General features: G+C 41.4%; 2 protein-coding genes across 4 annotated transcripts; one reads left to right on the top strand and one right to left on the bottom strand.

Annotated features, from left to right (window-relative positions):
- Positions 1-8,637: 8,637 nt before the first annotated feature.
- LOC125452797 (protein downstream neighbor of Son-like) lies at positions 8,638-63,420 on the bottom strand. 3 transcript variants are annotated; one of them, XM_059645435.1, is made up of 10 exons: positions 63,393-63,420; positions 61,010-61,345; positions 30,154-30,626; positions 25,424-25,615; positions 19,662-19,840; positions 18,668-18,846; positions 17,083-17,188; positions 14,545-14,661; positions 10,523-10,709; positions 8,638-9,518 (listed from the first exon to the last, which is right to left on the bottom strand). In XM_059645435.1, exons 2-10 carry the CDS (start codon positions 61,320-61,322, stop codon positions 9,321-9,323), a joined length of 1,944 nt encoding a protein of 647 aa, XP_059501418.1. In that variant the 5' UTR covers positions 61,323-61,345; positions 63,393-63,420; the 3' UTR covers positions 8,638-9,320. The 3 variants fall into 3 exon arrangements, with proteins under 3 accessions (XP_059501418.1, XP_048387609.1, XP_048387611.1); XM_048531652.1 differs by lacking the exon at positions 63,393-63,420 and having other exon boundaries at positions 61,010-61,398; XM_048531654.2 differs by lacking the exons at positions 8,638-9,518; positions 10,523-10,709; positions 14,545-14,661; positions 63,393-63,420 and adding an exon at positions 15,330-15,830 and having other exon boundaries at positions 61,010-61,398.
- Positions 63,421-64,021: 601 nt separating this feature from the next.
- On the top strand, positions 64,022-120,320 carry cdc5l (CDC5 cell division cycle 5-like (S. pombe)). The gene is made up of 16 exons (XM_048531181.1): positions 64,022-64,233; positions 72,837-72,940; positions 75,838-75,999; positions 76,842-76,969; positions 80,858-80,957; positions 82,276-82,494; positions 92,076-92,220; positions 96,471-96,659; positions 98,150-98,298; positions 98,918-99,080; positions 105,969-106,133; positions 106,408-106,488; positions 106,746-106,988; positions 111,496-111,693; positions 118,644-118,856; positions 119,840-120,320. The coding sequence occupies exons 1-16, from the start codon at positions 64,189-64,191 to the stop codon at positions 119,945-119,947; spliced, it is 2,412 nt and encodes an 803-aa protein (XP_048387138.1). The 5' UTR covers positions 64,022-64,188; the 3' UTR covers positions 119,948-120,320.
- The last annotated feature ends 1,842 nt before the right edge of the window (positions 120,321-122,162 follow it).

Genomic DNA, 122,162 nt, shown 5'->3' with positions numbered 1-122,162 from the left:
AAAGTTTAACTACCCTCTGGAGTCAGCATTTAAAAAGCATCTAAATGGAAAGCTCCTTGGTCAACACCATGCCAAAGCAAAACTGACCACCGTGGATATACATGACCTACAGTTTTCAGATAGCAGCAGTGTAGTTACCCATTCCGCACAAGATTTGCAAGTAACTCTTAATCTCTTCAATTCTGCATACAAGAAACTTACTTTTCCCTTGAAAGTTACCAAAACAGCATCTTATTAACCACTTTGATTCTATGCTGTCCGTGCATACTAATATTTTGTGACTCATACAATAGAATATTTAAATCCCTCTACATATTAGAATTCTTCAGTCATCCTCCATTTAAGTAATTCTTTTTCGTAATTCTTCTTGCGAAAGTAAAGAACTTCATGTTTGCCCACATTGCTCCATCTGCTGGACTTATGCCCACTTAATCAACCTATCTATATATGTCTTCAGTGTCCTTATGTCTTCAAGGGCTTGTCTTCTTCACAATGTATTTTCCTGCCTATCTTTGTGTTATTTGTGAATTTAGCTACGTTGCCTTTGCTTCCCTCAATTAAGTCATTGATATTGTGACAATCTAATAACTTTGGTCCACTGAATTCTACATGGTGTCTCTTCTGCTTTTTTTTCCAAATCCTTATGATCATAGATCTCCTTGCTTATGACGCCCTTCAGTTCTTTGTTGAAGACACACGGTGGTTGACACATTAACTGTTCGACATCTCAGTGGTTAGAGGCTACAGCTTATAATAAATGGTGGGATAGATTAGCTAGCTACCTTTCGGTTACTTCACTGCAGAGAGTGAGACAGATAACACCTCTTGCAGTCTGGAGACCTTCTGCCTCTATTGTTCATACAATAGCTATCCTCCTGCTTCCCTTGTGATTATAATTTTGCCATGTTCCTCTCTCCCTTCTGATTTGCAGCTACTACTGGAATGTTTTTTTGTACACACCCTCATGAAGACAAAGGAAACATTTCCTCATTTCATCTATTTACTTATACTCTATTAATAACTCCTGATTGTTACTTTCTACACAACCAACACTCACTACTTACTCTTTTCCTTTTTAAATACCCATTGAAATTCTTGCTATCTGCTTTTTACATTTCTCTAGTCAGCAACCTCTCATATCTTTAATTTCTTCCTGACAGTTAACCTTTGTTGTCGTTTTCTGTTCTTAAATTCTGACCAACCATCTGACCTACTGTTCCTCTTTGTGCAATCATGTGCATTTTCCTTAAGTTTGATTTCCTGACTTCTTTAGTCAACCACAGATGGCAGGCCCTTCCTTTGAATTTTTTATTTATAGTAACACAGTTCTGAATATACCATAATATCGTTTAATTGGCTGTGACTATGTCTTTACTGATCTATCCCCCAACCTATTATGCCAGTTCACTTCAGCTGGCTCAGCTTCCATGCAAACATGGAATAAAATATTCATCTTAATCCCATTCCTTTCAAACTGGATGTAACATACAACCATTTTGTGATCACTGCTACCCACCATTCTAAGCTTCGCTGACTTTTGTTTTTTTGTTAATTTTTGTTTTTATTCTTTTAATTTTGAATTATGAGCTGAAAACGACTGGTGGACTTTGTACCAGCTGGTGATAAAAGGGAAAGAACATACAAGCTTTGTTTATGAAGCCAGGTCTGGAGGCTAACTGCAGGCTGAGCCTTCATGAAAAAATGATCTAACAGACACGGGGATCCTGGGAAAAGTATTGTGTTTAAATAGATAGCAGAAGCTGGTTATTAATTAAGTTATGCCCAGAAATTTGTTCCAGCAAGTCTGGAAGAGGCCCTATGTTCAAGCAGATGGCAGTTGTTGAATAGTAATCGAGGCCTTGAGAAGAGTCAACCAGTCTATCAGGGCAGAACCAGAATTAAAGTTCTTTTTTAAACTATGTTCTCTGAGGGATTGTTCAGAGCTACAGCTGAGACAGCATGAAGATTTAAAATCTCCCTGCCTAATCTGATACACCAACTTCTGGAAGCCTAAAGAGAGGAAAGCTCCACTAGAAGTATCACTGGTTTTGCCTGAGTGAACTGAGATGATGACTTTGATTAACGTTTCAGGGAAAACAAAAACAGCCATGCAGTCCACATTTATGCCTGCAAAGCAACACATGAAGGCTATTTGAGTAATCTAGCCAGTTTTGTTGTTCATCCCTTAACTGTGTTTATCTGCCTTTTCTGTGAATGGAGACTAAAAATAAATGTTTTGAGTTTAAAGCAAAGATATTCATTAGATTACCAAGATAATAAAATGTGAGGCTGGATGAACACAGCAGGCCAAGCAGCATCTCAGGAGCACAAGCTTTTGTGCTCCTGAGATGCTGCTTGGCCTGCTGTGTTCATCCAGCCTCACATTTTATTATCTTGGAATTCTCCAGCATCTGCAGTTCCCATTATCTCTGATATTAGATTACCATGTTGTTTAAATTTTTCTCTGAAGTCACTGTGTACTTAACTTCTTATTAAGTCTTTGTTAAAGATACAAAACAGGTAGTATAGAAATTATTCATAAAGATATTGAGATGTCTAATTAGGAACCATTAGAGTGACTATTTAGGAGTCTTCAATGGTTTAATTTTACTGAGTTATGAATATAGAGATAGAAAGGCTGATTTGGTTTGGCTGTTGAATCTGTTGTAACACTAGGAATATTTTAACTCTTAGGCTATTAATTAATTCAGTCACATAACATATTATTTGTGTAATGTAACCTACTCTAAGACTTTCTCAAAACAGTTCCATGAATTGCTCATTCAAGCTACCGTCAATCTGATTATTCCAGTTTATATGCAGATTAAAATCATCCATGATTATTGCCATCCCTTTTAAAAAAGCAGCCCATATTAATTTTGTTATTTTTCACACAATGTAGTTATTTACAGTCCTGTAGCCCAGTCCGAGTCATGGCTTCTTCTACTCTAGTATTCCTTATTTCCAGCCAAACTGATCCTGTATCCTAATCTCCTGAACCAATATCATCTCAAACAATTACACAAATGCCACCCATGATTAATTGTTCTACCCTATCGGCTTCACCTAACTTTCTATTTTTCTTATATACTCTTTACCCCTCAATATTCATGACCCTGTCCATGTCATCTTGAAGGCATGTCTCTGTAATGGTTATCAGATCATATTTATTTACTTCAATGTATGCTATCAATTCATTTACTTTATGAATGCTACTTGCATTCAAATACAGAGTCGTTAGTTTTGACTTGTTGCCTTTGTAGCAGCTAGTCTTGATTGATTGTGCATGAGTTTTTTTTTCCACTTTGTACCTTCCTGCCATTCTCTAACCATTATTTCTGATATTACTATTTTTCTCTTACTTATCCCTACTCTTTGATATATCGTATTTTTCCACATTTGTTTCATTGTCTCCACTATTTGGTTTAAAACCCTTTCGACTTTGCTAGTTATGTGCCTCATGAGAAGAGGCACTGGTCCTAACCACAGTTCTGGTGTACCCAGTTCAAACTATACAACCCCATTTTCCTCAGTCAACATTTATCTCTTAAATAAACATTTTCAAACAACAGTCATTAATCAATAATCTCAGAATGAATTTACATTATCAAATCTGCCCAACAGCTCTCCACTAGTGATAAAGGGAACTGCAGATGCTGGAGAATCCAAGATAATAAAATGTGAGGCTGGATGAACACAGCAGACCCAGCAGCATCTCAGGAGCACAAAAGCTGACGTTTTGGGCCTAGACCCTTCATCAGAGAGGGGAATGGGGTGAGGGTTCTGGAATAAATAGGGAGAGAAGGGGAGGCGGACCGAAGATGGAGAGAAAAGAAGATAGGTGGAGAGGAGAGTATAGGTGGGGAGGGGATAGGTCAGTCCAGGGAAGACGGACAGGTCAAGGAGGTGGGATGAGGTTAGTAGGTAGGAGATGGAGGTGTGGCTTGGGGTGGGAGGAAGGGATGGGTGAGAGGAAGAACAGGTTAGGGAAGCAGAGACAGGTTGGACTGGTTTTGGGATGCAGTGGGTGGAGGGGAAGAGCTGGGCTGGTTTTGTGGTGCAGTGGGGGAAGGGGAGATTTTGAAGCTGGTGAAGTCCACATTGATACCATTGGGCTGCAGGGTTCCCAAGCGGAATATGAGTTGCTGTTCCTGCAGCCTTTGGGTGGCATCATTGTGGGCCAAGCGGAATATGAGTTGCTGTTCATCAAGGGCCTCCTACAGTGCCACAATGATGCCACCCGAAGGTTGCAGGAACAGCAACTCATATTACGCTTGGGAACCCTGCAGCCCAATGGTATCAATGTGGACTTCACCAGCTTCAAAATCTCCCCTTCCCCCACCGCATCCCAATACCAGCCTAGTTCAGCGCCTCCCCCCACTGCACCACACAACCAGCCCAGCTCTTCCCCTCCACCCACTGCATCCCAAAACCAGTCCAACCTGTCTCTGCTTCCCTAACCCGTTCTTCCTCTCACCCATCCCTTCCTCCCACCCCAAGCCTCAACTCCATCTCCTACCTACTAACCTCATCCCACCTCCTTGACCTGTCCGTCTTCCCTGGACTGACCTATCCCCTCCCCACCTATACTCTCCTCTCCACCTATCTTCTTTTCTCTCCATCTTCGGTCCGCCTCCCCCTCTCTCCCTATTTATTCCAGAACCCTCACCCCATCCCCCTCTCTGATGAAGGGTCTAGGCACGAAACGTCAGCTTTTGTGCTCCTGAGAATATGCTGGGCCTGCTGTGTTCATCCAGCCTCACATTTTATTAGCTCTCCACTAGTGTTCATTCCAACACAAGCCTCCTTGCGACATTGGTTCATCTTATCCTACTTTTATGTATTCAGGTAACATCCTCTTCAATTAAATTATGGTAATCATTTAAAACACTTCATTTGGCAGCAAAAATTTAAAGTTCCTTCTGAATTCACTACAATCTGAAAATAGAATCCCTACAGTGTGGAAGCGGGCTATTTGAACCATCAAGTCCATGCCAACCCTCTGAAGGTCATCCCAACCAGACCTGTGCCCCCTACCCTATCCCTGTAATCCTGCATTTCCCATGATTAATCCACCCAGCCTGCACATCCCTGGACACTATGGGGCAATTTACCATGGCCAACGCACCTAATGTGCACATCTTTGGACTGTGGGAGGAAACTGGAGCACCCACATGAAACCAAAACAGACATAGGGGGAAAAAAGGGAAAATGTACAACCTCCATGCAGACAGTTGCCCTAGGAACCCAGGTCCCTGGTGCTGTGACACAACTGGGCTAACCACTAAGCCACTGCACCATAAATTTTAAATTTATGTTCCCTACATTTAGAACACAACCCACAAGTGGGTACGTCTCCAAACTGACACTATCAAACACCTTCATAATTAAATAAAAACTAATAGGTTATATACTTGGAATACTGCGTCCAGTTCTGGGCGCCCTATTATAGGAAAGATGTGGATGCTTTGGAGAGGGTTCAGAGGAGGTTTACCAGGATGCTGCCTGGACTGGAGGGCTTATCTTATGAAGAGAGGTTGACTGAGCTCGGTCTCTTTTCATTGGAGAAAAGGAGGAGGAGAGGGGACCTAATTGAGGTATACAAGATAATGAGAGGCATAGATAGAGTCGATAGCCAGAGACTATTTCCCAGGGCAGAAATGGCTAGCACGAGGGGTCATAGTTTTAAGCTGGTTGGTGGAAAGTATAGAGGGGATGTCAGAGGCAGGTTCTTTACGCAGAGAGTTGTGAGAGCATGGAATGCGTTGCCAGCAGCAGTTGTGGAAGCAAGGTCATTGGGGTCATTTAAGAGACTGCTGGACATGCATATGGTCACAGAAATTTGAGGGTGCATCCATGAGGATCAATGGTCGGCACAACATTGTGGGCTGAAGGGCCTGTTCTGTGCTGTACTGTTCTATGTTCTATGTTCTTATCTGAGCTTTCTCGTTTCTACGGTAAAAAGTTCTAACCTATTCATTCTTTACTAACAGATGAATTCCTACAGTTTGGTTTCATCTTGGAATTTTTACCACTTTCTTGAATGCCTCTTATTTTTCTAATATTAACAGCATAAATATTTACAGTACCATGTCTGGTGAGATCAGTGCTAATTAATGAAATTAACATAACTTCTCTGCCTGCCTGTTCTTTGTTGCTGACACAAAATGACTGCTTACGTAACAGTATCGGGTGTTATGAATTGTGCAGCAAGTTTGAGATATTCAACTTCCATATTAAGGCAATTGATCTTCTGAATCCACCATCTGTCCAGTACCTTCCAAACAGCTGAAACTATTCTTATCTAGTTCCATGCTTATTTATCTAATCCTTTGAGTATACCATTTACCATGGCTTCTCTTCTTGCTCCTACAGTGTTACTTCAGGTACCCACAAGAAACAATCCTTAGTCTCATATTTTCAATCTACATGCTGCAACAGTGACAATATACAACATTTTCACACATGCACTGATGCCACCCTGTTCTACCATGCCATTCCTTTCAACTCCATGTTTGCTTAGTTATCAGACTACTCATCTGAATAGCAATTCCTCACAATAAATACAGGAAAGACCAAGGCCTTGTTTTTGGTCCTTGCTACAAATACTGTTAGTCTATTCCCTGCTCTGGCAACAAGACTAGAATAAACAAATCTATTTGCAACATTGCTCTTACAGTTGATCTTCAGGTGAACTTTCAACAACATTTTCACACTAGCGCTGAAACAACTTATTACTGCCTCCAATAACATCACTTGACTTCGGCCTGTCTCAACATGTCTGCTGGTTAAGCCCTCATTCAGCCTTTCGACTTGACTATTCCAATGCACTCCTGATTGGTCTCCCCATGTTCTGTCCTCCATAAATGTGATGGCATCTAAAACTCTTGCTGCCTGCGCCATACACACCAATTCCCACATCACTTCTGTGCTTGTTGACCAACAGGCTCCAGGTCAAACAGCATCTTGATTTTAATATTCTAATCTTGTTTTCAAATCATTACATGGCCTGCTTCTCCTTATCTCTGTAACTTCCTCCAGCCTTTCAACTGTTGGGAGATATCTGCACTTCTCTGATTTTGGCCTTTCTTGCATTTCAATTGTAATTGATCCAGAGTTGGCAGTCATGTTCTGCAGTTGTTTCTGTCTTAAAAATTAGCTCTTTGATGTGGCTCTTAGTTAATAGTTTTAATAGTGTGGCTTGGTGTCAGGGTCATTTTGTTTTATAAGTTCCTGTGAATTGCCTTGAAACGATAAGTTACAGGTGCTGTGTCAATACTTCTACCTTCTTTCAATCTCCATATACACTATATTATGTGCTGAAACATCTGAAATAAAAACTATTGCAGTTTTTCCTTCTCTAAATTTCTCTTTTCCACAACCTCAAAAAAAGTACGTTCCCTTTCTCCTACAATTTCTATCTGTCATTTCTACAATCCTCATTTCAGAGGCTTAGATTACTGACTTCCATTGAATTGGTCCACTCTTTTATGAGCAATGTGCTACAGTGTCTTGTGCAGGTTCCTGGACCATAAGACTCTGCTGCTTCTGCCATCAGGCATATTGAGAGCGTTTACAGACTGATAATCAATATTACAATTGCATCTGATATGGTCAACAAGTTCTGGTGCGGGTCTCAAACCTAAATCTCTGATCCTTCCAAGGATGCTATCACAGTGCCATTAAAACTCTTTCCCCTCCCCCTCCCTCTCTGTACATGTCTTTCAAACAAAAGATCATCTAATGAACACCACTTATATGTTCACAAATTCTCTTCAACCATTTTCAACCCAGGTGATGTTCTGAACTAGTTGGTGCCAGAATGGTACTGTTCGTGGACGAGTAATCAAGAGGATCAGATTAATGATTTCGAAGCATGGATTTCAATCTCATCCTGCCACCTGGTGGAATTTTATTTCAGTTAAGAAATCTGGAATATAAAGCTAGTGTCAGTACTGGTGCCATGAAACATCAATTGATTGTTATAAAAACTTATCAGATTCATTAGTTTGGCAAATTACCTGCACTAAAGTATTTTGACCAATATTTAATGTAAGATTGACAGTAATATGGTCGGCTGCCCCCAGTGGTGTAGCAAGCTGCTCAGTTCAAGAGACAATTAGGGTCAGGCTACAAATGCTGTCTGGACACTGACACACATCCAATGAAAGAATTACAATAACTGCAAATACTCAGAGATAGCAAGAACTGCAGATGCTGGAATCAGAGACAACACTGTGTGGAGCTGGAGGAACACAGCAGGTCAGGCAGCAAAGGAGTAGGAAAGTGATGTTTTGGGTCAGGACCTTTCTTTAGTTCGGAAACTGAAGAAACTGAAACCGTAAATACTCCATTCAGTAATAATTTTAAGGTTGTGACAATAGCTATTTTAATTTTTCAGTGTTTTTTTTTAAATTTGGAAAAGAATTTGCAAGCTGAATATATGACAACAAACTGTGTCAGTATGAAATAATTAGTCAATTAAACAATATGTCTTATATATGCACATTTAATTGACAGGACAATTAAATAATTTGCAAGTTGCAATGTTTGTCATAGACCAAATTTGTAGCTTATGTAAAAACTGTTACCAATTACACTGACTCAAAATTATTGTGCACTACAGCAATAAAGATATATAATTAATATTTGTTTATTACAACTGATACCATTTAAGATTATCGAGCACCAAATATAGATAACATTTATTTTTAATCTCCAAATATGTAACAGTTAACTTAATGCAACATAATTGCAAATAGTAGGATTCCCTGCACTGCACCCAGACTTTGCTAAGACCGTTTTTTCCCTGTCAGTCAATGGTTAATACACAATATAAATATAACTCAGTACATTATATTGCCATAATCAAATTAGATATAAAAGGAATATATACATATATATTCACAACACTGATCAGTATTATGCCAGATGCAGAAAAATGTACTTTAACAATAATTGTGTAGTTAATGTTCACAAAATAATTGAGTATCAATGAATGAAATGGCTGCTAAGTAAGGACACAAGAGACAATTCTTGACTGAAATGGAAACGTTAAAACAAATTCTTCAAAGCCAAGCTTACTTGCATGACAAATCTACACCTGTAGGATTGTTACAACAGTTAAATTGTGGGTATGAACACTTATTTAAAAATATACTTTTTTTTTGTTACAATTCCCACAGCTTTGAGAGAGTAGCTTGGACATAGGGCAATGATTTGAGTTCGGAAGAAATGCAGAACTGCTTACTGGAGATTCACAACAGTATAACTACTTATGACATAGTGGTGACAACAAATGTATAGTGTTTCGATTTTGATTAATTAGATAAATGAACATTGAAGACGGCAGTGCACTCATGGACATTAACAACATTCAATGTTACACCATACTTGTTGCACTGCAGAATATGATTGATATAGTCCATACAGTGTGGAAGAATGGGACCTGTGATCTCCAAGCTGTAAGAGTCTAAAGGACCGTGGCAACTCTGGACTTTTCCACAAGTATTAGAAACCTACAAGGGGAGAAAAATTGATAAGTTCTGGCATTAATTGTGATATGTTATATACATTTAACATTCTGGAATGTTTTCATAAGGTTTACCATGAGGTTTCACATGACGTTTAAACCCAATACTATAGTACTGGAGCAAATAAGCAATAAATTTCAGTACTCTTGCAGATTTAGGGAGGGCAAGTCAAATAGGCATGTTCAAACCTCCCAATGAGTGAGGAAGGGATTAAGCTATCAAATTTACAAAATTTCTGGCCCTAACCACTGTGAAAATACCCACTTCCCTTCAAAAGGATACAATATTGGGAAATCCAAATAACCAGCACTAATCCTAAACTGTAATACACAAGTATAACCACAATTCTTGAGATTTTGTAGATATTTTAAATTTCATGACTGATAAACAAAGAAAAATTAGTAGCAAGGGATTCATATAGGTTGTCCATGGACCGGGAGTAGCATGCAAGCAGGTTTTCTGCTATGAGTGGCCAATCTCACTCAACACTTCCGACAAGGCTTCCCAGTCCTCCCATTAATTACTCTCCAAACCCAGCCCAAACTAGCCCCATTGTATCCCAGACACTGGGGGCTAACTCCTGTAGCCCACAAAAACAACCTTTTATTACCGCTCCCCCCCACCCCAAACCTGCAGCAGAGTCGTTGAATCCACACGAATTTCACATTCTTGCATTTCCTGCCTTGCTACCCCTCAAACATGCCCGTCCTCATCTCCCATTAACAGAGGGCCAATCTATTTCCCTCTGTAGATTTCAAAACAAGAGCTGACAACAAACTATATTTCAGTTTTTAAACTAGAATCAAAGCAAGAGATAACATCTATGTACATTTTACCTCAGATTTTACCTCAAAGGAAATCCTAGATTTAAAATTAGCTTTTCTTACCAAGTGAACTATAATTTTTCCAAACGTGCTTTGACAGATGACTTTGCAGTTATTTGGTTCAGATATTTAAAGCTTTTTTCAGTTTAAAGAACAGAAACTTACCTGAAGCAACTGTAAAGCTGCTCCGGGAAAGGCCACAGGGCAAAGCAGTGTGGGTGGCAACCCTCTCTGTACACCCTCTTGTGCGACTATATGTGATGAGTTCATTAGAAAAGTGATTAAGGATTCTGTGTAGGATCCTTCAACTACGACCAGGAATTTCAGCTGCATATCCTGATATCGCTGGTGTCTGATCAGAATAAATTAAGGATAATACTTCCTTTAACTACATTGAATACTAAATTATTGTAATACTACCAGTAGAGTATTGCTTCCTTGTAAATGTGGCTTTACAAATCATATTGTCACTTGATTTCCATGTATTTAGCACAGGGATGTTCGAATGTGACAATGAAAGGGCACGTTAAACATGAAGCCAATATGATTAAACATGGAATAAATGCATTAAAATGTGGAACATATTGAGTCAATTGTAGAAATTTATAGAATGGAACGATGCCATTCGACCCACTGTATCTACTCTGGCTGAAAACAAGATATCCAGCCCAGTTCCATTATCCAGCTCTTGGTCTGTAGTTTTGTAGTTTCAAATGTGCTTCCAATTTACGACTTAAATGATGAGGGTTTCTGTTTCTACCAGGCAGTGAGCTCCAGATTTCCACGCAGCGACACATGCATATCTCATGCATCTTTTGGCTCTCACCTTGCTTTTGTAATGCTCACTCACTGGCAGCTTCCACGTAAACACAAATTGTCTGTCTCCTTCACTCTGCTTCCTTAGTGTATACTCTCTAATTTCAGCACTGACTTATGAGCTTCCAGCCTCTTTGGGGCTCACATTGCTTTTTTAGGCCTCCATCATAACAGTCAGCTTCAGTGGCTTGCACTGCTTTTTGATACAGAGCAAGAGGCAAGGCAACTTATTATGGTGGGAAGCACTGAATGGTGAAGGAAACAGAATGCCACTGTGTGGCTTTACGCTACATCACTGTCACTTGGACAGCATGCGCCAGCAGTTTACACAGCAAACACACTGCATGTCCTTCAATCAAATGGTCAGTTGTGCAAGTCAAAGTGGAGCAGTCCTTACCGGCATGAAGGGGAATTACACTTAGTCAGGAGTTACTGATACCATCAGTCAAGGAGTTTGTCCAATTCCAGTCCAGGGGGTTGACATTGTCAGTCAGGTATTTGGTTCTACCAGACACTCAGCACTGAGCCTTGGTTTGTCCCGTAGATCAAGTGTAACCAGTTTGTGGATCACAGGTAGGTCAGTTAGGGTGCTATAGAGACATCAGTTCCTGGTGGTGGGCCAGTTTTCCTGTGATGAAAAGGCTGAGTATAATGGAAGTGGATAGAAGAGCTGTTAACAATATTACACGAATATTGAGGTGTCCTCAGCGAGCGAATATGAGGTGAAGAGGGCAGGAAGCATTAGTAACACTGGGTGACAGTCAAAGTCACACAACATGCAAACAGGCTCTTCGGTCCAAACTGTCCATGCCAACCAGATTTCCCAAACTAAACTAGCCCCATTTGCCTGCTTTTGGCCCTTAACTCTCAAACCTTCTTATTCAGGTAACTGTCCAAATGTCTTATAAATGTAATGTACTTGCCTCTATCACTTCTTTTGACAGCACATTCCGTATGGCACCACCCCCAGTGTGGAAAAGTTGCCCCTCAGGTCAATTTTAAATCTTTCTCCTCTCACCTTAAACTAATGTGCTCTAGTTTTGAACTCCCCAACCCGAAAGATTTTTGTTATTCACTATATCGATGGCCCTCATCATTTTATAAACATCTAATACGGTTGTCCCTCAGCTTCCTATGCTCAGGGAAAGAATTCCCAGTCTCTCCTTGTAACTCAAATCCTCCAGTGCTGGCAACATCCTTCTAAATCTTTTCTGCACCCTTTCCAATTTAATAATATGGTTCCTACAGCAGAGTGACCAGAACTGTCTGCAGTACTCGAAATGTGGCCTCACCAATGTCCTGTTACAGCCACAACATAACATCCCAACTACTATACCCAATGCTCTGACCAATGAAGGCAAGTATGTCAAATGCCTACTTCAACATCTTGTCTACCTGTAACACCACTTTCAAAGAACACCTATGTCTCTCTGTTCGACAACACTCCTCAGAGCCCCACCATTAACTGTGTAAGTCCTGCCCTAGTTTGTCTTACCAAAATGCAACATTTCGCATTTATCTTAACGGCATCTGCCCATTGGATCAGCTGATCAAGATCCTGTTGTACTCTTAACCTTCTTCACTGTTCAATGATTTTGGTTTCATGCATACGCTTACTGACCATGCTTCCTGCATTATCATCCAATTCATTTTTCTAAATGACAAAACAACAGTGGGCCCACCACTGATCCCCGAGGAACACTGCTGGTTACAGGGGTCCAGTCCAAAAAAAACCCCTCTACCAGCATCCTCTATTGCCTACTGTCAAGCCAATTTTGTATCCCTGGGTCCCATGTCATCTAACTTTACTAACCAGTCTATCATGCAGAACCTTTTTGAAAGCCTTGTTACAGTCCATGTAGACAATGTCTACAGCTTGGTCACGTCCTCAAAAGACTTAATCAAGTTTGTGACATACAATTTGCCATGCATAAAACCATGCTGACCACACCTAAATCATTCCATACCTTTCCAAATGCACTTAGATCCTGCCTGTCAAAATTCCCTCCAACCATGTCACCACCACTGACAGCAGACTCACTGGTCTATAATTCCTTGGTTTTTCCTTGCAACATTCTCTAAATAAATGCACAACGTTGATCACCCTCCAGTCTTCTGGCACCTCACCCATGGCTATCAATGATACAAACATCTCTGCTAGGGGCCTGCAATTTCTTACCTAGCTTTCCACAATGTTCTGGGATACACTTGATCAGATCCCAGAGATTCATCTACTTTTATGCAAGTTAAGACCTCCAGCACCTCCTATTCTGTATTGTGGATTGCTTTCAAAACATTGTTATTTATTCTCCCAAGTTCCCCAGCTTCCCTGTCTTTCTCCACAGTAAGTTTACTTTAGTATCTCACCTATCTCCTACAGTTCCACACATACATGGCGTCATTGATATTTAAGGGGCCCTATGCTCTCCTACCCTTAATGTATTTGTAGAACCTCTTTAGATTCTCCTTAATCTTCTCTGCCATAGCTATCTCATATGCTTTTTGCCCTCCTGTCAACATACTGTCTCTGAACTCTTGTTATCTTACTTCTGAAAGCCTCCGACTTGCCAGTCATCCCTTTGTGAACAGCCTACCCTAACCAACTTTGTGAAGTTCCTGTCTAATACCCTCAAAATTGACCTTGCTTCAATTTAGAACTTTAACCATTATACAAAGTCTATCCTTTTCCTTAATACTTTTAAAACTAATAGAATTATGGCCACTAGTCCCAAAGTGCTCCCACAAACACCTCAGTCATTTGCCATGCCTTATTTCCCAAGAAAAGGTCAAGGGCTGTTGAATGGATATGACGCATGTAATAGTGAAGGTGTAGTGGCCCTGTGAATATAAGTAGCAGAGAGAAGGCAGCACTTACCCTTTGGGGAGAGAATAAGATCACTGACTTTCTTGTACTGCTGGTCGTTTCTTTTAACTCAGGACACATCACTGACCGTCCTGCAATCTGTGTAGACTTGCTGTATAAGGTACTCTGGACTCCTGTGACAGTTAGCTGGCTAAAGGGCAGTGCTCCTCTCCATCACCATATTCACCAGCACCTCAAGGTTCCTGACATGAATGTAGGGACTCAAGCAGCACAATGTGATGGATTAGTCATTCCTGGTTTGCAGCATTTGAAATGTTGTGCCACTGATGTCACCAGCACGAATGACACAAGGTCCTAACAGTGAGCAAGCAATTTCTGCTCTGAGAAAAGTAGCTAAGCTTGGGGACTCTGAAGAAAATGAAGTTGCACTCTTCATTCTCTACGTGTATCAGAGAGGTTAATGAATAATTTATTCTGTTTCACTTTCAATTATTTTCTAAACTGTGCATTGGGAAGTCTGGCATCGGTATTGAAGTTGAAAGGATACAGATAGCATTCGGATGATTCAGCTGTTGGAATTTCTTCCTGAGGTTCTGTCTTTATGGGTGGAAAAGACTTCTGTGCATGTGAGTCAATAGTTTTTTTAATGTTTTTGATATAATTCCTATTTAAAAAATGAAATATCACATTGTATATCTGGCCAATGAAGTAGATTGCCAGTTAAATTATCTAGAAGCTAAACGTTCAATTTCCAGCAGTTTGCACCCAGTCTTTCATTCCTTGGAGCTGTTTAATTAAGTAAATGTCATATAGAAATTGTAGACTCATCTTGTGCCTACCACATTACGTGCTGTTTGCCACTCTTGGCTATTTGGCAATAGTCATGTGGCTGTGTTACATCTACCCATGCATAACTAAAGAAGGCCAATCTTTATGGATGAATCTGTCCCTCCTTCATGATTAGAAGAAAGATAAAAATATTGTCTTCCGATATGAAGAATACCACTTGAAAATTACTGTTTAATACCCAATGCTAATATCATGTAACAGTTATTGTTGAGACCATTACCATTTTTTCTTTTATTGTCCTCATTTTTGGTTTGGAACTCTGCATTGAAGTTGAGAATAGAAGTTTGAATAGCACCTTGTTATATAAAAAAATGAACAAAAGACTGATGTTGCCTTTTGGGAACAGGCCTGAAAAGATAGTGCAAGTTAATTAGATTAGGTTGGATTCCCTACAGTGTGGAAACAGGCCCTTCGGCCCAACAAGTCCACACCGTCCCTTGATATATCCCACCCAGACCCATCCCCCTATAACCCACACACCCCTGAATGCTATGGGCAATTTAGCATGGCCAATCTACCTAGCCTGCACATTTTTGGACTATAGAAGGAAACCCAAGCAGGCACAGGGAGAATATGCAAACTCCGCACAGGCAGTCACCCGAAGCTGAAATCGAACCCAGGTCCCTGGTACTGTGAGGCTGCAGTACTAACCACTGAGCCACCGAGCCACCCCTGCCCACCGTGCCGCCCCCTGCAAAATACTGCTTTAAGAACACTCTAGATGATTTGGCAATGAGGTGTTATTATGATCAGAGACTGGCAGCTGGTTGGATGTTGAATTGGTCAATCAAAGCAGGTCAGATGCTGGCCAACCAAGCACATAAAGCTGAAAAAGAAAGAACAAAGAATGAACTGGCTCTGGGATTTCGGGCAGGAGGCAATTTTTTGATCTGAAAGCTGCCAGGCATGGAAGCGTTTTTTCTTGGTTTTGCTCTAATTTTTCTTGTTACAACTTGTTGAAAGTTCTGAGATGAGAACTCCAATCTGGAAGAAATAAATAATAGTCACCAGAGGTCTGTGGAGATTGTTTGCATTGACCAGTGGCTTTGAAATTCAAGCAATATTTACAATATTACCTATCAAAAGCACAACCCATTGTTAAAAGATTTCATGAAAGTCTAGCACTCATTGTTGAAACAGTTATCAAACTGGCAAATTATGGACTTTTTTCTTTTTTAATTTATCCCTTAACTATCTGCTCGAGAGAGATTGGGTTCAGATCGCAGATTTAATTACATTGCCTTGTAGATTGTGTTCTACTAAATTACAGTGTTAATAATAGACTGCTAACAAATAGTGAGTTCTAAACTTGGTGTCCAAAACATGTTATTTGTAAAATCCAGTTAGGAAAAATTGAGCAATTCTGAATCTCTAAATGCTTTAATTTTACTATGTTAGGAATCCAGTAATAGGGAGGATGATTAGTTTGGCTTGCTATCGCTGTGTCACAACACCATCTGTAAATGCTGGTTAGCCTTCTCACACAGCTCTTAGTAGCTATAATGGATAGAAAATGGACATGAATCAAACAAGTGGCTCCATGCCTATATTCTTGACACAGGTTCACATAATACAAAGTTCTGCACTGGAACTCATAAATTGGAAAATTACTCCTCTAAAATTTTGTAGCACCCTATGCACTTAATGTCATACCAGACCCAGACTTAACAAAGTAGAAGATCAGAAGTAGATCATATGCCCCATAAGCCTCTTCTGCCACTTAATGTCATCATGGTTGGTTTTGGGCTTCAACCTTAATTTCTCACCTACTCCCCATATTCTTTGATTTCCTGAGAGACCCAAAATCTGCATTTTTCAGCCTGAACTATATTCAATGACGAAGCACCCACAACCCTCTAAAGATAGAGTATTTCAAAAGATGCACAACCCTTTGAGTCAAGACATTTCTCCTCAGCTCAGTCTTAAATGAATGGCCCCTGATCCTGAAACTGTGTCTCTTGTTGTATGTTTAAGTCAGATCATCTTTCTACCATCTATGGCATGAAGGCATGTAAAAGCCAGATCTCTAATTTGGTTCTTTTACATGTACGGGCAAGTGAAAAGAGGTGTTGTTCATATTCTAGGTTAGGAGAAGGGCAAAAACTGACAAACTTTTTTTTGGCCTCAACACATTGCTATCTGCTAATTTATAGTAGTTATATCAGGGGCAGCGATTATCTCATAACATTGTTAAAGGAATTTCAGGGAAAAAAAACTATTATGCTGGGCTACTTACAAATGAGCTGGTGTAAGATGTACTGACCCACATCCATGTGGTGAAGAAAGGTTCACATGAACATTTTCCTGAGAATTCTCAACTAAATATGTTGAGAACACAACTTCTGCAAAACACAAAATACATTCAATGACAAAAAGATTTTGTTTCAAAACAAAAATCAAAAAATACTATTGAATCATTTAACTCATTCATCTCCTCAAAGCTACACAATTTCAAAATATCGATATTTAATATTTCTTCCAGTTACAAGGAAGCATTTTGTCAATGGTGTATTATTTCTCTATTATTTTAGCTTTTGCAAATCTTCCGTACCTACATTTCTGTCATTTTTATATAATTGCTTCAGTCACAGTTAAATTGTCAAAATATCTAGTTCAAGATTTATGTGTTTTAGAATATAACTTTTAGAAGTAAGTAAGAATATAACTTTTAGAAGAAGTAAGTTAAAAGGTTTGAAGACAGCAATAAAACTGCAGGTGGCTTATTGGCAAAAGAATTGGGGGTGTAATGACGATAATGCTTGCATAAATAAATGTCATTTACAGAGATACCTAACTACTTTAAAAGCATTCAGTAAATCCCAGGAGTCTTAAAGCTCATTTAACTTCATTAGATATTATAATCAATTGCAAATGATAAAAACTATAGGTCATTTTAGGGATGCCCAGATCAGCCTATATTGTCTTGGAGATGGGTGCCATTTAGGAAGCTGCTCTGGTTTCAATTTAGCTGGGTGTTTGCAAGGAGAGGTTTTAGTTGCAGTTTGAATCTTGAGATTTGTAGATCCTTGAGAGAAGATAGCAAAAGTAAATTACCATTCAATTAAGGTACACTGGAAGTGCAGTAAGACCCTAAAAGCATCGCTCACCGTGTATAATATGGATAATGCTTAATTTCAGCTTACAACCTGTGAGTAACAGAAGTTGGAAGATTGTATAATTTGAGGCTAGTGGAAGAATCAATTTTATGTTTAACTGTGTCTTATTGAAAAGGGAGGTATGGAAGTATTGAAAAGTAATCATAAGGGGCTGGATATCTACAGTCAAGAGACAGTGGACAAAAGTCTCCCAATAACAGCAGATGCTGAGGAGGATTCTCCAGAAGACTGTAGCATACTTACAAATAGCCTCTAGGAAGCAAATAACTTCAAGATTGACATCTTTTACAAGAAATGTTTCTTGGATGGAAGTAGGAAAATAAACCCATATGCATAATATAGCCATAAACCATGAGTTAACAGAGTTTGTTTTGAATAATTATTCTATTTAAATTGTTTTGTTACGAATGGTTCAGAAGGTGTAATCTTGTGGAATTGTTCTATTTGCTAAAACAATGCACCCAGATTTCTTTTTAAATGTGAGCAATCCCTAACCAGATCATAACAAAATGGTGCAAAAGATCAAAATTATCATGCAAAATCATGTTGGCCAGCATGCATTACAAACATTCATAAGAGCGAAGATATTTTTTTCAATACTTTACATTCAGAATTTCATTATCAGTACTATTCAACCCCAGAGTATTATTATTTCATAACTATTACGCCCAAATCAAAAAGGATTATGCACTAGAAATCATTTACCTGACAATCTCATCGCTTCTAGAACTTCCACATTTGCTGGGTACAACAAGGCCGAAATTGATTCTCTTCTGGATTTCTGAGCAGCCTTGAAAAGCACTGTGAATTGGTATGTACAGATGTAAAAGAAAGGGCAATGTCCGGACTGTAGGAGGTCAAAGAGTGAGCTACAGGATGACAACCTAGAATAGATTTTATTATTTCAGTAAGTGAAAAACAAAAACAAGCTTTAAAAAATGATGATTTTACATTTATTTACATTTACATCAACAATTTTAAATTAAGTTGTTTAATTGCATGTAGAAGATTAATTTATAAATGCCACATACTTGCTGTATTTACAGCACTAAGTCTACTAAACACTGAAAATATGATTTTTACTTCAGATCACAAAATAGAAACTTGATTTTTGGGTGGCATTGGAAAGTGACGCTAGAGTTGTTGCCTCAAACCAATTGGATGGACCAGAGGATTTTCCCCCCAATATTTCAATTTACTACACTGGGAGACCTTTGTATTTCATTAATTCAGGAGAAGGAATCCACTGCATGTGGTGTGCACATTACTACAAGAAACTAATTAGACAACTAGATAGATGTGTAGAAGAGCATATAGGTTTATAGCAAGGTGGAAACTTCGTATTGGGTAACACTAGGTTGAGGCATTTTGAAAGGACAAAACAACATACTGAATGTAAGCTTAATTCAGAACTTCACAGATCTAAAGGAGACTCAAACAGTTTACATACACAAAGAGACAGAACCACAATAACATATGTAAAGTAGAAACTTGCTCAATGATAAAGCGGTAACTACCCTAATCTTCACTTTAAAAGAATTTGATTTTTTTACCTTGTGCATTTCCTTCACAGAACAGCAGAATCTTCAAAAACTAAAGATGACAATGCAAAGACATGGAAGCATTTTTTCGAAAACAAAAATCTGGGCTTCAGTCTTTTGCCAACATGTTATTTCTCAGTTCACTACTATTGACTTACCAGTCTTTCATTAAAATATTCTGTATCTTGTAATCCGGGGACCACTGTAAACCATCATCAACTGATACACTATCAACACCAATTCTTGGAAAAAGTTGCAGCCAGGGTAGCCTGGGATACATCCAGTATTTCAGACTCTGCTGGAAGGCACATTTTAAAGTAGGGCTATCATCAGGTTCCTGAATAGGTAAATAAACAATGTCAAAATAAAATACTTAGTTTGCTCTGTGCAAACTAAAAACAAAAGATATTTCTTGGTGATTTTTATTATTAGTTCACAGTAAAACAGGCCAAAAATGTTAGGACATTTTTAACCAGAACTAATTAAGAATACCCAAGTCAGTAAATTTTGCAGTAAAATTGCAGCGCAACAAACAGGCCATTTATAAAATTGTACTAAGTGGAAGTTGAAGTTGGTGCACAAACAAAAGGGCAGAATTTCCCATTTTCTGTATGAATCCAACTGTTGTTAATACTTATTTTATCTGCAGAATCTAAAGTATAGCCATCATTACCAGATTTATCCAAAACCCCTCAGTTGTGTATTGCAATTTCATTTTTGAATACAGATTATTTATTAATTTTAATCTAGTCTCCAACTCTCAGAATTCTCAACTCAATAGTGTCAAACAAAGGTTACTTTGATTCCATTGAAAATTATTTTCACTCAACTCCAATAGAGGGGAATTCAAAGCTTCGTACAAGGACAAAAATGCTATCCAAGACTATAACTTAATGCAAAGAAAATAATGTTCTAAAAAAATGAAAGCGATCTGGGGATCTTGACGGACAATAAATATAAACCAACACAACAATGTTTGGTGGTTGTCATTAAAACAAATCAAATGTTAGGATCTACTAAAAGTTTAATATTGTACCAAATATTGAGATAATCCTGCTGCTTTATAAAGGATTATCACATTCTAAATGTGATCGTTGCCAAACAGTTCCTGTCATAGCTTTAGTGAAAGGATATTGCAGCTCCTGAAAGAATGCAGATGAAAATAAACAGAATGATTGATGGTATTGAGGATTTGAATGATGATCACTGTTACAAAGATTGAGCACAATATTTTTGCCAGAATAATCTAATTTAATGACCTAATCACTATTTTCAAGATTCTAAAAAAGAACAAAGATTGGACCATAACAGAGCTACAGGTTTTCACCTTGTCCAAATCAGCAGAACTAGAGGATGCAATTTATGCATGAAGGGAGGGCAAAGTTAAACTAAATTTCTAGAGACCTCATTAAAAATTGACTGGTAATCAATTTGCCGGGCATGATCCCTTGGAGATGTAGAATTTGAAAACACAAACACTAAACACTCTTTAGCACAAAGTGGAATGCAGAGAGATAACTGTTACTTTAATTGAAGCTATGCAGAAGTCCTATCCCAGTATTGGAGTGATTCTATCATGCTCAGCACAGAAATTGGTTTATGAATGTGTGCAGTTTGTACAAGACAGTTCAGAGATACCACTGAGAAGCACCATCAGGATAATGACAGGGAGACATAATTTGAAAATTGTTATTAAAAAGGAGCCAATATGGTCACTAGTTTTGAAAATGAGGAAACAGTTCCCATTTCCAATTAAGTTCACAGAACTCGAAAAAAATCCAGTCTAAATATCTTGTAAACTGTTATATTTCTACAACATTTTCTAATACCCCATCATTGCCCATGTAATTTTAACCTCTGGCTTGTGTGGGGAAGCTGCTGACGCATCCTCATCAGACCAACCCGGTAGCAAGAGGAGTGGAGTCAGAAGGCTCCAGAAAGGTGAGTTTAACTTTTCACCATTTCTTTTTGAGTCAAACGGGTCAAGGTACTTCTCTAAGCCAACACAGAAACAAATCAAATTTACACAAATGTGAAACCTCATATACATTGCGCTGTCACCTCTGACACCAAAGCATTTTCAAAACGTCTGCTTTCTTCTTTCTCTCCTAATACGTCTTAATGTTGTCCCACATTCTTCAGCCATGTCTGAGGGATCCTGCTGACAGTAGAGGCTTAGTCATGCAATCCAGGAGTGTGCATCCGTATGGTACAGATATGGTGAGGGAATTCTGCCAGAGGGGAGTGGATTCTCCTCAACTTGAATTTACAAAGGTTGGACGGGGACAGGCAGGGTAGAGGTGGAAGGCCCGGACACTTTTTACAGAATCACTTGTCTTTCCCATCTCTCAGTTTCCACTTCTCTAGGTTGCTGCAAATTACCTCCAGCTACCTGAAGTCTTATACTTGCTCACAAGACAGGTAATACTTCCTAGTCCATTTAGGAGAAGACAGACAGGGCCTAGGTACGCAAGGCCAAGGACATAAAATCTCTCAGGTGTCACATTATGAACAACTATGATCAAACAACTTCCACTGGGAGATGAAATGAACCCTTTTTTAAAATCTATTTTAGCACTGCAATAGACTAAAGCTTATAGTAGTGTAGTCCTCTAATATAGTGACAAGATTTTTTTCTACCTTCCCGTTCTGGGCCTAAAAATTAAGTTAACTTTCCCTCTGTGAAATATTTTTAAAATAAATCATACTAAAATCAATCCTGATGCAAATTATCATAATTCCAAAAGGTGGTAACCATGGATTTACATACAAACACACTAGAGTGATGGCTAGGATTTCAGTAAAATGTATAGATATTGGATGTGATCACACACCTAGTCTTTTTCCGTCTCTCATTTCAGGAGAAGACAGTTCACAATAGGGTAGGTAGTGCCACAGCAGTGGAGGGGTGCCCAACATCAAGTGCTTCACCACCCCTTGAGCTTAGTAAAGCATACAATTACAGTTTCTGCCTTTCCAAAGCTAAAATACATTCAGGGAATGAATGTTGAGTTAAAGAAAATTAGAAAATTTATTGCTGTTTAAGATTTGAACTCAGTGGATGTAATTTGTTGCAATAAATTAAAAGTTCCACCTGAGTATATTTATGTGAAGATACTATGACTTTAAAAGGAGTTTTTTTGTCTTTTTTTTTAAATGAAGAAAGGTTTTAAGATGAATGTGTAGAGCTGTTTATTGAGATGCATAAATAAAAAGCTTGTGAGGACTTATTTTTAAAAAAGGTAGGAACAATAGTAGCAGCCTGAATGGGTGGGCCAAGCTCCCACAGAACCAGTAATTTTAGTTTTAGTTTTTTCAGTCACAGTTGCTGGAGTCTTGAAGCTGGAAGCTGTTTTCCCTCTCTCAGTTACAGCTAAAAGCTGCACGTTCTCTTCCTGCTATTGAAATGCATGTGAAACAATCTGAATTTACCTTTGCCAAGAGTGTGTTTATGGGATGTTATTATGTTGGAAGTTATGGTTTATTAGTTAAATAATCTATTATTCTGTTAAGATTTCCAATAGAGTTTCGGTATTCCAATTTCTTCTTTCCTTTATTGAGGTTGAGGGATCATCAACTATCGAATGTCCAATTGGATGCTTCCTGGTACAGCCCTGACTCCTTGTGAGGAAGGGACATATTGAATTCTCACGAGATTTCCTATCGTCCTGTCTCCATGGCTTCAGTCCTGAGGACCAATGGCTGGGAGGACGGGGTGCATGGGCCTCTCCAGAAGAGGCTGAGGATGCTGGAGCTGGCTTTCTATGGCAGCTGTCAACCTGTCTATTCAGGCAGACCAATAATCACATGCTTGAGGCAGCTGGGTCCCCATGTTGTAGCTGCTTTCCTGCAGCCTCTGGGTAATGAGGTCCATCACCTCCCCATACCGGCCTGCTGCTCCCTTTCCTCCAGGTTCATGTAGTCTCCAACCATTCATACCACAGGGTTCTCTCCTGCCTCGGACTGAGTAAGATACCTGGTTTCTGGCATCTTCAGAGTGCCAGACACCTGGAATGTTTCTTCCTTGGCCAGCTAGAGAACTATTACAAGTGGAATGCTCACCAGATTGTGCTCCCAAACCTTATAAGCATAACCTTCCCACCAAGGAGTCAATATATGAGCAGGTGGGGCACAGGAAGCCGCTTTATCAATGCTGCCGCTGAGGCATCAGTATTCCTGTCTTCAGAGGTCAAGGAGGTGGTTCTGATGGATTAGGCCTTCTCTCTGAGGCTGCAGACTGCAAGACACAAGGGAGAGAACGTGTAGCAGCCACTGGTTATAATTGTGAGCAAATGAATGACACTGAGTTGCATGAAATGAAGAATGGTATTTCTTCAGTTGGTGGGACATGGATGTCTCTGCAATCCATAGATGCAGACTCAGTCTTCGCCTACTACAACTCGGATTCTCTTCTCACAGGGGTGATGAAGCACTTGATGTTGGGCACTCCTCCACTGCTGTGGCACTATCTACCCTATCGTGAACTGTCTTCTCCTGAAATGAGAGATGGAAAAAGACTAAGTGAGGTGAAAGCGAGTGGCACAGCTGTTAGCGTGTGTGGGTGTGGGACAGCAAGTGAAGGAAGACTTTGCAGGAAATGTGGTAGTATATGAGCTTTGTTGGGAGGAGGATACAGCAGCAAACTTAGAATGAGTGTGAGGTATCAGAGAGAAGAGTGTGGCACTTACCCTAGCTGAGTGCAGGAAGTTACTGCCCTTAGTGAAGTCTAATTAGCTGTTCCTATAGACTGCGGACACAGTACTGACCAATGGCAACCTCAGACTAAGCTCAGCAGCCATTCATCCAGGAAGAAGTCGTCCCTCCTCCACACTATCCTGTCCACCAGGACCTTGTCACAGAATCAAAATGCAGACTTCCGTTTCTTGACATCTTCTGAGAGAACATCCGTCACTGAACAGGGCAATTACAGAATGCCAGTGCTCATTTGGGTACACAGTAGTCTTCCAAAACATGGCACAGGCACCAGGGATGCTAGTCTTTTGGCAGGTAACAGGAGAGTGGGAAGTTCTTCAGGGAATTGATATGTGGTAAAACGGGCCTAGAATTATACATACAGGATGCAGTAGTGGTGGGGTCAGTAGTTAAACAGCCAAGTTTGGTGAGATACAGAGAGTGTTCTCACTAGGCCTCATACCATTAAATCCTACAAAAATCTTGACAAAGCTGATATTTCACCAAAAAACTCAAGAGTGCTCCTGCTTCATCTTTAGTTTAACACAGTGTTTTAGCCTCCTTACTTAAGTTACCGTGGAGATAAGAATTTATGAGTTAGATAATGGCTTATCCAGCACAAATAACTTTGGGATTACTTCAACACTTTCAACAAGTTAAAATATTCCTTTTAAGCAAAACCTTTGTGCACATTAAATTGCAAGCAGGTGTGCAAATGAAAATGTTGATTCTTAGTCTAAACAAGAAATACTTCCATCATCATCTCCCTTTGTAATTTATTGAAAGTTAAATGAAATGAACATCCCGAAGACAAGTAAAGGCTTATATAAATGCATGTATTTTGTTGCAATTCGTACTCAAGTTGCTGCATACAACAGTATATATTTTCAGAATAGTGACAAGTAACACTGTAAACCATAAAAAGTGAAGGGTGACTCTCTAGACAAGTGCTAAACAATTGCCATATGGATAACACAAACAAAAAGTAAAGACAGAAATAGTATTTTTTAAATTGACTAGGTTAACATGCTATTGATGATTTTTAAATGCTTCCATTTTAATTAATGGTTATATAAAGCAATTCAAATGGTGGGATAGAACACTGTTCCTTTTACCAATTTATCAACATTGAGAGTCTTTGTAACAAGATTGATTAAAAACAAAACAGGGAGATTACTATACAGTATTGCGATTGGTGCCAACATTTGTTTTCTCAAAAAGGCCTCACCTGTTTAATATAAAAATCATCAGCTTTTATTGCTGTTCTGTGAATGGATCCCATTCCTGGTAACAACTTGATACTTGATTTTGCCCAGGAGAATGGAGTAGGTGAGGTAATCAGGACTCTTGTTTTAATACTCCAGTCAGTAGGTGTGTCTGGGTAAACACTAGGCTGATCTGGGCTACATTCAGCTGAAGCCTAAGTAAAGGATCAAATACAAAGATCACAATTAGACATTTGCTTCACTCATACAATATTCTGGCATGGGTTAACTTCATGTAAAGTGTGAACCAGTTTATTTTGTCAAACAAAATATCTGCTGTTCCTACATTGGGAATAAAAATGATTTATTCTTGTCAACTCAATGATACTGCAAGTCATATCCTACACCATGTAGTAATGAGTAACATTGAATTTTAAAGACAGTGGATGAGTCACTGAAGTGGTGCCAAATACAGATCTATTTTTCTTTGTGAAACCTTTGTTAAATTCAGCCAGATTGCTTGGTGGGCTTCTCGATTTAACAATGCTGGTTTCCACATAGGAAAGTTCAGAGAACCCAGATTAAAGGATACTAAAGGCAGAACTTTTCATCTATTTGGCTTCATGGCAATGCCACAAAACCTTACATTGTCCCCACTATTACACATTCACAGCTAATGTCAAGCAGGAGCACAGCAGAAGAGTTAAATTAGCCTAGGAGTAAATTACACCACGATCAGGCCACCACTTTTAGTTTCCTGGAGTTCTAGATCACCATTTTGTGCTGGTTTCCTAAAATATTGTGTCTTTGGGAAATTTTACAAGGTGAATATTTACCAATTAAGATTTTGCCTCAGGGGCTAAGAACTAATGAAGGCTAATGTCAACCACCCAGCACAGCATAAATCAGAAGACGGCCATTCAGCTCATCAGCTGGCTTTCTGTAGAGCAATCTAATTAGTCCCACTTCCCTGCACCACTGCCACAGCCCTACAAGGCTATTACTCACTAGTGTTGATCCATTTTCCTTTTGAAATTGTTCACTGTCACACGATTTCTACACTCTTACATCATCTCCATATCTCTTGCATGTAATATTAAATCTGAGTCTCCTTGTACCATCATCTAATGGGAACAGCATTTTCTGTCCATCTCATCTAAACTTTTTCATAATATTTTACACTGTATCAAATATTTCCTTCATCTCCTTTTCTCCAAAGGCAAAATTCCAGCTTCTTTAACCCTGGATGGAACTTAGTGGCTATAAAATGGATCACATCCTGCCTGCCAATGTAGTTAACTCAGCCACATAAGGGGCATTTAAACAGTCCTTGGATAAGCATATGGATAATGATGGGATAGTGTAGGGCAAGGGGCTTAGATTAGTTCACAGGTCAGCACAACATCGAGGTCCGAAAGGTCTGTTCTGTGCTGTATTGTTCTACGTTCTACATCCATCATTAAACAGCTGATTGGAGCTCCACCGCAATTCCAAGCTAATGTGGCACTTAACTGACAGAATAATTATGAGCACACAAAGCCATTCAGCCCATTGTGTCTGCCCTGGCTCTTCAAACGATTATTATCCTTAAAATAAATAACAATGGATGCTACAGATCTGAAACAAAAACAGGATTTGTTGGAGAAACTCAGCAGGTCTGGCAGTATCAGCTGGGAGAAAGCAGAGCTAATGTTTCAAATCCAGTGACTCTTCATTATAACCAGTTCTGATGCGGAGTCACTGGACACAGAAAGTAAACTCTGCTTTCTCCCTAAAGATGCTGCCAGACAATTTCTGTTTTTGTTTGAGTATTATTACTGATTGCTCATCTCCTGCCTTTTCCCTCATACCCTTGCACACTATTTCTAGCCAAATAATCATCCTCAATGTCTCAATTGAGCCTACCTTCACTACAATTCCTGGCAATGCATTCGGTATCCTAACTCTGATTTATAACCAGGTGACACTGTACTCTGATGTACTGTGAGAGCTGTTTATGCATGCCGTGATATTTCATACAAATAACAAAATGATAAAACGAATGATAAAAATCAATGTAATTAAAGTGGAAACATGCATTTGATCCTTCTTTAGCTTGTATGTTCTATGTTGCAAACCTCTCTGATAAGACTGTAACCATAGTAAATGAAAGTAAATGTAATGTTCGTGAGCAATGATTTCAGCCTAAAAATGTAGGTGTGGCATAGAATTGTTTCCTTCATTGAAGTGTGCCACATCACTGAAAAGATTGGGAACCACTGCCCGAGCAATTCACTGTGTGAAAAAGATTTTCCTCACATCTTTACTTTTGCAAATCTCTTTAAACCAAGGCCCTCTTGCTTGTGTTCCTACTGTGAATGGGAACAGCTTCCCCTAATCTATTACATCCAGCCTGTTCATGGTTTTGAAAACCTCCATTAAATCTCAGTCATCTTCCCTTCAATGAGAACAGTCCCAGCTTCTTCAATCTGACCTGATATAAGTTTCTCATTCTTGTAAATTACTCTCCAATGTATTCACATCATTCCTATAATGTTGCACCTAGAATTGTCCACAAAACTCCAGAGCTGAAGTTTGAAAAATGTCATAAGCAGGATCAATATCATCTCCTGGCTCTTGTACTCTGTGCCCCTATTATTAAAGCCAAAGATATTCGATACGTTTTCACTCCTCTCTCTACCTGTTCTGCCACCCTCAATGGTCCTCAATGATCAACTGTCTTCTCCTGCACCCTCCTTGAACTCTCCCCCCTTTTTTATTGGCTTTTAATTTTATTTCTACCAAGGTGCATCAGCTCACACCTCTGTATATTGAACCTCATCAGCCACCTATAAATCCACTTCACCCATGAGTCAATGTCCTTTTGGCATTCTGCACTGTCCTGGACAGTGTTAATTCTCCCACTGAACGAAAGCACCTGTAGGTCAGAAATGCTACTCAGAGCTGCAAGCCAACTGCAGGCTCACAGCTTTGCAGTAACAGAAGTACCACTTGGAGTTATGCCAGACTCAGGGCGCCACCATCAGTTTCCTGGAGCTCAAGACTCAGGTCTTGGCACGAGCCCCTCACAAAAGAACTCTGTGCCTTTGGGAAATTGCCCAGTAATGAACTGGAACTACCTAGAGGATCGACAATGGATTCTCCACATTTGGTCTGTGTGGGCGAGACTGTTGCCAAGGGCAAGGACGACCAGTCAGAATGAGGGAGAGGAAGGGAAAGGTTTGATATAAAACCTAATGGCTTCCTGCTGCCCCAACTTTACAATGTTAGATTCCTTTACTGGGACAAGGATAATCTCTGGAAAACTGCGAGAACACCTGATGGGGGGCTTCCTACAAATTGTCCCCAGATGTCAAATCACCCACTTGCTGCTACTGAATACCTGCAGCGGCAGATTAAATTTCTTGATAAAACCTGCAGTACCTTCCAACAGAAAGCCTGAAAATAAACAATGAAATGTCAGGTAATCCAGGCAGTGATTTATAATCCTAAACAGTCGGCGTTAATGCTTACCCACTTGGCAGTAGTATGTTGCATCCAAGGATAACTATGGTGAAGATAAAATGATTAAAAGTTACAACGTATCTTAGAGATGATTACGCGTCCATGAGTGCTGGTATTTCTCGCCACTCCAGCAAAATTAAGCAACAAGTCATTCATTCAGTGAAGCTCAGGAGCCTGGTCAGCCTCACAACCAGCCTTGCATTGGTATTGGTATGCTGCAATTCATTAAAAGATCATCTCTGTGTTCTCAGCTTTATTAAGTGTCAACAAAACATTTCATATACAAACAAAAGCACAGTTCAGTCTTACAACAAACAGCAGAAAACCATATTTTTAACGTGGAAACTGGAAATAGCGAAAAAGCAGGTGAGCAATTTTCTGTTGACTGTTAGCAGCCAAATATCCTGGAAACATAATGTTTCTTCCAGTTAGAGAAAAAACAATGCTGCAGGTGTCAACATATTGTAATAACTGTTTGAGCAGAAGTGGAGAGATTCTTCATCCTTTACATCAGTTTAACAATACGTTCAATACTTACACCACTGTATAAACATTTCTGACACTGTACCGATGAAGGTATTGTTGTAGTCAAGTATGCTGCCTCAATCCCTGGAATCATTCACTGTGATCAACATTTTAGTGATGATTGTGGTCCAATCATGGAAGGTAGAAAGATTCTAATGCAGTGCTTAAGCCGAACTTCATTGAGCCATACAGCTCTTTATTAAATGATTAAAGTAGGACAGGACATATATTTTATTCATAAATTTGTCCTCTGTTGAGCTCTGTAAGCTATTTCAGCAAATACATGAAAATTACTTCATTTTATTGTTTTTCATTCAAACTAGCTTTTTCTGCAATTTATTTTGGGAGTTTTCTGTTTTATCTGTCCTACTTTGATTAGAAATCCAATGCTTATCACCTCCATCCTCTGGTATGTTTTTACTACTGCTTTTTACTAAATAGCACTACATTAGTACTTGCCCTATGATTTCTCCTTATCTACTTATTACTATCCTATGTGAGCATATCACATGTTTAATTTTGTTCCAGTTTTTGCCATATAGGTGACATTCAACTGTTGTTTGGTTTCTTGGTAACAGCAACGCACTCAAAGTTCTTAAACCTTAAATACAGCGCAAGCCAAAGCCAGAATTAATAAACAGTAAATTAATAAAAATGAATAAAATAGAGGCAGTTTTATGCTGCATTGTACATAAACAAAATCTTTTTCAAGTTCAGAACTTACTTTGGTCTGCAGCCGTGGAATTGTTGAATATGTTGGAAACTGAGTGCAACATCTGGATTCACCATCTTTAAATCTTTTCAGCTCCCCACTGATTTGATTATATTCTGCCTTTAGATACCGATGCTCATCTTTCAACCCAGCAATTTCTGTATTTAGTTTTTCATTTATTTGTTGCAGTGCTTCACAAACAGTGGTCATTTGAACACCTTCATAGCTTGAGTTAACTTTAAAGATATCCAGCAGGGTCTGTGCAGCTTCAAATCGAGCTTTTTCATCATCACCCTCTTGATGATTCAGTGATAGAGATGCTACAACTGATCCTTTCTTTGGAACTGTGGAGCTAGTAAAAGGTACTTTGGTTCTTTTTGGAAAATCCTTCTGTTGTCTCTGCCCATACTTCTGTTTTGCCCTCTTATGAAATGTCAAGACATTCTGGGGATAGTTAAATTGACTTCCATCTTGTGACAGCTGGCCTGGAGGAAAATAACAAACCTTGCTGTTTTACAGTGTAAACTTGTTGGCAAAAGTGTGATATTTAAAAAAAGCCACTGTCAATGGTAAGAAGGTAAAATAACCAGGATGCAATTATAATTCATATTCTATAAAGCAATCATTTCATTGTCTGAATGAAAGTAATGTTTTAGTTACATCTTCATGTTACATCACAATTTATTTATATTACAACTTGTTCTTTAAGTAAAATGTCCCAGCTCCTTACGCTGACAGCAGCAATGACTGATAACCAGCTGTACGAGTTATGCCTTAAGGACTACTGCAGCTCAAAACCACCTTTTCAAGAGCAATTAGGGATGGACAACAAGTACATACCCAACCAGTGAAGCCCAGATTTCCTTGAATAGATAAACTATGAAAATGGGAAATTGATTTTTAAAACTAAAACTTTCCTTCTTTTTAGGAATTCAGCCAATATAAATTTTACACCCTATTTTACACCCTAGTTATCAAAGCAACAATGTGAAACTGAATCTCAATTATCACAAAGGTTTTAAACCTATAATAAAATAATTATTTCTGATGATTGTAAACAATACTTAAAATTATTGTCCAAAAAACACAGTAAATGGTTTAATGTGACTACTCTGAATTGCAGATGGATTTGCACCTGCCATGGCCAAATAGCTCAAGGCAACAAGAAGTGGGTGCAAAATTTACAGCATAAGTAAGTACGTGAGGGCAGGTTGGAGTATGTGGACATTAGGTATGAGTCTTGATTGTCAGGGAGTGCTGCTGAGTGAGTGTCGGGGATGTGGTACATCAAACATTCTAACAGCTGATTTTGTGACGGCAGGAGGGTGTCATATGGACATATATTCACTCCCCTTGATCAATGTCTTTCAGATTACTAGGCCTCTTCTTATGACACTACTGCCTTCAGATCCAGGCTCTTGAAATTGACCTTCCTGATCACCATCTCCCACTCCCTCCACAGAGTGATTGTTGAACATCTCCTTGCCATTCTGCAAAACCATGAGTATCTCGTAACCTGCCCACTGTCAACCTGCAACCATCTCCCGGGCTGATTTCAATTTTCTACACATTAAATTCAGCAGTTCATATCAGTGCAGCCTCCTTTTTAGCAATAACTACCTACCTTTCAAAACAGCAAGCTAGTTGCACCAAGGTTTGTGAAGAAAGTTATCTGGTTCACCTACTAAGCAGAGAGGAACCCAGCAGAGTTGCAAGGAAGGTAACAATGCAGGACCTACTTGGACATATACTATAATCATACAGATGGGGTGCGTACACCAAGTTTGCTTACCCACCCACCTTAATCTCAACAGACACAGGCAGGGCATGAATTGTGACCCCACCCATGTCCAAAATACAGTAAAGCACAAATACTAGTTTTACTGACTACATAGAATCTGTAATTATGGAGGACAACTGCATATGTGATTTTGTAGCTATATGTTCAATGTTTGCAATTTAAATTAAAATAATCATGGAGCATTGTAACTAATCAAAACCAAAACAATACAGAAGAAAAATCCTCTTGTTTCAAAGCAAAAAACATTTCCTTAACACAGAAAGCCAAATAAAACAAATCACTGGGAAGTGACATACATCAAAATCATTTTCCTGCTTATTGAATCAAATTTGTTTGTGACATCAAAACGCTGAAAACGATACTGATAGACTTTCCTAACAGCTCAGTTGTAAAAGAATGCCCAATGTGCAACTGCACCAAACAAAGCAGGATTTCCAGGTTCACATACTAATCTAAACTGAGTTAGTTTTGGTCTCCCTGCCTAACAGGGAGAATGCAGCAAAAGTTCACTAAGCTGATACTGGGACGAAAGGACTATTATATTAGGAGTGAAGCTGGATGAACACAGCGGGCCAAGCTGCTTCAGAGGAGCAGGAAAGCTTGACATTTCGGGTCAGGACCCTTCTTCAGAAAAAAAAAGGGTCCTGACCCGAAACGTCAAGCTTTCCTGCTCCTCTGATGCTGCTCGGCTCGCTGTGTTCATCCAGCTTCACACCGTGTTATCACAGATTCTCCAACATCAGCAGTTCCTACGATCTCTGATTATATTAGGAGTGATGGGTTTAACTGGTCCTGTATTCATTCTTTTATACAATGAGAGGAAGTCTGGTTGAAATGTATAAAATTCTAATGGAGTTTGACAGACTAAATGCAAGGAGGATGCTTCCCTGCTAGAGAGTCTACAACTTTGGGTCAGATTCATAGTATTTGGGGTTGGACATTTAAGATTGTGATGAAGAAACATTTCTTATCACGGGGTGTGGTTAACCTTTGCCACAGAATGCTATGGAGGCCAGGACACTAAGTAACAGACTGATACATTTTTTGGTATTAAAGGTGTAAAGGGGTATGAGAGAAATGAGGGATATGGCATTGAGATAGAGGATCAACAAGATACAGGATCAACCATGATCATACTGAATGGCACAACAGGCTCGAAGGACTGAATGGCTTACATCTGATCTTAGCTTCAATGTTTCCAAATCCAGTCACCAACCTGTCCACGAAGGCTTGAGGCAGCTGGGGCCCAAAGTGCAGTTGCTCTCCTGCAACCTCTGGAAATTGAGGGCCTTTTCCTCCCAAAACTAATAGCATTGTCTTACAGATAAGTCAAGCAACAGCTGTGGCGTAGTTACAGTCACTCAATCAACACACCAGACAACATCATCGCCATCCTGGGTTTATCCTGTCCCACCAATAGAACCCAGCACAGGTGGCAACACAGTGGCACCTACTTGGGAGAGATCCTCTTGGAATTTATCAACTCTGAACTTCAACGTTTCATGGCATCAGGTCAAACATAGGCAAGGAAATCTGCTGATTACCATGTACAGCCACTACTTGGCTAATGAATCAGTGCTCCTCCTTGTTGTACAGTATTTGATGGAAGCACTGAGGAAAGCACGGGTGCAGAATATACTGTGAGTGGGGGACTTCAATGTCCAATGAGATTGGGTTGGCAATGCTACTACAACTAAGCTGTTCAATCTTAAAGGTGACAGAGTGGGGCAGTGGCAAATGGTATGGGAACCACTAAAAGGGAAAAACATATTTGGCTGCATCCTCACTAATCTGCCTGCCGCAGATGAATCCGTCTCATGTTACCTCGCAGTCCTTCTGGAGCCAAAGTCCTGTCTTCACATTGAAGATACCCTTCCATTATGCTGCGTGAAACTACCCCTGTACTAATTGGAATAGACTTCAACCTGGTGAGGCTACAATACAGGACTACATGCACGTCAAATGGCACAAGCAGCAAGTGACAGGCTGAGTAAGCGATTCCACAACCAACATATCAAATATAAACTCTATAGTTCTGCCACATCCAATCATGAATGAAAGAATCATAGAATCCTTACAGTTTGGAAACAGGGCCTTCTGCCCAACAGGTCCACACCGACCCTCACAACATCCCACCTAAACCCATCCCCCTATAATCCACCTCGTCTGAACCACATCCCTGAACACTAATCGGCAATTTAGCATGGCCAATCCACCTAGCCTGGACATGTTTGGACTGTGCAGGGAAACCGAAGCACCCAGAGGAAACCTACGCAGACACAGGGAGAACATGGAAACTCCACACAGTCACCCAAGAATGGAATCGAACCTGGGCTCTTGATGCTGTGAGGCAGCAGTGTTAACTACTGGGCCACCATGCCACCCTAACAAAGAATGGCAACAGTGAAAATTGTTAGAACTAGCAACGAGAGTGGAATGATTAAACAACTCACTGGAAAAGACTCCACAAATAACCATCATAATCAAATATGAGGGAGTCCGGCACATCAGTGCAAAAGCTAAGGGTGAAACACTTGCAACAATGTTCAGTCAGAAGTGCTGAGTGGATGGCCCAACTTGGTCTCCTCTAGGGGTCCTCAGCATCATAGATGCCAATTTCAAGCCAATTTTACACACTCCAGGTGCCATTAAGAAACATATAGAGGCACTAGCTACTTCAAAGACTATGGGCTCTGACAATATTCCAATATTCAAAGGTAACATGGGCGAGACTATGGCTCAGTGGTTAGCGCAGTTGCCTCACAGTACCAGGGACCCAGATTTGATTCCTGCCTTAGGTGCCTGTCTGTGTGAAGTTTGTATGTTCTCCCTGAGGTTTCCGCAGATACTCCAGTTCCCGCTCAGTCCAAATACATGCAGGTTAGGTGGATTGGCCATGGTAAATTACCCCATTGTGTCCAGGGATGTGCGGGCCAGGTGGGTTAGTCAAAGTAATTGCAGGGTTATGGGAATAGGGTGGAGGTCTGGGTCTGGGTGGGATTACGTTCAAAAGGGCAGTGCAGACTCGGTGGCCCAAATGGCCTGATTCCGTACTGTAGGGATTCTATGATTCTATGTGCTCCAGAATTTGCCATGCATCTAGTTAAGCTGTTCTAGTACAGTTGCAGCACTGGAATTAGCCGGCAATGTGAAATCTGCCCAGGAATATCCTGTACACAAGACAATGTAGGACAAATCTACCTCAGTCAATTATTTCCCCAGCAGTTTATTCTTAATCACATGTGAAGCAATGGAAGAGGTTATCAACAATATTATCAGACAGAATTTGCTTAGCAATAACATGTCCACTGACTCATTTCAAGCTCTGTCACAGCCACTCAGCTTCTGACCTCATAATAGCTTTGGTTCAAACATTGCCAAACAAGCTAAATCCCAGAGGAGATGAGAAAGTAACTGCCCTTGAGATGAAGGCAACACTAGACGAAGTACAGTTTCAACAAGTTTCAGCAAAACTAGAGTCAAAGAAGATCAAGGGAAACCTCTTTGGCCAGTTAGAGTCATACTTGGAACAAAGGGAGATAACTGTGGATTTTGGAGGTCAGTCATCTCAGCTCTAAGACATCACTGCAGGAGTTCCTCAGAGGAACGTCTTAAGCCCAACCATCTTCAGCTGCTTTATCAAATGACCTTCCCTCCACCAAAAGGTCAGATGTGGGGATGTTTGCTGACAATTGCACAATTTTCAGTACCATTTATAACTGCTCCGATACCGAAACAGTTCATGTCCAAATTCAATAAGACCTGGACATGAAATTTTAGCTGTTTTCGCTCCACAGATCTGAGTTTTGCCAACAGGTTCTGGTTTTGTGTGTTTCAGATCTCTAGCATTCATAGTTTGTTATTGTGCTTCTCTCTAGTACCTGGTTTCCATGTCCCAGTTTCACACCACTCTTTCTGCCTTTCGATGGTCATATCAGCAATACATGGAGTAGTCCACACATTAATGCATTAAAGTCAAAATTTCCCACTCTCAAGGAAATTTGTTAATCCAATACCACAGTCTCCCATGGAATACTGCAATGATTTTAATAAATGTTGACTCTAGGCATGCCTGACTCTGCAAACCAAAAACTGTCTTGATGCCAAAAGACTGTCATTGTAATTTCAAAGCAGAAACACAAGCAGAACTGAATCGGAACAGAAATGAGTGACAGAATTATACAGTCAAAAGGCATTGATGTAAGAAATCTACCCCTTCATTCACTTGTCACTTCATTGCCCATGCAACGATCTAAATTTCCTCATACGAGGATACATGGTAGCTGGTTATCACACATATAGTGAAATCTTACTTGGCCCTCAATGATGAGGACGATGAGGAGAAATCTGGGAGAATCACATGGGAAGCAGAGTGAGGCATTTCCAAGTGTCAGGAGCAACAAGCTGTGCTTTTCGGGAGAGTTTTAGGCATTGGGATGAGATGATATTAATACTAATGGGGATTATTGCTCAGTATCACCCTCATTAACATCAAATCTAGCCTCAATGATATGAAAATTCCCATTCTTTCATGGACCGGAGAGGAATTAGACACCAAGAACTGTAAGAGTCAGTGCGGATGCCTGTGACTTCAGCATGTTGTTTGCTTCCCTGAACTTCCATCTTGGACAGCCACCACCAAAATCGCAGGACATGTCCATTGACAATGGCTGCACACATCAACAAATGCTGGCATTCAACATACAGTCTCTCAAATGTCCACAGCATGCCTCCAATCCAGTGACAGTATGTTTCTGCACCTTGGAGCACACCAGTGCCAGAGATGCTGTAGGGGCGGGACAGGTAGTTAATGAGACAAGTTTGGGATAACAGCATGAGAAAACTTGCTCTGCTTCAAAGAAACCCTCCACAATGCTTGACAAAAATTACACAGCCAAAATATGGCAAACTTCAGGCCAAAATTACAACCCTCTACCAGTGAAACAAACTCTCAGAACCACATGTGATGACAGGAATGGAACAAAAACGTAACCATAAAACTTGCTGTTGTACATACAATGGTTATCATATTTATAGTTTGATAGTGTACAGATTGCTGCTAATTGAGCGCTCACATGTAGAGTTGACTAGCTTCAGTCATGTGTGTGAAACATTGGCCAAGAAAAATAATAAATCTGAGGATTGGGAGCAGTTTAGAATTCAGCAAAGAAGAACCATGGGATTGATTAAGAAAGGGAAAATAGGAGTAAGAAAGTAAGCTTGCAGGGAACATAAAGATTGATGCTAAGAGTTTCTATAGGTACATGAAGAGAAAGGGGTTAATAAAGACAAATGTAGGTCCCCTATAGACAAAAACAGGACATCGGATATTAATTGTGAATAATTTGCAGACCAGGATCAACAAAGCAAGTTCTCCATTAAGCAGAGTGATCAGGATCTGAATATCATTGACACTTAACAGTGAAAGGAAAGAGGTTTAACCATTCTATCTGTGGGAGAATATTCCTGGTAAGTTTGTAACTTGAATGCAGGATATTCAAATTTTTGGCTTGATCACCCCTAGGATAAGTGTTCAGTTCTATACCCTGCAGCTGTGAAAGGACATATACAGGACATTACAGCACAGTACAGGCCCTTTGGTCCTTGATGTTGTGCTGACCTGTCATACCGATCTGAAGCCCATCTAACCTACACTATTCCATGTACGTCCATATGCTTATCCAATGACGACTCAAATGTACCTAAAGTTGGCGAATCTACGACCGTTGCAGGCAAAGCGTTCCATTCCCTTACTACTCTCTGACTAAAGAAACTACCTCTGACATCTGTCCTATATCTTTCACCCCTCAATTTAAAGCTATGCCCCCTCATGCTCGCCGTCGCCATCCTAGGAAAAAGGCTCTCCCTATCTAACCCTCTGATTATTTTATATGTTTCAATTAAGTCACCTCTCAACCTTCTTCTCTCTAAGAAAAACAGCCTCAAGTCCCTCAGCCTTTCCTCGTCAGACCTTCCCTCCATACCAGGCAACATCACAGTAAATCTCCTCTGCACCCTTTCCAAACCTTCCACATCCTTCTTATAATGCGGTGACCAGAACTGTACGTGATACTCCAAGTGTGGCCGCATCAGAGTTTTGTACAGCTGCAGCATAACCTCTTGGTTCCGGAACTCGATCCCTCTATTAATAAAAGCTAAAACACTGTGTGCCTTCTTAACAGACCTGTCAACCTGGGTGGCAACTTTCAAGGATCTGTGTACATGGACACTGAGATCTCTCTGCTCATCTACACTACCAAGAATCTTACCATTAACCCAGTACTTTGCCTTCTGGTTACTCCAACCAAAGTGCATCACCTCACACTTGTCTGCATTAAACTCCATTTGCCACCTCTCAGCCCAGCTCTGCAGCTTATCTATGTCTCTCTGCAACCTACAGCATCCTTCTCCACCATCCACAACTATAATATTAGCCTGAGAGGGGTAGATTTATCCAAACAACACCTCATCTCTTTGAAAAAATTGTCATATTTAGTCCCAATTGCCCACTTCATGATTTTAATCTATAAATTCTTCCTTCTTGAATACCTGCAAACTTCCTTTTAAAATTCCTTATGGCCACAAAATCCAGCACCCCTCCAGGTGGAATCTTCTATTTCCTGACAACTCCATTGATCCTGAAACTGCTGAAGTCTGTGTTGATTCCTGAGGGTTATAAATTGTTGCATTTAAAGTAAAGCTGCTGTTCCCTGAGCTCCCATTGAGCTGCATTGAAACAGCATGGGAGGCTGAGATCAGAGTGGGTGTGAGCAGACAATGAAAATGAAAAGGCTGCACTGTGAGTGTTGCTTGGCTAAATGTGAGTGCTTTGGAGTTGGGTGAAACAGAAAGAAAGTGAAGCTGAAAGACTGAGTGTGATGCTCACTCTCAGTTTGGGCAGTTCAGAAAGTCTCTCAGTCCTAACAGAAACAGCCAATTGATACTGTAAAGAATTTTCTTAAAGTTTTTAAAAGTATATATTAGCTCAAATAAAGTTTAGGGACTGTTGATTTATAATAGTAATGTTTTGAAATGAAGGGGGAGGACCTAGCTTAATTAAATTCTCTTGAAGGCAGAAACTGGCTTAATCTGGAGAGAAGTCATAACAGAAGACCTCGGGTCTGTGGCGTGCTCCTCTTGCACAATAGAACATAGGCACTTGATGTTGTGTCGACCTGGGAAATCAAACTGAAGCCCATTTCACCTCCACTATTCCATTATCATCCAGATGTTTATCCAATGACCATTTAAATGCCCTTAAACTTGGCGAGTCTACTACTGTTGCAGGCAGGGCATTTCATGCCCTTACAACTCTGAGTAAAGAATCTACCTCTGACATCTGACCTATATCTATCACCCCTCAATTTAAAGCTATGTCCCCTCATGCTAGCCATCTCCATCCGAGGAAAAAGGATCTCCGTGTCCACCCTATCTAATCGTCATATCATCTTGTATGTCTCTATTAGGTCACCTCTTAACCTTCTTCTAACGAAAACAGCCTCATGTCCCTCAACCTTTCCTCATAAGACCTTCCCTCAATACCAGGGTACATCCAGGTAAATCTGTGCACCCTTTCCAATGCTTCCACATCCTTCCTATAATGCGGCGACCAGAACTCCCAAGTGTAGCCGCATCAGAGTTTTGTACAGCTGCAACATGTCCTCATGGCTCTGAAACGCAATCCCTCTACCAATAAAACCTCACACACCGTATGCCTTCTTAACAACCCTATCAGCCTGGGTGGAAACTTTCAGGGATCTATGTACACGGACCCTGAGATCTCTTTGCTCATCCACACCACTAAGAATCTTACCATTAGCCCAGTACTCTGTATTCCTGTTACTCCTTCCAAAGTGATTCACCTCACACTTTTCCACATTAAACTCAGGGATATTACCAGTGTCCCTATTGGCTATTTGTGCAGGAAGTGTGTCCATCTGCAGCTCCTGGTTAACTGCTTTTCAGAGCTGGAGCTGTGGGTGCAGTCAGTATGGAGCATTCGTGATACTGAGAAGGTTGTGGTCGCAATCTCAACAGATTGGTCACCCATTCCCTTGCTGTCTGTGTAATCTTCACCTTCTGTGTGACCATCAGACAAGTAAAAGGCTCAGAAAGTAAGTGCTGGAGTCCTTAGTGGTCATCGTCCTCAAATAGATATACTGTTTTGGGTACTGCTCGGGGTGGGGGGGGGGGGGGGGTGGTGGTGGTAGCCACTCAGAGGAAGCAGCATCAGTCAAGTTCATGGCACTCGGAGTGACTCTGCTGCATAGAAGGGGAGGAAAACGATAAATATGACTGTAGAGACAGGGGATTCAATAGTAAGGGGTACAGAGCGACATGAATCTAGGATGGTATGTTGCCTCTCTGGTGCCAGGATCAGCGATGACATGGAGCAGCTTCAGGACATTCTGGAGTGGGAGGGTGAACATCCGATTGTACCAGTGACATAGGTCTTGGAAAAATGTGGACGTAGTAGGGTTGTTGTAATGGGTGACTTTAACTTTCCCAATATTGATTGGAACCTCCTTCGAGCAGAAGATTTGAATGGAGCTGTTTTCGTAAGGTGCGTTCAGGAGGGTTTCCTAACTCAGTACGTTGACAGACCGACGAGGGGAGAGGCCATTCTAGACTTGGTGCTCGGAAACGAGCCGGGGCAGGTATCAGATCTTGTGGTGGGAGAGCATTTTGGTGATAGTGACCATAACTGCCTCACATTCTACATAGCTATGGAGAAGGAGAGGATTAGGCAAAATGGGAGGATATTTAATTGGGGAAGAGGAAACTGTGACGCGATTAAGACATGAGTTAGGAAGCATGGACTGGGAGCAATTGTTCCATGGTAAAGGCACTATAGACATGTGGAGACTGTTTAAGGAACAGTTGTTGTGAGTGATGACTAAATATGTCCCTCTGAGACAGGCAAGAAGGGGTAAGATAAAGGAACCTTGGATGACGAGAGCGGTGGAGCTTCTAGTCAAAAGGAAGAAGGTAGCTTACATAAGGTGGAGGAAGCTAGGGTCAAGCTCAGCTCTAGAGGATTACAGGCAGGCGAGGAAGGAACTCAAAAATGCTCTGAGGAGAGCCAGGAGGGGGCACGAGAAAGGGTGGGCAGAACGGATTAGGGAGAACACAAAGGCGTTTTACACTTACGTGAGGAATAAGAGAATGGTCAAAGAAAGAGTTGGGCCGATCAGGGATAGCATAGGGAACTTGTGTGTGGAGTCTGAGGAGGTAGGGGAAGCCCTAAATGAGTTTTTTGCTTCTGTCTTTACAAAAGAAACGAACTTTGTAGTGAATGAAACCTTTGAAGAGCAGGTGTGCATGCTGGAATGGATAGAGATAGAGGAAGCTGAAGTGCTGAAAATTTTGTCAAACATTAAGATTGACAAGTCGCCAGGCCCGGACCAGATTTGTCCTCGGCTGCTTTGGGAAACGAGAAATGCAATTGCTTCGCCACTTGCGAAGATCTTTGCATGCTCGCTCTCCACTGGAGTCGTACCTGAGGACTGGAGAGAGGCAAATGTAATTCCTCTCTTCAAGAAAGGAAATAGGGAAATCCCCAGCAATTACAGACCAGTAAGTCTCACGTCTGTCGTCTGCAAGGTGTTAGAAAGGATTCTGAGAGATAGGATTTATGACCATCTGGAAGAGCATGGCTTGATTAAATGCAGTCAACATGGCTTTGTGAGGGGCAGGTCATGCCTCACAAACCTTATCGAGTTCTTTGAGGATGTGACTAGAAAAGTTGATGAGGGTCGAGCTGTGGATGTGGTGTCTCTGGACTTCAAGCAAGGCATTTGATAAGGTTCCCCATGGTAGGCTCATTCAGAAGGACAGGAGGAATGGGATACAGGGCAACTTAGCTGTCTAGATACAGAATTGGCTGGCCAACAGAAGGCAGTGAGTGGTAGTAGAAGGAAAATATTCTGCCTGGAAGTCAGTGGTGAGTGGTGTTCCACAGGGCTCTGTCCTTGGGCCTCTACTGTTTGTAATTTTTATTAATGACTTGGATGAGGGGATTGAAGGATGGGTCAGCAAGTTTGCAGACGACACTAAGGTTGGAGGTGTCGTTGACAGTATAGAGGGCTGTTGTAGGCTAAAGCGGGACATTGACAGGATGCAGAGACGGGCTGAGAGGTGGCAGATGGAGTTCAACCTGGATAAATGCGAGGTGATGCATTTTGGAAGGTCGAATTTGAAAGCTGAGTACAGGATTAAGGATAGGATTCTTGGCAGTGTGGAGGAACAGAGGGATCTTGGTGTGCAGATACATAGATCCCTTAAAATAGCCACCCAAGTGGACAGGGTTGTTAAGAAAGCATATGGTGTTTTGGCTTTCATTAGCAGGAGGATTGAGTTTAAGAGTCATGAGATCTTGTTGCAGCTCTATAAAACTTTGGTTAGACTGCACTTGGAATACTGCGTCCAGTTCTGGTCACCCTATTATAGGAAAGATGTGGATGCTTTGGAGAGGGTTCAGAGGAGGTTTACCAGAATGCTGCCTGGACTGGAGGGCTTATCTTATGAAGAGAGGTTGACTGAGCTCAGACTTTTTTCATTGGAGAAAAGGAGGAGGAGAGGAGACCTAATTGAGGTATACAAGATAATGAGAGGCATAGATAGAGTTGATAGCCAGAGACTATTTCCCAAGGCAGAAATGGCTAACACGAGGGGTCATATTTTTAAGCTGGTTGGAGGAAAGTATAGAGGGGATGTCAGAGGCGGGTTCTTTACACAGAGAGTTGTGAGAACATGGAATGCGTTGCCAGCAGCAGTTGTGGAAGCAAGGTCATTGGGGACATTTAAGAGACTGCTGGACATGCATACGGTCACAGAAATTTGAGGGTGCATACATGAGGATCAATGGTCGGCACAACATCGTGGGCTGAACAGCCTGTTCTGTACTGTTCTATGTTCTATGTATAATAGGGGACAAAGAAATGGCTGAGATACTGATTACATACTTTGGTTCTGTCTTCACAAAAGAGGACATAAATCAGGTACCAGAATTGTTGCAGGATGCAAGATTTACTGAAAGGGAAGAACTGAGGAAGATCAATATTAGTAGAGAAATGGTGCTGGGAAAATTGATGGGATTGAAAGCCAATAAATCCCTACGGCCTGATAATCTACATCCCAGAGTAATTAAGGAAGTAGCTTGAGAAATAGTGGATGCATTAGTGGTCATCTTCCAAGATTCCAGAACAGTCCCTGCAGCTCAATGGACTCCAGAATTCAAAAACCAGGCAGAAAAATACACTGATGCTTCACCAGAGGCTGCACTGAGGATGTTACCCAGCATAGTAATGAAATGTCTGCAAAACAACAAACCAGCTCGGTGAGCCAACCAACCTCAACTCAGTCCCTGCAGGTTGGAGGGTAGCTAATGTCACTCCAATATTCAAAAAGGGAGGTGGAGAGAAAACAGGGAATTATAGACCAGTGAGCCTAACATCATTCTTGAATCCATTGTTGTGGATTTTATAGTAGAGCATTTAGAAAGCAATGGCAGGATCAGACAGGGTCAGCATAGATTTATGAAGAGGAGATAATGCTTGACAAATTAGTTGGAATTCTATGAATTAGAGTTGACACAGGGGAGCCAGTCAATGTAGTATATTTGGACTTTCAGAAAGCATTTGGCAAAGTCCCTCGTAAGCGATTAACATGCAAGATTTAAGCACGTGAGATGAGGTGAAGTATATTGAGATGGATAGGAAACTGGTTGGGGGGAGAAAACAAAGAGTAGGAATCAATGGGTTCTTTACAAAATAGCAAGCAGTATCTACTAGGGTCTCACAGGGATCAGTGCTGGGACTCCAGCCATACAATATATTTGGATGAGGGAAAAATTTAACATCTCCAAGTCTCCAACCAAGTTGGGTGGGGGAGGTTGCGTGGCGTGATTGGTGGTGAACTGTAACAATGATGCAGAAATCCTCCAGCATGATCTCGACAGGTTGGGTGAGTGGGCAAATCAATGACAGATACAATATAATTTGGATAAATGTGAGGTTATTCACTTTGGAAGCAAAAACAAGAAGGCAGATTACTACCCGAACGGCTGTAAATTAGGAGAGGGGAGTGTGCAGCAGGACCTGACGTCCTTGTGTACCAGTGACTGAAGGTAAGCATGCAGGTGCAGGAGGCAGTAAAGAAGGCAAATGGTATACAGTCATAGAGTCCTACAACATGGAGACAGGCCCTTTGGCCCAAAACGGTCCATCCCAACCCAAATGTCCATCCATGCTAAACCAATTGCCCTGCACTTGGCCCATATCCTTCTAAACCTTTCCTATCCATGTATTCGTCCAAATCCCTTTTAAATGTTGTTAATTTATCTGCCTGAACCACTTCCATGGGCATCTTATTCCATATACGTAGCACCCTCTGTGTAAAAAAGTTGCCCTTCAGGTTCCCATGTATTCTTTCCTCTCTTACCTTAAACTGGTACCCTCTAATCCTCAATTCCCAACCCTGGGAAAAAGACTAAGTGCATTCACCCTATCCATGCTGCTCATGATCTTACATACTTCTACAAGATTCCCCCTCAGCCTCCTACGCTCGAAAGAAAAGTATCTGTGAGTGTCCAACCTCTCCGTATAACTCAGTCCCTTGAGTCCTGGCAACACATTTGTAAATTTCTTCCGCACTCTCTCTAGTTTAATAACATCCTTCCTATAGCAAGATGACCAAAACTGAATACAATACTCCAAATGCGGCCTCAGCAATGTCTTGTACAACTGCATCATAACTTCCCAACTTCTTTACTCAATGCCCTGACTCCTGGAGGCCAGGGTGCCAAAAGCCTTCTTCACTACCCTGTCTACCTGTGACTCCACTTTCAGAGAACTATGCACATGAACTCCAAGTTCCCTCATTCTACTACATTCCTTAAGGTCCTACCATTCACCATGAAACTCGTACCTGGATTTGACTTTCCCATCTGCAACACCTCATACATATCTATATTAAACTCCATTTGCCATTTCTCAGCCCACTTCCCCAGCTGATCAAGATCCTGCAGCAATTTCTGATAATCTTCGTCACTGTCCATGATACCGCCCACTTTAGTGTCAAACACAAACTTACTAATAATGCCTTGTACGCTCTCATCCAAATCATCAATGTAGATAACAAACAGCAATGGGCCCAGCACCGACCCCTGAGGCACACTACTAGTCACAGGCCTCCAGTCAGACAAGCATCCTTCCAGTATTACCCTCTGCTTCCTACCATCAAGCAACTGAGTACCCAAATTGCCACCTCTCCCTGGCTTCCAAGTGACCTAGCCTTCCAGAGCAACCTACCATGTGGAACCTTACCAAAGGCCTTACTGTAATCCATATAGACTACATCTATCACTCTGCCCTCATCAGCCTTCCTGGTCTTGTAAGGCATGATCCCCCGTGCACAAGGCCACGCTAACTACTCCTAATCAACCCCTGTCTTTCCAAACGCTTGTATATATTATTCTTTACAATCTTTTGAAGCAACTTACCTACTATAGATGTTACTTTTACCAGTCTATAATTCCCAGGTTTTTCTTTGCAGCCCTTCTTGAATAAGGGCACAACATTCGCTACTCTTCAGTCTTCCAGGACTTCACCCATGGCTAATGATGATGCAAATACATCAGCTAGGGCCCTTGCAATTTCTTCCCTAGCCTCTTGCACAGTTGTTGGATGTATCAGGTCAGGAACAAGAGATTTATCCACCTTCGTACATTCTAATATTGCCAACACCTCCTAAACTGTGATATGGACTGTCCCCAGGAGATCGCCACTAACCTCCCCAAGTTTTCATGTCTTTGTCACGATAAACACAGAGGAGAAGTATTCATCGAGGACTGTGTGCATCTCTTGCGGTTCCACACATACATGTTCACTTTGGTCCGTGAGGGTCTTATTCTCTCTCTAGTTATTCCTTTTCCTTTAACATACTTAAAGAAGCTCTTTGGATTCACTCTAATTTTCTCAACCAAATTTCTCTCTGTCCCTTTCTCGCCCTCCTGATTTCCTTTTTCAGTAAACTCTCTTTCGTCTACGTACCTCCAGGAGTTCCAGATGCCTGCCCTAAACCAAGCCTCCTTTTCTCTGGTCAAAGCCTCAATATTTCTTGTCAACCGGAGGAGTTCCCTATTCCTGCTAACAGTGCCCTTCATCTTCACAGGAACATAAAGATCTTGAACTCTAGCTATCACACATTTAAAGGCCTCCCACTTGCCAAATGACCCTTTGCCTATGATAGAATGAACCTACCCAGGTAACACTGCAAGTACTGAGGACAGCAAGAAACAACGCACAGGAGACAGCCAGACGTTGTGCAAATGACTACTGGCTACAACTATGTGAAAGCACCTAGTTATCATTTGACACAGGGGACATACGTGGAATGTATAAGGGGATCAAGAAAGCCATTAGTCCAACCCAGAGCAAGACAGCTCCACTCAAATCCAGGACAGGCGAGATCAAAGACAAAAGCAAGCAGATGGAGAGATGGGTGGAGCATTACTCCGAACTCTACTCCAGGGAAAACGACACCTCAGACAACACGTTAGACACCGTGGAATGCCTACCGGTCATGGAGGAGCTGGACGCATTGCCGACTGCTGACGAGCTGAGCAGAGCCATCGACAGCTTACCCACTGGGGAGGCACTAGGGTTGGATGGCATCCCACCAGAGGTCATCAAGTGTGCAAAGGGAGTTCTGCTTAGCCACCTGCTGGAACTACTGCGCCACTGCGGGGCCGAGGGAATGGTGAGACTGCAACGTTGTCACCCTCTATAAGAACGAAGGAGACAGAAGCGACTGTAACAACAGACTACAGAAAATCGCTGAAAGGGTATACCCCGAATCTCAGTGTGGTTTCAGGTCAGAACGCTCCACAATCGACATGATCTTCTCCCTCCGACAGCTACAAGAGAAATGCCGAGAGCAAAGACAACCACTCTGCATCACTTTCATTGACCTCACTAAGGCATTCTACTTTGTGAGCAGAGACGGCTTGTTCAAAATCCTCGCCAGGATTGCTTGTCCTCTGAGACTCCTGAGAATAGTCCAATCGTTTCACGTGGATATGAAAGGCATCGTTCAATTTGACAGCTCTTCTTCGGAGATTTTCAACATCTGCAGCAGCGTGAAACAGGGTTGTGTGCTTGCTCCCACCCTGTTCGGCATCATCTTCGCAGTCACGCTTTTGGAACATGAACTGATGGTGTCTACCTCTACATCAGATCAGATGGAAGGCTGGTCAGTCTGTCCCAGCTGAGGGCAAAATCCAAGGTTTGTGCAGTGCTCATTAGAGACATGTTGTTTGCAGACGATGCAGTGCTGGCAGTACACTCTGAAGAGTAACTGCAGTGCCTCATGGACAACCACTCAAGAGCCTGCCAAGAATTCAGCACGATCTTTAGCCTGAAGAAGACCAATGTGCTGGTTCAAGGCATTGAGCACCCCTCTGTCATCACCATCAACAAATACGAGCTGGAGGTAGTCCACAAATTCACATACCTCAGCTCCACCATTATAGACAGCCTCTCCCTGGACTCCGAGATCAACAGGCTGATCAGACGAGCAGCCTCCACATTCGCCAGGCTGACCAAGAGAGTCTGGGAGAACAAAAAGCTGACTACAAACACCAAGATTGCAGTCTACAGGGCGTGCGTCCTCAGCACATTGCTTTATGGCAGCGAGACCTGGAGCCTCTACCCCAGACAAGAGCAGCATCTCAACACTTTCCACCTTCGCAGCCTGAGACGCATTCTGGACATCAAGTGGACCAACACAGTCACCAACACCAAAGTCCTCACTCGTGCCCAGGTACTCAGCCTCTTCACGCTACTCCAACTTTTGCACTTCTACTTTTTGCAGCGGAGAGTGGCGCGAGCCGGGCGGACGTGAGGTCAGGGCAGAGAGGCAGTTGGGAAGGTAAGTGAGTGCTATTTAAGTACTTACCTCAAAGCCAGCGGGTCCTTTTTGCAGCGGAGTGCTATTTAAGTAGGTGTGTTCTTAGCCCCAGGTGCTACACGGTAAGGCCTCCCTCCCACCCTCCTCCTCTAACCTAATTAAGAGTCCACAGACTCACAGCAAACACACAAGGGCTGAGGGAAGTGCCTGGTGAGTAAAGTGCGAATTTTCGGTGAAGAGGCTCAGTGAGGAGATTACGCCACTGTTGAAGAGGGTGAAGACATGACTGCCAAGCTGAGTCAGTGTGCTGCATGCATGATGTGGGAGGTCAGGGACACTGATGATGTTTCTGGCTCCTACAACTGCGGTAAGTGTGTACACATTCAGCTTCTGAAGGAGGTTGTTGCAGCACTGAAGAAAGAACTAGAAGACCTCAGGCTCATCCGAGAGAATGAGAATTTTCTGGACAGGACCTTCAGCAAGGTCACTACACCGAGGATACCTGAAGAGAGAAGGGGGATGTCGATGACAAAGGAAGACATGAATGAAGTACAAGTGACCCCAGGGGAAGCACCTATTGTAAACAGGCTGACTGTCTTGGAAACTGCCGAGACAGACGAAACTGCCAGTCTGAGAGGTGGACAGGTCTGCGAGTCAAAAATTGCTGTAGAGGCAGAGCCGAGAAGTCAGACATCACGGAGAGCTGTGGTAATAGGGGACTCCATTGTGAGAGGGACTGACAGGGGTTTCTGCGGCACCAGGCGAGATTTGAGGATGGTGTGTTGCCTTCCTGGTGCCAGGATCCAGGACGTCACTGATAGAGTGCAGAGAATCCTCAAGGGTGAAGGTGAAGACCCAGAGGTGGTAGTGCATGTCGGCACTAATGATGTCGGGAAGAAAAGGAGGAGCATTCTACAGCGGGACTTCAGAGAACTCAGAAGAAGGCTGAAAAGCAGGACTTCCAGGGTGGTTATCTCTGGTTTGCTTCTAGTTCCTCCGGCTGGAGAGGGCAGGAACAGAGAGATAATGGACCTGAACGTGCGGCTGAGGGACTGGTGTCGGAAGCAAGGATTTAAATTCTTGGATCACTGGGGTATGTTTTGGGGTAAGAATAAATTGTACAGGAGGGATGGTTTACATCTTAATAATCGGGGGACCAGCTTTCTGGCAGGCAGGTTTGCCACTGCAACACAGGTGTGTTTAAACTAAGTAATGGGGGGAGGGGCCAAACTGGAAATTTAAGATAATAAAATGTGAGGCTGGATGAACACAGCAGGCCAAGCAGCATCTCAGGAGCACAAAAGCTGACGTTTCGGGCCTAGACCCTTCATCAGAGAGGGGGATGGGGGGAGGGAACTGGAATAAATAGGGAGAGAGGGGGAGGTGGACCGAAGATGGAGAGTAAAGAAGATAGGTGGAGAGAGTGTAGGTGGGGAGGTAGGGAGGGGATAGGTCAGTCCAGGGAAGACGGACAGGTCAAGGAGGTGGGATGAGGTTAGTAGGTAGCAGGGGGTGCGGCTTGGGGTGGGAGGAAGGGATGGGTGAGAGGAAGAACCGGTTAGGGAGGCAGAGACAGGTTGGACTGGTTTTGGGATGCAGTGGGTGGGGGGGAAGAGCTGGGCTGGTTGTGTGGTGCAGTGGGGGGAGGGGACGAACTGGGCTGGTTGAGGGATGCAGTAGGGGAAGGGAAGATTTTGAAACTGGTGAAGTCCACATTGATACCATATGGCTGCAGGGTTCCCAGGCGGAATATGAGTTGCTGTTCCTGCAACCTTCGGGTGGCATCATTGTGGCAGTGCAGGAGGCCCATGATGGACATGTCATCAAGAGAATGGGAGGGGGAGTGGAAATGGTTTGCGACTGGGAGGTGCAGTTGTTTTTTGCGAACTGAGCGGAGGTGTTCTGCAAAGCGGTCCCCAAGCCTCCGCTTGGTTTCCCCAATGTAGAGGAAGCCGCACCGGGTACAGTGGATGCAGTATACCACATTGGCAGATGTGCAGGTGAACCTCTGCTTGATGTGGAATGTCATCTTGCGGCCTGGGATGGGGGTGAGGGAGGAGGTGTGGGGACAAGTGTAGCATTTCCTGCGGTTGCAGGGGAAGGTGCCGGGTGTGGTGGGGTTGGAGGGCAGTGTGGAGCGAACAAGGGAGTCACGGAGAGAGTGGTCTCTCCGGAAAGCAGACAGGGGAGGGGATGGAAAAATGTCTTGGGTGGTGGGGTCGGATTGTAAATGGCGGAAGTGTCGGAGGATAATGCGTTGTATCCGGAGGTTGGTAGGGTGGTGTGTGAGAACGAGGGGGATCCTCTTGGGGCGGTTGTGGCGGGGGCGGGGTGTGAGGGATGTGTCGCGGGAAATGCGGGAGTCGCGGTCAAGGGCGTTCTCGATCACCGTGGGGGGAAAGTTGCGGTCCTTAAAGAACTTGGACATCTGGGATGTGCGGGAGTGGAATGTCTTGTCGTGGGAGCAGATGCGGCGGAGGCGGAGGAATTGGGAATAGGGGATGGAATTTTTGCAGGAGGGTGGGTGGGACGAGGTGTATTCTAGGTAGCTGTGGGAGTCGGTGGGCTTGAAATGGACATCAGTTACAAGCTGGTTGCCTGAGATGGAGACTGAGAGGTCCAGGAAGGTGAGGGATGTGCTGGAGATGGCCCAGGTGAACTGAAGGTTGGGGTGGAAGGTGTTGGTGAAGTGGATAGACTGTTCGAGCTCCTCTGGGGAGCAAGAGGCGGCGTCGATACAGTCATCAATGTACCGGAGGAAGAGGTGGGGTTTGGGGCCTGTGTAGGTGCGGAAGAGGGACTGTTCCACGTAATTTAAGAATCAAGTTAAAGGGAAAGTGAGAATAAGTGAGGTTTAGAAGGACAACAGAATCAACAGAGCAGAATACTCAAGAAGGGATCGTACAGTATGGCCAAGTGAAATAAGGATTGATAGGAAGGGTGAGGGGAGAAACAAATTAAAAATATTATATTTCTTATGCTTCGTGCATTCATATAAGGTGGATGAGCTTGAGGCTCAGTTGGAAGTTGGCAAGTATGATGTTGTGGGGATAACTGAGACGTGGCTTCAAGTGGACAGGGCCTAGGAAATGAATATTCAAGGATATACGTGCTATCAAAAGGACAGACTGGTGGACGGAGGGGGTGGGGTAGCCCTGTTGGTGAGGAATGATATTCGGTCCCTTGCAAGGGGGGACATAGAGTCAGGAGATGTAGAGTCAGTATGGATAGAACTGAGAAATTCTAAGGGTAGAAAGACCCTAATGGGAGTTATCTACAGGCCCCCAAACAGTAGTCAGGAGGTAGGGTGCAGGTTGAATCAAGAGTTGAAATTGGCCTGTCACAAAGGTATCACTACAGTTGTTATGGGAGATTTCAACATGCAGGTAGACTGGGAGAATCAGGATGGTACTGGACCCCAAGAAAGGGAGTTTGTAGAGTGCCTCCGAGATGGATTCTTAGAACAGCTTGTACTGGAGCCTACCAGGGAGGAGGCAATTCTGGATCTGGTGTTGTGCAATGAACCGGATTTGATCAGGGACCTCAAAGTAAAGGAGCCATTAGGAGGTAGTGACCATAATATGATAAGTTTTAATCTGCAGTTTGAGAGGGAGAAGGGACAATCGGAAGTGTCAGTACTGCAGCTGAATAAAGGGAACTATGGAGCTATGAGGGAGGAGCTGGCCAAAGTTCAGTGGTACAATACCCTAGCAGGGATGGCAGTGGAACAACAATGGCAGGTATTTCTGGATATATTGCAGAAGGTGCAGGATCAGTTCATACCAAAGAGGACGAAAGGTCCTAAAGGGAGGTGGGGTCAGCCGTGGCTGACGAGGCAAGTTAAGGACTGTATAAAAATAAAAGAGAAGAAGTGTAACATAGCAAAGATGAGTGGGAAGCCGGAGGACTGGGAAGCTTTTAAAGAGCAACAGCGGATAACTAAAAAGGCAATACACAGAGAAGAAATGAGCTATGAAGGAAAACTAGCCAAAAATATAAAGGAGGATAGTAAAAGCTTTTTTAGGTGTGTGAAAAGAAAAGAAATGGTTATGGCTAAAATTGGGCCCTTGAAGTCAGAAACGGGTGAATTTATTATGGGGAACAGGGAAATGGTAGATGAGTTGAATAGGTATTTTGGATCTGTCTTCACTAGGGAAGACACAAGCAATCTCCCAGATGCAGTAGTGGCTGGAGGACCGAGGGTAATGGATGAACTGAAGGGTATTTATATTAGGCAGGAAATGGTGTTGGATAGATTGTTAGGTCTGAAGGCTGATAAGTCCCCGGGACCTGACGGTCTGCATCCCAGGGTACTTAAGGAGGTGGCTGTAGAAATTGTGGACGCGTTGGTAATTATTTTCCAAGGTTCTATAGATTCAGGATCAGTTCCTGTGGATTGGAGGGTGGCAAATGTTGTCCCACTTTTCAAGAAAGGAGGGAGAGAGAAAACAAGAAATTACAGACCGGTTAGCCTGACGTCAGTAGTGGGAAAGATGCTGGAGTCAATTTTAAAAGATGAAATTACGACTCATTTGGATAGCAGTAACAGAATAGGTCAGAGTCAGCATGGATTTACGAAGGGGAAATCGTGCTTGACTAATCTTCTGGAATTTTTTGAGGATGTATCTATGAAGATGGATAAGGGAGAGCCAGTGGATGTAGTGTACCTGGACTTTCAGAAAGCCTTTGATAAAGTCCCACATTGAAGATTGGTGAACAAAATTAAGGCACATGGTATTGGGGGAAAAATACTGAGTTGGATTGAAAATTGGCTGGCTGACAGGAAGCAAAGAGTAGTGATAAACGGGTCCCTTTCGGAATGGCAGGCAGTGACCAGTGGGGTACCACAAGGTTCGGTGCTGGGACCGCAGCTGTTTACGATATATATTAATGATATAGACGAAGGCATTAGAAGTAATATTAGCAAATTTGCTGATGACACAAAGTTGGGTGGCAGTGTGAAATGTAGGGAGGATGTTATTAGAATACAGGGTGACTTGGACAGGCTAGGTGAGTGAACGGATGCATGGCAGATGCAGTTTAATGTGGATAAATGTGTGGTTATACACTTTGGTGGCAAGAACAGGAAGGCAGATTACTATCTCAATGGAGTCAAGTTAGGTAAAGGGGAGGCACAACGAGATCTAGGTGCTCTTGTACATCAGTCAATGAAAGCAAGCATGCAGGTACAGCAGGTAGTGAAGAAAGCTAATAGCATGCTGGCCTTCATCATAAGAGGAATTGAGTATTGGAGCAAAGAGGTCCTTCTGCAGCTGTACAGGGCCCTGGTGAGACCGCACCTGGAGTATTGTGTGCAGTTTTGATCTCCCAATTTGAGGAAGGACATTCTTGCTATTGAGGGAGTGCAGCGTAGGTTCACGAGGTCAATTCTCGGAATGGCGGGACTATCATATGTTGAAAGATTGGAGCGACTGGGCTTGTATACACTTGAGTTTAGAAGGATGAGAGGGGATCTGATTGAGACGTATAAGATTATTAAGGGATTGGACAATCTGGAGGCAGGAAGCATGTTTCCGCTGATGGGTGAGTCGAGGACCAGAGGGCACAGTTTAAAAATAAGGGGTAGGCCATTTAGAACAGAGTTGAGGAAAAACTTCTTCACCCAGAGAGTGGTGGACATATGGAATGCTCTGCCCCAGAAGGCAGTGGAGGCCAACTCTCTGGATGCTTTCAAGAAAGAGATAGACAGAGCTCTTAAAGATAGTGGAATCAAGGGTTATGGGGATAAGGCAGGAACAGGATACTGATTGTGGATGATCAGCCATGACCATAATGAATGGTGGTGCTGGCTCGAAGGGCCGAATGGCCTACTCCAGCACCTATTGTCTATTGTCTATAACAATGCCGCCTCTGCTGGTTGGGTCATGTACATCGTATGCAGGGCGGGAGGATCCCGAAAGATGTGTTGTACGGGGAATTGGCCATCGGCAAGAGAACACGAGGACGACCTCATCTTCATTTCAAGGACGTCTGCAAAATGAACATGAAGTCAACGGACCTGGACATCGAGAGATGGGAAGACGTCACAAACAATTGCTCACACTGGAGACGGGAACTACGCAGAGGGCTGGAGCGAGGAGAGGGGAAACTGAGGCTTGCCGCTGAGGAAAAGCGCGCTCGATGGAAAGACAGCAACACGGCAACACTGGAGGAGACTGTCTTCAAATGCAGTTGCTGCAACTGAGACTGTCACTCCCGTGTGGGCCTGTACAGCCACAGACTCTGTACTATCAGCAGCTGCTGAATCAAAACTCTTCAGGCAGAGATCCATGGTCTTTCGAGACTGACGGATGCCACACACACTTGCCAAATGGCCCTTTGCCTGCAAACAAGGTACTCCAATCAACCGTTACAAACTCCAGTCTAATTCCATCAAAACTCACTTTGCCCCAATTTAGAACTTGAACCTGTGGACCAGTTTGGTCTTTTTCCACAACTATTTTAAAATTAACAGAACTATGGCCACTGATCCCAAAGTGCTCTCCCTCAGTCACCTGTCCTGTCTTATTTCCCCAAGCGCAGTTCAAATTTTGCCCTTTCCGGAGTAGAACCCTCTATATACTGCTTAAGGAAACTTTTTTGAACACATTTGACAAATTCCACCTCATCTAAACCCTTAACCCTATGGCAGTCCCAGTTTATGTCAGGTAAATTAAAATCCCCCACTATGACAACCTTATTGCTCCTGCAAGTCTCCCCAATCTCCTTGCATATTTGCTCCCCAAATTCTTGATGACTATTTTGGGGCCTACAGTACAACCCCAATACGTCACCATCCCCTTCTTATTTCTTAGCTCCACCCACAATGCCTTGCTGGATGATTCCCTCAGTTACTTAATCTCTGACTATTGCTGTGATACTACCCCTAATCAAAAAATGCAATTCCCCCTCCCCTCTTTTCTCCACTTCTGCTGGCCTTCATTGTGAGAGGTTGTGACCCCAAGATCCAGTCTCTCCCACAAGAGGAAACATCCATTCAGATGCCACCCTGTCAAGTCCCTTCACGATTTTATACATTTCAATCACATGACTCGCCATTCAGGTCCAACATGTCCAACCTTTCCTCATGCATCAGAACCCATTTCTCTAACATGGTGATTCTAAACTTGGAGTGAAAAACAATACTAGTTTTATTGTAGAAAGTAAATGAATGCACAGAATAACACACATGATTAATTCTCAGCTTGTTTCAATTAATAACAAATCACACTATATTCAAAAGCAGAACTGCTTAATCTTTCTCTGGTCAGCATTCTGGTCATTTGCAATTCCATATTTGAGAGGAGCAGGCTTCCTTTTGGTCAGTCAGGTTGAAAACAGCTGTCTGTTCTCAGAAGACCTTATTTTCTTCATCCCATTCAATATTTCATAAGTAGACTCCTAAGTAAAATCAAATAGCTTGCCTCTCCACTTTGCTATTTCCAGAACAACTACAATATATAATCAATAGATTATTACACTCCTTTCGTTAGCATTTATATAGAAATTGTGAACCTTGCTCATTTGATTATCTTGTACATCTATTAACATTGTATCAGAGTATACAAAGTTTTATAGAATAAAAGCAAGCAACTCAGCTCATTGATTCCTTTTCGAAAAGATTAAGCACTATGCTTAACTGAATAGCTACTTGACAGGAAGTGAACGCTTAACTTTCATTTACAAAAACATAAACTCAAGTTAATTTTCTTTGGAGATTCAAATCAAATCCCAAGATACACATTTAAAATTAATCATGTTCAATCATAATGGGATATCATTTAAATCACAGTAAGAGGTACTCCACTCAACATCCAGGCATCCAGTACACTGCTTCAGAGATTTACTATTAAAGTGCCAAAACTGCCCCATTCTATTTGTGATCAGTATGTGGAATTGAATCTGCATTTTTTAAAAATTTACTCAGCAATTGTCTGCAGCACTGTCACATCCAACTCATACTGCCCACTTCAAAAAGTCCTCCAACGATGATGAACTGCTTTTTTAAACCTTAGCAGTGCATGTGTGGTAGATGTACACACCATTCTGTTAAGGAGGGAGTTCCAGCATTTTGAACCAGTAAATGCATTGGAATGGAGATGCAATTCCAAGTCAGAATGGTGAATGACTTCACAGAGAGCTTACAGGTGTGGGCAGTCCTATGCATCTGTTATTCTTGCCCTACTAGGTGGTACAGGCTGTAGTTTTAAAAGATACTATCGAAACAGCCTTGATGAATTGCTGCAGACAATCCTGTAGATGGTTCACACAGCCACCAAGATGCCAGTAGCAACAATCAAGCAGGCTTTTTTCCCCCCCCTCAATAGTGGTGAGCTTCTTGAATGCAGTTGGAGCTGCAATCATCTAGGCAAGTAGAAATCATTCCACGACACACCTAATTATTGTCTAATGGAGGGTGTACAGACTTTGGGGGAACCACAGGCTTTGTGGTCACTCGGTGCAGAATTTCCACCCTCTAACCAACACAGAATCAGAGTTGTTTACGTGGCTTATCATGATCGGTTCTGTTCAATTGTGTCACTAATTATGTTGATGATGGGGAATTAAACATGATAACACCACTGAATATCAAGGGGAGGTTGTCAGACTTTCTTTTCTGGAAATTGTCATTGCCTGGTGCTTGTAAAGAAGTTTACTTGCCACTAGGGGCAGGGGCAGAAATCACAGGCCTTGGTACTATGCTCAGGTCATGGCACTGCCAGGAGCAGTAGGCCCCCAAAGCCTCAGTAAATGGGCCTTGATGTACCCCTCAATCCCAGCAGTGCTTACCACTTATCAGCCTATGCAAGAATGACATCCAGGTCTTATGGCATGTTGGCATCAACTTTTCCAGCACCTTAAGCATTACAAATTGTATGACACACTTTCTGATCATTCCCACTTTTGGCCTTATGATGGACTGAAAGATTGTTCAGCCAAGCCCAATTCCTGCAGTGATGTCTTGGGACTGAGATAATTAGCCTTTGATGAATATAACTATCTTTGTTAATGATGGGTATGACTTGAACAAAAAAAAAGTTTTAGAGTTTTCCAAAATTCTCGCTGACTTCAATTTTACAAAGCCTTCTGAATGTTATTTAGTCAATAGCCGCCATTTTTTGTCAAGGGCAGTCAATTTAATATTTCCTCTGGAATTCAGATCTTTTTATTACATTTGGACCTAACCTGTTATGAGGTTAGGGGCCAAATTGTCTTGGTACAAAACATATGAAGCATCAGGAGACATATTCTCGGTGAGTATGGTGTCAATGGCATGCTCCAGCTGATGTCTGTGCACTGATGGGACAGTCATTAGACAGGTTAATTTTCCTGTCGTTCTTTCTGGCAAGGCATACCCATGTAATTTTCCACATTAGCAAGAACAACCTGGTTAGGGGCACAGCTGGGTTTAGAATACAAGTCTTCAGTACTGCTGGCAGATGATTGATTGATTGATTGTTATCACACATACCAAGATATGTGAAAAAGTATTGTTGTGTCTGCAATGCCAGCAGGTTGCACCATACAAAATGCATCAGGGTAGTGGAACAGAGCGCAGAATAGTGTTACGGCCACAGCGAAGGTGCAAAGAGAGAGATCAGAATTAACATTTGAGAGGTCTGTTTAAAATTCTGATAACAGCAAGGAAGGAGCTGCTCTTAAATCAATTCCCACATGTATTCAAACTTACTATCTTCTGCCTGACAGAAGTGGGCAGGAAAGAGTATACCCATGTTGGGAGGGGGTATTTGATTATGTTCATTGCTTTCCTGAAGCAATGGATGGAAACCTGGTTTGGTGGACCAGGCTGAATTCAAAACTCTAGTTTCTTGCATCTTTGGAACAGCAGTTGCTACACCAAGCTGTGATGCGTTCGGATAGGATGCTTTCTGTGATGCATCCTTAAGAATAGTAAGAGTCCTGTGAAAATGCCAAATTTTCTAAGTCTCCTGAGGAAGTAGGGACAATTTTGTGCTTTCTTGACAGTCACGTTGACATGGGTGGATCAGAACAGACTGTTAGTGATCATCACTCCCAGGAACTTGACGCTTTTGACCATCTCCACCTCAGCACCATTGATGCAGACAGAAATGTACCATGCACTCTGCTTTCTGAAGTCAATGACCAGCTCCTTCATTTTGCTGTAGTTGATGGAGAGATTGTTGTCTTTACACCATGCCAAATTGCGGTCTTTGGGTCAGGAAGTCAAGGATCCAGTTTGAGCTGTTTGAGTTTGTTGGAATTTGGTATTGAAGGTGGAACTGTAGTCAATAAGTGGGAGCCTTATGTAGGTATCCTTGTTATCCAGATGTTCTCAGGATGAGTGTAGGGCCAGGAAGGTGGTGTCTGCTTTGGAACTGTTGTGCCAGTAGGCAAATTGCAAAGGATCAATGCAATTTGGTCGGCTGAAGTTGATGCGAGCCATGACTAACCTCTTGAAGCACTTCATAATTTCATGAGTTTTCTTTGGCACTAGGATGACAGCCCCCAACTTCTTGAAGCAGGTGAGTTAGACTGTAACGGTAGTGGTGTACTCGTTCAGGTTGGCTGCTGAGTTTTTCAATACGGACCAGTCAACCCACTCCGAGCAGTCTCGTAGAAACTCTCCTGTTGCTTCAGACCAACAGTGTACAACTTTCTGTACTGGGTCCTCACACTTTAATTTTTGCTAGTAAGCCAGGAGAAGGAATACAGTATTGTGATTTGATTTTCCAAAATATGGACAGGGAAAAGAGCAGTATGTATTTTTAACTGTGCCTACCAGGATCCATTGCCTTTGCAGTATCCATTGGGTTCAGCTATATCTACATATCACGTGGTGTTTTTTGATATCATGTGAATCATCTGAACAGTCACATCTGTGATAGTGGGGACCAAATGGAGAAACTGAGCTAACTGGCTTGTTCATATTACATTTCTGGCTGAAGATCGATACAAACAGTTCATGTTCAAATCTGCACTGATGTGATGGGCTCCTCTATAATTCAGGATGGTGATACTGATAGACTCTTTCCTCATTAGCTGTTTAATTGCCCACCACCATTGATGACTGTACTTAGTAGACCTGCACAACTTTGTGTTCACAGGACCGTGCAGCTCACTTCTACCAATACCTTCACGAGGAGATGCTCAGTAATGGGGATATGGGTAAGGACATGGTCAAACACATTTTTCTGTCCTGGGCTTGCACCATTTTCCCTGCATTCCCATGCCCAAAACATTTACCATGTCCTTGCTACCCTTGTCGCTTCTGGGACAGGTGTTCAAATCGTGGAGCACTGGTTCATCAAAGGAGGGAAATAGTTGGTAATCAAGAGATTCATTCGAATTAATGCCTTGGGACTTCATGAGGTCTGCTAATGATAATGTAGATTCTCAGGACCACTTGGATCCTCCGGTACATCATTATGCCAACACCCCTTGTGGGTTTATCCGGCTGGGAAGACAGGAATGATAATGTAGGAGCTGAATAGTAGTCACAAGGTATGATTTTGTCAGGCTCTTGTTTAATTACTTTGTGGGCAATTCTCCCATATTTAATTCAAGTGCCAGCCGTTCGTGAGAAGGACTTTGTAGCAACTGGGATGGGCATGCATTTCTAGTATCTGAATCTTGTGCTGAAGATGCATACAGTATGAGCATTCAATTGCACTCTTATTATTCACAGCAGTTATGATAGGGATGAGTTCTTGCTGGGCCATTTCGGAGGATAGTTAAGAACCATATCTGTGGATGTGAAATCACATATAGGATAGACTAGATATGGACAGAAGACGTTCTTCCCTAAAGCACATTAGTAAACCAGATGGATTTCACACAAAACAGCAGCTTTGGTTGTCACCATTACTAATAAGCTTTTAATTCCTTCTTTTAAAATTTAATTTATGAATTAAATTTGAATTCCCCATTTACAGCAATGGGAATGAAATTGATGCCTGTAGAACTGGAATACTAATCTAATTGCAAAACCACAATGCCACCATACACTTAAAGGCAAATTTCATTTTCTGATCAATCTTAATTGGATACAATGTTTCTTGATGCTGTTTCCATGATAATTCTGAATTAGTTCCACTATGCTTGTCAAATAACATGCCATAATAAAAGTAGAGGAAATATTCCTAGAAACTAATCTGACAATTAAGCCAGAGTACACGTTGGCTGATATTTGGCCAAAACATCTGGAACCACATTAGAATTTCGTACAGGGTAGACAGATTTATAAGAAAGACATTCAAATCAGATAAAAAAAAACTATGGTTGTTAATAGTTTTAAAACGCCAATAGCATTGAACTCTGCTATACTCAGTAAGCTTTGTATAACAGCTCATGAATATCAGTGCTGACTAATAGGTCTGTCACAGTGCAGACTATGCTGCCACTGGAAGAATGGCTTTTTTTCATTTCAAACTCCACCTCACTATCTTCGTTAAATAACTAGGGCAGTACGTTGCACTGCATTGTGCCATTACTGCAGAATGTGCAACCTAGCTGAGAGTATCCTTAGGGGAATTTCTGCGAAGGATATGCCATGGTGGGGGTGGGGTGAGGTGATCTTCCTTTTTTTTCGCCATGCCTCTTATGAGATTTTTTGCTCGACCCACTAACGGACGTCGAAAAAAAAGGAAAGCATTCCAGATTAGCACTCAAATATTTCCCAGTCATCAAGTGTCAATGCTCCTGAGATGCTGCTTGGCCTGTGTTCATCCAGCTTCACACGTTATTACTTTCCTGTTTTCTCAGTAGGGAACGGCACGATGGAAGAAGCTAAAATTAAACCAGCTATATCCAGGACCCATTTGAAAAACACAACGTCATCACGAAATACTCAATAAAAACTAGCGAATTATATAACAGTAACACAGTTGAAGAGTTCAGATTACACTGTGAACAACAGACTGCAGCTCAGGCACTTCAAATGGAAATCTCCACGTCTGTGTAATTGATTTACAAGGGAGCGAATTCTGTTTAAGATACAGACCCGACCGCTAAAATCTCCCTAAAATTAAGCGGATTACTTTTTATCCACAAATAAAACGATCAGAATTTTCAACGTTTCTGACATTTTCGACGCTAAATTCAACAGGGATTATAAACTTTTGACCTGACCACTAGAGGCGGGGTATGTCCATCTGCTGCTGCATGTGTGGAGTGTACCTGGTGGGGTAATCTTGGCACCCAGCAGCAGGAGCCTGGCCTGCTCCTTCTTGCGGGACCTCTCGACCTTCACGGGGAAGACGATGGGCACATTGTTCATGTAGGTCTTCTTGCCTCCAGCAAAGTGGGCGTCGCAGACTTTGTGATGGGTTTTGGGCTGCCACACGCTGAATTTTCTCTCGTCCAAGCGCGACAGGTTTCTGATCCAAACGCCGCGCAGCGTCTCGTCCTTGGGGAAGACGTGAAAGGAGAGCTCCTTGTTCTTGAGTGTGTTGTTGAAGCAGCCCGGCACACAACAGTAGGTGCCCACCATGGTCACCGGGAACTGGCCTGGGTCTGGGGAAGGGGAGGAGGGTCAGTGTGGAACTCACATCCCAGCCTGCACCGCGGCAACGCCGGCGGAACATGCGCACTGCGTCGCCGTCCTCACACCAACCTCCCCCACCAAACATTCCAGGGCATCATGGGACTCGTAGTTTTCTTCCACCTACCACCCCCCCACCCCAAAACTGTCTGAAGTTCATCTCACCACTATGACCCACACAACTTTAAAATTTACCCCAGTCGACGTGCAAAAACACGAAGAGTTTCAGGGAAACACATACACTAAAAAGGGGAACATGATTTAGGCAGCATTGGATGGAAATGAAAAGTTAATGTAAAACAGAGAACATAAGATGCTGGAGATCTGAGACACATAAAGATAGAAATTGCTGGAGAAGCTCAACAATTCTAGCAACATCTAAAGAAAAACCAAAAGTCTTAACGTTTTGAGTCCAGTGACCAGGTGTCAAGAAACTTTAATGGTTGATACAGTTGTTAGACAGGCTGGCAAGATGGGCTGAACAGTGGCAAAAGGAATTTAACCATGAAAAGTGAGGTGTGATACATTTTAAGAGGACTAACAAGGCGAGGGAGTACATGTTGAATGGTAGAGCCTTAAGAAGTACAGAGAATCAGAAGAATTTTGTGTGCATAACCACAGTTATTTGAAGGCCGCAGGACAGGTGGATATGGTGCTTTAGAAGATTTAAGGGAGACTTGCTTTATTAGTTGAGACATTGAGTACAAGAGGAGGGAAGTAATGGTTGCTGTGTATAAGATATTAGGTCACAGATGAAGTAGTGGGTACAGTTCTGGTCACCAGACTGTAGGAGGAATATGATTGTACCAGAGAAAACTTGTGTTGAAGGTTCATGAAAAATATTATTAAAAATGGCAAGTCTGCACTGGAGGAAAATGGAACAAATAGAGAATGCTGGAGAAACTCAGCATGTCTAGCGACATCTGTGGAAATAGAAACTGAGTTAATGTTTTGATTCTGGTTTGACCATTCTTCAGAAATGGAGACAGAAAGCAATGAACATGCTAAGGCTGAAAGATTAAAAGCGAAGGCCTGATGGCGAGAAGAGCAGAACTTCATCAAAATGGGCATATCTGGAAGTAAGGTGGCAGTGAATTATACACTCGAAAGGACCAGTTCTGAGGAAGAGCTCTGGGTTGAACATGACTGAGAGCTGAGATGGTACGGTGGCTCAGTGGTTAGCATTACTGCCTCGCAGTACCAGGGGCCCAGGTTTGATTCTAGAATTTGGTGATTGTCTGTGTGGAGTTTGCACATTTTCTTATATCTGCATGAGTTCCCTCTTGGCGCTCCAGTTTCCTCCCACAGTCCAAAGATGTGCAAGTTAAGTGGATTGGTCATGCTGAATTGCCCATACTCTCCAGGATGTGCAGGCTAGATGGATTAGCTGGGGGAATTGCAGGGTTACAGAGATAGGGTAGAGGGCTGCAATGCTCTTCAGAGTGTTAGCATGGACTTGATGCGCCGAATGATGTGCTTCCACACTGTAAGGATTTATGATTATATCCTATGATTCTAGGAAGAGATTCAACAGGATGTTACCTGGACTGGATTAATTTAGCTATGAAGAGAGACTGAGAAGGCTGGAGATATTTTCCTGAGAGTAGAGAAGGCTGAGAGGGGACCTGATTGAGGTGTACAAAATTGCAAGAGGCATAGATACAGTTGGTTCAAAGAAGCTTCTCCCCTTGTTAGATGGACAATAAATTTAAGGTAAGGGACAGGAGATTTAGAAGGGATTTGAGGAAACTTCTTTCAGCCAAAATGTGGATGTGTATCAGCATGACTAATACTGCTGGGACAGGTGGACAATAGGTGATGAGGCCTCCTGGGCAAGTGCACAGGTAGAGCAGAAGCCATGCATATTTAATGCTGTGGGAGGTTAGGGGAAAGAAGGATGAATGAGTGAAGATGTTGAAGGCTATAGTAAAAGTGATGGAACTTGACTCTTGTTGCACAGTCAGTGTAGTAGCAGAGTGATTGAATTTAAGGTAGCAGAAAGTAGAGCAGAGCACTTACGCTGTCAGAGCAATGAAGGTCAGCGTTCCTCTATACCACTGAGGCCGCAGTGACTTAGACCAAGCTGCCAGGAACTACCCTGGAGCTTGGTAAGAGAACCCTTTCAATAAACCTGCCTCAGCAGAAATTTATGCTCTTCCTTCACAGAAACACCAATCTTGACTAAGCAGCCTCAGTATGAAAAAGTTGCCCACAAGTCCCTTTTAAATCGTTCCCCTCTCAACTTTGAGGGCATTGGTTCTAGGTGAGAAGGAGAAGACTTCAAAGGGACGGAGGGATAATGTCTTTACACAGAGGATGGTGCATGAATGGAATTAATTGCCAGAAGTAGTGGTAGATGCACTTATACAGTTACATTTATAAGACATTTTGACAGCTACGTGAGTAGTAAAAGGATATGGGTCAAACGCAGGGAAATTAGGGTAGATTAGTTTGGGAAAACTAGTCGGCATGGACGAGTTGGATCGAACGGTCGTTTTCCCACGTTGCATGACTACCCACAATCAAAGATTTGTTTATTTACGATGATGCCGTTGCAAAGTGATCTGTCCGGTGTAAAGTTGAGAGGAGTGGAATGGGTGCAGTGTCAGTCAGCCAGGCTTGGCGGCGCTCTTGGTGGCGGCAGCGGGCCACCTTGGGAGCGCTGTGTTGTCCTTGTCACCTCATCGCCCGTTGCTGCACCTAGGGCCGGAGGTTTATCACCGGAGTTGGGTTCAAGTTTGGTTAAATAACTGAGCTCCTTCCTAACCGTTTGCAGCTGCCGAGGATTCCCTCGGACCAGTCGCTGACTGCCAGGATGCCGCGGATAATGATTAAAGGAGGTGTCTGGAGGAACACGGAGGTGAGTGGTGAGGCCTGTGTGACAGGCCCGGAGACTGGGGTCTACCCCTTTCCGCCGGGCCCAGAGACGGGGTTTCCTTCCCCCTTGTCCGAGCTGATGCTAGCATTTCCCGGTTGCATTTCACTGTTTTCACCGTGCGACGTCAAGTATTTTGATCGTCTTTTTCCCTTGCCACGGTCAAAATTACACCAAGTTCTTGGGTTTCTTGTTAGTTGGCGGCTTGATGCAGTAAAAATTTCTCGTGATTTAGAAACTGATTAATGTCGCTCTTTTAGGGACAGTTTTTCAAACGGTCAGAAATTGACCTTGGAATCACTGACTCCTTTGCTGTGCACCAAACCAATTTCCGCATCAACTTAAGTCCTTCAATGGTAACTTTTCTCAATTTCTTCCCCCTCACCTGAGGTATGGTGACCTGCAGATGAACTACCACCAATCGTCTTCTAATAAAAGCACTGCCCTATGGTCTGCTAAGACAACGGCGATTTTTACCTTTATTACATTTCATCTTGCGCGGTGGTGCGGCTTGAAGTTCTTTTTCACACACCTGCATGTTCTTCGAATCTGTGTGATCTGTGAATACTTGAAAATGGGTGCCAAAAGTTAAGTTTTACTTCCTTGCACTGACACATCATAATGCTAAAGAAAACACTGACGGTTAGAGTTCTAAATCCAGGATGATCAATTGAATTATAAAATCCATGAATCTCAAAAAGTTAGCATCCATGTTCGGGTGGATAATAGTGAAGGCGAATAGAATGTTGATTTTTTTTTAAATTCCAAAGGGAATGGATTATAAAAGTGTGGGTGTTCTGCTAGAAATATTCACCGCAACTAGAATGTTGTGACGTTATCGTTAGGAAAGATATATTAGCATTGGAAACAATATGGAGAAGGTTTTGTAGGCTGATACTGGATATGGACGGAATGTCTTATGAGGAGAAGTTGAATAAAGTTGGGTTTGTACTCACTGGAATTTAGAAGAATGAGACGTGACATTTATTGAAACAAAATCATTCTTAGAGGACTTGACGGCAGATACGGAAAGGTTGTAGCGAGTTTTGAGAAGATTTGTAGCTCAGGTTGAGGTTCTGGATGTGAGATTGCTCGCTGAGCTGGAAGGTTAGTTTTCAGACGTTTCGTCACTTTTGTTTTATTTGAAAAAATATACTTTATTCATAAGATGTACAAAAAATAAAACATATTTATACACCTACCCTGTCATGCAAGCCGCTCTGGGTTACCCAGGGGGTACATACATCAACTAAAAGGAAAAAAAACAAAGCAAAGAAAATACCCCGGCAGTTGTCACCCTGCACAGTCCCAGTTGGCCCCCTGACCAGTTGGGGAAGGCGCCAGCTGGGCCCAGGTACCAGATAGGGCCCTTTTTTCTATTCTGGACGAGGGGTTTCATACCGTGGTCTTTCCCCACCGCGCCTTGGCGGCGGCTGCCCCAAGCTTTAGCGCATCCCTCAGCACGTAGTCCTAGACCTTAGAGTGCGCCAGTCTGCAACATTCGGTCAGAGTCAGTTCTTTCAGCTGGCAGACCAAAGAGCGTCTTTCACCGCATTGATGGTCCTCCAGGCGCAGTTGATGTTAGTCTCGGTGTGCGTCCCAGGAAACAGCCCGTATAGCATGGAGTCCTGCGTCACGGAGCTGCTCGGGACGAACCTCGACAAATACCACTGCATCCCCCTCCAGACCTCCTGCGCATAGGCACACGCCAGAAGGAGGTGATCAACAGACTCATCCCCGCCGCAGCCACCTCGAGGGCAGCGTGCGGTGACGCAGAGATTCCGGGCATGCATAAAGGATCTCACTGGCAGAGCCCCTCTCACCGCCAGCCAAGCAATGTCCTTGTACTTGTTTGAAAGTTCTGGCGATGAGGCATTCTGCCAAACGACTTTGGCAGCCTGCGTGGGGAACCACACGATGGGATCCACCCTCTCCTTTTCCCAAAGGGTCTCGAAGATACTACGTGCTGACCACTGCCTGACGGCCTTGTGGTCAAAGGTGTTTCCTTTCAAAAATTTCTCCACGTAGGACAGGTGGTACAGAACAGTCCAACTACTCGGAGCGTTCCGCGGCAACGAGGCCAGGCCCATCCTTCGCAATACTGGGGACAGGTAGAACCTCAGTAAGTAGTGACATTTGGTGTTTGCGTACTGAGGATCTATGCACAAAGGTAGCCGTCAGGGCGAGGGTGGCGTTCGGTACGCCCTTTCCCCCCCATTTCCCAGGTCTTTGTACATGGTGTCCCTGCGGACCCGGTCCATCCTCGACCCCCAAATGAAGTGGAAGATGGCCCGGGTGACTGCAGCGGCGCAGGTCCAGGGAATAGGCCAGGCCTGCGCCACATACAACAGTGCCGAAAGCCCCTCGCACCTGACAACCGGGTTCTTACCCGCGGTGGAGAGGGACCGGAGCGTCCACCTGCCCAGCTTCTGCTTCAATTTGGTGATACGCTCCTCCCAAGTCTTAGTGCACGCCCCAGCTCCACCAAACCAAACACCCAGCATCTTCAGGTAGTCCGTCCTGACAGTGAAGGGGATGAAGGAGCGGTCATCCCAGTTCCCGAAGAACGTGACCTCGCTCTTACCCCTATTGACTTTGGCACCCGAGGCCAGTTCAAACTGGCCGCAGATGTCCAACAGCCTACTCACCGAGCGACGATCGGTGCAGAAGACGGCGACATTGTCCATGTACAGGGAGGTCTTGACCTGAAGGCCTCCGCTGCCTGGGATAGTCACGCCCTTCAGGCTCACGTCCTTCCTGATGGAGACAGCGAAGGGCTCCACACAGCACACGAACAAGGCAGGAGAGAGCGGGCAGCCCTGCCTGACTCCCACCCGTTGATCGAGACTGTGCTAACGATGTTGGCGTAGAGCAGCCGGATCCAATTGCGGATGCCCTCCCCGAACCCCAGTTTGGAGAGGACGTCCCTCATGTAAGCATGAGAGAACCTGTCGAAGGCCTTCTCCTGGTCCAGGCTGACGAGGCAGGTGTCCACCCGCCTGTCCTGTATGTAGGCGATCGTATCCCTGATGAGCGCGAGGCTCTCAGCGATCTTCCTCCCGGCACAGCACAGGTTTGGTCAGGGTGAATCACTGACTCCAGGACAGACCTGACCTGGTTGGCAATGACCTTGGCCAGGATTTTGTAGTCCACGTTCAAAAGTGAAATGGGACGCCAATTCTTAATGTCTTCCCTCTTCCCCCTTCCTCTTGTAAATGAGGGTGATGATGCCCTTCCTCATGGACTTGCACATTTCCCCTGCCCGAAGCGCACTATGGTACACCTCCAGCAGGTCCTGGCCGACCAGGCCCCATAGAGCGGAATACAGCTCGACCGGTAAGCCGTCACTTCCGGGAGTCCTATTCCTCTGCAAGGACTTGAGGGCTCTGGCCAGCTCGTCCAGGGATATCGGCCGGTCCAGCCACTCCCTCGTGCCGTCGTCTAAGACCTCCGTGATAGACGACAGGAACGACTCGGAGGCCGTGCTGTCCGTGGGCTTCGTGTCGTACAGTCCGGCATAGAAGGATCTGCTGATACTCAAAACGTCGGGCCGAGACGACATCACCGAGCTGTCGTCCTCCTTCAGCCGGCTAAGCACAGAGCTCTCTTTGTGCACCTTCTGAAAGAAGAAACGCGAGCACGTCTCGTCCTGCTCCACGGAGCGGACCCTGGACCGGAAGATTATCCTGGAGGCCTCCGCGGCGAAGAGCGAGGCTTGCTGGCCCCTCACCTCGCGGAGGTCCTCCGTGACATCGACCCCCATCAACTGCAGAAGGAGCAGGTTCTGCACCCTTTTCTGGAGTCGCGACAGCTTTCCCCGCCTCTCTCTTGCCTTCTGAACACCCTTGAGGACAAAGAACCTCTTGACGTTCTCCTTCACCGTCTCCCACCAGTCGCCTGGAGACTCAAAGAGGGGTTTCACGGTTCTCCAACCGGCGTACTCCCTCTTAAGCTCCTCGACATTCTCTGGGGTCAACAGAGTCGTGTTGAGCTTCCACGTCCCCTTGCCGGCCGGCTGGTCATCCTGTAAGTGACAGTCGGCCAACAGGAGGCAGTGGTCAGAGAAGAACACCGGCTCGACACCGGTGGACCTGACCGAGAACGTCTGTGACACAAACAGGAAGTCTATCCTTGAGCGGATAGACCCGTCTGGCCGCGACCAGGTGTACCTCTGCTGCGCTCCGTCTGCAGGGGTGCTGAAGACGTCGAGCAGCTTGGCGTCCTTCACTGTGCCCATCAGGAATCTGGACGTGACGTCCAGTTGAATCCCCCCACCCGCTGTCCCCACGCCGGATCTTCCATCTGCATCAATGATGCAGTTGAAGTCTCCGCCTAGGATGACCGGCCTGGACGTAGCCAGCAGGGGTGGAAGCCGCTGCAGGACGGCCAACCGCTCACTCCGTACCGCTGGGGCGTACACGTTTATCAGCCTCAGGGGAGCATTCCTATAGGTGATGTCAGCCACTAGGAGGCGACCCCCACCACCTCCTGAACTTGAGAGATGGTGAAGTTGCGCCCCCGCAGCAGAATAGCCAGGCCCGAGGAGCGACAGTCGTTACCCCCTGATCAGATCGAAGGCCCACAGGTCCAGGCGCCGGACCATTTCCCGTACCTGCCGAGTTGCGGTATCCCGCACTCCTGCAGAAACAGGAAGTCCGCCTTGATGGTGGTCAGGTAGGCCAACGTGGACACACATCTCGCGGTTGACTTGACGCTGCGCACATTAATGCTCGCAATTCGTACCCCCATTGTGGGCAGTGGCCGCAGTACCCTCCCCAAGTCCAAGGTCCAGCCCCTCCATCTGTCCCTTCATGCCCATTGCCCGGGCTAACTGCTGGACGCTCTCCGGGCTCAGGAAACCGTCCGTGCTGCCTTCCGGGTGGCATCCCCCCGTCAGGGGTGCGGAGGCAGGAGGGTCCGGTTCCGGGTCAGGCTGGGGACGCGCTGTTTCCTCCTTCCCACCTGGAAGTTCCGGGGGGCCCTCCAGTGCTCCAGCGGCACTTGACTGGGTGTTGGAGTGAGCCTCAGGACGCATCCCGTCACCTGGAAGCGGAGTGCTGCTTTCCTTCCCCCTCGAGACCTTTAACTTCTGCTTCGGGTGGGCCGTCTCCGAATCCTCCTCGTCAGAGGAGCTCTTATAGCCCCCCTGTAGCTGCCTCTTCCCGCCTGATTGTTGCGGTTCCTGGGCCCGTCGACGCACCTTCCTCCTCGCTTTCCGGACTGTTGTCCACTCCCCTGGGTCGCCTGTCGCCGCCTCCATTGGCTCCGGGTTGTCGGGGGGGATCCGGAGCCTGCAGGGGTGCTTTGCTGGCCTCGGGCCCATCCTACAGGGCTGGGCCCTCCTGCATATTAGTGGGGTCCTTGCTGGGCCCTGGTGCCTTCCTCTCCTCCGGGGGGGCTGGCCCCGCATTTCCCCTGCCGGTGACCTGGGCGTAGGTGGTACCCCGCCGCGGGAATGCCCTATAGAAGTGGCCCGCTTCCCCGCAAAGGTTGCAGCTTCTCTCTCGTGGGCAATCCTTTGCAAGGTGTCCCTCCTCCCTGCAGTTCCTGCAGATGGTGGCTTTGCAGTCGGCCGCCATGTGACCTGACCTACCACAGGCATGGCAGACTTTAGGTTGCCCTGCATAGGTCAGGTAGCCCCTGCTCCCGCCGATCGCGAAGCTGGACGGTGGGTGTGCGACATTCCCGTCTACGCCCATCCTCAGCGTCACCTTGACCTGCCTCTTACTCGTCCAGATGCCAAAGGGGTCCACGATGTCAGTTAGGTCCCCTTCCACCTGCACATACCTTCCGAGGAAGGTCAGGACATCAACTGCTGGCACATGCAGGTTGTACACGTGTACAGTCACCATACGGCTCCTCTGTGCTGGCATCACAAACAGTGGGACAGCAGTCAATACAGAGAGGGGGCCTTCACCTCCTTTCTCCTTGAAAACCTCCAGGAAGCGCTCACAAAGCTTGGCACTCCAGAAGGTCACGACGTTAAAAACCTCCTCCGGGGAAATCCTGCAGGCAGTAAATGTCCGCAGCAGCGAACCCACAACAGTCCAACAGGACCCTCTTCACGAAGAAGGTGCGGTCCACAGGTGCACCTTCATCCACCTTCTTTACAGAAACACGGATGGTGTTCCGGACCCCCTGACCTGGGGCACGAGCACTTGCCGCAGCCATCGTTGCAGGTTGGCTGCTCCCCTGAACCAGCGTTAGGCCAAAGCCAGCATTAAGATCCACCGGTCGCAAGGGTGCACAGCCAACCCGACGTCCTCCTTTCACCTCCAAGATAGCACTCTCGTCCTCTCGGCCCACAAGAGAGTGGGTCTTTATTGTGTTCAAGATGTAAGCTAGTTCACTGAGCTTGCCTGTTTGTTCCCAGACGTTTCGTCACCATTCTAGGTAACATCATCAGTGAGCCTCCGACAAAGCGCTGGTGTTATGTCCCGCTTTCTATTTATCTGGTTAGGTTTCCTTGCTTGGTGATGTCATTTCCTGCATTGATGTCATTTCCTGTTCTTTTTCTCAGGGGATGGTAGATTGATTTGGAGCCAATGTGTTTGTTGATGGAGTTCCGGTTGGAATGCCATGCTTCTAGGAATACTAACCAGATAAATAGGAAGCGGGACATAACACCAGCGCTTTGTCAGAGGCTCACTGATGATGTTACCTAGAATGGTGACGAAACGTCTGAAAACTAACCTTCCAGCTCAGCGAGTAAACTCACATCCAGAACAGAGAGGTTGTTTCTCCTTGCAGGACCAGGGGCATAATCATAGAAGAAGGGGCCACACAGAAGGTTTTTTTTCTTCTTAGAAGCTAGTGAATCTGCAGAATTCTTTACCCCAGAGGGCTGTCAAGGCTGGGTGGTTAAGTATATTCAACACTAAGATCAGTAAGGTGATCGAAAGTTGTGGGGAAAAGCAGGAAAGTGGATTTGAGGATTATCAGATCAATGATGATCTCATTGGACTCTTTACAGTTTAACTGAATGGCCTACATCTGCTGCTATGTCATAGAGATAGACAGCATGAAAACAGACCCTTTGGTCCAACTTGTCCATGCCTTCCAGATAGCCTAAATAAATCTAGTCCTTGTTGGCAGCATTTGGCCATATCCTTCTCAGCCCTTCCTATTCAATATCCATTCAGATGCCTTTTAAGTTTCGTAATTGTACCAGCCTTCTCCACTTCCTCTGGCATCTCATTGTATATTTGCAGCACCTTCTCTGTAAAAATGATGCCCCTTAGATCCCTTTTAAATCTTTCCCTTCTTATCTTAAACTTATGCCCTCTAGTTTTTTAATCCCCCACCCTAGGGAAAAGATCTTGGCTATTTACCTTATCCATGCCCCACATAGAACATAGAACATAGAACAGTACAGCACAGAACAGGCCCTTCAGCCCATTGTAAGGTCACCTCTCGGCCTTGGATGCTCTAGGGGAAAATAGCCCTAGTCTATTCAGCCTCTCTTTATTGCTGAAATCCTCCAACCTTGGCAATGTCCTTGTAAATCTTTCCTGAACCTTTTCAAGTTTCTCAACATCATTGCAATAGTAGAATTGCGTGCAGCTTTCCAGTAGTGGCTTAACAAGTGACCTGTGGAGCTGTAACATGACCTCCCAACTCATATGCTTAGTACATTGATCAATAAAGGCAAACATACCAAACGCCTTCTTCACTATCCTATCTACCCACAACTTCACTTTCAAGGAACTCTGAGCCTGCACTCTAAAATCTCTTTGTTCAGTAACACTCGCCAGGACCTTAAGCACTTCACATTTATCTAAATTAAACTCCATCTGCCACTCCTTGGTCTGTTGGCCCATCTGATCAAGATCCCATTGTACACTGAGGTAATCTTCTGTGCTGTCTACTAAACTTCCAATTTTGTTGCCATTTGGAAACTTACTAACCATGTCTCCTGTGTCCACATCCAAATCATTTATATAAATGACGGAAAAGCAGTGGACCCAGCGCCAATCCTTTAGGCACATCGCAGTGTTGTACGGAATTATGTTCAGTTCTGTACAGATGGCCTTTCAGACGATCATGTTTGTATTACAAAGGATATACTGCTACCTACAATAATCCCATTGGCTCTAGGCCCATGGCCTTGAATGTTATGACACTTCAAATGCTCACCTGAGTTCTTTTTAAAGGTATGAGGTCCCCACCTGCACCACCTCCTGAACTGAACCCTGCAACACTGTACTACTTACAGTTTGCCATCCACAGAAGGACATATTTATTCTGACACTCTGCTTTCTGTCAGTCAACAAATCCTCTGCCCTAGCAAGTGCTCTACCTTCAGTCTTTCGTGCAGCACACACCTGTCAAATGCCTTCCAGAAGTCTAGATGTGCCCCATTATCCACCTTGCTGGTTACATCCTGAAAGAAATCCAGTACGTTTGAAAAGCACTAAGAGACCTCTATGGGGAATTATTCACCTATGAATTGTTTCATTTTGACTCCGAATTCTAAATTCACCCATAATAGCATCCTTTTCAGTCTACCAATCTTAGTACCTTGCATGCTAAGCATATTTACTTCTTTTAAATGTGTCAACTCATTAATAATGCTATTGTTTATTTAGGATGAGATTCTTAAAGCAGCGGTTATGAAATATGGCAAAAACCAATGGTCTCGTATTGCATCTCTGCTGCACAGGAAGTCAGCCAAACAATGCAAAGCTAGATGGTAAGTTTGACAGTTGTTTCCCCATTGTGTAGAATTGTTATTTAAATCTGTTAATAAGCATGGAATAGCTGTCACCTAAGGCAATCCATCGCACAAAACGTAGCCGAAGAACCTTTATTCCTTGCTGCCTCTCCACATCTGGAGGTAATGTACACAATTTGAAATTTTAAAGTTTTCTTTTAAAGAGAGTAATAGTGTCATACAGTTTGGAAACAAACCCTTCAGTCTAACTTGTTAATGCTGAATAAGGTTCCCAAACTAAATTAGTTCCATTTGGCTGTGTTTGACCCACATCCCTCTCAATCTTTCCTAATCATGTACCTGTTCAAATGTCTTCCTAATTGTAACTACATCTACCACATCTTCAATAGTTCATTCCATATGCGAACCACTTTCTATGTCAAAAATGTTGCCTTTCGGTCCCTTTTTTAAATCTTTCACCTCGCACCTTAAAAATATGACCCTAGTTTTGAACTCCCTTGCCCTAGGAAAAAGACCTTTGTTATTCACCTTATCTATGCTCCTCATGATTTTATAAACCTTAGTAAAGTCACCTTCAACATACTGTGCTCCAATGGAAAAATGCCCCAGTCTATATGAACCTCCGCTTATAACTGAAATCCTCCAGTCCTAACGACGTCCTGGTAAATCTTTTCTGAACCCTCTCCAATTTACTAATTTCTTTCCTATCGCAGGGTGACTTGAACTATTCACAGTACTCCAGAGGTGGCCTCACTATTGTCCTGTAAAACCTCAACATGATAACCAACTTCTAAGTTCAATGATCTGAGCAATGAAGGCAAGCACGCCAAATACCTTCATAACCACCCTGTCACCCTGTGATGCAACTTTCAACGAACGATGTACCTGAACCCACCCAAGTCTCTTTCACAAACAAAAACTGAAATTGTTGGAAAAGCTCAGCAGGTCTGGCAGCATCTGTGAAGAAAAATCAGAGTTAGCATTGCAGGCCTGGTGACTCGTCTGAAGAAGGGCCTGCATGAGATGCTGAGGGGACTTTACTGGGTGAACGTTGAAAGAATATTTTCTCTTTTGGGAGACTCTAGCATTAAGGTCATGGCTTAAAAAGAAGGAGGAGCTAATTAAAATTAGATATGAGTAAAGACTGTTGTGAGTTTTAGGAACTCTGCTCCTCAAAAGTGTAAATACTAGATCTTTAAATATTTTTAAGGCAGAAGTACAGTGATGCTTAATGACCAAGGGATGAAAGATTATTGACAATACATGGAATGTAGAGTTGGGTTTCATATCAGATCAGCCATGACCTTGTTGAGTGGCCAACTCTCATTCCTCATTCACAATTCTATTGTACAAAGACTTGCCTTCCCAAATTCACTTTTAGCTAAACTAAGCTAGCTGATGGTATTGGTTAAATTGGCCTTCTACTTGTCTTAGATGATCTTCCCATATGTCACTATATGCCACAATAATATCTAAACAAACTACACAGTTATAAACTTCAGCTAAGGAATATGGATCAAAGGTGACTAAGTGGTGTTATTGCTGAAATAGCTCAGTTGGGTGCATGATTCCGGCTAAAATGAGGTTCCTGGTTCAATCCCCATTTTCACCAGTGAATTTAAGGGGTCCTCTTTTATGGTATAGTGGTAGTGTCCATACCCCTGGACTAGAAAGCCCAGGTTCAAGTCCTATCTGCTTTGGAGGTGGGTAATAATATCTCTGAACAGGTTGATTAGAAAATGGTAGATAAATTGAGTTTACTTAAAACAGTAACTAAACAGGAAAAAAAGTGTAACAGTTGTCTTTTTAATTTAAGCCCTTCAGTGAAGTTTCATTGTCAAAACTATCAATTTATTGGCTTCAAGAATTAATACTGTCAGAAATGAATGGTGATAAGCTGCATGTTGTAAATCATATGATCAAAGATCACTTGTATGTGTGTCACTTAGCAACACCTAAAGTTAGGAGCTATGGTTAAAGTACAATCTTAAATCTGGTGTGCCAGATCTTGATTTATCAGATACTGACTATAATTCTATTTCACGTCATACATGGAATACAGATAATGTTTCAGTGATTATAAGTAAACTGCTTCACAGAATAGGAACTAAAATAAGAAGTTGGCTTTGGGTCAAATTTTGTGGTGATGACGTCAGTGAAACTTCCAGTATCTTCTATTATTACACACCAAGACTAACAATTTTTGAAGCTTCTACAAGGCTAGAATAGCATGGATATCCTGAAGTTGTCAGCAATTCTATGCTTCCCAGAATGTCTCTATTGAGGTCACTCAATCGGCATCAAAAGGAATTTAGTTTTAAAATGGATAAAACTTCCAGTCTTACACTGTTAGTTGCACTATTTGAAAAAAACCCTCTAAAGGTAACAACTTCCTCAGTGAGGTGTTACTCAACTTCTAATGATGTGTTAAGCTGATAATTACTGTTAAACTTTTTTTGGGCCAGTAAGAATGTTTAATTTAAGAGTGCCAGCTCTTCCATTCTGATAATTTTGCGTAGTTTTGAAATCGTTCAAAGGTTTGATTGTATTTTGAGTTCTATCTTAAATTATAATTGTATATTTCACTGTGTATTTTTAAGTTAAATGTCAATGATTATTATTCTTAACCGCCTGGTTTGCCGTTTCTAAGAATAACTCATTACAATTGACTGCGTCATTGTTGATGCCAAACTCTAATGTTTCACCACCATTTTTAAAATCCAGATCATTATGTATATTTTAATTACTTATAATAAAGTGTTATTCAGTTGTAGTTCTGCATTGATAGCAGACTTTTAACTTGTGTGCTTGTCTTGCATGTTACTGTAAATATATAGCTAATTACAAGCCAGTGAAACTCCAGCCTAACATTTTATTATTTTAAGTCATGTTTTTGACATTTCTTCGCTAACAAGGTATGAATGGCTGGATCCAAGTATCAAAAAGACAGAATGGTCAAGGGAGGAAGAGGAAAAGTTACTGCACTTGGCAAAGCTCATGCCAACACAATGGAGGACCATTGCACCAATTATTGGCAGAACAGCTGCCCAGTGTTTGGAACATTATGAATATCTTCTGTAAGTTGGCAGACCATTTTTAATATTTAATATTGAAAATCAGCCACCTGATTGTTTTCTTTGGCTACGTTCTATTTAGGAATTTATAGATTATGTTGCATTCTTAAGAAATCATAAGACTACATGTACTTATGGCAATTGTTATTCCTCGTATTGAGTAGAAAGAACAAATTTTGTTTCACTCAATGAAAAAAATTCAATGTAGCAGAAATAGAGAAAATAAAAGGCTGCTGAAATACTGGGGAAAGTTTATGTGAGAAACTGGTAACTGAAAATAAATGCAAAGTACACTTCTGGCAATAATCTGAAGTCTTCCAATTTTTTTAATTAGGAGAAACAGTCTTTGTTGAAAAAGTCTGATTTACACAGGTGCAAAACATTAGCTTGAACTAGGAAGATGACGTTTTAAACTTTGCTGTTACAGTTCTGTAACAGGGTTTTTTAAGCTTATAAAGGATATCTTTGCCAATTCAGTATGTAATTATCTGTTTACATGTAGATGGTAAAGAATGAATCAGACAGTTTTCTTAAGTTAAACAAGTAAGAAGTTGATTTTATTGTGCTGGAGCTACTGGGTAAAAATAATAAAAGCATTAGAGATCTAGAAATATGCTCCAACTTTCACAAGACACACACTAACGCATGCTTAAAAGATGCTTAAACAAATACAGATTTTCGAGCAGAAATTAACTTCGGTCAAGTTAAAGTTCAGTGCACATTGTTGCACATAAAATATCAGTGCTCAATGGTGTTATGCTGACTCTGCTCTGAAAGAATGTTTAGAAAATTCCTTCTTAATAAGATGTAATGAAATTGAATTGATGTCCCTGAACATGTTTCAGTGACAAAGCTGCACAAAGAGATCAAGAAGAAGAAACTGCTGATGATCCTCGAAAGCTTAAACCTGGTGAGATTGATCCAAATCCAGAAACAAAACCAGCCAGGCCTGATCCAGTGGACATGGATGAAGGTATTTCATGATTAAGCTACATGCACTAAGTAAAAGAAAACAGGTATCTTGGAGAGTGATAATGGGAACTGCAGATGCTGGAGAATCCAAGATAATAAAATGTGAGTCTGGATGAACACAGCAGGCCCAGCAGCATCTCAGGAGCACAAAAGCTGACGTTTCGGGCCTAGACCCTTCATCAGAGAGTATCTTGGAGAGCTGTGCGATCGGCCAGATTAGCAGAAGTGGTAGTTTAAGGCCGTGGAGGGATTTTAAGATAATAAGAATTTAAAAATTGGGTCAGTGCTTATATGAGAGCTGTTGTGGTTCAGCAAACACAGGGATGTTGGATAAGCACATTTACTGTAGTAAGGACATGGCAGCAGAATTCTAGATTATAGAATGCCAAATATGGAAGATTGGCCAGGGTGATTTGAAATAGTCAATCGTAATAATAACAATGGTCTAGATTAACACTTCAGTAATAGATGAACTGAGTCAGTCAAGTGATGTTAATAAAGGTCTTGGTGATGACGTGGATATTTTGTGTGAAGCATATTTCTGTGTTAGATATAACACCAGTATTCTAAATGATTTGGTTTAGAATCATACAGTTACCAAACAATCAAAACACATTTCATAGCAGGGCCTGGATATTGCCTTTGGTTCGATAGACTTGTCAATATTTCATGCAACATTCTCTTCTCATGTAAACTATTGAGAATGATGGCATCTATAACATGATTTTGGGGTATCGTATGTTGTAATGAAATTCAGAAATGTTCATTAAAAATGACAAGTATATCATTGAAACTAGCAATTAATGTTTCATTTAGAGAGGAGGTAACGTTGATTAGTCAGTAACTGTTGGTGTTATGAAATATGCACTAAATATGACTTATGATGTTTGCAATGATCCTTTGGCATCTAGAATTCTGTGATCGTGCAATAAGATTATGATTTTGTTTTCTTAAAATTGAATTAGGAAAATGGCATTTATTTGTACGTGTCAAACCACGTTATCTTTGTTGAAGCTCCTTCTGAGTGTTTAATGACCTAGTTTAGCCAGCTTATAGTCAAGCCCTCGAACATGGACAAAAATAATGTAAATGGAAATTGTGAAATAACAGACTTACAAAATAACTACTTTTGCTTTGGAGGAGGAGATAAAAGTAGCAGATACAAGGAAAACCAAAAAAGAACAGGAATTCATTAGATTTCTAGTTTTAAAAAATTAAAGTTAAAAATGAGCAAATCTCCAAGATTGGATGGTCATCAAAATTAAATTTTAGGAGAAGTAGCTGAGAAAACCTTTCAATATACAGGTCATGATCTTACAAAAAAGGTAAATGTCCCCTCATTACTGATTTTTGAATATCCATTATTCATAATGCAAAGGAGAAAAAATCAGAAATTTCAGGATTTTTGTTGTAACGCCATCTATAGGGAAGTTCCTGGAATCTGTCATTCAGAATGGAATGCGTGAGTATTTGGAAGTGAAATAATCAGAACGCTAGTGTAGATTTGTAAAGGGCAAGTTATGCCTAATGATTTTAGATGAATTTTATGAGGAATTAATGGACACAGTATGTATGGGAGTTCTGAGGATGTTTCATTTATGGACTTATGGAAGACATTTAACAAGGTGCTGTGTGGGGGACTATGTTTTTGAAAATGACAGTGCATGGAGATAAATTTTGTTGGCGAAACAGTGGGAGATGGAGTTCGGTTGTCATGAGAGGCCATCCACTTTGGACTGGGAAAAGTCAAATTGGGGTATTTTCTGAATAGGAAAATATTGAGAATCGTGGATTTTGCTTGGAAATTTTGGAGACTAAGTACGGAAATCTCAAAAAGCTTGTAGAAAGATATTTTTAAAAAGCTAATGAGGGACAGTGACGTAGTGATAATGTCATAATCTATAATTCTGAACCCAAGACTAATAATATAGTGACATGATTTCAAATTCGAGTGTGGCTGATAATGAAAATTAATAGAAATCTGGAACGAAAAAGCTACAGGAGGAAGGAAAATGTTAGTGTGATGGTAAAAACCTAATGGCAGATTCCTTACCTGGAAAGCATATGTTTACAAACTGTGCCCCAAAAAACTGCTGTCGCAGGTTAACTGAAAATTCCAAAATTGAGGCTAATAGATTTTTCTAAACAAGTGTATTAAGAATTAAGGAGCTGAGGCAAATAGGCAGAGATAATATTAATACACATGAAAAATATGAATTGTGAAGCACAGTCAAGAAGATGAATGACATAACCCTGTTCTATAAAGTTATTATTGCTGCATTTTATATTTATTTGACTGCTCTATACATGCTGGCAATTACAGCAATCTGAGTGGGCACTTTGGTCAGCATGGAGCAGTTTGGACTGAAGGGCCTGTTTCCACACTCTGTTTCTCTATGACTCTCTATCCCTAAGAATTATTCGGCTTGGGCAGTGTTCAAATTTCTATCTCTGACTTGGTCATTAGCCATTATTACTGAAGTTATTTCATTCCTCTGTTTTAAGGAAGGGTAAAACACGGCCTAGGTTTAAACCTCATCTTATCCAGAACAGTCATAGCATGCCTGAATAGTTTAGTTAAAAAGCATCGATAACATTTGACTCTGCACAGTGCAAGGAGAGTTGAAAGATTCTAGCCAGAGCTGCTGCTATTTGTAGCATTTCATCCTTAGGCAATCTAAGCTGCATTTTAGCTAGGCTTGGATGACTTTGCTACTTTGGATCTTTGCTCTTCCATGTATATTTTCATTCTATGAATTGATCTCTACTCAACCTTTATTGTGCAAAATACTCCAGGTGCACTCTTTCCTCCTTTAATGAGCAACGTTTCTACCTTCAACTGTTAGTCTTTGTGTTTGAACAAAAAGCTCTGTTACAGCATTATGTTGTACCTTTATTGAATCAAAGAATTGTTGCAAGGAGGCCATTTGGCCCATTATGGTTGCACCAGCTCTTCAATTGCGCCTTATTACACATTGCCAATCTGCTGCTTTTCCATGGAAAATATTTCATTTGGCCCTGGTTTTTTTTTTAAGCTTTATGGGACAATGTCTGTATTCTGTTTGTTTTTTTTTAAGTGCTCTGAATTTGAGAATTATCAGAAACATCCTTTTCCTTTCTCATTTGATCTTAATTTCTTCAGTCATCCAAGGAACCCTACATTTGGATGCTGTTCCTTTTCCTCAGGAATATTTTTCACTTTTTATTACAAACTCACAACCCCTTGTCTGAGGGTCCTAGCTGTCAAACTTTATGTGGATGTTCACAATTTAATTTTGAATTAGGCATCCATTTTCCTGACCAACATGATCTCACGCTCAATGTTAATTAACATATTGAGTGATTTATTTGCAGTGATCTTTGAGATATCTCTTTTATTTGTCCTATTTCCAACATTTTTTGCAAATTTAAGTTAACTCTGTAGTTCTTGTACAGTTGAATGTATATGATTAATTCCCAGCTGATTAAATATATTTCATGTATGCTAAAGCATATGTAGCCTTGTTTGGACTTTTTATTGATTACATTTAAATCTTGAAAGTCATGTAGTTTATTATTTCTAATCACCATGAAATATATTAGCTGCATGTCAAGTTTCGTTACTGTTGCTGTCATCAAGATCCATTACTAGTTTCAATATTAATTTTTATATTGGAAAAGAGAAGATTCAGTTTCCTAACATTACTTGTTGATATTTTCTTAATCCTATATGTTACTGTAAATGGATTTGCGCAATGTTGACTTTTTTTCCAATATATTTTGTTTGTTATGGTGGGTGAAGCTACATATATTTTGTATACATTTTAAACATCAAACACTTTGTTGTTACCATTGTATATTTCTCATACTGATTTTGGAATATCCAAACTACATTTTTGTTTATTCTTAGATGAACTTGAGATGCTCTCTGAGGCGAGAGCACGGTTGGCTAATACTCAAGGCAAGAAAGCGAAGAGGAAAGCACGAGAAAAGCAACTTGAAGAAGCCAGGTTAGTTATTGAGATAATTTGCAAAATTTGTGTGCATTTTATGAATAAATATCCATGTTTCTTTGGTTAAAAACCAATGGTGAAGAGAATAATATGGTACCCACTTTTATATTGCATATGTTCAATTTACCTGAAATATGCAATGATATGGGGTACTTCAAAACCAATATGCATAATCTTATTTTCATTGTTGACTTTACAAATGTCTGGTTAGAAATCATTTGTCATAAGTTGAGCGATATGAGGGTTGAAGAGTAGCAGTGTCAAGATAGCTATTAACAATCTGTTATTATAATTTTTGTATTGGCTGTTATAATGTATTATCAATTTTAACAATATTTTGTGAAATCTATGATGAGAGAGTTTTGATAACAAAATATAACTCTGCAGGATTGATCAGAATAGTCCGAATGGAATGGATAGTACTTTAAGTCTAAATTTTGCTCTGTTAGCAGAACAATTTGGAAGCTGTACCTGGCAACTTTGAAATTTATATTTGTGCAAATAAGTGACTATCTATATTAATCAAGAGCATTTTAAATAATAGAGACTGTATTTAGGAGTCTTGTTGTCAGTTCTGATATATTCGCGATGTAGAGAAGGGTTGTACTGTGTCCTCCTGTTGTCTGTTATGTTGGCATCTGTGGATGCAGTTACAGGGATATCCATTTAAGGCAAGGATCTTTTATAAGTTCTTCTTCTTCCTGGAGTAATTCTGGAGTGCTGTAGTATGTCCTAATGCAGTTTTGTTTGTGGACGTTGGGGTGGTTGCTGTGAAAGTTGAGAGATGCCTACATAGCAGACAGCAACCGGAGGACACAGTACGACCTAACAGTATGAGAGTAATAAACCTGGTTTGGAAACAACAAACTAAACAAAAACATAGGTTATTACAAAAGAATGAAGTAGAGTTGAAGGGTGGGGTCTGGGAAAGAGGTTTGGCTGCAAAGAGTGTTATGAATGATGGCTCGCATCAATGATATAAGCTAGGGAGTTAGATGAATTGTCAGAAGGGAATAAATTGACCGTAGTTAACCAAGAAACTTATGGACATTGCATGATTTTTCCTTGAATTTTGACAATGTGGTGAAAGTTAGTGGGAAGCCAGAGGATTGGGAAAGCTTTAAAAGCCAACAAAAGAAAACCAAAAAAAAAGAGAAAATAAACTCAAACTAAATTATGTTAATCTAGGCTTCAGGACTGTTCCAATCAACTTCGGTTCTTTAATCTGCACATTAAACTGCTGTAGTTGGCAGAATTAAGGGGGACATCCTTCGTAGTAAATTAGTAATCTGTCATATTAACTTCTCTTATGTAGGAGACTTGCAGCACTTCAGAAGCGCAGGGAACTGCGAGCTGCTGGAATTGAGATTCAAAAGAAAAGAAAAAAGAAGAGAGGAGTGGACTACAATGCTGAAATTCCCTTTGAAAAGAAACCTGCAGCAGGTTTTTATGATACTGCTGAGGAAAACCATCAAGCACTCGAACCAGACTTCAAAAGACTCCGCCAACAACATTTGGATGGAGAGCTACGATCGTAAGTTGCAGCAAAGTACTAGATTATACTTAACTAGAATCATAGAATAGGAACACAGAACCCCAACCCTATCGCATCCTACCCAAATCTAGACCCCGCTTTATTCCTGTAACCCCACATCTACCATGGCTAATCTACCTAGCCTGCACGTCCCTGGACACTATGGGGCAATTTAGCTTGGCCGATTTACCTAACCTTCTCATCTTTGGACTGTAGGAGAAAACCGTAATACCAGTCAGAAACCCACACACACATGGGGAGAATGTGCAAACGCCACACAGATTGGAATTGAACCCAGCTCCTTGACGCTGAGGCAGCAGTGCTAACCGTGCCATCCCTATTTTTACTGCGGCCTTTTAATCTATTTCTGCCATGTCCATTATAATATAAAAATAATAGATGAAAGTATAAACCAGTCATTAATATGCATTGGTTAAAAATAATAAATTTATTTACAAGTAGAACAATGTACAGGACCCATAAAATATGAAAAATTGCTGGAAGTTGTAGCTATAACAGTGAAATGAGAATCAGTCCATTAGGAGTTAAAACGTCTGTTCAGAGCAAATTGCACAGCTTGATGAGAACCTTTGCACGAGAAAAGCAATTAATTCCCTCAAGCACGTTCCCACATTTAAAGAGGTCAGAAATTATACGACACCAGGTTATAGTCCAAGAGGTTTACTTGAAAACACAGGGCTTCTGAGCCTTACTCCTCCTCCAGGTGTTAGCGAGAGAGGTAGTGTCAGAGACGGAATTTATGAGTAAAAGACAATAGGGTCTCACCACTGATGAGGATATATTAAACAAACCTAAGATGCAGTTAAATCTTTAATCAGTTAGAAGGTTTTATTTGATTTTATGTATGTAAATCCCTGAATTCCTTTCAAGTCACTGTCCTGAGACAATTAAAGATTTTATCGGTGTAAAGAAGAGGTGACATTTTAGATCAGACAATGCATGTTAGGTGTAAGGCATCATGTGGAAGACTGGTTTTATTTCTAAAGCAGCTGTATGTGTCTGTGTGTGTGTGTGTGTGTGTGTGTGAGAGAGTGAGGGAGAAAGTGTTTGGGTGAGGGAGAGAAAGTGTGTGTGTTTGGTTGGTGGGGCTCAGGGAGGGAAAGAGGGAGAGAAAATGTGTGTGTTTTGTTGGGGGGGGGGTGCGTGGGAGGGAGAAGTGTTAAGTGGTCACCTTGTAGCGCAACATGAGCCCAAGATCACAGTTGAGGCCGTCCTCATGGGTACCAAACTTGGCTGTCAGTCTCTGATCGGTGACTGTGTGTTGTTCTGTATTCCAAAGCCCACTTTGGAGGACGTTTACCCGAACATTTGAGACCGAATGTCCTTGACCCGCATTGGGAGGGAGCATTCCTTTTTGGCAATAGTTGTACAGTGTCCATTCATCCATTGCGGTAGTATTTGCATTGTTTCGCCAACATGCTATGCCTTGGGGTATCCTTGTGTGCAGCGTATGAGATAAGCAATGTTAGCTGAGTCACATGAGATCTGCCTTGCACATGGTGGGTAGTGTTCACGCGTGTCTCGGTAGCGTCCGTGTCGAAGATCTGACAAGAGGTTGCCATGTCAGGTTTGTGTAGTTTTGTCGTCGATGTTGTCCTGAAGGTTGGGTAGTTTCCTGCGAACAAAATGGTCTGTTTAAGGTTGGCGGTTTTAAGGTGAGAAATGAAGGCGTGGGGAAGATCTTAGCAAGATGCTCAATGTCATTGATATATGTTGAAGGCTGTAAAGAACTTGGTATAGTTTCTCTACTCCCGAGAGGTACTGGATGACGAAGGTACCCTATTGGATGTGTCCCATGTCTGTCTTCTGAGGAGGTCATTATGATTTTTCATTATGGCACATCAGAACTGGTGATTGATGAATTGAGCATCGTATCCTGTTCTTATGAGGGTGTCCTTCAATACCTTCAGGTGTCTGTCTTGCTCCTCCTCAGCTGAACAGATCCTGTGTTTGCATAAGGGATGGCTGTTTTAATATGTTTAGGGTGGAAGCTAGAGCAGTGTAGTGTCGTGTGGTTATACATAGGCTTGTAGTAGAGTGAGGTATTGAGGTGTCCGTACCTGATGGAGGTGCATATGTCCACGAATGAGACTGATTCTAAAGTGATGAAACTTGTTGATATTGCTATGTAGTAGTTTCAGTGATTCCTTGCCATAAATCCAAATAAAGAAAATGTCGTCGGTGTATCTAGTGTATAGCATTGGTTGGAGGTTCTGTGCAACAAAGATGTCTTGTTCAAACTTGTGCATGAAAATATTGGCATATTTGGGGAACAAATCTGGTCACCATGACTGTTTTGTGCGCCTGGATGCAGATCTGGTTCTCGAAGGTGAAGACATTGTGGTTGAGGATGAAGCAGACAGATGGGCATCTGGAAATTGGCAGTTGGTGGTCCTGAGTGCTGAGGCTGTTGTGGTAATGCTGTAGTTGCAGTGATGCTGTAGTCATGGGTGATGCAGGTAGAGTGCCAAAACATCCATTGTGACAAGGAATGTTCCTGGTTCAACTGGCCCGTGGGTGCTGAGTTCCTGTGAGAAATTTGTAGTGTCATAATAGAAGCTGGGAGTTCCCTGTACAATGGGGTTCAACATGGCCATGACATAGCCAGAAAGGTTCTCTCTCAGTGCCTGATACGATTGGACATCCAGGTATGTTGGCTTTGTGTATCTTTGGAAGGCAGTCGAAACCTCCTATGCAACCGGTACATGGGATGAGAGTACTCTGAAGGACTGGATCACAAGTCTTAGAGATAGTAGGAACTGCAGATGCTGGAGAATCTGAGATAACAAGGTGTGGAACTGGATGAGCACAGCAGGCCAAGCAGCATTAGAGGACGGAGGGGAAGGGAATTCTGAGATAAATAGGTAGAGAGGGGGAGGCGGATAGAAGATGGATAGAGGCAAAGATAGGTGGAGAGGAGACAGCCAGGTCAAAGAGGCGGGGATGGAGCCAGGGTAAGTGGGGAGTTAGGGAGGAGATAGGTCAGTCCAGGGAGGATGGACAGGTCAAGGGGTGGGATGAGGTTAGTAGGTAGGAGATGGGGGTGGAGTTTGAGGTGGGTGGAGGGGATAGGTGGGAGGAAGGACAGATTAGGGAGGTGGGGACAAGCTGGACTGGTTTTGGGATGCGATTCGGGGAGGAGAGACTTTGAAGCTTGTGAAGTCTGCATCTGCAATCCCACCACCTAAGACGTTTTTCTCACCCCACCCTTATCTGCTTTCCGGAGAGACCACTCTCTCCGGGCCTCCCTTGTCCGCTCCACACTCCCCTCCAGCCCCACCACACCTGGCACGTTTCCCTGCCACGGCAGGATGTGCTATACCTGTCCCTACACCTCCCCGCTCACTCCCGTCTCAGGCCCCAAGAAGACTTTCCACATCAAGCACATGTTCCCCTGCACATCTGCTAACGTGGTATACTGTATCTGCTGTTCCCGTTGTGGCCTCCTCTACATAGGGGAAACCAAGCCGAGACTTGCGGACCGCTTTGCAGAACACTGCACACTAAACAACTGCACCTTCCAGTCGCGAACCATTTCAACTCCCCCTCTTATTCCTCAGACGACACGTCCATCCTGGGCCTCCTGCAGTGCCACAACAATGCCAGCCAAAGGCCGCAGGAACAGCACTTCATATTCCACTTGGGAACCCAGCAGCCCAATGTATCAATGTGGACTTCACAAGCTTCAAAACCTCCCCACCTACACTCACCTTCACTGGCTCCATCCCTGCTTCTTTGACCTGTCTGTCTCCTCTCCACCTATATTCTCCTCTATCCATCTTCTATCTGCCCACCTGCTCCCTATTTATTTCAGAATCCCCTTCACCGCCCCCATTTCTGAAGAAGGGGGCCCAAAACGTCAGCCTTCCTGCTCCTCTGCTGATTGGCTTGCAGTGTTCATCCAGCTCTACACCTTGTTATTTTGGATCAAAAGTCTTGACGGGTGTGCTCTTTGGTTGGATCAGCATTTAGTTGCACGTAATGCTCCTGGTTGTTCAGTTGTCGGCTCACTTCCTTGCAGTAGTCCATTCTATTCTGTGTGACAGTGGCTCCTCACTTGTCATCAAACCAGCAGACAATGTTGCAATTGGCCTTGAGAGCATGAATGGCATTGCGATGTGCCTGTGTGCCTTGTCTCTGAGGCTGATGCATCTAGCGTTCACAAATTCTCTGATAGCTTGAGCATACCTGTGAAGCCCCAGGCAATGGACCTTCAGAGGGGTCTAATTCAACTCCTCCTTTGCCTACTTCCCTGTGCACTGCATTTTAGAATCAGTTTAATCCTTAGACACACGCATCTCCATCAGGGACGGACGCCTCAATACCTTACTCTACTGCAAGCCTATGGATAACCTCATGATGCTGCACTTCTCTAGCTTCCTCCCTGAGCATATTAAAAAAGCCAACCTCTAAGGACAAGCCCTATACATACACAGGATCTGTTCAGTTGAGGAGGAACGCGATGGACACCTGAAGGTGGTGAAGGATGCCCTCATAGAAATAAGATACGATGCTCAACTCATCGATCGCCAGTTCTGACATGACACAGCAAAAAACCGTAATGACCTCCTCAGAGGACAGATACGGGATATGTCCGATAGGGTACCCTTTGTGGTCCAGTACTTCATGGAAGCAGAGAAACTATGTCATGTTCTTTGCAGCCCTTGATTGATGATGATGAGCACCTCCAAGATCTCCACCACACCTCCACTTCTCGCCTTCAAATGTCAGTCAAACCTTACACAGATCACTGTTAGCAGCAAACTACCCAGCCTTCATGGCAAATTCGACCATAACACCCCACAACCCTGTCATGGCAATCTCTGCAAGATATGCCGGATCTTCGAAATGCATACTACCATCACACATGTGAGCACCACCCACCACGCACGCAGCAGATACTCATGTTATTTGGCGAAAGTTGTCTATCTCATACACTGTAGGCAAGGATCCCCCGAGGCATGATATTTTGGCAAAACTGTGCGGATGCTATGACAACAGATGAATGGACACCATGCAATAATTGCTGGACAAGAATGTTCCCACCCAGTGGGGGAACACTTCAGCGGTCAAGGACATTTGACCTCTGATCTCCGATCTCAAATGTCCTCCAAGGCAGACCGCTGGATAAACAACAATGCAGAGTCACTGAGCAGAGGCTGAAAGCCAAGTTTGGTACCCATGAGTACAGCCTTTACCAGGATCTTGGGTTCATGTCGCAGTACAAGTGACCACACCCTGCACACAGTCACACACACATATTTACACACATTCATTCACACAACTCTCATGTGCTCGCGCTTGCTCTCTCTCTCTCTCTCTCTCAATCTCTCTCTCTCTCTCTCTCTCTCTCTCTCTCTCTCTCTCTCTCTCTCTCTCTCTCTCTCTCTCTCTCTCTCTCTCTCTCATATACTCATGCGTACTTAACGCGTGTGCGCTGCCTCCCGCATTTACTCTTCCACCCACCATGCGTGCACATGTGAACACGCAGTATGGATTTGAACTTGCAGATCTTTCTATTTTGTTCAAAAAGCACTCAGTTAATAGACAGTCAGTCAATATTGTGTTTTATAAATTCCTGCTGTAGAAATAAAACCAGTCTGACTCCAAACCAAAACACACACACATTCTAAATAAAGGCTCATACCTAACATGAATTGTCTGATCTAAAATGTCGCCCCTTCTTTATGCTTATAAAACCTTTAATTGTCTCAGGACAGTGACTTGATAGGAATTCAGGGACTTGCATGTACATTTTAATCAATTTAAACCTTCCAAGTGATTACAGATTTAATAATATCTTAGGTTTGTTTCGTACATCTTCATCAGTGATGTGACTTTGATCTTATAAATTCTGTATCTGATACTACCTCTCTCTCTAACACCTGAAGGAGGAGTGAGGCTCCAAAAGTTTGTGTTTTCAAATAAACCTGTTGGACTGTAACCTGGTGTCATGTGATTTCTGACCTTATCCACCCCAATCCAACACCAGCGCCTGCACATCAAGATTTAATGAGATCATGGTTGATATGTGATGTAACTCCATTGTCACATATTGCTCAATCCTAGTGGTTAAACAATTCTTATCTGTCTCAAATTTTAAATTAACAATTGACCTAGCATCAGCAGAAAACCAGAAATTTCCACCATCCTTTGTGTTTGGAAGTGTTTCTCTTCTCCTGAACAACTTGGGGATGACTTTTTACGTTACGTCTCCTGTTCCAGATTCCCAAACTAACTCTTCTCTACCATAATCAGTTCACTGTAATATCTTGGAAACTATGATAAATCACCCTTTACCCTTCTAAATTCCATAATATACACCTCTAAATTGTATAATCTCACTTCATAATTTCACCTTTGGAATTCAGGTACCATTCTGATAAACCTACACAACGCTCTTCCAATTCCAGTATATCCTTTGGTAGTGTGCTCAGAACTGTTCATAGTACTCCAGGTGTGATTTATTTCAGGCTTTCAAAACTGTAGTTTAACTTTACCCTTTTGTATTCTGGCCCTTAGATATAAAAGAAAATATTCCATTAACCTTTTTCATTATTGTCTGTCTGTTTGGTATTTTAGTAATCTGTGCACATGGATCCCTTTTGACCTCCATGTTTCTAGATTTTCACCATTAGGAGAACTCTGATCTGTCCCTTTTAGATACAAAACGGATGACATCACATTTATCTGCCCCTACATAGAAATCAATTCATCAGTTTTACATATTTGCTTAGTTTGTTAATAAGACTCCTTCCTAAGTTTGTGTTATTGACCAATTTGTCTATTTGACACTCTCTCCCATCATTAATGAACGTAGTAAATAATTAAGACTCCATTATGTTTGTCATCCCTTTGTAAAATTGCTTAGTTCAGACTCTACATATTTCCTACACTTGAGCCTGTGATTCTTCATTATGGAGGATGTCAGCTTCATCTGGATTGGAGTTAGAATTAAATTTTATTGTCACATGTACTCAAGTTTGGGAATACATGAATACAATGAAAAGTGTGCACAGTCACTATTCTCCGACCCAATCTTAGTTACAAAACCGAAATTTACAAAAAGCAGTAAAAAGTAAAACAAAAGGGCCAGGGTGAAAAGAAGATGTCCAGATCTTCGAGTCTATGGTCTAATGCCTATAAAGGTGTTTAGAACATTCAGCCACTGATACAGGCACCCAGGCCTAACCATAGCATGGTTAGTGCATTAATACTAATAGTGTATTCAGGAAGAACCTTGCAGCATTCGAGAGGGTAGAGGAGAGATTTATGTGAATAGTTTCAGGGATGAGGCATTTATTTTGGAAGTTAGGATTGACTTGCTTGGAGAAGACTGAGAGGAGATCTGAAAGAGGAATTCAAAATCATCACCAGTGTGGACAGCATAGAGAAAGAAAAAATGTTCCCACCTATGAAAGAATCAACAAAAATAGGGTGTAGATGTAGAAAAATGGGCAAAAAAAAGCCAAAGTGATTTTTTTAAAAAAGATGTATTTCCATGCAGTTAATGTCTGAAATGCACTGCCTGAAAATCTAGTGTAAGCATATTCAATCAAGGCCCTGAAAACAGACTGTTATTTGGAAAGAAATAGTGTTCAAGATTACTGGGAGAAAGCAGATGGATGGCACGTTTAGGATGGCTCATTTAGACAGCTGGTGCAGTTAAGATGGGCCAAGGGCTTCTTGCATTGTAATAATTCTGTGTGACCATTTCAAACATAATAGCCTGGATTGTGCAGTATTAATATTTTGATGCTAATGATAAGCAAATATGTCAGTGCTTACTGTTGTTAATCCGTTGAAGTTGATAACTTAGGGGATTGCACATCTACAATTAAAAGTAGAAATCTCAAAATTGCTGTTACTGATTCTAGCTCACATCATAATGTGCAAGTCTCTGCAGATGCAAATCAATCAAATTATTGTCTTGATGTGAACTTTCCCTTTTATTAAAAACAGGAGAGCTTCGGTTATGAATGGAGAAAAAGGAGAAATGAGAGTTTCACTCAGTAAGAGGAGATTTGAAGGTGATCTTAAGTCGCAAAAGATTTTGAAAGAGTAAATATAGAGAAACTAGGGCAGGTAGTTTCTCCTGCCTGCCACAGTAACTAGAGGGCACTGATTTGACACCAGAGGTAGTATGATGAAAGTATTTTTTTAAACAATGATTTCTTGAGATCTGGAAATCACTGCCTGTGTGGAAGTATATTCAGTTGTAACTTTCAAAAGGAAATTGAAGGAAAAGAAGTTGCAGGTCTATGAGAAAAGGGAGTAGGATCAACTGGATTTATTTTCAAAGAGCTGGCTATTTTGTGCTCAATCGTTCAATGGACCAAAAATGGAGATAAAGTAGTTGCTTGGTGCCTGGCTGTAAGGTGGATTTGGTGAGAAAATGCCAAAAGCTCGAATGAATTATGAGGAGGATCTCATAGGGCTACAGCACTGGCATAGTTTTATAGGTACCAGAAGTTGGTGATGGAAAAGAGAAATATATTAGGAAACCTATCAGCCATGGAGAGCATCCGGAATAGGGAATGAGTTTAGAATTTTTGTATCAATCAGCATTGAAGCAGCAATGGGAAAGGTTCATCATTAGGATTTCAGTGAAAAATGCTTCAGGGAATGTGGGTTCTGATCTCCATTGAGGGATTTCTCTAATCCGTGTCAAGGTCCTGGAATCATTTCACTCGAATTAGCAAGGAAGTCTGAAAACAATTTTGGGATAAATGTTAATGCTGCAGCTAGCTAAATCCCAGCAGTAGAGTGGGAGTTCAGCTAATAGACAAAGGGAGTATTAAGCTGAGTGGTGAGACAAATCATAATCAGCAAGAAGTGAGAAAAGCTATTAATTGCTAAAGAGTAGTGCTAAATAAACAACATTGTTGCCCGATTATGCATCCAGTTTTGGCTACAATTGGGTTCTGCCTAGACCTACAGCTCAATGAAGGCAATGCGTAATTCCTTCAACCTAAATTAGTAGAATATTTTAATTATTACTCTGTTAAAGGATTTAATAGGAATCAGGTGAATTTGTGAACTTTCAAACAAAAAATTAATCCCAATTAATATTTGGCTGACTCTAGGTCAAGATCATTTATGAAGTGGGCTGTGGGCGTTCAAGTATGCACTGAGAATGGAGTAACCATTGATAGCAATTCTACATTTATAATCACTGGCAATGAATATTTGTGAATATACATTTAATATCAATGCAAATTCACTGGTTGGCCAAAGCTTTTTCTTCTGCTGCAAAAATTACTCCCTTTGTATAATATTAACTAGTATAATTCAAAATAAAAGAATTTAACAGTAGATCCGACTACCCAAAAAATTGCCTGCTGCCTAGTTTTAACACGTATATAAGCTAATCAGCGGGAATATTTTCGAGTTCTCTTATGTTAGATTTCACATTCGTAGCCTGAACAAATTACAGATTTCAAATGCTTTTGAGTTCAGAATAAAAACAAGCCATAGCACATTTAATGGATTTTTGAAACCTGATTTTGCTTTCTACAGCTCTTCAATGTTTAATTTTGAGTGCATTTTATTTAATTCAGCGAGAAAGAAGAATCTGAACAGAAGAAAGATAAACAGCGCCTGAAGAAGAAGAAGGAATCAGATTTGCCTTCTGCAATATTACAGATCAGTGGGGTCTCTGAGTTTACCAAAAAAAGAAGTAAATTAGTTCTGCCTGCACCACAGGTAAATAGTACATCTCTATTCTAAACAATGCAATGGTAATAGTTGTTTTCTGTGGTGGCGTTTATTTCATACTACAGCCTTCCACACATGTGAATAGATGAAAATTGCAGTTGTACAATTCCTTAATGTTGCTAAAAAGTTGAACTTTGACATCTTGTCCTCATCAAAATTAGGACTCAACTAACAAATTTGAAAAATGAGTACCAATTTATATCGCCTAAGAAGGACCTGCTGAAGTTGTTGGGCCATCATTGCCATGGAGATGCAGCAGAAACAGTTAACTGTCAGTCTAAGCTTGCAGGCAGGTAAATTCTGATTGGCCAGTATGTTGCCATGGTAATATAGCAGGGATCGACAGTCACCATGTCCTCCCTTGCCACAAATCATACAGGTGTACTGTATGCGCAAATTCCTTTTGCCTACAAAAAACAACCGAAAATAGTCTGATGATTATCATATCCAATTGTTCTACAAGTTAGTCATAAACTGTATAAATTATAAACATCCGAATTAGATCACCACAACTCAGTTTGCCTGACTGACTGCCATCAGGGCAAGAGCAAACCATTACCAGGTTTCTTCAGTGACATTAAAAATAATATTTATTGTAACATGCTCTACTTTAACAAGAACAGCTGAAGAAAGGATTTCTAATTTATGCAATTTAACTTGTGTAACAAATACATGTGCAAATCAATAACCACATACATACTCAAACATGGGGAGGCAAAACACGAGCGATTTAATACATATACTATGGTTGGAAAACAGTATAGTCAAGGTGAAAAAAATTCAGAAGACTAAAAGTTCAGATTACAATGTGGAAAGTCCTTTGTTCTCTCATAGAAATGTAGAAGATAATAGCAGGAATGGGCTATTCCACCGTTGGTTGGTTAGAGCTGATTATTCAACTCAATATCCTGTTCCTGATTTTCCCCGTACCCTTTGATCTCTTTAGCTCTATGAACTATATTTAACTCCTCCTTCAAAGCACTCAGTGTTTTGGCCTCCCCCACTTTCTGAGGCAGAGAATTCCACAGGCCCACCACTGTCCGGGTGGAGAAATTTCTCCTCATCTCAGTCCTAAATAACCTACCTCATATCCTTGAATTGTGCACAGTCTTCATTATTTAATAAAAGTTGTTCATTATGAGAATCACACCTAATGTTGGACGTAGAGTTCTGTCACTTGCCAGCGAAGGTGCACTATGTCCTCGTATATTAAACTGCCTGATGTAAGCATACCACTTATATAAAGAACGCATTTTTTTTCTATATATTTCATTGTGATCTGAAAATAGATTTAAAAGCTAAGAATTGTTGAACAGTTACTCCACTTTTTAAAAGGAAGTTATCTGATACTCATTGTAAGTGCTGTTTACATACATGTTTGTTGAAACAGTGGTGGATGTCTAGATACAGATGAGCTGGAGCCACAGGGTGTGTGCAGATGGAACTTCTGCTGGCAACAAGTAGCTAATTGGCCTGTAACAATTATGTGATTTGTTCCCAGGTAGCTGAACATTTGAGGACCTGTCCCTTTTCTCTGCAGTAGAAACAAAATTGTCTGAAAAAAGTCAGTTTATTTTGTCTTTGTGCTTAACTATCAAGTGAGATACTTTTTAACTGTGACCAAACGACCTGTGCCCATGCAAGGAGCAATAGCCTGTTAAGCCAAAGAGGTCATCTGTGACCATCTCCCTGGAAGCAGGAACCATTAAACTGCCTTTCCAACCTTTTCCTCTGGCCGTGACAACTAATTTTGTTTGTATCTGCCTACAAATGCGTGTTTGGGGGTGGGGGAGGTTTTATAAGAGGAGTTAGACTTTTAACTGGTACAGTCATGTGTCACTTGTTCATAATTGTTTACCTGTATCTACAGTCTTTTCACTACTAAGTAGTAGTTGTTTTTTTGAGGACAGAAACATGATCTCTGTCCTTTCTGTCACGCTGACTCCAAAAGATAGGTAAATTAGGGAGGGAATTTTGTATACTTTTTTAACTTTGCGATGACTTTGGGCATCGTGGGGCTCAATTGCCAACACCCTACCCAAATGAGACATAACACACTTTACAAGAGTGTCCTTATAACAACAAGTTACAAAGGACATTTCCATTACGTGTGCAAATTCAAAGTTAGAATTCTCCCTGATACTTACTATGGCTTCACTTGAGAAGTCAAAATGAAGTGTAGTATTCATGTGCTTGGGAGATCAATCATTGTGCTTGTATCTATATCATTTAGACATTCCCTGTGTTTATTTAATGACCATTAGTTATTTAATTTGTTTGACACTAGAGGAATAGTTTATTTCCCTTTAGTTAATAAAAGCAAATCATCATGAGGACAAATTGCTATGTTCACTCCTGTAGCTTGCTGCATCATAGCTGCTCATTTCACTGTCACAGTACAAAACAGCCATGTGCTCCACATGATCTAGTTTGTTCACAAATCCGAATTAAGCCAAGAATCTACTTGTCATCTTTTACTCTTAACAAATAAGAATGGATAAGAAATATAAAACTTCAAAATATCATCAATTTTGGAGAACATTTCATTAGTCTTTTGCTCAGTCATTTCACTTTCTGTTCATAATCTAGAATTATTTCAAGGGCGTGACATTGCCCAGTCATGTCAGAAGCTCTCCTTTTGTGAAAAAAAGTTTGAAAAAGATTGAGCCACAAGGCCATGTCTGACTTAATTTCCAATTATTTTAGATGGTAACGGCGTGAATTTGGTATTAGCCACAGTTGAGTGCACATCTATCTGTAAATGTTTAATAATATCCTTTTTTTATCCTTTTTAAATAAAACTTTAATTTGGTTACAATTTGTTATTGTAAAGTTGATTAGAGTATTTTTGATTTAATGTCATCTAGAACAGCATTTATGCAAGATTATGTTTATTTTTTCTAGTTGCACCAGCGTACACTTCAGATTGCTTGTGGCAAATAATCGTCTGCCCCTTGTAGTCCCTAGTTGACCTTTGTTATAAAAAATAATTAATAAGCTGTTTTCGGAACTTTGTTCGCATTCTTTAGTCCTCACCATCAGTGATTAGACTTGAGACAATTACATTAACTAAACTTCTGAAGGTGTTAATTCCTTTGAGGGGTTCCAATCAGAGTTTGAAATTCCTCCTCTTCTCTGGTTGCCTAATTTAGTTAGACTTCCTCCTTCAAAACTAATATATCTTATTGTTTGAATTGCATGCTTGCAGGTGTAATTTGATAACTTGATTATAATTGGCCTTAAGGAAATATAGGAATGACTTTCATTCACATACCATGTGTGACTTACTTCCCATCCCCTCGCTTGCCAAAATACGACCTTTTTTAATCAGGTGACAGTGCATTCCTAATGCAAATTCAACAGACTTCTCATTCTACCAAACAGTTACGGTCTCTTAAGACTAAGACTTAAATAAACCTGTAAGACGTCTTATGAGCACTAATTTATTGTTTTGCATAATTTGTGTGTTTAATTAGAATTAGCAACAAATGTCCCTGGTTGTGTCATAAATCGCATTGTCTTTATTATTCTTCTGCAGAATCCTGCAGCAGCTGTTTCTTTTATGTCCACTCAGTGCAGGAAATCCCATTTTCATAAATGTTATAGCAACGAAACTGCAGCCAGTCAATAATTTATGGCAGTTCCTGCAGTTTAATGTATAATAGCTACTTGTTACCTTCCCCCTTTTTTTTTAGTGGTGCAATTTTTTTTCTTATCATAACGATATAGCATTAAACACTGGCACCTTATAGCGTTATGTGATGTATTCTTTCAATCTGCAATGGAATTTTCTCTCTTTCGGGGTAATCATTCAATCTGTACATTGGATGTAAGCAGCTGTCAGAGTAGTGCATTGGTGACTTTTTTCCACTTCACTGCACTTGACCCTGTTTTGAGGTTGTCATTTTTACTTAATTCCAAGTCATCTGACAGTTTGTTGGCTTGCCTATAATAATTCATTAATGTTTGAAAGGAAATGCTTTCGCAGATTATTGCTTGATATTTTTTGATTATCCTGTTCAAAAGTATTATTACACACCTCTGGAGCAAGTTCAGTGTGAACCTTGGTGTTCTGGGTCTGAGGTAGGGGCACTAACACTGCACCATAACAGCCCTGCTCTGTGTGGTATTAATATCATCCAGTAGGATTTGGATATTCACTGCATAGTTACGTTATAATGCTAAAGGAATTAAAGCTTTGCTGTTTAGTTTTTAAAAACGTGTCCTTTTTTTAAAAGATCTCTGATGCCGAACTGGAAGAAGTGGTCAAAATTGGTCAGGCTAGTGAGATGGCCTGTCAGACAGTCGAAGAATCTGGAATGCCAAACTCTGCTTCTAATGCTCTCATATCTGAATATAGCATTGCTAACACTGGTTTGAGTTTGCGAACTGCACGAACTCCTGCAGCACAAGATCGTATTCTCCAGGTAACTGAACCATATTAAATTGAATTAGTGCAAGTTTTCTACCGGAATCCATCGTGCATTGGAGGCTTTCCTGCAAATATTTCTTGATCACTATAATATTCTGAAATGTTTGTGTTCTTTTTGGGCATGATTCTTGTCTTCATAATATTGAGGGTTTTGTTTCTCGTCGTCTGACTTGTTATATTTATACTATTTGTTAATATTGTCATATGTTTTCTGATCTGTGGTTAGACAATTACAACCTCAAGTTTGGAAAATTTATTTTTTGAATAATAGCAAGGAATTTCAGAAGTGTAGTACGGTTTTTTTAAAAAGTGTTTAGTTTTAGGGATTAGAAAATGTTCACTGGTGTTTCAGAGCCAGATCTTTTGATGAGAAAATGGTTGTTGCAGAAACGTGGTCCCGAATTGCATGTCACGGCATGTTGTATTCCAGATGCAACTGACTCTCTACGATTGCCCTAGATATTAAAAGGCCCCATAGGCAATTATGTGGTGTCTGGAAGCCTCTGAAAAAATCTCCAACTCTGATTAAGACTGACGCTTTGGAGGATTTCAACTGACTTAGATTAATAGTTACTCAGAAAAAGTGAAACCAACCCCTGGAACTGGGTAACAGTTAAACTGACCACCCAACTACACTACTGATACCACTCAAGTCAGGTCACTTGACTTCCTTGCTGGTTGCATGGATCATTAAAAAACTCCAGAATGTATAGCTGAAAAAGATCCTGGCCCAGAGGTTTGCTTGACAACTCTAAAGATCTACACATATATTTCATTCGTCTAATCAGGATCAGAAGTAGGGTTTCTGATTCTGATCCTGCACGTCAGGACTGAGGCTTTTTCCCCCAAACTTAGTTCTTTCTTTTTTTGCTATTGACTCTTTGCGAAGCAGTTCTAAAGTTACCAGTACAGTTGGGGTTTTGTTTTAAACCCATAATTAACATAAACTTTGACTTTAGCCTACAGAGCCATGCAACAGCACAACTGAGTCTAACCACATCGGCAACTAATGGTCACACACAAACACCTTCATCAGGATTCATCTAATAGAATTACTGGAAAATGTAGCTTAGCTTTCCTTACATTTACCCAGCAACAATAACGTCAGCAGTAGTACTACATAATGTGCAGGTTGAAGTTGACCATGTCAAGAATCGAACCTGAGTTTGAACTGACACTTAGGCCCTGGTCTGAGCTCGACAAGGCAAATTAAAATGTAAATTTTGGTTTATTGTGGCTTTTGAAGCTCACAAATTTGTTTTTGATTGGTATTGAACTATTGTAGGGAGGTACCAAGTTCATTCGAAATTATGAAATTTCAGTAGGAGTTCAGCTTTTGTTCAGAGAAGGACTATCAGATTGCTGGAGTTGGGCTCTTGGTGTTAGCTATTGAGTAACTTTGTGCAAAAAGATGGGGGAGTGAGCAGAAACATTAGAATGCTGTCAAAATTGCCTTTTCTGTTTCTGTTTTTGTTCTTTCTCTAGGAAGCTCAAAACCTGATGGCGTTGACAAATGTTGATACACCTCTAAAAGGTGGACTGAACACACCTCTCCATGAAAGTGATTTTTCAGGAGTAACCCCACAGCGACAGGTGGTACAGACACCGAACACTGTGCTTACTACACCCTTCAGGTAAAGAATTAGTACTTTTTCTTAAAATTCAGAAAATTAATATGTTTTTGACCAGCCCAGTTTTGGATTCAGAAAATAAGACTATATTTTTGCAAGGACTAACTGAAATGATTGGATTGCATTAATATAATGTGCAATATTTCATTTTATAAGACTTAATTCATATTGCTTATTGACATAATAACTCTTAGATTATGTGTGGCACCTAAATTATAGAGCATCCTGTGTTGATTCCTGCAAGAAGAAAACAAAATCCATCCTGTCATAATTATTTACGCTGAGGTCTTGAAAAATGAGTAGAAAAGGTAAATCGGATCATAAGCTTTTTTTTTTAAATGTAGGGCCATGATACATTGTTTCCAGTCAAGACAGTGGAGACAAATATATCCATTACCTTCTTGCCCGGGAAGGAGGTGGAGGGTGGCGTTGAATAAGAAAGAGGACTCCTAGTAAGAACGGCAAACGGAAGAATACAATTGATTTTAGCCAACAACACCCAACTGTGCTTTTCTGTAACCCCTGCATTTAATGCATCATTTAAGAATTTATCTATTTTGAATAGAGAAATCTTTGCGGAGTGATGGATGCCATTTGATGTTTTTTGTTTTGAAATGTTTAGGACGCCAACACATGATAATGAAGGCTTGACTCCACGTAGTGGAATGACACCTAAACCTGGTGTTGCAGTGACCCCAGGAAGGACTCCTTTACGAGATAAATTGAATATCAATCCAGGAGAGGAAATCGCCGATTATAATGATCCTTCATACAACAAGCAATTGGTAGGCAATCGGGGCTATTTCCAGAGTCAGTGTGCTTTTAATAAAATATTTTTATAATAGCGTGCAATATACACAACATTAAATGCATGCTTCCAAACCTGATTTTAAGTACTTACTTTACACTACTTATTATGTGATTATTTCCCTTTTAGTTTGCATTTATTTGTGTAGAGTTTGTAGATTGAATTTGTTTTAATTTGAGACCAAATAACCATCTGTAAAGGATGTAAAGAGGCTTCATACTGTAGTATAATGTGGCTGAGCATGAAGTTATCTACTTTGATAGGAAAAAGGGAATAGCAGAGATGCATTGGGAAATGATGTCCAAAGGGACTGGAAAAAAAAATCCAGGTGCACCAAGTAGTTAGAAAGACAAATGGTATGATTGCCTTTATTTCAAAAGGATCGCATGAGGATGACTTAATGCGGCAACACCAGGTCTTAGTGAGACTGAAGTATTGGGTGGAGTTTTGGTCATCTTGCCTAAGGAGATAATTGCCATTAGAGGAAATACAGCAAATTCTGATGGGATTGGACAGATTGATTGGAGAAGAGGATATTTCTACTATTTAGGAGTTCCAGAACAAAAAAGTCTTAGAATACTGGAATTGCCATTTTAGGACTGTGATGGAGAGAAATGTCTTCAGATCGTGAACTAATGGAATTTTCTACCATCTAAGGCTGTGAAAGTCAAGCGCATGACAATATTTAAAAAGAAATAGATTTCCAGAATACTACAGGTGTCAGGGAGTGTGGGGAGAGAAGTAGAAGATAGCAATAAGGTAGAATGGAAGAACATCCTCTGAATGAAATAGCTGACTCTTGCTTTCTGTTATTTAGCATACGTTCTTCAAATGATAACCAGTATCATTCATTGTTGCTACTAGCAGATATAATATGACCAAAATGTAGATAAAGCATTATGGATCATTAAGCTAAATGATAGTCTGCAGGGAGCAGTTAGAGGGCAGAGCAACAGCACAAAGTGAATGTAAAAGTAATTGACTTCGGGAATTGTGGCCTAGTCTCCACGGAGCACTCAGGGCAGAACAGCAGTATAAGAGTGAGTATAAAACTGACTGAGCTCAAGGCACGTCATAGCTGCGAGAAAAAACTTGAGTGGCACCACAGGGAAGCTGTGACCCGATTGGCTGGTAGAAAATCTGCACTAAATTTGACAAAGAACACTGCAAAGAAGTATTAATAAAATAATTAACTAGTAGTCATGGCTGGGTAGGTGATGTTCTGTAGCTGTCTGATGTGGGAACTGGCAATTCTCATTGTGAACTGAAGTGATCACATCCGCAGCAAGTGTTGGTTGCTCAAGGAACTTCAGCTCATAGGTGATGAGCTGGAATCTGAGCTTCAAATACTGTGACACATTTGGGAGTGGGTGAAGTGCCTGAATGCTTTATTTCCGGAAGTGGTCACTCCTGGTAGATTAAGTACTTCAAATTCAGTCAGTGATTAGGGACAGCCGGGTGTGGCTTCAAGTGAGGCAGGTGAGGTGATCCTGAACTTAAGAATGGAGGAGCCTCATCTCTTGACCTTATCCAACAGGTATAAGGTACTTGCTCCCTGTGAGGATGAGGAAAAGGGCTGTAAGGAGAATGAGCCAGCTGACCACTGCACCATGGTACAGGAGGCCATTCAAAAGGGAAGAGCAAAATGTCAAGTGGTAGTTCTCGTGGACTCTGTAATTAGGGGGATTGATAGCATTCTTTGTAAGAAGGAAAAAGAGAGTCCCGCAAGGTGTGTTGCTGCCTTGGCTCCAGGGGAAGGGACATCTCCAACTGGCTTGAAAGGATATTGGAGTGGGAGGGTGAGGATCCAGTTATTGCGGTCCACATTGGGATAAACAACATAGGCAAGACAAGGAAGGAGGATTTGTTTGGGGATTATCAAGTGCTAGGAACGATATTAAGAAAGAGGTCCTCAAGTAATCTCCGGATAACTACCCGAGCCATGTGCAAATTAGCTTAGGGATAAGAAAACTCGGGAAGTAAACACATGACTACAGGATTGGTGTGAGAAAGAGGAGTTCCATTTCATGGGGCATTGGCATCAGTTTTGGAACAAGAGGGATCTTCTGTTGGGATGGTCTCAACCTGAACCGATCTGTTCTAGCAGAAAGGACGTAAGACCATAAGACGTAGGAGCACAAATTGGACCATTCAGCCCATTGAGTCTGCTCTGCCATTCAGTCATGGTTGATAAGGTAGTTACTAGGACTTTAACCAATTGAATTGGGGGAGTGGAAGGGGAAAATGACAGGAAGAATAATGGTAAATTGAAAAGAAAGCAGCAGGTTAGCGTGTGTGCAGGAGGGTTTAACCAAATGGAAGACTATGAAAGGAGTTAAAAGGAAGGAAAACGCAGGAGGTGTTATTAACGGAGATGTTATAATTCAAAAAGAAAGTATAAAAACTGGCATAAAGGCACTTTACCCAAATGCTTGTAGCATTTGAAACAAGGTAGATGAGCTAATGGTATAAATCATGGCAAATGAGTATGATTTTGTAGCCATTACGGATACGTGGTTGCTGAATGGTCACATCTGTGAATTAAATCACCAGGGGACTATTGGGAAGGACAGACAGGAAGGTAAGGGGGGGATGGTGCAGCCCTGATATTTAAGGATGACATCAGTGCAGTAATGAGAGATGATGTGGGTACTGTGGAGAATAGGGTTGAATCCTTTTGGGTGGAAATGAGAAATTCCAGAAGGGAAAGTCACTGATAGGCATAGTCTATAAGCCACCAAATAATAACATCACATTGGGGCACGTAATAAACAAAGAAATAACTTATGCGTGTTAAAATGGTACGGCAATTAACATTTAATCTACATGTTGATTGGTCAAAACAAGTCAGTCACTGCAGGCCTGAGGTGGAATTCATTGAATGTATCCCCAATAGTTTTCTTGAACGGTATGTAGTGGAACCAACAAGGGAACAAGCTATCCTAGTTCTGGTCCAGTTTAATGAAACAGGAATAATTGATGATCTCATAGTTAGGGATCATCTTGGAAGGTGTGATCACAGTATGGTTGAATTTAGAATACAAATGGAAAGTGAGAAGTTAAAATTCAATGCCAAGGTCCTGTGCTTAAATAATACAATAGTACTTTAGGATGAAGGACAATTTGGATAAAGTAGACTGGAAGAAAAGACTTTCTGGTGGGACAGTTGAGGAACAGTGGAGGATCTTCAAAGCAATTTTTCAAAGTGCTCAGCAAAAGTATATACCAGTGAAAACGAATAACTAGGAAAAGGGATAGTCAGCCATGGCTGTCTAAGGAAATACAGGAGTCTATCAAACTGAAAGATACGGTATATGAAGTGGCAAAGACCAGTGGAAAACTAGAAGATTGAGAAAACTTAAAAGGTCAACAGAAAGGCACAAAAAAGCTAGAAAGAACAGTAAGGTAGATTGAGAGTAAACTAGCCCAGGATATAAAGATAGAAAGCAAAAATTTACAAATTAAAAAAAAGGAAAAGAAAGGCTAAAGTAAACATTGGTCCTTTATAGGACGAGAAGGGGGATTTAATGATGAGAAATGAGGAAATAGCAGAGGCATTGAGCTGGTCTTTTGTGTTGGTCTTCACAGTGAACCACACAAATAACATGCCAGTAATGATGATGAGAAGACTAAGGTAGGTGAGGACCTAGAAACAATGACTATTACGAAACAGGTAGTGTTGGGCAAGTTAATGGAGCTAAAGGTAGACTAGTCTCCTGGTCCTGATGGAAGGCATCCCGAGGGTACTAAAAGAGCTGGCAGGAGAAGTAGAAAATGCACTCAGTAAATTTCCAAGATTTGCTGGACTGTGGGGGAGTTCCAGCAGATTGAACAATAGCAAATGTGACGTTACTATTTAAAGAAAAGGGGTAGATAGAAGATGGAGAATTATAGGCTGGTTAGCTTAACTTCTGTAGTGGAGAAAATGCTTGAATCAATCATCAAGGAAGAAATAACAAGATATCTGGATAGAAATTGTCCTATTGGGCAGATACAGCATTGTTCTTGAAAGGCAGGTCATGTTCAACTAATTTACTGGAATTCTATGAAGACATTACAAGTGCAGTGGACAACAAGGACCCAGTAGATCTGGTGTATCTAGATTTCCAAAAGGCATTTGGCAAGGTGCCACACGAAAGGCTGCTGCACAAGATAAAGGTGCATGGCATTAGCTTGGATAGAAGATTTGTTAATTAACAGAAAGCAAAGACTGGGGATAAATGAGTGCTTTTCTGGTTGGTGATCAGTGACTAGTGTTGTCTCTCAGGGCTCAGTGTTGGGACTGCAGTTGATTACAATTTACGTAGTCGATTTGAATTTGGGGATGACTTATAGTGTGTCACAGTTTGCGGATGACACGAGGATGAGTGGTACAGCAAAATGTACAGAGGACTCTGTAAGTGTAGAGGGATATAGATAGTTTCAGTGAGTGGGCAAAGGTCTGGCAGGAGTACAATGCTGATAAATATGAAATCATCTATTTTGGTAAGAATAACAGTAAAAAGGACTATTATTTGAATGATTAAAAAAAATTGCAGCATGCTGCTGTGGAGAGGGGCCTGGGTGTCTTTGTGCATGAGTCGGGTTTGCAGATGTAATAGGTAATTAAGAAGGCAAATGATATTTTTTCCCTCATTATAGAAAGATTCAGTTTAAAAGCAGGAAAGTCATATTACGGCTGTATAGAGTGCTGGTGAAACCACACCTGGAGTACTGTGCGCAGTTTTAGTCTCCTTACTTGAGAATGAATGTACTGGCACTGGAAGAAGTGCAGAGGAGATTTACTAGGTTGATTCCGGAGTTGACTGGGTTGATTTATGAGGAGGGACTGAATAGACTGGGATTATATTTATTCAGATTTAGAAGAATGAAGGGGATCTTACAGAAGCATATGAAATTATGAAGGGAATTGATAAGATAGAAACAGGGAGGCTGTTTCCACTGGTGGATAAAACTGGAACAAGAGGGCATTGCCTCAACATGTGTGCGTCTGTGTGTGTGTGTGCGTCTGTGTGTCTGTCTGTGTGTCTGTCTGTGTGTGTGTCTGTCTGTGTGTGTGTGTGTGGGGCGGGGGCAGGTGGTGGTGTTGTGGGGGGAGAGCAGATTTAGCTCTGAATTGAGGAGGAACTTCTTCACCCAAAAGAATCTGTGGAATTCACTGCCCAGTGAAGTAGTTGAGGCTTCTTCATGAATATTTTTAAAGCTAAGGTAGATAATTTGTTTTGAATAGTAAAAGAGTTGAGGGTTATGGTGAGAGGGTGGGTAAGTGGAACTGAGGCCATGAAAAGATCATCCATGATCTTTTTGAATGCCGGAGCGGGCTCAAAAGGCTAGATGACCTACTCCTACTCCTGGTTAGTAGATTAGATTCCCTACAGTGTGGAAACAGGCCCTTCAGCCCAACAAGTCCACACCGCCCCTTAGAGCATCCCACTCAGGCCCATCCCCCTATAACCCACACACGCCTGAACACTATGGGCAATTTAACATGGCCAATCTACCTAGCCTGCACATCTTTGGACTGTGGGAGGAAGCCAGAGCACCCAGAGGAAACCCATGCAGACACAGGGAGAATGTGCAAACTCCACACAGATAGTTATCCGAGGCTGGAATCGAACCCGGGTCCCTGGCGCTGTGAGGCTGCAGTGCTAAGCACTGAGCCACCGTGCCGCCCCTAATATGTTCTTATATTTATGACCCCTCTTATGCAGTCAATTCTATGATAGTAACTAGAATTATAATAAGTTTAAACAAGTGGAAAACATCTTTATTTGCACCTTTTGATTCCAGAATTTTATATCACGACGAGTAAAAATTGAAAATCTTACTGACGGACAGCTTAGTAATGGCATTAGAAGACAGTTGGCCTGTTGAAGTCTGGGAAGGGATGGTAACAGCAGGGATGCTGATTGCAGGGTCTCAACATTAGTGTCAAAAAAGTCATTAGTTCCTCACTTTTTTTGTTGACAAGGAAATAGGATAGACAGATTTTTAATAAAGCATGCAGCCAATAAAAGAGACTAAGGTTATCTTTTCATTTCTAGAACAGTGAGCGGGACCTAATGGTGCTTTATTTAGCTGAGTCATATTTGACAGTGAATGACAGACCTGAATGCATTTAGCTATGTCCCATGAACCTGAGGGTGAACATAAATTCTACTGTGGGTGAATGACCAGGGCATGGGAGAGAGATAATGGGAACTGCAGATGCTGGAGAATTCCAAGATAATAAAATGTGAGGCTGGATGAACACAGCAGGCCAAGCAGCATCTCAGGAGCACGAAAGCTGACGTTTCGGGCCTGGACCCTTCATCAGAGAGGTCACCAGTCAACTGAGTGGGATATATCCTTTCTCCTCAGCCAGATTTCTTTTAAGACCAGGATGTCACTAATCCTTATTAGAAGCTTTCATGGTTTTAAAGCTTTATAATTAAATACAGCATGAATATTTTGTCAATCCTATAGCTTTTTTTTGGATTCATTCACAGGATGAGGGTTATTGCCTATCCCTAATTGACTAGAGGGCAGTTGAGAGTCAGCCACATTGCTATGGGCTTGGAGTGTAGGCCAAACCAGGTAAGGATGGCAGATTTACTACCCTAAAGGACGTTAGTGACCCAGATGGATTTTTCCCAACAGTCGACAAAGGATTCAAAGTCATCATTAGACTTTTAATTTCAAATAGTTATTGAATTCAGATTCCACTGTCTGGCACGGCAGGATTCAAGCTTGGGTCCCCAGAACATTACCCGAGTCTCTGGATTGATAGTCCAGTGACCGTATCACTCGGCTGTCGCCTTCCCCTGTGATGTAATTCTGGGCTTTGCTACTCTTTCCCAAAACTTACGATTGATTTTGTTTGTAGGAAAGAGAGCATCGAGAGCAACTGCGAATGGGACTGCTGAACCTTCCGACTCCAAAGAATGATTTTGAAATCGTGCTCCCAGAGAATGCAGAGCGAGAGCTTGAGGAACCAGAGACAGAAGATAACTTCATAGAAGATGCCGCTGATGTAGAATCCCGTAGACAAGTAAGCCTCCTCAAGAACTCTACCGAAGTTGATTTGTGAAAATACTTTTTTGTGAACACACACTTCATTGTACATGACTTTACTAAATTCCATTTTAATTGCAATGTTTTCATTAGATCATATGGCCAATATTTGAATTCCAGAAACTGATCCATTCTTTAAGTAATGAACTGATAGCTCAGTGAAGTAGTCCAATGTGTATACCGTGTGCATGTTTACTTTAAAACCTAGTCTTTGTTTATAAGTTTCAAAGTTTTCATCTTTTCCTTTTCAGGCAATGAAAGATGCTGAACGAGAGAGGGAGTTAAAAAAGAGGCACCAATCAGTACAGCGAAATCTTCCAAGGCCGACAGAGGTAAGTACAAAACTTGCAATTTTACAAATACATTCATAAAATAGCATGAAATAGAAAGCCAGTACATTATATCCTACAGAATGTGGAAGTAGGGGCTATCCTATCAGTGGAAGAATTGCACAATGAAATAGACAATAATACGAAAGATATATAAATAACTTGTTCGTAATTTTGAGATTAGATATCATACATATGAGCTATTGAAATGTTCTTTTAAAATGAAATTGTTGTGTACAAGCTGAATTTTTGACTTTTAGGTAAATGAAACCATTTTACGGCCTCTGAATGTTGAACCACCTCTGACTGAGATGCAGAAAGCTGAAGAGATGGTGAAGAAAGAAATGATCATTATGTTACACTATGATACACTTCACCATCCATATGTAGACCAATTTGGAAAAAGAGGAAAAGGAGCAGGATCAAGCTCTAGCAATGCCGAGCATATTGCTTTCCTGGAACACAACGTATATGAAAAAATCAGCAAAGAAGATGTGAAAAAGGTTTGTTAATGGTTGTAATGTTTTAAATTGAGCTTGTAACACTTTATTCACCTTGGATGATGGGACATTCAAATAATTCCACTTAGTAAGCTCCGTAGAGGTAGGAGGCAAAACACTTTTATGTTGAAGGAAAATAATTCTAGGATATGCTATGCTTTATTCTGAAGGAAACGCGCCTGTGTTTTGTTCATTTGGGGGAGAAAATTTATCAAGTGTGAGATCCAAAACTTAAAACTGCTGGATGATAGAAATGTATGCAAGCCATTCCTTACTATGCTACAAAAGTTGAAGCACATTAAAAACTAATACTGATCAGACAGTACTGACATTTTAGGAGATCTTTTATACTGTCTAGCAAACCTGTTTGAAAAGATATCTAAGGGTCAGTCAGTAAACTCCTTTGGAAAGGAATTTGATGAGCAATTGATTGGATTGAAATTGGAGGAAATAGGAATTAACTGATTGTGAACACGACAGTTTCCTGTGCTGTTACTAGAGAAGACTTTGGGGGTATCAGTGGAGTGCGGTAGTTTAGAGTTGAACAGAAGACCTGTGGAACGAATGAGTAATCTTGACTATTTCTTGATCACCATTGAGAATTAGGAATTAATTATGTAGAACATTCCCACTGGAAGTTATTTGGGTATGGTAGAATCCAGAGTTGGGTAAACTATGTGAAATTTTTAAAATGATGAAGGATATGCATTTTTCTTCAGCTTTATATTGCCTATTTGCACAGAAAATATGTGCAAATAGACAATATAAAACTGAAGGAAAATGCATTTGTCAATGTGTGGTAATAAGCTTTTAAAATCTGTTTTACTTACTGAAAGTAAAAATATTGGCTTTTCAGGGTTAAGTGATTATTACAAGAGGAAGTACTGAATTATATCGCCAGAGACATTGAAAATATTTTACGAAAAGAAAAGTTAATGAAAATTAATATTACACATCCCAAACATCATGATGATATGTGAACCTTCAAAATGAAAGATTTTTATTCCTGGAACTCTGTGCTGAAGTTTCCTGTGCAAATTGTATATTTTCTTAAATTCTTTTATGCATTCTGTTTCCGCTATTTGTTTTCTAATCTGACAGTATATTTGGAGTTCTGAAAGTAAAAAACACACTTCGTCATCATTTACTTGTATATACATCATTATAGAATTTTAATTGAATCCCTACAGTGCGGATGCAGGCCATTCGGCCCAACAAGTCATAACACTCCTCTGAAGAGCGTCCCACCCAGACCCATTCTCCAAAACCTGCATTTCCCTTGTCTAACCCACCTAATCTAAACATCCCTGGGAACTATGGGTAATTTAGCATAACCAATCCACCTCTCCTGCACATCTTTGGACTGTGAGAGGAAACCAGAGGAAACCCACGCAGACACAGGGAGAATGTGCAAACTCCACACAGACGATCACCCGAGGCTGGAATCAAACAAGTCCCTGGAGCTGTGAGGCAGCAGTGCTAACCACTGAACCACTGTGCTGCCCCATTTTTAAATTTTTTAAAAAAGTTTTTTAAAAAAATTTGAATTTTTAAATTGTACAAAATGAATGAAACAGCATGAAACCAAAAACGTAGATTTCAAAAAAAGGCTCCAAGTTTGCAAATACAAGTTCGGGTATTACATTTGCTAAATTAGATGAATAATTTTTAGTGTCTTTTGCAGTTGTTGTGCTCTTGGCTACATAATTGAAAAGTACTAGAGTTAACAATGTGATTAATTTTTATATTTGGAACAAGGCTAAACTCATGTATTGACAGTTCTGGAACTGCAAGGGCCAATAGCTAAACTACTAACAAAAGAAAAGCTATGATGAAAAGATTCAGTTTTCTGTTCATCTGCCTGAATTATTTATGTATTATTCTTATTGGATGCAGGTGTATTCTGACAATGGGATTGTAGCTGAGATCAGTAGAATTTTGGCCCAGCGGTGCAGTTTGTTTGTTTCCAGATATTGTAAGGTATATTTGGATAACTTGCATATCTATACCAAAAGTTACAATGAACCCTTACTAGTTATTAATAATTTCTTAAAAATACACCACCTTTAGTATTGCAATTGTAGAATAATTAATGCCAGTGCCGAGTCTCAGCTGGGATGTTGTGCCCAGTTCTGTGCACCAGACTCTCAAAAAACGGAGGGGGGTCAGAGGAAATTTACAAGTTATAAAGTCAGGATTGTAAAACTTCAGTTGTGTTGACAAACTGAAGAGAGTCTAGAGTAGCTGTCCTCAGAGCAGAGAATTTTAAAGGGGAAGGTTTGACAACGTTGTTGAAAAGTATGAACGCTTTTGATAGCGAAATTCTTTCTGTTATCAAGTTTGGGATTTAGAATATGCTGCTTTGAAGAATGATGAAAACAAATTCAATAATGTATTTCAAAAGAGAGTTGAATAAATCCGTGGATGTAGGTTTGTTAGAGTAACTTGAGTGAGACCATTTTCGGTATTACGAGAGCTGGCAACTAGGGAGTGCAAATTTAGGTCTATCAGCAAAAGAAGCAACAAGAAATGTTTTTATGCAGCATGTTGTAATTTGTAATACTCTATCTGAGAATGTGTTGGAAGCAGATTCATTAATAATTGCTAAAAAGGAATTGTATGACTATATGAAGGGTAAAATTAAGCAGGGCAATGGGAAAGAGCAGATCAGGTGAGACAAATTGGATACGTCTTTCAAAGAGCTGTCACAGTTATGATTTGTTGATAGAACCATACAGCACAGGAATTCGATGTGTTCTGTCATTGAAGTTGAAATGTCCTTACACAAAGTCAGGTAAACACTTGATCTTTTGTTTATGTGTATTGCAATAAGTAATGGCAAATTCACGAAAAGTTTGGATTCATATGATTGTTTATGAAGCACTTTGGATAGTGCTTCAGTCAGCATAATCAGTTACTATCATTCAATTTATTGGTAACATTGGAACAACATGGGGACAAAGCATGTAGGGAGTTTAAAATACGCTTGTATTTGGAAAAGTAATTGTGTTCTTTTGGACAGTAATGGCTACACTTTACCCTTGTCTAATAGATCCTTGAGTTTTGCATTATTTTAAACTGGTCATGATGTGCCAGTCTAGGAAGTGCCAGCAATAATATTTAGAAAGTCTTTGAGGACTTATAGTTTGATTAAATAAATAAGCTAGAATTTCAAAAATGCTCTGTTTTGTTTCTGTAATTCTTGAAATTCCTCTATGACTTTTAAATGCAAAGGTTTCATAAAGTCAGATATAAGTATTTTGTGTTTTATTTTCCCAGGTGGCTGACAGAATTTATGAATTTTGATCAAGGTATAAGTTATACTTGTGAGTGGAAAGTTGGGGAACAATGCATTAAAAGTATATTTTGGGCTATAACCAAATAGCTGTCTTTGGTCATGCTGAATCTTCTGAAAGGTCACTTTCTGCACGTGCAATTGTGGTGTCTATGATGACAAACTCACTGATGTCCTAGGCCACTGGCTGTATCAAAGTTGGTGAGGATCTTAAAAAAACAAACAAAAAGGAACAGTTTATTTGCCAGGTTTGGGAGTGAGACTGGGTCCCATAGATTGTGACTGGCAGAGACCTGGATGATGAGGGCAGAGGGGGCAGCATGTTTTTATGAGGGCTGCGTAAGCTTGCGAGGAGGGTCTTGATGAGGACTCAGCAGCAGATAAATGACAAAGATGGCAGAGAAAGAGGGCAGTGGTGGAAAGGACAATTCCATGAGCTTCAAGCAGTTATAGAGAGGGAATACTCAATATTACCCAGAGCCAGAGAATATGGCCAAATGATTGGCCAAAAATTGCCAGCATCTTCACAGACAAGAGGTATAAATCAGCACCGACACTGGAAAATGGACTGACAGGCACAAACCAATGACATCGATGTTGGGAAAACATGCCATCACTTCTGAACAAGTAATGTTGGGAATCAAAATTGTTCACCTACAATACTGCAGCCTTCAGTGAATGCCATTATTGCTTGTAGCCCTGGTTTCAAATGCACCTGGTAAGGAAGTTGCAACTTCAAATCACCACAATGTTTCATGGTGTTGTATGATACCCCAACTGTGCCACAGGACGTCAGTGTTACAAGACGAGTGTCATGAATTAATTGACCCATTCACTCAGAACCAGATGCTCTCAAAATAGGCCAGCTTTTGTGGCAAAATTATTAAAGTTTTTTTCAAATTCACTTTCATCCGGCCAACCTATGAAAGCAATCATGAAGACAACAACACATGTATTTCTACATTGCTGATTTTTTTTTTGTTATAACTTATTTACTATTTTGTTTAGTAGAATGGCAATTTGCACCAGAAAAACAATGCAGCACCTTCTATACAGTGTTTCAGGTTTTGTGCTATTTGAAGTGAAGCTTATAGTACAATGTTATAATTTTCTAAAGTAGTGGGTAAGATTTCATTTGGGGAAAGAATAAGAAGATTCAATAATGCCTATAATTATAACTATTTATAACATTTCTACTGCCTACTTCTTTTTCAGGCCAGTGATTTGTTGACACTGGAGATGGAGGTTGTAAAACATGGTATGGGACATGGAGATCTTCCTCTTGAAGCATACAATCAGGTTTGGGAAGAATGTTACAGTCAGGTGTTGTATCTGCCTGGACAAAACAGGTATACTCGAGCTAATCTGGCTAGCAAAAAAGACCGAATTGAGTCACTGGAAAAGAAGCTGGAGGTTAGTTTACACTAGAAAACTATTAGCTGCCGTGAAAGATGAAAAGACTGAGTTTTGTTCTGATTTGTTCTGTTCATGGCCAAAAGGGACATGAGTTAAACCTATATAAAACCAATTTCTTATAGAATATAAGATTAGTACCATTCAACCTTTCCAACTGAGGGCAATTAACTGAGTTATCTCACTTGTGATTATTTACAGCCAGTTTAGTAACTGGGAAACAAATTACAGAGTAGCTAAAAGAGACTCGGTATTGACATATGAATGCTAGAAGAAAGGTCGGAGCAAATTGATTGCAGACATGTTTAAACAAATAGTGCTGTGTTTTTAGGAATGAGATTGCCAAAGTAGCATGTGTATTTAAAGTTAAGATCCATAATATAAAAGGCAATCGCATTGGTCGTTTTATGTTGTAATAAATGACTTAAATCAAATCCATAGTGGGAAGGTGTTTAATTCTACAGCAATTAAACTTATTAACAATAAATTATGGCAATATTACTCCATTCCAATTTGTAATATGTATGAATGAAGTTTATTTTTTAATTAAGAAGAATTTGTATTGTTTTTGATTGGGGTGGGGGGGAAGTGGTAGTTGCAGTGATAAATCTGTGTGAACAATAAATTGACTGGAATGTTTTATTTAGTGCCCAGATTAGTTACGATACAGGGCATACAAACAACGTAGCATCCTGTTAAGATCCACCGAAGTGTCACAGTCCAGCTCAGAAAAGAAGCCCCATTATAGTAGTATGACATTTTCCATTTACCCAAATCCCACCTTATGGCCTCTAAGTGCCAAATTGCAGTTTGTGCTGTGGGTATTTCCCACTGGAAACTGGGCTAAGTATCATTTCATGTTATAATCTTACACTCCGTAATGACCTTTTTTTTATTCTTGACTAGACTATTGAATATCATAGATGAATGGGAAATGTTATGTTTAAATTTGACCCTAAGTTAGCGTGAATCTTGGTTAGAAAATATAAAACGTTTGTTTTTTGTTTCTTCAACTTACATTTGTTCTTGATCCAAAAGAAGCATTTTATTCTCATGTATAAAAAACATCTGGGTAGATACATGGATAGGAAGGGCTTAGAGGGATATGGACCAAATGCTGGCAGTTTGAACTAGCTGACTAAGCACCATGGTCAGCATAGAGCAGTTTGGGCTGAAGGGCCTGTTTCCATGCTGTGTTACTCTGACTCTGGCTTTTTGAAATTGGAACAGCCGTGTAATTTTAATGTTGCATAATGTAATTACACATGTATCCATCAGAGGGAGACAGTCACAAAAGTAATTCTATTTGCAACATTAGCTGTTAACAATATGTATGTGGTCAGCAATTTTAGAGATCTTTTGTCTGTTATATCCATATGAATTCTGTACAGTGAGATGACCCACTGGTTGCGAGAAAGGGATTGTTGCCATTATTTTCACCTGTCAGAAGATCTCTTTAGTTCTGAAGGATGAATATTAGCTAAATATATTGAGTAGATTTTGCAATCAGGGTGAACCAGTGGCATCTAATACTGTATATGGGATTTCTATGGGATTTTAAACTATAACTTGTTGTGATTACAAAAGTGTTTCAACGTAGTATACGCCATAGGGGGCTGGGACATGTGAATAGGGCAAGCAACTGTTTCTCCCTGTTCAGTCAGATTAGAGAATCGTAGACCAGAAAGTGAACTGGACTAGCTGTGTCAGAGATAATGAGAACTGCAGATGCTGGAGAATTCCAGGATAATAAAATGTGAGGCTGGATGAACACAGCAGGCCAAGCAGCATCTCAGGAGCACAAAAGCTGACGTTTCGGGCCTAGACCCTTCATCAGAGAGGGGGATGGGGAGAGGGAACTGGAATAAATAGGGAGAGAGGGGGAGGCGGACCGAAGATGGAGAGTAAAGAAGATAGGTGGAGAGAGTATAGGTGGGGAGGTAGGGAGGGGCTAGGTCAGTCCAGGGAAGACGGACAGGTCAAGGAGGTGGGATGAGGTTAGTAGGTAGATGGGGGTGCGGCTTGGGGTGGGAGGAAAGGATGGGTGAGAGGAAGAACCGGTTAGGGAGGCAGAGACAGGTTGGACTGGTTTTGGGATGCATTGGGTGGGGGGGAAGAGCTGGGCTGGTTGCGTGGTGCAGTGGGGGGAGGGGACGAACTGGGCTGGTTTAGGGATGCAGTTGGGAAAGGGGAGATTTTGAAACTGGTGAAGTCCACATTGATACCATTAGGCTGCAGGGTTCCCAGGCGGAATATGAGTTGCTGTTCCTGCAACCTTCGGGTGGCATCGTTGTGGCACTGCAGGAGGCAGTGATGTTATTACACACTTGTGGAGCAGGTGGGTCTTGAACCTGGGTCTCCCAGCTCAGAGGTAGGAATGCTACCACTGCACCACAATAGTTTTTCGGATAGGAACACTATAGTTCCTTTAGTGTTACTGGGTTAAAATCCTGGAATTCCCAGCACCTGCCTGAAACAGCACTGTGGCCCTTATGCCATCATTGTGGGATGGGATTAAAGAGAGATAAGAATTGAAACCAAAGGTTTTAGAAATAAAGTTACGCTTTTTCTTAAAATTCACCAGCAATATTGATAATCTGAAGACTGAGACTTCATATGTATGAAAATATGTTTTCAGTTCCAGCAGAAGTGTTTGGAAGCAAGCATGTCATACAGCACATAAACAGACCCTTTGGTCCAACCATTAAGTACCAAACATAGAATCCCTACAGTGTGGAAACAGGCATTCAGCCCAACAAATCCACACTGACCCATGGAGCATCCCACCCAGACCCATCCCCCCTATAACCTACCTAATCTACACATCCTTGAACACTACAGGCAATTTAGCATGGCCAATCCACCTACCCTGCACATCTTTGGACTGTGGTAGGTAACTGGAGCACCCAGAGGAAGCCCACACAGACACGGGGAGAATGTGCTAACTCCACACAGACAGTCGCTCGAGAGTAGAATCGAACATAGTTCCCTCGTGCTGTGAGGCAGCAGTGCTAACCACTGCCACTGTGCCTGCCCCTCAAAAGAAAGAAATCCCTAGTTTAGTCCCACCTGCCTGTTCCTGGCCCTTATCCCTCCAAACCTTTCTTATTCATGTACTTATCCAAATATATTTTAAATGTTGTAATTGTACCCACATCCACCATTTCCTCAGCAAATTCATTCCACACACGAACCACCCTCTGTAAAACAAAATTTGAGCCTCATATCTTTTTTAAATCTCCTTTCACCTTAAAAATGTACCTCTTAGTCTTGAAATCCCTCATCCTAGGGAAGAGACAATTACCATTAACTATCTATACCCCTCATTATTTTATAAACTTCTATCAGGTCAGTGCTGTCCAATTTGCTCTCCACAAATGGTGAGTGTCGTAGTGTTAATGCTGCATAATTTTTGGTCAAGTAGTGTTCAAACAACCTTTTCATTGATAGTGTAAAGGCATTAACTTGAAATGCTGAGTTTTGCAAGCTTATTAACATTGGCCTACATTTAGTTCTGTATATTAGGTATTGAGGCAAGCAACTTCAAGTGTGTTCTTTTTAAGTTTTTAAAATCCATAATTGTTTTTACTGAACAGTTTTCTCCCACATCACCAATGATTTTCTTTTCATCTATTAACCACCACCAGTAAATCACGTATGTATTTCAATTGACTAAATTACATGACTATCAGGAGGCTCATCCCGAGGACCAGGCTTGCCTGCAGCTGCCAGTGAATCAGAGGCCAACTCTAGAACCACAGCACTATCGTGCCTCTCAGTTATCCTCTGAAAGGATTAGCAAGACACATGGTTCAAAGACGGTTAGGATTGGGCACAAAATACTGGCCTTAGTAGTGACATCCGCATTCAAGAAATAATTCAAAAAGTTAAAATTTAATGTATGTCGATAGCTGCCTGTAGGCCTGTTCCTAAAATTATCAAAACTGCTTCCAATCTGGGTCAAGACAGTTGTTCACATAATCATTAGCAACAAAAGATTTTGAATCCATCTGGGCAAGGGTGAAGTGCATCGGGAAGATTTACCAACAGACTACCACAAGGCCAATATTCGTTGTTAGATATAAATATACACACACCAACACAACCTGCCAACAACAACATCCTGGAGCTTCATCTTTGCCCATGAAATCTTGTGTTACTTGGGGAGGACCTTAATTGAGGTATTACAACATTACAGGCTACTGTTATGTACAGCATCTGACATTGATGCCTTCTAAAGCCGATCATTGCCCAATCACACTCTGCAGCAGAGTACTGTGTACCTAAAGAATCTCCTCTTTTTGACTCTTCATTGAATGCAACATGTGTATCGTAACTGGAAGCCTCCACTCAGCGCACCACTACTGCTATGCTGTCCTTGCAAATATTACTCCCCACGTATCTGCCAATTGACGAAACCCCATTAGCTACATCTGTGCTACATCTCACTTCCTCAGTGAACACACCATGATAACTTGTTCAGTCAACCACTGCCTACCTTTCATCTCCTCAATGCTTCATGTGGAGCAACCTTCTCTGAGTGAGATCAACCAGCACAAATCCTTTGAATCAACAAATTGGAAACACTAGAATTTACTAACAAGTTCCTTGTGACAAACCTCCTTGAGTGGCAAACTTTTAATTACAATAGTGAGGGTTGTTCTTGCTGACAGGTTCAGGACAATCCAGAGCCCCTGTGCTGCCAAACTCTACTGTGGTGGCCTTGGTACAAACCTCTTGCACAGAGGTACAAACAATGCCGTGAATTATCAAAATATGTTTCCTCTACATACCAAGTGACAGGTGGTCACCTTAATTGAGCAAATTAGGATACTGACTCCAAGAATTTGCATTGACTGCAGAAAATGAAATTCAAACAGTACCTTGCATGCTTTTTAATAAAATGCAAATGGTTGGAAATGTGAAGTAAAGTTAGACATTTACAAAAAATTATACTTATTTGTCCAGAAGAGTGCAGCATTGATCCACTTCAGCTGAAGCCATATTTTTCAACTAGAACTTTCTCTCAATGCAGAATAAATACAGTAGTCGCAAGTAATGATCTACCTGCGGTTGAAAATTGCACAATTTCCATAGGAATACTTGCTACTTGATTATGAGGGCCTCTTAGAATGTATGAAACTGAAAGGAAATTTAAATGATAAATGTCTTCTATCAGCCTACTCTTAGGTGTTTAATTTACATTAGTTCTTTTGGCTTCAGTGGTTAAATATTATTCCATGTTCTAACTTGTATTATTTTCATGTGGAACCAACAAAGGTCTTCACTTTAAAACCCATGACTCAACTGGTCATGCACACTAAGATAAAACATGATTGCTTTAATGTGCAACAAAGCATTTTGCCTTGTATTTATTAGCAAAAATGTTATATTTTATAATCTACCGTCTTAATTGCCTAGCCCTCTGTTATTTTGGTATAATCTTAGTATAATCCAAATGTACAATTATCAGTTCTACAACAAAAATGAGTGGCAAGAATAGAGTACGCTTTTTTTTCAGCAATGTTTCTTTTTTAAACTCAATTTTTGGCAGAAAAAATAGGATTGCAATGGTAGCATGTTTTATTTATACCCCTGTGGATAAATTTCAGTTAATCAAGCAAGTTATTCACAAAGGGTGGATTTATTTAAAATATCTTGGCAGAGAAATGTGGTAAGTAGGTTGGAAATCATTCACATGGGTACTTCTGAGAATCAGGCAGTAGCAGTTCCATTCAGAGAATTTACCATGCTTCTATTGCTATTAAAAACAGCTGTGGACCATATCTAAGTAAGCATTTGAAAGTACACTCCAACTTGAAGATCTGTAGTCCTGCTTAATCCTTTTGTGAGTGATGGTTTGAAATAACCATGTTAGTGAAGGATAATGACAAAATGAGCATATTTCCAGTTATTATTTCTTACATCTCATCTTTATAATAGCTTAATGCAAGTATATTTTTTTGGCTCCCCTATTCCAGTCTCCCAAGCTACATTATTGTGAATTTCACAACTGTGAAAACGAAGTCTAACTGCCATTTTGAATCTAAACAGTAACTAATATTGTAGCCAATGAAATGGGCTGGAACGAAGTCTGAAACACAGAAGAATAAATAATTTTGAGATAGCTGTACTATCTACATTATACTCCCTTTCACAATTAACTTAAAAAAAAATTAGAAAACTGTTGAAATGGTGAATGGATCAATGTGAGATAAAGCGATAAGAAAATTGATTTTAGTTTGGCCATATCTAGAAGATTGAAGCTTAATGTGTTCAGGAGATATTATATGCTAGATGGTTTCTTCTACTTTTGTCTCCAGTTGTAGTCTATTGTGCTCACTAGATCAGTGTTGGCATTGCATAGTTTTCTATTGTACGATTCAAAGAATGTTCATAAAGCAGGAGCAATTTGAACAATTTGGTGGGTTTTTTTTAAAACATTCCCCATATATCTCATGTTATATAAGTTCATTAGAGGGGGTTAGTCTGCTAGAAGGCTGCTAAGAAAATTCCCTCAAAAATATTTGCCACAATTCATAGTTTGACCTCATGAGCTTAATAATATCCTCTTTTAAATTGGCAACTGCTGCTTATTTTAGATTAGTCAGAATAAGTTTGTCATTTTGGCTGCCGTTGTTCATGAGCAGCACGAACTGTATATATGTTGTGAGCGCCTCCAACTCCTTCACCTTCGTAATCCCTTTGTACTACAACTTATTTAATATCTGGAAAAGAAAAGGGCAACATGTCTAGCTTTAAATACATTTTATTAAGCTGATCTTGAGTTATTATTAAAGATCTTTTGGCCAAAAGCTCTGAAATAAAATTAGTACTAAATTGTACACACCCTTAGGGGTAATGTAGCAGTTTTAGCTGATAATTAGTTTTTATTTGGTCCGAGAAAATGCTGGATTACTTTTTCAGTCATAACACCTTTTTTTGTATAGACCAATAGAAATCACATGACTACAGAAGCAAAACAGGCAGCAAAAATGGAGAAAAAACTGAAGATACTACTTGGAGGATATCAGTCACGTGCTACAGGTCTTATGAAACAGTTGAGTGATCTCTGGGATCAGATTGAGCAAGCACACCTGGAATTATGTACCTTTGAAGAATTAAAGAAGCATGAAGATATAGCTATTCCAAGGCGACAAGAGGTAATTCTGATGATCTTTGCTTATTTGAGTTTTGTAAAACCAGTAGATTGACCTTTTTGTTTGCCATAATGTATTCTTTTAAAATGAATTATTAAAATGATTTTCATGTCATGTAGTAAATTGAAAATAGTTTTGAAACTTGGTCGTGAGAGCAAAAGATAATATGTAGCATTTTTCTGTCCTAAAAGAAGGCAACTGAGAAAATTCAGCAAAAACTTAAATGCCTGTCTTTTTTTTTCAAAAGAAAACCATTTCTATTGATAAAGTACATGCATCAGTTAAAAAGAAATTAGTTTTTGGTCCCTGTATTTTCACTCTGAAGTATTCAGTCCTAACTTCCAATCAGTTAAAGTGGTCTGTGGAAAGATAGCGTGGCTGGCGATGGGAAGGAAGACCCTTGTGTACAGCAGAAGATAAAAGTTTTGGTTCTGACTTGCATTTGATTTTACATGGAATAGAGTACTAACTGGATAGCTTCAGCAATATTAGGTGGAATTTTTTCTCATTCAAATAATTGTGGCTGTGGACAGGCTACTGCCCTCAGTCGTCATATGAAAAGCTCAACTGGTGTGTTCATTCTGAATGAAATTTCCTTGGTACTAATGACAAGTTATTAATTTCAGGACTGGCGTTCATTTTAAAACTCAATTACTTGTGGGGTATTTTTGTGTCAATTCATGTTAGTCAATTACAGACAATCTTATTACTAGTCATCTATCTTTGACAGGGTACGTTTTTCATAAGCAATGTGAATAATAGGCTCTGTAATTGCTAAATATTGTGTAAAGTTCTGTAGACATTTAAAGAATGCAATCTTTAGCCATGTGATTTAAAAAGTCACAGTGAAGGTATTCCAAAACATTTTCTGAATGTCAAAAGGACGCATCCATTAAAGAACAATTAACGAGCAAATCTCCATTATCATCTGTCATAAAGCATTTAACGTTTTTTCTGTCATTCCCTTTCCTAACTCCAAAACTTAGTCTTTGAGGGAAGATGTTGCACGGCAGCAGGAGAGAGAGAAGGAACTCCAGCAAAGATATGCAGATCTACTTCTGGAAAAAGAAGGGCTTGTGACAGCCAAGTACTGAAAACTGGAACCTCTGCTCTGCATGCTTTTCATATTGCTCTGTACAGTGAACTCCATTTAAGCAGTATTTTCTGTTACAATAATGGATTAAAAAGGAAACTTCAGTAATGTCACCCCATGCAATTTGTGCTTAGCATTTTGCTGTAGTATATATGAATCCTTTGTATATACCGCGTGAAGAGCATAAGTAATATGTGGAGTAAAGTTCCTGTTTGGCAGTAGTGCCAGAAAACAATGTTAAGGTGATCTACTGCCAAAACCTCAGCAGTTCTGAATTAAATATTTTTCTGCACATTTCTTAACTGTATGTTAAACTCATGAAAGGGTGATTTGTACTGTGATTTAAGTAATATTCTAATAAAATGTGAAATTTGTTTCTTCTTTGCTTTGGCTTATTTCCTTTTAATTTGAAAGTAAGTGAATCTGTACTCATAAAAGATAATGTTAAATTGTTGTACTACTCAGTTTTAAAATTTTAGATTTGTAATTTGAACTTTGAAAAGACGCAATTAATTAGCTGCAATGTTAATACATAATAAAAGACACAAGCAAAAAAAAATGGTGAACAACTGGACTGAAAGTCTGAGTTCCCACAAGTTAAATTGTGCCAGTGCAAGATCTTGAATACTAGAAAGTTTTGACCTTAAATTATCTCGTCTATAGCAGCAACAATATCCTCGAAAATATTAGAAGTAGAGTTAGCGGTATCCTTTCCAGAAATATTTGAGATGCATTTTACTGATGCAGTATTACTCGGGATCAGCTCCTTAGAATTTCTGATATTCTACACCAACGGTCCACACCTACAAAACTATTATCAGGATTGTCCACCACACAGTCTTATCATGTCTTTATCCAAAGGCAGTATCTTATTATTGGATTCACCTCACCTCTAATGACATTCTTCCTTATTTGTGTTTGTGAATGAGATGTCACCTACTCTTTGCAGACTATGTGCAGTACTAGTACAAACGTACTGAGGTGAGGTAATGAATATGTAAGTATTCTTCCATTCATCATGATTCAGCTAAGTACACTTTGTATGCTGTTGACCTCTTATGCAATCCCTTAGCCCTCTGTTCCTAGACACCCCCACAAGGAAAAACAACCTGTTTGCAATTACACTGTCAAGTCTCCTAAGAATCTTGTACGTTCAATAAGTTCACTTCTCATTCTTCTAAATTTGAACGAGTGCAGGCCCAACCTACTCAACATTTTATAAAATATTCCCTCCATACACAGTATCCGTCAAGTGAACCATCTCGGTGCTGCCTCCATTACCAGTGATCTTTCCTTTCGTAAGGGGTTTAAAACTGTTCAGTGTTCCAGTTGTGGTCTGACTTGTGCCTTGTGTAGTTTTAGAAACAAACCTCTTTGATACTCTGTTCCCTTTGAAATAAATGCCAATATTGCCTTGGTCGTCTTTATTACCTGCTGAATTTGGATGATAGTTTCATGGAACATAGAAAAGTACAGCACAGTACAGGCCCTTCGGTCCACGATGTTGTGCCGTGGAATATTCCTAATCCAAAAATAAAATAACCTAACCTACACTCCCCTCAATTCACTGCTGTCCATGTGCATGTCCAGCAGTCGCTTAAATGTCGCTAAGGACTCTGCTTCCACAACTACCACTGGTAAACTATTCCACGCGCTCACAACTCTCTGGGTGAAGAACCTCCCTCTGACGTCTCCTCTATACCTTCCTCCTAACACCTTAAAACTATGACCCTTCGTGGTAGTCAATCCTGCCCTTTCTTATGATTCCAAATCCTCCTGATCTGTGGCTTCATGCAGTCATTCTCAATTTAAATTCATCTTATTTACTTCCTGTCAAAGTACATCACCTGACATTTTCCCACGTAATTTTCCATTTGCCAAGTTTCTGTCCACTTGCTAAACTTTGTCTTTATCCCTCTGCAGACTGTGTAATCCTCACCACTTACCTTCACACCTATTTGGCTATAGTGCATTTACTTGCCTTATCTAATTGATTTAATATATATTGTAAACAATTGTGACTCTGTGGTATTCCACAAGTTGCAGGTTGCCATCCTAAAAAAAATGCCCCCCTTGTCCTAAACTCTGTCTTCTGTTGATTAGCCAAGGCGATGGGAATGATGGATCAATGGAATGTAATGCATGTCATGGTCAGGTAGCAACAGCTAAGTTGAATACACAGCCAGCAGGGAATTGAAGGAATAATCCACGATGAA

Source organism: Stegostoma tigrinum, chromosome 4 (assembly GCF_030684315.1).
Source record: "Stegostoma tigrinum isolate sSteTig4 chromosome 4, sSteTig4.hap1, whole genome shotgun sequence".
Lineage (NCBI taxonomy): Eukaryota > Metazoa > Chordata > Chondrichthyes > Orectolobiformes > Stegostomatidae > Stegostoma > Stegostoma tigrinum.
Note: the sequence above shows the minus strand (reverse complement) of the source record. Positions and strands in the feature narration are given on the sequence as shown.

Excerpts from the sequence above, each read along its gene's own strand:
- LOC125452797 (XM_059645435.1), bottom strand. The coding sequence starts at position 61,322 with ATGGTGGGCACCTACTGTTGTGTGCCGGGCTGCTTCAACAACACACTC. Across the intron at positions 17,189-18,667 it reads AGAAGCGATGAGATTGTCAG|AAGTTGTGTTCTCAACATAT; the intron begins GTAAATGATTTC and ends TGTGTTTTGCAG. Across the intron at positions 10,710-14,544 it reads GAATCATCCGAATGCTATCT|ACACCAGCGATATCAGGATA; the intron begins GTATCCTTTCAA and ends TATTCTGATCAG.
- cdc5l (XM_048531181.1), top strand. The coding sequence starts at position 64,189 with ATGCCGCGGATAATGATTAAAGGAGGTGTCTGGAGGAACACGGAG. Across the intron at positions 82,495-92,075 it reads TTGGATGGAGAGCTACGATC|CGAGAAAGAAGAATCTGAAC; the intron begins GTAAGTTGCAGC and ends TATTTAATTCAG. Across the intron at positions 96,660-98,149 it reads CACAAGATCGTATTCTCCAG|GAAGCTCAAAACCTGATGGC; the intron begins GTAACTGAACCA and ends TTCTTTCTCTAG.